Here is a 133,529-nt window from a genome sequence, read left to right on the forward strand (position 1 = left end):
TGGGAGGTCACACCCAGCGATGCTCAGGGGTTACTCCTGGCCCTACACTCAGGAATTACTCCTGGCGGGTCTCGGGAGCTCAATGGGATGACAGGGATCGAACCCAGGTCTGCCGCGTGCAAGGCCAGCACCCTCGGTCCTGTACTACGGCTCCTGCCCCTGAATGTGTGGGTCTTCCAGGCTCTGGAGTGGGTGTAGCTGTCACACAGCCTCAGACATGTGCCACTGGCGTTGGGAGTGCTGCAGGGGCCACGGGGCTGTGTCAGGCGCCTCAGGCACCCGGGGGAGACTGAAGTGGGAGCAGATGGTGCCCACGCGGCTGAAGCTAGAGACCCCGCAGGCTGCATGGGTGGGACACGGCAGGAGGGAACCAGAAGCGACTCCTGAGCACAGAGCCAGGAGCAAGCCTGGCGCACTGCCTCGCGTGGCCCACGCCCAGTGACCCCTCCAAAAAAACCACCCCAAGGTCTCCCCCATTACCTGGTTAGATTCAGCCAACTTAGCCCACCTTTTAGCACCCCAACAAAAACACGGAGTTTCACTATTTCACATGTCAACAATAAAAAAGTTACAAAATGTAAACCATATTTTTTTTTTTTTGCTTTTTGGGTCACACCCAGTGAAGCACAGGGGTTACTCCTGGCTCTGCGCTCTGGAATTATTCCTGGCAGTGCTCAGGGGACCATATGGGATGCTGGGAATCGAACCCATGTTGGCCGCGTGCAAGGTAAACGCCCTCCCCACTGTGCTATCGCTCCAGCCCCCTGTAAACCATAATTGGCATGAGCGATAGTACAGCAGGCAGGGCATATCTGCCTTGTGGGAGGCCAACCTGAGTTTGATCCCCGACACCCCACTTGGTCCCTGAGCCCACCAGAAGTGAGTGATCCTGAGTGCAGAGACAGGAGTGACCCCTGAACACCACCGGGTGTGGCCCCCCCACCCCCTCCAAATAAAAACTCAAACCAAAAAACAAAACAAAGTAATGTGCTCATCTATTTTTTTTCAAAAGTTATTTTTATCACTTTCTTAAAAAAAAAAAAAAAAGAAGACCTACACAATAGTGACTCACACAAAACAAGTCGGAAGTTATCTGAATCATCTTCCTTCCAGTAGCTGGTGATGCTGGGATCCTCTTTCCTTGTGCTGAGACCTATGGGAAAATGCTAATAAGCCCTAATGACACCGAGAGGCCATGACAGGAGCCCAATCTCTGTCGCAGAGCAGGAACTGGCAGGTGGTGGCCGTGAGCTCGGAACCCCGACTGTTCCTAAGGGCACATGGGAGCAGGGTAAGAATCTGGGGAGCATCTTGGCTGCTGGGGTGCCTCAGGAGAGCTTCTCATCTGCACGGGGACAAACAGCACCATCATGAGACAGAAAAACAAGCCAGGAGGGGAACCCTCAACATCCCGTTCTTTGGGTTTTGTTTTCCCAGGATTTATGGGGGGGGGGGTCTTTTTGGGTCACACCTGATGATGCTCAAGGGTTACTCCTGGCTCTGCACTCAGGAATTACTCCTGGTGGTGCTTGGAAGACCCTTTGGGATGCCAGGTCGATCACATGCAAGACAGATGCTCTCCCTGGTGTAATATTCCTCTGGCCCCTCTACAGCTAATTCAGGGGCCGGACTATTGTTCAGGGGCTGGAGCAATAGCCCAGCGGGTAGGGTGTTTGCCTTGCACGTGGCCGACCCAGGTTCGATTTCCAGCATCCCATATGGTCCCCTGAACACCTCCAGGAGTGATTCCTGAGTGCAGAGCCAGGAGTAACCCCTGTGCATCGCCGGGAGTGACCCAAAAAGCAAAATATAAAAGAATTATCTGTTCAGTGAGCTTAGGTACAATTTCCATTTTCTTTGTTTCATTTTCATTTGAAATACATTATAGACTGTTTCAGTATGTCTACACTCTTTGCTACAATGAACAAATTGTCTAGATACTTATGTGTCTGTTTTGGGGGGAGGGCAGAAAAAGTGATTCAGTTCAAAGGTGCTCAGGAGGGGCTGGAGCGACATCACAGCGGGTAGGGTGTTTGCCTTGCACACGGCCAACTCAGGTTCGATTCCCAGCATCCCATATGGTCCCCTGAGCACCACTGAGTGCAGAGCCAGGAGTAACCCTTGTGCATCTCCAGGTGTGACCCAAAAAGCAAAACAAACAAAAAACAATCAGGAGAGCGAGAGAGACGACAGAGCTCTCGCCTTACGCGCTGCAGACCCGGGTCCATCTCCAGCACCATGGATGGTGCCCGGAGCACTGCCAGGTGTAGCCCCCAAATGACAAAATCCTAACAAATGTACTCCAAAGACACCGCTGGGGGCAGGCCAGGCTCTGAGCTTCGGTACCTGTGCTCTTCGGTACCTGTGCTCTGCCCTAGAAACCGACAGCTGACCCTGGGCAAGTTGTCACACTCCCTCCCTCCCCGCCTGTCCATCTGAAGAGGCAGGTCACAGCGCCACCTTCAGGCAGGAAGTACAGGGATAGGAGCCTCTGGACAGTGCCCGGCGTTGAAAAACGCTCTTGGTTATTATTACACAAGCTGAGAGAGTCGATATTACCCAGGAACTAAGGACAGTGTGGTGGAGGCCGGAGAGATGGGACGGGAGTGGGGGCGCTGGCCGTGTATATGGCCAACCTGAGTCCGACTTCCAGCACCCACTTGGCTCCCCGAGCACTGTCAGGGGCCCTCAGCACAGCTGGGTATGACCCATAGCCTACTTGGATCATAGAAAATATGGCCAAGGGCTGGGGAGAGGCGAGCAGTAAGCACACACAGGGTCGATCACGATGCTGGGTCAGTCTCTGGCCCCGGGCAGCGAGTGGCGGGCAGGGGCTCTGGCCCTCTGGGCACTTCAATGGTACATCTGGTTTAGTTTGGGGCATGACATTCTGCTGAGGGACCGGGATGTGTACAACACGTCTTTAACAGCTCCCGGAAGTTGCTCAATGTGCACTGCTGGCATATGAAGGTACCATTTGAATTTGATGCCCGGTACCACGCGGTTCCCTGACCCCAGAGGCTTAGGAGTCACCTGCGTGGTCAGGTGGAGTTATAGTCAGTAGTCCCTAGCCACCCAACCCCCACCTGAGGCTGCATGATAGAGTTTCACCGGCCCCAGATATGAAGAATGTAATTTGGGGGCCGGAATCTCTTCCCTGGCACAGTAGAGACCTGGGTTGGTCCCTGGAAGCACAGCCAGGAGTGATCCCTGAGCATAAGCCAGGATTAGGCCCTGAGCACAGTCTGGTGGCCCAAAAACAACCCCCCCCCAAATAATTTAAGGGGCAGAGTGATAGCACGGTCAGTTGGACCCTGGCCTTGCACGCCGCAGACCTGGGCTCAATCCCCGGCATCTTGTGTTCCCCTGAGCACCGCCAGGAGTGTTTCCTGAGTGCAGAGCGAGAGTAAGGTCCCCACAACCAAAATAACATCAGAAAGTGAAAAACAGAAAAGGAAATGTTGATGAAATCGTTGAGCTGGAGACAGACCAGACGTCTTCTGCCCTCCAGTGCCAGCGGCCAAACCCAGGGCTTTCTCGAGGCAAAAGCTCCGCTGTGCCGTGGCCGCACGACAGGCTCCCGAGCGGGGATTCAAGTCGGGAAGACAGGAGAGCTGGACACCCTCAGAACAGAAGAGGATGAACTCGAAGAAATCCAACCCCCCAAACAACAGCAAGATGAGAACCAAGCTTGACACCCTGGCTGCCGCCAACATGGAAGGTTTAGTTTTTTTTTTTTTTCTTTTTGGGCCACACCTGGCGATGCTCAGGGGTCACTCCTGGCTCTGCACTCAGGAATTACTCCTGGCGGTGCTCGGGGGACCATATGGGATGCTGGAAATCGAACCCGGGTCGGCTGTGTGCAAGGCAAACACCCTACCCGCTGTGCTATCACTCCAGCCCCTAGTTCTTTCTTACATTTTTAAAATCTTGCTTTTTGGGGCACACCCGGCGGTGCTCAGGGATTACTCCTGGTGGTGCTCGGGGGACACTATGGGATGCCAGGGATCGAACCCAGGTAGGCTGCATGCGAGGCAAGTACTCTCTCCAGCTCTGGAAGGTTTATTTTATAAACAGTAGCTAGGCCGGAGTGATAGCACAGCGGGGAGGGCGCTTGTCTTGCACGTGGCCGACTTGGTTCAATCCCCGGCATCCCATATAGTCCCCTGAGCACCATCAGGAGTAGTTCCTGAGAGCAGAGCCAGGACAAAGCCCTGAGGACCACCAGGTGACCCAAAAAAAACCCAAAAGATTAAAAAAAAAAAGAAAATGAAAAGGCAGTTAACTGGCTCAGAAGTGACACTTCACTAAGGCAAACCCGGGGTTGGTGACCTTTGGGGGCCCAGCCCTTGTTTTCCATAAAAAGACAAGACTCGAGAAGCTGCTTCCGGGGGTGTCCCACCGTTTATTGGAATTTGGTCAGGAATTGAACAGAGCACATTGTCTGCGAGAGGTGAAGAAAAGGAAGAGGAAAAGGAAGTTATGTTTCTTTGTAAGACTTCATTGCTTCGGAACACTTTATGGTTTAAATTTTTTTTTCCACCCCAAAGGAAATCCAAAAATTCAAGTATGTGACATAGGCAGCGATAATACAAAAGTTTCCCGTGTGTGTGTGTGTGTGTGTGTGTGTGTGTGTGCGCGCGCGCGTGTGTGAGCATAAGCCGAGTCTCCCCCCAGGACGCTTGCACCGTGTGTTTGCTTTGGTAAGGCTCGGTCCCAAAGGGCTCAGCACAGCAGCGGTTCCTGCCGACCCAGACTCCGGCCGAGGGACATGTCACCCTCAGAGGCCTCCCACTGTCATTGAGCATTAGAAAAACCACCCTCCACCCCCCAGACCATCATGGCACAACACCTGAGTGCCCCTCGCCCCTGGCTGTCCTGCTCCTGCGCCCCGACCGGGCTGAGGACGAGGCCCCGTCAACACGGTTCTCTGCATCTCCTTTAAAATTAAAAAGAAAAACAAAAAACCAAAAAAAAAAAAATTAATAATAATAATAAAACCAGGATCAGGGACATTTCAAAAGGGGGGGAAAAAAAACTGAAATTCAAATTCTGAAAATATCTTGCCTTTTTTATTAATCATGTCATCTAACACCAATTAAAAAAACAAATACGTGAATATGATATAAAAATACGACCCCGGGATTGACACGCTGTTGCAGGCACAGTTATCTCACAGAATATGTGTTTGGGGGGGCCGGGGGAGGGAGGAGTTTATTTGTGTTTTTGCTTCTCTTTAAAAAAATCCACAGCAGTGCAAGTAGGGCCGGGAGGGGGCTGGGGGGGAAGATTCTTTAGCAGCAAAATGTCCAAGGCTCTCTAATCACCACCAAATCAACGGATACTGGATTCAGGGGAGAAACAAAGGGGGGGTGCTGCCCGCCCGCTCGCCTCGGCGCTGCGACGCGTGTGGCCGGCCCCGTGGTCGCCGGGAAGGACGTGCTTTATTACAGGGGCGACCCCGGGGCGTGTCCCTCAGCTCTGATCGCGCTGGCATTAAATATATGTACAGGAACCGGCTCCTCCTGGCGTGTCCTCGCGGCCCACTGCGTGGCGGGGGCGGGCCGGGCGCTGGGCAGGGCCACTGGGCCTCCAGCGGGAACGACGTGGTCGCCACGGGGGCTGTCACCCGCGGGCCGGGCTAGTGGTCACTAGTGGTCACTGCTCTGCTTCTCTCGCATCCAGGCGTGGATCTGCTCCTTCAGCTCCGGCACTGCGGGCAGGAGGGGCGAGCGCGTCACGGGGGTCCCAGGGGCGGGGGTCTCCCTGGCGGCAGACTGCCAAGACACCAGGTGACAAGCCAGAGCCGCACACTGGCCTGCTCTGGCCCGGAGGCACCCGAGTCACATCTGCACTGGGGTTCTGGTGCCACAGACCACCTGGGTCTGCACCCCCCCACCTGTGCCCCCTGCCTGGCCCCGGCATGCCTTGGGCCTGGGCACCCCCACCCGGTCCCAGCAGGCCCCGCGCGCCTACCGGGCTCCAGCATGCTCTCGGTCAGCGTCTGCCGGTTGAAGGGGTCCGTGGGGGAGTTGAGCAGATGCCGCAGGATGATGGCACGGTCCATGATGGTGCCCGAGGGCAGCCGCACGGGGTCTGTCATCAGGGTGTCCATCAGCGGGTCTGCAGGACAAGGCAAAGCCTCAAACAGAGCCTCGACTGGACAGAACGCCGGGGCCCTGTGTCCAGAGGAGGAAGCCAACGGTGCTCTGGACGCTAGCAGGACACCAGGGGCCTGTCCCCTGCGGCAGTCCCCCGGGAGGCAGGAGGAGAGAGTGGAGAGCGCGGCTACAGTGCAGAGCTGTGACTTCTCAGCACTAGAAACGCAAAGTCCCACACGTGGAGGACACGCGAAGGACATGTGACCTCTGGGCCTCCCGGGCGGTTTCTGCCCTGGGGCCAGGCCAAGGACCGTCTTTTGCTCGAGTTGGGCGTGGGGGGCTGTCAGCGCTCAGGAGTGAGCCCCGGCCGTGCGGGGACTGGACTTGAGGTACCGGGGACGTGAACCAGCGTCAGTGGGAGGCAAGGCTGGCGCTTACCCCTCTGGATGGGGCCAGGACTGTGCGTTTTTGCTATTCACAACGAATGAAAATTCAGATCAATGTAGCTACGCAAAAGGTCTCACACAGTGACTACAGTATCCCATGAAAGAACAACGGCACAGAGGCTGGAATGCACTGAAACGCGGAGATTCTCAATGCAACACCCCCTGCCCCGAAAGGAAAATGAAACCCGTTTGGGTGGCCTCAGGCCAACCAACCAGGCCCGAGGGCACCTGCCCTGGGAGAACAGGGCGGTGTGGCTAAGTTGGGGTGTGGGTGACGGTTACGGCCGGGCTCACTCTGCGTGGAAGTCCCGTCACTGAAGCAGACCGACCACCAACTCAGGAAACGATGCGTCAGCTCGGGGACGGCGAGGTGAGGCGTGGGGCTGTGCCCTGAACCCCTCGCTGGGAGTGCGGGGTGGGGTGGCGGGAGAGCGCAGGGATGCGGCACCGCTGGAGGCTGGTCAGTCACTCCCAAGCAGAGCTCCAAGTACCACAGGCCCTGGCCCAACCCCCCCAGAGGGGAGGACCCCAGGAGGAGGGCAGGGAGAGGAGGGGGCGGCCGCTCACCTCGGAACTCGTCGGGCGCGTCGCTGTAGTCGATCTCGGCGCGCGCGTTCTGGGCCACGATCTCCTCCACCTTCTCGGCCAGCAGCTTGAACTTCTCGATGGCGATGGTGGACTTGATGCCGGCCTTGCGCATCTTGGAGATGACCTCCTCAAACAGCTCCTTGCTGTAGGACCGCTGCGGGGAAGGATGGGGAGCATCTCAGGAGCGCGGCCAGACGCAGCCCCCACAGGAAGCGGCCGCCCGCCCTGACGTCCGCGCCCCCGCAGACCGGGAACCGGGAGCAAGACGGCACAGGGCGAAAGTGCTTGTGTCGCCTGCTGGTGACCTCGGTTCCAGCCCCTGTACCGCAGGGTCCCCCGAGCAGCACCCTCTCTGACCTCAAGCCCCCCCGGACCAACAGACAGACCCCTCTGACAGCTCGGATGGTGCCACCCGCCGCTGTGTCTGAACGCCACACAGACCCCCTCCTCGGTGTCTACAGCAAGTGGCACTGGGCACGTGACAGCCGTGACTGTGCTCGAGACAGGAGGGGAGAAGGTTGGGCCGCAGGCTCGTCATGCTTGGACCTGCACCGTCAGCTTCAGGGCGCAAGCAGAGCCCCTCGGTGCGTGCCCTCGATCCACCCACCAGACACATGGGCTGACCTACTGACCCCATGCTGGGAGGCGCATGTGTGGCCACAGAACACCCAATTCTTCACAGCAACACTAACACTTTTTTGGGGGGTGGCCTCCACACCCGAAGGTGCTCAAGGCGGACTGCTGGCTCTGTGCTCAGGGTCACTACCAGCTCTGTGCTCAGGGCTGACTCCCAGCTTTGTGCTCAGGGCTCACTCCTGGCACTGTGCTTACTCCCGGCTCTGTACTCAAGGTTCACTCCTGGCTCTATGCTGAGGGCTCACTCCCGGCTCTGTGCTCAGGTTACTCCTGGCTCTGTGCTCAGGGCTCACTCCTGGCAGGGTCTGGGGGACCATACGTGGTGCCAGGGATTGAACCCGGACTGGCTGCCTTGCAAAGCAAGTGCTCCTCCCGCTATACTGTCTCCCCGGCCCCCAAAGAACCCACTTTTTCCTAATAAGCCATGGGCCAAATTAGATGCGTCTCCATCAGAGACGGAGGAACGGTCCAGCAGCAGAGAAGGGCCGGAGCGAGTGGATGGTGAGGTCCTCAGACCCGCGAGGCCCTTGGCTGTCCTGCTTCGCTTTCTCCACCCAGCGATGCCCGGAGCTGCTCCTGGCTCTGTTCCTGGGCTGCTGGTACCGGTAGTGCTCAGGGGCCGTGTGGAGCTGGGGCACAGCCTCCCCTCCGCCTGCTGCAGTCGAGAGCAGAGGGGGGCAGGGCTGGCCGTGCACGCAGTCAGCCCCCATTCGATCCCCGGGACGGCACGTGCCGCTGAGCACAGAGTCAGGAGTAATCCCCCAAGTACTGACCCCCAAGCACAAATGAAACAGAACAAACAAAATCACTGAACAAAGGCCGTGGCGGAGGTGCACAGGGCAGGAGCCAGGCTCTGTCTGCAGGGGCCTCGGGTCTGCAGAGGAGCTCACGGCTTGGGCCTACCCTCTCCCCCCAATAAAAACTCCAAGGTGGGAACAGAAACTAGTACTGGTGGGCTGTAGCGATAGCACAGCGGGTAGGGCGTTTGTTTGCCTTGCATGCGGCCGACCGGGTTCGATTCCCAGCATCCCGAGCACTGCCAGGAGTGATGCCTGAGTGCAGAGCCAGGAGTAACCCCTGCACATCACCGGGTGTGACCCAAAGAGCAAGCAAAAAAAAAAAAAGTACTGGCAGGGATGTGAGCCAGCAGGAGCCTCCGAGCGGCCACCGGAAGGGACAGGAGCAGAACCAGGCAGATGGGCCCCGGGCTAGATTCCTGGTACAAGCAAAAACAAAAACAGAATGGAGCTGGGGGAGAAAGCAGCAGCTAAGGGCAGGGCACACCAGTGGGGCCAGAGCTGAAGGGCAGCACCACGCGGCCACCTGGAGCCACGCGTCCTCCTGGCACTGACCACCAGACCTGCACAGCTGAGCCGAGCACTGCCAGGAGAGTCCCCCAGTCACAGAAACACTGCCGGCGTGGCCCGTCCCCTCCCACTGAGAATTCAGGCTGGGGCAGGGGCTCGGCAACAGAGCCCGAGTCCACGTGTGAGGGTCCGGGGCTGACCGCCAGCACCGAGGGACAGGGAGAGAATCAGCGGGAGACAGATCTGGGGGCCAAGGCTGGACTTTCCAGCCCCAGGAGAACTTGGGCCCTGGAGAGAGCTCCGAGGGTTGGAGCAAGAGGAGCCCAGGTCCAAGCCCCTACGCTTGTGAGCATCAAGCCAGGGGACAGCCCTGAGCACTGGGCATCGAGTCCTCGAGCACCCGCATAGGCGGCCCCACAACAAACCAAAACTCACAGGCACATCCAGGCACGCCAGGGGACGCTGGGTGTACACTCAGCCCCACGCCAGGAAAGCCCGCCGCTCTGGGACACGACCCACTCACTCCCCGCGGTGTCCCCTTCCCGGACTCCAGACGGCCATCAGGACGACGGGCGAGGCTCACGGCCAGTCTCCCCAGAGGCGCACTCACCTGGTCATCGGCGATGGCCTTGGCAAAGCGCGCGCAGTCCAGCTGCAGGTAGATGTCCGTCAGCTGGTCTAGCAGCTTCTTGGGCTCGAAGCCGTATTTCTCTGGGTTCTCAACCTTGAGGTCGCGGCACTTGGGGCCGCAGAGCTGCTGGAGGTTAAAGTTCAGCATCGCGGCCAGTCGGGGTCCGAGTTCCTAGGGAGCCACAGGACATCACAGGGCAGTGAGGCGGTGGCCAGTCCCTGCAGTCACCCAGCAGGACCTGAGGCTTGCCGGCTCAGTACTGCCAACCCCGTAGTTCCACCACTCCGCACAACGGTGCCAGGGACAGGCTGCCACGAACGCCAGCCCTAGGTGGGCCCTCCCCTTCCCCTTATGCTTTCGTTCAACGGCGAAAGGATCCGCTCAACGTCACTGAGAAGCAGGTCAGGGGAAAATGACTCCTAAGCCCAGTGTCATAGTCACAAAGCCCCGAGATGCTCTCAGCCACCCACTTCCGGCAACCTCCAGGGGCCCCGACACTCACGTCGGCGAGGGCCGATTTATGGACAGAGACTCATTTATGGACAGAGAGAGCAAACGGCACCATGTCAAATGTGCAGAGTCTTGGGCCAGAGTGACAGGAAGACTAGCGTGACGTAGAGGAGGAATGCCCAGTTCACCCTGGACAGGCCCCGAGTTTAGAGAGAAGGAAAAAGAAATCAAGGGGTGGGGGAGAAGAGAACGGGAAGAAACGGGTGAACAGGCAGGCATCAGGGCATCCCTTGCACATGGCCAACCTGGGTTCAATCCCCAGTCCCGCATATGGTTCCCCCAAACTCCGCCAGGAGTGATCCCTGAGCACAAAGCCAGGAGTAAGTCATAAGCACGGCTGCATGCAGCCTCGCCAAGCAAAATTTATTTATTTATTTATTTATGTGTCTTATGGTCTTAAATCTGACCAGCGAGAAAGGGAGATGTTAGCAGATAATCAGAACAAGCAAGAGTCCCTCAGACAAGACAGAGAGAGAGAGAGAGAGCACGAGAGCATGAGAGTGTGGGTAGTTGGTCATCCTGAACAGAGAGTCTGGGGCAGAGCAAGCATTGTCAGAGCAAATGGCAAAGGCCTCAGGAGTCCGAGGAACTCGGGAAGAAGAAATTGCCCCAGTGGCACCAACATCAGGCTCAGCTTCCGGTTTTTGCCTTCAGAACAGAAGAATTTAGGTCTCGAACGGCCTCTGTGCTAAACCGGCCTCCAGTCAGCAGTTTCTGCCTCCCCGCACCAGAGAGTCGGGCCCCCGGCACCTGGGCATGGCCTAGCGCCCACTCTGGAGAGGATTGAAGCCGGGTGTGGCCACTTCCTGCCGAGTAGCCATGCCCAGACAGCCACACCGAGGTGCCAAGGACACACCAAGTAGCCAGCCCCAGTTGTGGGCTGCCATGGGCAGCGGCTGGGAAAGGGACTCAATCCGCAGCGGGGTTGGGGACATGGTGGAGCTGGTGGCCGTCAGCTGAGGGCACCGGGGTAGAGTCGAGGGTCCCCAGTCTGGAATCCGAGGGGCGAGGAGGTTCCTGCACTCCCCTCCCGCTAATAAAACACTCACAGTGCCAGGACAGAGGGGAGGGCGCTTGCCTTGCACACGGCTGACCCGGGTTTGATTCCCGGCACCCCAGAGGGTCCCTCAAGCACCATCCCTGTGTACAGAGCCAGGAGTAGAGAGCCCTAGGATCACCAGGGGTGGCCCAAAACACTTAAATAAGTCAAACGCTAAAAATAAACACAAAAACAAAGAAAGTTCTACACTGAGGGCCGGTTGCCCAGTCTCAAATTTGTAACTTTCTCTGTCTTTGGGCCACACCTGGCGATGCTCAGGGGTCACTCCTGGCTCTGCACTCAGGGATCACTCCTGGCGGTGCTCGGGGGACCATGTGGGCTGCCGGGGATAGAACCCCGGTCAGCCACGTGCAAGGCAAGCGCCCTCCCTACTGTCCTATCCCTGCAGCCAACTCAAGTCTCGGGTGTTGGAAAAGGGACTCGGGCCCTCGACTCCCATGGAGGCCAGACACAACACCCCCAGCGCCGGCTCCGTGGCCGTTGTGGCTCCTGACGCCTCAGCCACCGCTGCCGTCATCAGGGGCACAAAGCCCCACCCGGGAGCACCCGCCCTTCCCCTCACCAGTCCCTGGTGCCGACACATGCACCCGGGGCGAGCACTCACCGGCCTGAGGAAGGGCTTCTGCACCTGCTTGGTGAGGATGTGGAACATGTCCACCGTCTCCGTGGCCAGGGCCAGGTAGGAACGCGACACTCGCTCGTCCTGCGCCAGCTGAGACTGCCGGGCCTGCTGCTGGTCCTGGGGGCAAGGGACAGAGGTCAGCCGTGGCCAGCCCATTCCTGGGATTGGGCAGGATGGAACCCGGAGGGCCCGTGGGCTGTCCAGACAAAGGAGCCCACTCCTTCCATTGACGCCTCAGGAGGTGGGTGGCTGGCCCTGGTGCCTGATTTTGCTTCCGTGAGACTCAATTTCCCCTGCAAGGCCTCTGCAGTGCCCCGCCCTCACAGGCTGGACTCGAGGGCGCTCACTTCCTGTGATGACGACGCAGACTCGCATTCTGGCTCACAACCGCTGTGGGTCTCCCCGGGCTGCGGTGCTGCTGCCAACAAGGTGCGCTAGGCTTTCCGCAACTTTCCAACTATTACGCTGCCACCCCCGTGACGCCCAGAGGCCACCTCCAATAGGGTGGGAAGCAAGACAAAAAGCCGGAGCACGGGGGGCTGCGGGGTGAGTGAGCCCCCAACACTGGTGAAGACGGAACTGCCTCGAACCTACGCCACACTCGGCCGGGACGCCAGGGAGACAGGGGCAGCCGCTGGGGGCCGGGCTGGGCTGGGGCTGCAGAAGGCGTCAGCGGGCAAGCTGGCCGCATGCAGGCTGACCCCTTGGGTCACTCAAGCATTTGACCAGTCTCTCGAAGGCAGACTGTGGCCCCCGGGGGGGGGGTGCTCCCTAACAGTCTGGCGCCACCAAGACTGCAATCTGCGAGCACTGAGCCACGCGAGGCAGCCTGGTGAGAAGGTGGATTCCAGGGGCTCCAGTGCCGGCCGTGAGAAGGGCCGAGAGAAATCTGGAACCCACTGGGTTCTTTTTGTTTTTGTTTTCTGCTTTTTGGGTCACAGCCAAAAAGGGGTTACTCCTGGCTCTGCACTCAGGAATTACTCCTGGCGGTGCTCAGGGACCATATGAGATGCTGGGGCTAGAACCCGGGTTGGTCGCGTGCAAAGCAAATGCCCTCACCACTGAACTATTGCTCCAGCCCCAAATCTAGAATCCTCTGCAGGAGACAAACACCCCCGTCCCCCCTGACCAAATGCCCGAGAGTGAGGAGGAAGAAGCAAGCAGGGGCGGAGAGAAACGGGAATGGGGAGCTCCCAGTGTGGGGGGGAGTGGACACAGATTCCACAGAGGCCTGAGCCCATACCCCACAGGGCAATCTCACGCCCATACAGCGAATGGGAGCCAGGAAGAACCTTCTGGCCGCAGAGCGGGAGGGCGGCCACAGGACGCCCACAGGTGGAAAGCACAAAGCAACCCTGCCCCCCCCCCCAACCCGGAAACGCTTCTGAGCGCAAGAACCCCAGGAACAGAACAGACGCATGAAGCCACGAGTGCGGTCCCGGGCCCTCGGGACTGTCCCAGAGCTGCCCCCAGGCACGCAGGAGGTGTCAGAGGTCAGAGGGCACCAACACGGGCGGGCAGGAGCCTCTGACAGGACTGAGCCTGACAGGGTCCCCCCCATTAACCAGCGGAGAGAATGCAGCGGGGAAGGCGCTCCCACCTCAGACGGTCCTCTTGGCATCGCCAGGAGTGCGCCCTGAGCACAGAGGCGGGAGCAGCCTCAGGTGTGACCCCCAAACCAAACCAAAAACAAAACCCAAACCCCAAAACCAGAAACAAGACAAACCCACAGAAGAAAAAGAGCCAAGCTGGACGGCTGGAGAGAGGATGGGCAGGCCCTGATCTGCGCTGGACCACGGATCGGCCCTCTGAGGCCCGAGGAGCAGCCCCTGGGCTTGGCTGATCGTGACCCCCAAATAAAAACCAACAGAGCAAAGGGAAACCTGAGAGGGACCCTGGGGGGTTTGCAGAGCCGGGAGACGGCCCGAGGCCAGAGCTCAGGCTTGACAGGACAGAGGCGCCCAGCCTGTCCCCCGGCACCACCGCCAGTGCCCCCCGGAGCACTGCTGGGTGTGGCCCTCAACTCAGACACAAGAAAACACCGGAGAAGAGGGAACAGACTGTGGGCTCGGGCGGCGGCTCCTCCTGCCCCGCCTGAGAGGAACCGACTCAACGGGCACCAGGAAGCTGGCGCCCTGGGCTGCCACGACCCCCCCGGCCCTACCCCCACGCCCCTCACCCGCGGCAGCTGCTCCCACTGCTCCTTGTTCTTCATCTCCTCCTGCACCTCGTGGATCCGCTTCAGAGACTCCAGACTCTCGTCCAGCAAGAAGGTCGTGTCGTTGATCAGCATGTTGATGTAGCGGACAAACTGCTTCCCCGAGCTGCCAGGGCACAGACACAGCCGCGCTGCCCCAGGCCACCCCCGCCACACACCCTGCCCCGGCCGCACCCCAGAAACGCAGCACACGTCGACGGTCTCTCCCGCCCCGAGAGGGGCTTTCGCGGCACGCCTGCTGTTATCTGGTGTTTGGGGGCTACTCCCGGCAGCGCTCAGGGATCAAACCCGGGTCCTCGGGCCCCAAAGCCTTCGCGTGGCCGGCTCCCTCAGGCCCACGTTCCCTCCGTGTGGGAGAAACAGTCTCCAGACAAGAAGACAGCCTCAACCACACGGACAAGGCGCAAACTCAAATAGTTCCCCCACGAGAAGGTGCGTTTGAAGCCAGCGGAGAGAGTGGGCAGAAGGGGGAGCCCCGACACAGCAGGGCTGCCCGCCTGGACTTCCCCCACGGGGCTGCGTTATCAGCGGCCAAAGGAAGGGTGGAGGGGAGTTGCTCTGGCCAGCAGCTGGCCTTGGGTTCTATTGCTGCTGCTCTTTTCTGGGCCATAGCTGGCGATGCCCAGGGCTTACTCCCAGCTCTGCACTCAGGAATCGCTCTTGGTGGTGCTCGGGGGATCGTACGGCGTGCCAGGGATCGAACCCATGTCAGCCCTGGGCGAGGCAGGCGCCCTCCCAGCTGGCCCCTGAGGAGTGGGGCTCCGGCACCCCCGCGTCGTCTGGGGCATCTGAGATGGGGAATGTTCAGCAGGAGCCGAACACCCGGCGGGCACAGCACAGACCAAGCCGGGGCCAGTCTGGTCTCCTGGCTACCTCCCGCTCGTGTAACGGCATCACGCAGACCACAAGAGCCATCAGGGAAAGTGCAGGGCCCGCTCTGCAGACAGCTGGCTGGCCCCCATGGGTCCCCTGCCAGGAGACCAGGGACTGTCACCTGGCCGGAGCCTGGCTCCATGACAGAACGCGAGAACACGGTGGGGTGAGGAAATTACAGGACTTTCACCTTTCTTCCCTATCCTGGGTCTTGGGTTCTGGGACTGCTCCTGGCTCTGCTCTCGAGTGACCCCTGGCGGTGTGTCGGGATGCGCTGCCCGCCGGGCCAGTGCCTGTCCCTTGTCTGGTCCATACCACAGGTGGCATCAGGGCTGAAAGCCGGGCCTCAGCCTGCGGCACTGCCTCTCCCACCCTCTGCGCTCCTTTCTGAAGCATCTTTAATTTTTGTTTTCTTTCCTTCGGGGACACACCCAGTGCACGGGGGTGGGGGGCTGGGGGGGGTGGGGGTGGCTCCTGCCTTGCTAAGTAAACCGGGATGGGCCACGTGCAACCCTCAACACCCCCCATCCCCCCATGCAGTGGCTTGGGATCCGAACATCCCCCTGAGGTTTCTAACTCGGAAGCTTGACCGGGAGCATCTGGGTCACCCTGACCCTCTGTAACGCAGCCTCGGGAGGAGACTGGGGTCACCACAAAGCGTCCCAACCTATCTCAGACTCAGCGGCGCTTCCAAGTACAGACACTCAGAGTCTCGACAGCACCAGCCAGGCCCACACCCCCCACGCGCCCACGGCCACACGCACTTGAACTCCTCCATGAAGGTGCCGTGGTGCGCGATGTTCTGCCACAGGCTTTTGAAGATGGTGCTGATGTGGTAGCGGATAGTGAACTTGTCGTAGAACTCGCTGGTGGCCCCGGTGTGCTCCACATCTGGGGAAAACAAGGGGACAAGGGGCTCGGGTGTGTGCACTGCCACTGTGCCGATGCGGGGCCGGCCCGAGTCCCCGCGTCACACTGAGTGCTCCGGACGGGGCCAGGGCCGGCACGCGGTGTCCAGGAGCATCTGCCTTGGAGCTGGTCCCTGGCCCCCGGAGGCGGTTCTGGAAACCGGCTTTCACAGCAGAGAAGGTTGGGCGGCACCGAGACAAACTGGGGGGCAGAAGCCCGAAGTGTGCTCTGAGGTGCCGACCCTCCAGACCGGAGCCAAGGACTGGGTCGCCCCAGCGCTGTCACCCACAGGGAATCCAGGAGGCGCGAAGCCAGGGCTTCCCACGCCTGGCCCCGCAGCCTGGCTCCTGCCCGCGTCCCCGTCATCAGCCGGCCCCTAGGTCCGTACCGTGGCCCCCTGGGAGTCACTGGGGCACCCTGGTTGAAAGACCCGGCTCTAAGCGGGCGGCCTGAACACGAGAGAGGGGGTTCAGCCTTACGAAGGCCTGGCCCCCCAATCACGTGACTGTCACTTGAAGCGCACGCGCGCTAGGACACACGGAACATGTTTCAAAGCAGAACAATGGCCAAGGGGTCCTCCAGGTCTCCGTCACCCACCAACCTCCACACCCCAGCCCCGAGGAGAACGGAACCAAGACTAAACGGAGCCCTCTGGGGCAAGTGGCCGAGGCGTGTGAGCACTAAGACCAACTCCCAAACTGGATTGAGGTTTGGAAGCAGTGCTGCTGGCAGGTAAGAAGAATGACGTCGAACTGAGCACGTTCGCCGCCTGCCCCGCGCCCTGTGCAGGGCCTGAGCAGCCGCTCAGCACTGTGGGCGCGCCCCCACCCACAACACACCCCGACCTAACAATAGCACCGGAAAGCTGACAGAGGGGACACAGCGAGTGTTCCCACGGCTCACAGGGCGGGAGGGTACTTCCGGCAAGGCGGAGGCCACAGGTGGTGGGACCTGGTTGGAAACGGCCCCCAAAGACCTCGAAGGACCCAGGAAAAAGTGTCGCATGATGTGGGAGCGCCCTCACAGGTCAGCAGGGAGCAGAGCAGCCTGGGCTCTGTCACGCCACGCGGACATCAGCCAGGGGAGGAGGCCGGCGCACATGAGCCCGCTGCGGAGATGCCCGCAGCCTGTTCCCACTTCTCGGTGGATACATTCTGCGATAAAATAAGGGGAAGATTCTTTCGAGATGGACGGTCCAACAGAATGGACGCACAGAGCCGGGGGAGCGTACCTGCCCGGAGGAGCGGGGTCCTCCTGGGTGAGGGCTGCAAGCAGAGGGACAGCACAGGTGGCCAGCGGCCCAGGACCCTTATCCTGGTCCCTGAACGTGGCGGCACCCCACCCCCACGGGTCAGGTGCCGCCCTGGGGTGCAAGTCTGAGACTCCCGGGGCGTCTCACACTCATGGTCTCTCCCAGGCCTGCCATATGGTCCCTGCTCTTCTGTGGGGTCACTGCACTGCACTGTTGTGTCCAGTCACCACCCCAAGACCTTCCGAGTGGCCCAGGACACCACTTGGGCGCCAGGACCAGGATCATTGGCTCCGCTGTCCCCAGCCTCAGCAAAGGCCAGCGGAAGGGTCTTTCTCCAGGCGGCCCTGCGGGATGGCTCCAGGTGTCCTGGGCTGGCCTGGCCTGGCCCCACTCAGGAAGCCCTTGGTCAATGGCCCATCTCCAGGGAATCAGTGGCCTGGTCCCCCGAAACGTGCCTGCATGGCTCAGCTCTCCTGGACGCCCCCTCTTGGGGCCCAAGCCTTCCTCGGCTGACTCCTGGCCTAGCCCCAAAGTCACGGCCGAGAGTCAGCCAGTCTGGGGTGGAGACTCTTCTGCGGGGGTGGGAGGGTGAGGGTCTATGGGGGCTCCAGTGCAGGGCCCGGGCTCGGGTGAGCTTCCTGGCCTTTCTCAAGCTCCGGCTTCCTCCTTCGCAAACCGCGGTATTTATAGCCAAGGGCGCAGGGCAGCTGTGCCTGTGAGCCGAAGGATCAGTGGGAGTTCAGATGCGGCGCTATTATTAGGATGGTGTCAGCTCTCCATGACTGGGGGGCCTGAGGCCGGGGGTGCGTGAAGACAAAAGAGGAACGACCCCCACCCAGCAGCTTACTGCAGGGGCTCCCTGGGCTGCCAACACCACCCCCTCCGCTGCTCACCCATCGGACTCTGAAGCTACAGCGACAACAACTCAGGTAACCTATGGGGTGGGGTCACCCCGGCAGTGCTCAGGGCTTACTCCTAGCTGTGAGCTGGGTTCACCCTTGATAGGGTGAACGTGGAGGGCTTGTACAAGGGGCTGAGGGTCAACGGGGATCTCACTGTACTATTTCTCTGGCCTGCAGATAATTCATTTTGGGGGAGGTCACACCCGGCAGTGCTCGGGGGTCACTCCTGGCTCTGCACTCAGGAATTACTCCTGGAGGCTTGGGGAACCATATGGGGTACTGGAAATTGAACCCGGGTTGGGGTGAGGCAAGCACCCACTCAAGTTGGCCGCATGCAAGACAACTGCCCTCCAAGCTGTACTACCGCTCCAGACCCATCACCTGATAATTTTTTCTCTTTTCTTTTTTTCCTTTTTGGCTTTTTAGGTCACACCCGGTGATGCTCAGGGGTTACTCCTGGCAGTGCTCGGGGGACCATATGGGATGCCGGGGATTGAACCCAACTTGGCCGCATGCAAGACAAATGCCCTCCATGCCGTACTATCACTCCAGCCCCCTGATAATTTTAAGAGAAAGAAATCCCTTTCTCAGGGCTGGGGTGATGGCTTCATCCCAGGCACTGAAAGGTCACCAGCCTGCCTGGGTGCAGCCAGGGCTCAGTGGCACAGACACTGGCACTGTAAAAACATGGAACCCCGAGGGGCCGGAGCCAGTATAGCAGGGAAGGCCTTTGCCTTGGGTTGGATCCCTGGCAGCCCACGTGGTCCCCTGAGCACCCTGCCAGGAGTGATTCCTGAGTGCAGAGCCAGGAGTAACCTCTGAGTATTGCCAAGTGTGACCCAAAAACAAAACACAACAACAAAGTCAAACCCAAAGCCAACGACAAACGCCCTCGAGGGTGTCCCACAGACCTACGTGAATCCCGCCACCCACCCGCCCTGCTTGGTCCAGCCGACAGCGTCCCCTGCTGACCAGAGCCAGGCTCCTTGACATTTTATCATTTACGTAATGGCACAACAAACGGCTGAAATCAAGGTGGTTCTGACATTTCCCAATGTAAATCTAGGTGGTCCTGATCATTCTTTTTATTTTTGAAAGTAGAAAAAGTTTACGGAAAGGAGAAAAGAAAAGGAACTCCCCAAGTCGGGAGGAACTTAACACAGAACTACGTTCAGCTCCTGGAGATTCTCGATTCTCACTGAATATCCCGTGGCTCATCCCTGGGAAGGCACCGTGACCGGCTCTGCTAATCCCGGGCACTCACGTCACTGTTCCAGGCCAGTGGGAGGGAATTAAGAGCCACTCCAGAGGCTCACCCCGCGCTTCCCCAGCAGAGGGCGACGCAGCAGAGCAGAGGCTGAGCCGGCTCAGGCTCCCATTTAGCCGGGCCTCGCATCACCGTCAGCAGCACCCCCACTGGGCCCCTGGGCCCCCCTGCCCCTCAGTCAGCGTCACCCCACCCCCCATCCGAAGGCCCCTTCCGCCCTGCTCCCTGCCCCTCCAGCCTGGGCCACCCTCACGTTCCCATTCGCTCTCAGCCTCCCGATGCTGACTGACTGACCGGGTCCTGGTCACCAATGGACGAGGGGAACGACGATGAAGACCCTGAAGTCCCGAGTGGCCTGGACTCGGGCCCACGGCCCCGGCAGGTTCGCCCTGGTGGCCGCTGGCTGGGCTCGCATGGAACACAGGCTCCACCCGCCCAACTGCCCCCTGGCCGGGCCCTTCACAGCCACCTGGGCACCAGGCATTCTGGATAAAGTGACCCCGTGGGCCGGGCACGCGGCTCACAGGCAGCCCACAGGCCCCCGTCTCCAAAATAAATACACAAAGTGGGGGTGAGGGGGGACGCAGGTGGGGGCATCCGCACTACTTCCAGGGCACCCAGGTGGGGGCAATCAGTCTAGGCCTAGCACCTGCAGGACGGAAGCTGACCACAGAGCACAGGGGACAGGTGTCCTGTGTGGGCAGATGGCCAGGCCGGGGGCGAGCGGCGTCCACAGACCGGGGGAGTTTGGAGGCTGAAGGGCAGGCACAGCGCTGAGGGGGCGGCAGGGAGAGTCGGAGGGAACTGAAGACGGACAGCAGCCAGGATGGACCTGAGGTTTGGTCTTTGTTTGGGGCCACGCCCAGCAGTACTCAGGGGTGACTCCTGGCTCTGCGCTCGGAGCAGTGCTGACGGGCTCAGGGGACCACACAGGATGCTGCGGACTGAAGACCATGGGGAGGGTGTGGAGCCCGCGGTTCAGCCTGTTTTTTTTTGAGGGGGGCGGGGGAGCCCACCCAGCCCTGCTCTGGCCTCGCCTCCAGGCTGAGCTCAGGGGTCCCCCTGGTGCTGCGCTGGGGACCCTGCGCCACGCTGGAGATGGAGCTGGAGACACAAAGCGTCTTGCTCTCCACACTGTCTCTCCGGCTCCCAAGAACCACCGGAACAAACTGCCTGTTCCCTTCACTGGCTGAGAGCGGGTCACAGGGCAGCGCTGGGGAATGAAGATTCCACGCCCGCAGGAGCTGGGCGACCGCAGCACAGACCCTCAACTTGGGCGGAGGCTCCGGACCGGCTCAGTGGCAGCCAGCCACCAGACGTCGGGGCGACCCCGGAAGCCCTGGGCGCGGGGCATAAGTAGAGGCAGTGGGGGGGCACCCGCAGTCCCCGCTGGGCCGCCCCCAGGAGCCGTACCTGTGTAGAACTTCATGAGGGACGGGACCAGCAGCTTGGTGGACAGAGGATGGTTCTCGATCATCTCGAAGAACTTCTGGGTCCGCGGCTGCACGGCCGGGTTGCTCATGAACATGACCTCGACCAGCTTGGCCACCAGGTACGGGTTGCGGATGTAGTTCTGGTTGCACAGCATGACCACGAGGAACATGACGATGTCCTGAGTGCAGGGCTCGTAGAGCACCTGGGGGGAGTACCTGCGGAGGCCACGGGAGCAGGGGTGAGGTGCGGGGGTGAGCCGGGGGAGGACGGGAGCCGGGCGAGGGAGCGCCAGAGGCCGGCGGGCAGGCCCGGAGGGTTCGCACCCAGCAGCTGCCCTACCACAGAGCCCTAAGGTGCCGGACACCAACCCCTGTTGTCAATTTCTGGTTTGGGGGCCACGCCTGGTGGTGCGGGCTTGGGGGACCCTACGTGGTGCTGGGAACTGAAAGCCAGCTTGGGTGCCAGCAAGGCCAGGGCTGAGCTATCCCCCGGGCACACTGTTCGCATTTTTAAACTCTCAAACGTCATTTTAATAACTTCACTCGGTCCCCGAAAGTGTTCTTCCATTCCCGGAGAATGTGAGCTGGGTTTATCGGGGGGTGACATTTTCTTCTTTTCTCGGCCACACCTGGCAGTGCTCGGGGCTTTGTCCTGGTTCTGCTCAGGGATCACGCCTGGCGGGGTTTTGGGGTGCTGGGGATGGAACCTGATTGGGCTGTGTGCAAGGCAAGTGCTTTGACCCCTGCACCTTCTGGCTGACGTGAGAAAGATTCTGGTGGGAAAAAAAAAACAGCTGTGCATGTGGGTATTTCTCTTTCCATTGGCTTTCCAAAGTTCACTCAGACATTCATAATCTTCCTTTTGTTCATCAGAAGCAGACTCCAATCCATTTTCCCAGGACACGTCATTGTCATTATCAGCACCGCCAGCCTTGCTTCTGCCTCAGGGCGGTTGGCTGGGCTTGGTCTGACACCTCCACTGCCCAGATTTCCCAGGAACTCGCCTCCCCCTGACCCGCCAATATCTAAAGCCTCAGGCCCGGACATCACTGGTAATACTGACCAAACGCCGTAAGGCAGAAGCGTGTAACATGCTAAAGGTACTTACTGTACAATAAAAAATAAAAATTCAGCAACATCTTCTACATAAAACTCGGGCAATGCTGCAAACACCTTGGGGACGTCTGGGTTCAGAGGCAGTGTCACACTGTGGGAAAGAGAAGTAGAGTCACCGACAGCGTGGCCCCCCGGCCGCCAACCCAACTGCCGGGATGGAGGCGGGGTTGGCCGTGTGTCAGGCAAATGCCTTCCACGCTGTCTCATCTCTCCAGACCCCGGTTTCCCTTATCCTGATTGCCTGCTCAGGTCACTGGAACAAACGAAGTGGGAAGGGGAAGTTCAGGGGTCCGATTTGGTCGTGTAACATTTGGTCCCTCTCGTGCAGGTTTCTGTCAACCTCAGCAACTCTGGTGACCCGGAGATCTCATGGCAAGCAATAGAAGTGGCTGCCTGAGGACCCGGCCAGCCCGGCTGCAGAGAGGCCCACAGCACGGCCAGCTCGAGCCCTGCCACTTGAGGGCCAAGCGCCCTCTCGGCATTTCCCTTCTGACACATGCAAGCTCTTTCCAAGCAGAGGGCCTGTCGTTCTTTCCTTTATTAAGTGACTTTGGGTCACAGCAGCCAGAGCTTGGGGGAATCCAAGCCGGGCCAGCTAAGCGAGCTCTCTAGCCCCTAGCTCTTTTTAAACTTTATTTCATCTAATATCAATATGTGTATGTATATTTAGTTAAAAAGCTAATTTTTTTTTTGGGGGGGGGAGAGGTTTGGGCCACCCCTGGCGGTGCTCAGGGCTTTCTTGTGGCTCTGTGCTCAGGGTTCAGTCCATGCTGGGGATCGAACCAGAGTCGGCTGCACATATGGCGAACACCTGTTGTTCTGGCAAGCAGGCACAACGGATGGCGTTCCAGGCACCAGAAGTGGTGCCAGGATTAAACTGTTGCTGTGGGGCCCAGCGGGAGGCGAGGGCGTGCCTTGGGCCAGTCCCGCCTCTGCGGCCTATCAGCTCTATTTTTTTTTCTTTTCTTTAGCATTTTTTGGGTCACACCCGGCAATCAGGGGTTACCCCTGGCTCTGCACTCAGCAATTCCTCTTGGTGGTGCTCGGGGGACCATATGGGATGCTGGGAATCAAACCCAGGTCAGCCATGTGCAAGGCAAACGCCCTCCCCGCTGTGCGATGGCTCCAGCCCCAGCCCTAACCCCCAAGCAAGGACTCAGCACTGTGATTAATGGCACGTTCTGCACACTGGGACCCGGCCAGCCCCCGGTACGCTGCCCACCCCCAAGCCAACAGGTCTCCCCCTTGGAGCTGGAGAGTGGCGGCGGGCACTCACTCGGGGTAGGCGGGGTCCAGGACGCGCAGCAGCAGCTGGATGAGGAGGCCGTAGAAGTTGAGGCACCGGCGCAGGAAGCTCTCGTCGAGCAGCCCCGCGTCCGCACAGGCCTTGCATCGTACCAGTTTCTGTGGGAGCAGGGAGGTGCCGGGGATTAGCCCACCGGGCACACGAGGGCACCAGGCCCGAGGCTGGCTGCAACCCTCTGAGGGAGCCCCTCGGGGACCAGCCCTCGATGCTGCTTGATGAAACTGGTGAATATCAGTCTCTGGAAGGCACGTCTTGCGGGCCCTCTGCTCGCTGCAGCCCGCACCTGAGACAGCCCGAGAGTGCCAAAGCCGGGGGGGTGGGGTGGGGAGGGCGGGTTTAGGGACTCTGCAACGTCTACACAGTGGGAAACCACCGAGCCATAAGGAAAGACGGAACCACGCACTGGCAGCTGTGAGGGGTCTGGAGAGTGGCAGGAGTGAAGCTGGGCATGGAGAGGGGCGGACGCAGAATGAGCTTCCTCTCACACGGGGGGCTGTAAGTGGGTTTCTTTTTTTTTTTTTTTGCTTTTTGGGTCACACCCAGCAGAGCTCAGGGGTTACTCCTGGCTCTGCACTCAGGAATTACTCCTGGCAGTGCTTGGGAGACCATATGGGATACCAGGGATCGAACCCGGGTCGGCTGCGTGCAAGGCAAACACCTTCCCCGCTGTGCTATCGCTCCGGCCCCCAGGGGGCTATAAATGTCCCCCGAGTAGAGGGGAACAGCAAATGCCCGAAGGTAACAGAAACAACTGCTCGGAGTGATAGTACAGCAGGCAGAGTATTTGCCTTGCATGCGGCTGACCCTGGTTCGAAGCCCGGCACCCCATCTGGTTCCCCCGAGTGATTCCTGAGCGCAGAGCCGGGAGGACGCCCTGAGCATCGCCAGGAGAGGCCCCCAAACAAACAAACAAACAAACAAAAAGAAACAGAGCTGGTTTTCAGTAGGAAGGTTGGGGGTGGGGGACAGGCACACAGACCCTGGGGTGCCATGTGGGGGAGGGGGCAGTGGCCTGTGTCATGCACGAGACCCTCTACCATTAGCAGCACAGCAGACCACGGTGCCTAAAATAAGCTTAAAAAGGTGATGTTACAGACAGAGAGAGCCAGGCATCCAAACCCGAGTCGCCAGCGCTGAACTCAAGAGACCCAGAGTGCAACGACCGACTCAGAGAGGTGCCTGCCAGGAGGCAGGCCGAAGGGGGCAGGGTGCCACCGGCAATGGGGCAGGCCTGGAATCCCATCTGTCTAAAACTCAGCTATAAATGGCTTTGTACGTCACGGGGCTTTGATAAAACGAAAAGAAAGGAACAGAGGGCCTAAGTTCCGTTTTCCAAACAGCCCAGCAAAGCACTTCATAATCAAGAGTAGCACGTCAAAGATTTTGCTTTTGAAAATCAGGTCTCTGTTGAAACTCAAGGAAAACTGATTTGGATTTTTGAGCAATTCACACTGATTGTGATTCTTCGTGTATTTTGGAAACTTGACGTTAGTTCTGAGGCCAGAAGCAGAATTTATCAATAAACATTATATAAATACGGAAAAAGAAAACGATGAAAAGACAGAGTTCCTCTCGGATTCAGCAGCAACGAGCATCTGACTGGAACATCTGTTTCATCAACCCACACACCGCGGGTCACGCACAAACCTCTCAGGCAAGGGGAGGCGTGAGTGGGGAAAGGCTGGGTTGCCCGGGTGTGCCTCACGTCACTGTCACCTTGGGCTGGGGCTGTTGGTCGGGGGGCCCTTGGGTATGGGGATGGCAGAGGGACACAGCCAGGAAACCAGCCATGGGTCTCCTGCGGCCAGCAAGAGCTTTAGGGGCAAACACGCCTTTCCCCCAGGGCCTACCCGCCGTCACGGGGTCCCGGTCCCTCTCTCCAACTCACACCGTCATACAAGTCTGCACAGTCGAGAAAAACCTGGCATGCTTGGGGGCTAAAATTCTCAGGGAAGACGGTTCCTTTAGTCAGGAATAACAGTGGAGGTGGTGGGATTAGTTGAGATACTATACGCCCAAAACTCAACTACCAATAACTTTGTAAATCACAGTTCTTTGATCAAAAATGTATTCAATGTCTAAAAAAAAAAATTAATAAAAATCAAAAAGTAAATAAAAATAAAATTTAAGAAAAAATATTGAGATAAAGGAATAAAAAAGACAAAAAAAAAAAAAAAGATGATTCTTCAGCACCGCAGAGCCATTCGGCCTGTTGAGATGAAGCTCAGTGGCAGCACGAGCCCAGAGGGTCCCTGCGGGCGTCCTCGGGACAGCAGCATGACCGGCCACCTCGGCCCCCGCAGAGCCAAGCAGCAGCCCCCGCAGAGGGCGACCTGGCATGTCTCAGCTGGGCTCTGTGGATGGGGCATCCCCAGGAAACACGAGGAGTAAGGGGCCAGGGGAAAAGTGCTGTCCACCGCTACAAACCCACGGCCACATGCCATGGACAAGAGGCTGGGGCCTGACCCCAAACACAGAACCTTTAGCCTGGCCTGAGCACGGGGCCACAGGGGGTTCTACAAGGGCTGCCTCAATTTGTGGGAGGGGGAGCAGGAGGGGGAGCGGGGGGTAGGGCAGGGAGGGGCCGCCCCCCTCACTAGCTCACTGAGGGACGAACCTTGAGCTGAGTTTTGCAGCGTTTCAGCATCTCGCGGTGCCTCGTGGCCAGCGGGGAGTCCTTCCACTGGCTCTCATTGTTCTTCAGGTCCTCCACAGTCCTGCAAGCAGAGGCCAATCAGAGAGGAGCTCCGGGATCCATCCCCGCGCCTGCCTGCAGTGACCCCGTCCCCCCTCAGCCCCCGCCCCCGCAGGCCCGCTGCAGTATCGCTGAAACCAGAGTATCCCATCACGCTGATGGCGCCCAGGAAAATGGTCCTGATCTCTAAAATGAGGCAGTTCCCAAGGTCGGGGCTTTGGATGAACTACCATCGTCTCTTCAGAGGAAACGCTCTGCTCCCCCCCTCCTTCATCTGGGCAGGAGGAAAAAGCCATCTCCCACCAAATGTCCACTGACCCCTCGGGCCCCCAAGGCAAGCAGCGTCTCCTTTCTCTGCACACAGCCACAGGTCACTGGTCACTCTCTCTGATGAATTTAAGATTATTACGCTGAACATCAAATGATACAGCAGCAATGACGTAAAGGCTGAGTTTAAGACTGACGCCACTCCACCACGATGGGGTGGGGGTGGGGTGGGGAGAGGCCCTCACCTAGTAGACCTCAGCCCTGTGAAGAATAAAAACCCACGCTGGGGAGACAGCACCTGGGCCCACGTGCATGCTTCACACACAGGCGATCCCGGGACCCTTGGGTGTGACCCCCAAAGCATAAACCACACATGCTGGGTGGTGGCCCCATACGGAATCACACAGCCAAGTGTGGGTGTCACAACACCCTTGTTTCAAAATACATTCTGTGATTACTTTGATCTTTCGGCCTACTGTGCAGGCCAGGAGCCAGGTAAGAATGTCCCAGGCAGAGGGGCTGTGGAAAGAAGAGAGGGTTTGGTCTGGAACCCTGAGCGCAGGACCACCCAGCTACCAGACACGCCGGAGACCAGGCCGAGCAACAGGGCCGGGGCGGGCGCTGGCCTTGCCGCAGCTAACCCAGGTTCCGTCCCTGCACCCCGTATGGTCCCTGGAGCCCTGCCAGCAGTGATCCCTGATCAGAGTCAGGAGTCAGCCCTGAGCACCTCAAACCAGCCCCTCCTGGCAAAAATGGTGAAAACCCACCTCTCCCGACACAGGTAACTGAGGTGTTTATGCTAAGGGAAAGAGCCTGACACTGAAGAACACAGCCAGAGAGACAGTTCAGGGGGAGAGGGCCTGGCACTACACAGGGTCCCCAGCACAGGGAGCAAGAGGAAGAGGGGCTGAGAGACACAGAGAGAGACAGACAGAGAGAGGAGAGAGAGGAAAGAGGGAGAGAGAGCAAGAGACAGAGAGAGGGGGGTATGGTGCCGCCAGCAGGTCAATCTGTACCTGTGAGGCAAGTGCATCAGTAGCCCGATGGCACCTTCAGACTTCCAGATACCCCAAAATTGCTGCTGTGCCTTTGGCCAGACCCCAAAAACTTGGGGCAAAGTTTACCAAGAACGTAAACGGCCAAAAGTTAGGTATGTGGGAGACACACCCACAAACCACCTCCGGCTCAGCGTTGTAATTGGAGGCATGGCCTCTCTGGTTCCTCATCAAGTTGCTTACCGGTCATGATCCCAGAGACTCAGAAAGAAATCTCGAAACCCAGCGGCTTTTGGAAGAAATTTGTGTCCGGACTGCACGGTAGGTTATTGTCGCCGGGCCACCCCAGGGGGAAAAGGGTGCCTACTCCCCCTTGGCAGCTCGGTGGCCGCCATCCGCCAGAGGCCACTGGCCAGACAGGTTTGGGCCCACAGTGACGAGACACGCGGGGCCTCATGGGATGCGGGTGGAGCCGGCCCTTTCCTCCTTGTCCCAAAAAGACTCCGAGTCGCCGCCCACTAACAGCCTTTCTGGCTCCTGATCAAGCGGCTTAATGGCTATGATCCAAGAAACTCAGGAACGAATCTCGGAACCCAGCAGGTTTTGGCAGAAATCCCTCCAGATTTAAGTGTTAAAATTTTGGAATTTCAAGATCGCACGGCTATACTGCAGCCACGTGACATCATATGTTATTCATAACCAGCAATAGAACACAAATTGTCTACTGCTGCCTTTTCAGCAGATCTGAGTGTTGGGGTAAAATCCCAAATAATAATATGGGTCTGGTGTCAAAATACTGAATGTGATCAAAGTAGAGAGAGAGTAATGTGGAAATCATCTGCCCCATAGGTAGGGGGAGGGTGTGGAATGGGGGTATACTGGGAATTTTGGTGGTGGATTATGGGCACTGGTGAAGGGGCAGGTGTTTCATTGTATGACCGAGACTTAAACCTGAAAGCTTTGTAACTGCTCTCATGGTGATTCAATAAATAAAAGTAAAGTAAAGGCCCTCCCGTTGATCATCGATTTGCTCGAGCGGGCCCAGTAACGTCTCCATTGGAGACTTTGTTGTTACTGTGTCTGGCATATCGAATACTCTCGGTAGCTTGCCGGGCTCTCCGAGAGGGGCGGAGGAATCGAACTCGGGTCAGCCATGTTGGCCGCTTGTAAGGCGAACGCCCTACCCGCTGTGCTATCGCTCCAGCCCTGATTCAATAAATAAAATTATAAAAAAAGGAAAAAAAAAGGTAAGGTGGAGTTCATACCCAATTCAATCAGCTAATCAGTGGCTGAATAAATAGCAGTACTCCTACAAAAAAAAAAAGAAAAAGAGACAGAGAGGAGAGGGGGGTAAAGAGGGAGAGAGAGGGAGAAGGAGAGAGAGAGGGGGGGAGAGAGCGAGGGAGAGGGAGAAAGAACAATGCGATGGTGCCAGTCGGCTGGGAAAGCTGAGGCCCTGGGGACGCCCTTCCATCACGGGCCAACGTGGCAGAGGCAAGAGCAGACAAGAGCAGAGCAGAGGAGGGTCAGCAGGAAGGAAGGAAGGCGGGGGGGGGGGGAGGGGAGTGCGGAACACCCCCTGGAAAGAACAAAAGCACATGCCTCCTCTGGGGCCCAGAACACTGGCCGGCAAGTTTGTGCACTGCACACAGGGCCCCGGGTTCGATGCCCTCCAATACTGCACGGCCCCCAGTGATGCCAGGACTCTCCTGAACAAAGCAGAGAGTGGACCCGGGGACTGCTGACGGGGCTTGAACCCCCTCAGAGAAGCAGGCTGGCTATGTGAGAGGTCCCCGAGTCTCCGAGCCGGCTGTCAGAGGCCACCCTGAGCCCCCAAGCCAGCCGTGTGAGAGCACTCCCCCCCCAAGTCACGGAGCCGGCTGTGTCAGAGGCCACCCCGAGTCCCAGAGCCAGAGGTGTGAGAGGGTGAGAGGCCCCCCCCAAGTCACCAAGCCAGTGGTGTGAGAGGCCCCCCTCCCCTCCGCCGAGTCCCCGAGACGGCTGTCAGCAGCCACCCGAGTCCCCGAGCTGGTGGCCGGGCACGCACCTGTTGAGCTCGCGGATGGCCCGGAGCCTGCGGATGTAGCGGCGGCAGCTGGGCAGGACGGAGAGGTGGTGGGCGTGCAGGGTGAGGAAGAAGCACTCCGTGGGGAACTTCGGCTCAGAAAACGGAGGCTGGTCTCCATCTAGGAAGACAACCCCCGTCACACAGTCCAGGGACCGAAGCAGAGCAGAGGGCACCGAGTTCAGAAGCGCAAACTCCCCCTGGCCATGCCAGAAGCTCAAGGACGCGCATCTGTCCCTGCTCCTAGACTGAAGACACGTCGTGAGGGACTGCCGCGAGCTCCGCATGAGAAACGCTGGCCTGAGTGCCGCACGCTCGTGGCCGGGCTGGCCGGGCCTGAGTCAACCCTCCCGATGTATGTGTTTCACACGTCGTTTTCACATTCACACAGACCATGGCGTTTCCAGTGTCGAGAGGCATCGGGTTATGGTGAGAAACTCCCCTAGTCGTTTCCCTCCCAGACGCCACCGTGTTTGCTACTTTCCCACCATTCCAGCCAGTACTGGGAGGATCTTTATACAAAACAAAACACCCCTTCACCTTTCAACTTTGGAAGCCCATTTTACAGAGTGCACCTATTGAGAATGGTAACACTAGTTTTTGTTTTGGGGCACCCGCAGTGGTACTTAGTGGTACTCTTGGCTCTGCACTCAGAAATCACTCCTGGGCGGTTCAAGGAACCATGTGGGATGCCAGGGATCAAACCCAGGTCAGCCAGGTACAAGGCAAACACCCTCCCCGCTGTGCCATCGCTCCTGCCCGAAGAGTGACAGCATCATCAGGGCTGCATATCGGCAGAATCATTCAATTCTGTCATCCCTGTCTTCGTAAACGTCAGCAAATAATTTGTAGTTTAATAATGATAACGCGGATCATCCCATGTGTATCTAATTCCCACATGTGCGGTTCCCCATAAAAACACGTATCTGCTAGGACATACGCTGCGAACATGCTTAGGTGACGGGACCTACAGCTTCCAGATTTCGCTTCCGGGTTTTGCTTGGGCCTTGCACATTTCCAACAGCTCTGCTACTGCACACGGCAGCCTCTGCTGCGTCTCTGGCACCGTTATCTAATGCTGGGGGTAATTACATCATATCTTAGGAATGTCGCTAAATAATACGGGCTGTAGGATAGAAGAAAAGATGAACATTTCTAACACCTCTGAAATAATCCTATTTGAGGCTGGAGGGCGGGGAGGGCAGCGGGGAGGGCATTTGCCTTGTAAGCGTCCTGACCCTGGTTCAACCCACGGCAACCCACATGGTCCCCCAAGCACCGCTAGGAGTAATTTTCGAATGCAGAGCGAGGAGTAACCCCTGAGCCTCGCTGGGTGTGACCCAAAAAGCAAATAGTAAAAAAATAAATACAATATTCCTATTTGGGGGCTGGAGAGATAGTTAAAGAAGGAATTTGCCTTGACACGGCAGCCAGGCCACAGCCCTGGTGAGCTGACTTCCGCCAGGGGTCACTCTGAACACAGTCGAGGAACAGCCCCTGACCACTGCCAGGTGTGGCCACCTCCGCCCCAAATTAAAAATGTACGTAAAATGATGCTTTCATGCTTATAATTCATCAAGAGCTATTGAATAGCTTGTGAGAATTTTAATCGGCATTTATAGAATCTGCATAATCAAACTAGAGCATGGCAACCCGCTTTAGCAGGTGTCTGAGTATGTATCCCACACACCTGTACTTCTACTCAGAAGAGGTTATTTCATCCCATTTGCACTACATCTGTTTGATTTGGGCTAACCTCAGTCACTTCCTGTGGTATCTGATTGTGTCATCTACCTCTGGCTTACCAAGTCCCCTTCTGCATGGCAGCAGGCAATGAGGGAGCACCAGCATCCCGGTGAGAGATTTAAGGGGCCAGAGCCCTGGGACAGCAGGGACGGTGGGTGCCTGGCTTGCAAGCAGCCAACTGGGTTCGATCCCCTGTGTCCCAAATGGTTCCCAAGCCCACCCGGAACCAGGGAGGCCCAAGCATCGCCAGGAGCGGCCCCCACCACAAGAGAAGGCCCATTTCCCAGCACAGGAAAGCGGCCCTCTCACACGGCCCCCAGCCAGCACTCACAGAGCTCGGCCAGCCACTCGGTCACATCCTCCATCGTGGCATTCACCCGCGTCTCGTCACTGGGGAGAACGATCCGACACCGCGGGTGGAATATGTACGTGGGGTCCACAGTCTCCAGCTTGATCTTGGTACTCAACTGCTGCAGCGCCCAGAGGAAGTTGAGCATGAAGCCGTCCGTGGACACGAGCCGGTCGTCGGCCTGCGGAGAGGGGAGAGGCGGCTTCAGGGTGAGGGGCTGGGCAGAGATCGGACCCCAACTTTATAAGCAAGGTGAGGGCACCTTCTAGGACGGGCTATACTCAGAGACACCACAGAAAAGAAAATTACAGGCCAACATCCCTGATGAACACGGATGCAAAGATCCTCAACAAAGTCTTGGCAAATAGAATCCAACGACTCGTCAAAAAGATCCTACACCATGACCAACTAGGATTCATCCCAGGGATATGAGGGTGGTTTAACATTCGCAAGTCAATCAACACAACCCACCATATCAATAAAAGATAAAAATCGCATGATCATATCCACAAAGAGAAACCATTTGACAAGTTTATGATGAAAACTCTCATCAAAATGGGAACCGAAGGAACTTTCCTCAATATAGTCAAAGCCATCTACCACAAGCCCGTGGCAAGCATTATTCTCAATGGGGAGAAACTAAAAGCCTTACCTCTAAGATCAGGGACACGACAAGGATGCCCACTCTCACCACTTCTATCCAATATAATACTGGCCGTACTTACCAGAGCAGTTAGGCAAAAAAAGATATTAAGGGCATCCAGAGAGGAAAGAAAGAAATCAAGTTCTCACTATTTGCAGATGACATGATACTAAGAGAACCCAAAAGCCTCTACCAAGAAGCTAATAGAAATTACAGACTTGTACAGTAAAGTGGTAGGCTATAAATCAGTACCAAAAGTCCATGGCTTTCCTATATGCAATGAGTGAGAAGAAAGTGATATGAAAAAAAAAATCCCCATTCACAACCATGCCCCAGAAAATCAAGTACTTCAGAATCAGCTTAACTAAAAAGGTAAACAGGCCTATACAAAACTACAAAATTCTACTTTAAGAAATAGAAGAGGACGTGAGGAAATGGAAACACATCCCCTGCTCATGGATTGAGAGAATTAACATTATCAAAGTGGCAATACATCCGAAGTATTATACAGATTCAATGTATCCTATAAGGATACTCTTGGGGCTGGAACAATAGCACAGTGGGTAGGGCGTTTGCCTTGCACGCAGCCAACCCAGGTCTGATTCCCAGCATCCCATATGGTTCCCAGGCACCATCAGGAGTAATTCCTGAGTGCAGAGCCAGGAGTAAACCCTATGCATTGCCGAGTGTGACCCACTTGATCACTTGACTTCCCGTTACTCGTCGATTTGCTCGAGCAGATGCCAGTAACGTCTCCATTTGTCCCTGTCGCGTGCTAGTGTAGCCCAGTGGCATCTGTTCGTTCTAGGAACACAAAAGAGCCTCAAACCAATCGTTCATGATCTTGATGAAGAAGTCTGACCATCTGGTAGGTGGGCAACCACGTGGCCTTTTGACATCCCGTGGAATCCAGTTGGTAACAGCTCTAGTCCAGCGGTCGTCTCTAACTCTCATTACGTGACCAGCCCATCTGATTTTTGACGCCTTGGCAAACGAGACAGTGTCCCTGATTCTTGATCCTCGACGGAGGTCGGAACTCCGGATTCTTTCTCTCTTTTGAGTGAAACGTGATATTCCAAGCAGAGCTCTTTCAATTCCTCTTTGGGAGACCCGAATAGCGTTCTCATCCTGTTTGCGTAGGGCCCAGGTGTCTGAGGCATATGTTAACGCAGGAAGAACAGTGGAATCAAAGAGATGTGCCCGGAGCCAGAGGTTCTTCGTCCTCTTAGCTATTTCTTCGCCAAGCAGCACAAATGCTGACCGACTTCGACCGTGAGTGTGGAAAGGTCAGACTACAGCTGAATCTTACAAAGACAATGTTTATGAGAAACAGCCTCATCCCTGACGCTCCATTTGCTCTCAACGGAACAACCATCTCTGAATGCAACAGCTATATGTACCTAGGTCGAGAAGTCAACAGGACAAATGACCTGGCACCCGAGCTGCGCAGGAGGAAGAGAACGGCTTGGAATGCCTTCAAGAGCATCAAGTGTGACCCAAAGAGTGGAAAAAAAGAAAAAGAAGGATACCCATGACATTCTTCAAAGAAATTGATCAAACACTCCAACACTTCTGAAATTCATATGGAACAAGCTCCCACAAATAGCTAAAGAAATTCTTGGGTGAAAAAAGATGGGAGGAATCATCTTCCCCAACTTCAAACTATACTACAAAGCACTAATAATTGAAACAGCATGGTCTTGAAACAAAGGCAGATCCGCAGACCAATCCTAACAAACACCCTCAAATATATGATCATCAAATCTTTGATAAGGGAGCCAGAAATATAAAGTGGATCAAGGAAAGCCTCTTTATCAAATGGTGCTGGAAAAACTAGACAGCTACATGCAAAATAATGGGCTCAGACCTCTACCTAATACCATGCACAAAAGTCAGATCAAAATGAATTTAAAGACCTCAACATCAGACCAGAATCCATAAGGTACACTGAAGAAAAGGTGGGCAAAACCTCCACTATCTGAAGCTAAAAGGTATCTTCAAAGATGAAATACCACAAAGATGAAAGACCAAGGAAGTGGAAACAAAGATACACAAATGGGACTATCCTAAACCAAGAAGCTTCTGCACTTCAAAAGAAACAGTGACCAAGGATACAAAGACAGCCTACGGAATGGGAAAGGATATTCACCCAATACCCTTCTGATAAGGGGCTAATATCAAGGATATACAAGGCGCTGGTTGAACTCTAACAAGAAGAAAACTTCCAATCCCATCAGAAAATGGGGCAATGAAATGAACAGAAACTTTCTCAAAGAAGAAATTCGAATGGCCAAAAGGCACATGAAAAAATGCTCTTCATCACTAATCATCAGGAAGATGACGATTAAAACAACAATGAGATATCATCATCTCACACCAGAGACTGGCCCACATCCAGAAGAACAAAAGCAACCTGTTTTGGCATGGATGTGGGGAGAAAGGGACTCTCCTTCACTGCTGGTGGGAATGCCGACTGATCCAGCCTTTTTGGAAAATAATATGGGCATTTCTTGGGCTGGAGAGATAGCACAGCGGTAGGGCGTTTGCCTTGCAAGCGGCCAACATGGCCGACCCGAGTTCGATTCCTCCGCCCCTCTCGGAGAGCCTGGCAAGCTACTGAGAGTATCTTGCCTGCATGGCAAAGGCTGGCAAGCTTCCCGTGATGTATTCGATATGCCAAACACAGTAACAATTGTCACAATGGAGACGTTACTGGGCCCACTCGAGCAAATCTATGAACAATGGGAGGACAGTGACAGTGATGGGCATTTCTCAAAAACCTAGAAATTGGGCTCCCATTTGACCCAGCAATACCAATCTAGGAATATATCCTGAGGATGCAAAAAAGCACAGTAGAAATGACATCTGCACCTGTACATTTATTGCAGCACTGTACACAATAGCCAGAATCTGGAAAACAACCTGAGTGCCCGAGAACAGACAACTGGTTAAAGAAACTTTGGGGGGCTGGAGTGATAGCATAGCAGGGAGGGCGTTTGCCTTGCACGCAGCCGACCCAGGTTCGATTCCCAGCATCCCATAAGGCCCCCTGAGCATCGCCAGGAGTAACTCCTGAGTGCAGTGCCAGGAGTAACCCCTGTGCATTGACAGGTGTTACCCAAAAAGGAAAAAAAAAAAAAAAACCTTTGGTACATCTACACAATGGAATATTATGCAGCTGTTAGGAAAGATGAAGTCATGAAATCTGCTTATAAGTTCATGGACAGGGAGAGTGCCAGGCTAAGTGAGATGAGTCAGAAAGAGCGGGACAGATAAAGAATGACTGCACTCATTTGTTGAATATAAAATATCATGAGACTAACATCCAAGGACAGTAGCGACAAGGACCAGGAAGACTGCTCCCTGCTTGAAAACATGCCTTATGGGCTGGGGAGAAGGTAGCTGGGATAGAGAAGGGATCGCTAAGTCAATGACGGTTGAAGAAATCGCTTGGGATGGGAGATGGGTGCTGGAAGTAGATAAAGGATCGAACACGATGGCCTCTCGTTATCTGTATTGCAAATCGTGATGCCCCAAAGTCGAGAGAAAGAGGGAAACTCTCTGCCATAGAGGCAGGGGGAGAGGAGGGATGTGAGGGGAGGAAGACTGAGAACATTGGTGGTGGAAAATGTGCACTGGTGGGGGGATGGGTGTTCGATCATTGTATGACTGAAACTCAAACATGAAAGTTTTGTAACTGTAGTTGATTCAATAAAAACATTGTAGGTGCTTCAATAAAAAATTTAAAAATAAAAAAATGGGGGAAAAATGTACAGGATGTACTAACACCAGCTTCTCACTGGCAGGAATGAGCCCGGGTGAGAAAAGGCACTGCAGGACTTTCTGACTAACCCCGCCCCGGAGCCCTGACAAGGTGCAGGACAAACTCAGAGAACTGAAATGTCCGAGACCCTTAAACCAGCAGAAACACAATGAATGTCCAACGTCACTTCCTTCTCCCTCCAACTCAAGAGCGTCAAAGTTAGCTGCACAAGTCTCGGGGTGTCCCTCATGGCCAGCCTGGGGAGTCCTAATACCATTGCCCAACACCAGATGACAGCCTGACGGAGGGTCCCTCACAGCCAAGGTTCTGCTGCCCCCACGGGGCAGAGCAGGCCACTCTGTGGGACACCCGGAGACTCAGGGAGTAGCCAGCCGGGTCCTATCACCTGAGACAGGGTCCAGGCTGAGTTCAATCACACCAGAATGACAAAAGCACATGGACAGTCTGTGCAGTGCGGATGCTCACCCCAGTGCTGGCCACGGCGTTGGTGGCCCTTGTGGAAAGTTCTCCCGCTCCAGCCCGTGACCCGCTCTCTCCTGCCCAAGCTCCCCCACCCCACCCCCGGCAGTGTGCAGGCTTGTCCCTCAGGCCCACTCCTCCCCCACTTCCTGCCTCACACAGGATCCCAGAAACAACGTCCAGCTTCGCAACACGGAGCCCGAACGGCAGCTCCTCAGCGTTCCTGGCCCTGGCGTCAGCTTCCCTTCCAGCAGGAGAGTGGACGCCCCTCCCTGCCCGTCCCAGCCGAGGACCACCCCGGAACCACCGACTGGCGTGCGTTGCAGGGGAGGGCCGGCGGCCGGGAGCTCGTGGGCCCGTTTCCAGCCCCTACCTGCATCTGGGCCTTCTTCATGTTGGCGTTGACCACAGCCGCCATGTAGCCGAGGGCGGCCTCCCGCGTCTCCCCATTCAGCAGGATGCTGTGCAGGATCTTGAAGAGCTCTTGCTGCAGAAGAAGGGGAAACAGAAGGAGAGCGGGACTTCAGAAACGCTTCATTGCTCACCGCGAGGAAAAGCTCACTCAGGCGCCTGAGCTCACTCCACCCTGGAACGTTTCCAGTCACGAAAGAGAGAACCCGAGGGTGACAGGAACAGACGCAACTGGCAACGGCAGCAGGACGGCTGAACCGAACAGGAGGTGGAGTGGACACGGGGCACGGTCAGAGGTTTGGTGCAGCAGCTGCTGCGACAAAGGCGCCCCTTTCCCAGAAGTGACCTGCACTTGGCTGCGACCCGCCCGGATAAAGCCGCTGAGGGCGCACTCACCCGTCCCAGCTCCAAGTAATGCTGCAGTGACTGGCTGACCACGCGAGTATTCTCCAGGGTAATGGCTGGCCCTGAGAAATATTTTTCCACCACTTTAGCCTGCAGGAAGGAAAGAAAACCCAGTGAGCTGGAACGGAGGGTCGGGCAGGGAGCCAAACGCTGGCACGGCAAAGTGCAAACGGTCCCGGTACTTACGTCATCTTCCGCAAAGACCGAGAAACTAAAGAAAGCCCCCAAGTAAGACAGTCTCTGCAGCTCCCGCCCGGAGCCAGGGCTTAAGGCTTTAGGCAACCACAACGGCAAAGAAGCGACCTACGCGGAGAAAGAAAACAAAAACGAAAGCGGGAGAGGAGGATCAGGCCAAGCCAAGTGTGGCCTGCGATGCAGAGGGGACCGTGGCTGGAAACAGCCCCCTGTCACAAGGCTACGCCACTGCGGCCCCCGCCCCTGGCTGACCCCCCCATCGCTTTACAAGGGAGACGGGCAGTGCTCCTTATTCGAGATGACTTCCAGCCCGCGGGCAACTGGCCACTGAGCTACATCCTGGGCCCCAGGATATTCTTTCAGGGCTGAAACGGGCTACTAGGACTTGAGTAAAAAAAAAGTCCCCTGGATTTCCCTGTGTGACCTGTGACTCTGACTCTTGTGACTTGTCCAAAACACTGTCACTACAAGCAAAGAAGAGCCTCATCCCAGGAAGGCCTGCACGATCCTCGGAGACACATGTGCACGGCTGGTTCCCGCCCCCTCGCCCGGCCAGGAACAGCCACTACAGTCACACCAGGGACGCTTGGGGACATGCTTACCAGATTGCACACTGGGTGAGTCTTCCCAAACTTGGTCTCGCACAGCTCCCCCAGAGCCTGGAAGAAGGGGAGGGGGCGTCAGCGATGCCTGTCCCACCTGCTGGCAGAGAAGCTAACACCAACTCTGAGGGCTAGTGGGGGAGGCTGGTGCCCAGAGAGAGGGTCTGGACAGATGGACGAATGGACGGACGGACACACACACACACACACTGAAGCGTCAATGGGAGCAGATGGTGCCTGAGGCACCACAGCTTGGCTCAAAGGCCACTGACAGTCATGGGCCAACCCCCACACGCCCCCTCGCCACCCCCCCCAGAATGCCAAAGGCTCCGGGGCATCTCTGGTTCACCAACACACGCTCACACACCATGAAACGCTTCATATCCAAGATACTCGAAACAGAAGATCTCTCTGAGATACGCTCAAAGCACATTTCAACTACCTGCTCTCCAGACACAATTTTAAATAGAGACCCCGCCCCCACCCCCAGAGATCAGTGAACCTATTTTAACCTATAAACAGATTTTCCCAAACACCTCCCTCTGTCTCCCGGCCCCGCGCCTGGCTGTCCTCACCGGGGCGCCGGGTTGAGTTTTCCTCCCCGCCCCGACCAGGGCTCCGGCAGCCGAAGACCTCCAGAACCAGCCACCCCCATGCTGAGACCACTCTGCACACGCATGAAGGTACCGGCAGAGGAACAAAGGCATGCGGGTCCTGGGGCTGAGATCTCCAAGCCTGCTCTCGGATCGGGGCTGAGCATCCTCCACCCAGATCTTCCATCTTCCAGTAGGCCGGGGTCACACCCACCAACTGACCCCCAGCGCTGTGTAATCCCATCAACGGCCAAGACCCAGAGACTATAAAACCCAGCTCCCGGAAGCGACATCTTATTATCTCATCTTTACTTTGGACAAACTGGCAGGCTACCGAATGTAACCTGCCCACACGCAGAGTTTGGCAAACTCCCCGTGCCGTACCCAATATGCCAAATACCAGTAACAATGATGGGTCTCATTCTCCTAATCCTCAAAGAGCCTTGAATATGGCACTTTTTAAAAATCTCAGGGCTAGGACGAACAGACGTTACTGGGGCCTGCTCGAGGCAATCGACGAACAACAGATGATCGTGATCGTGATCTCCCACTGTCTGAAATATGCTCCCAAGCTCAGGGTGACTCGTCTCGCCAGTGCTCCCGGGGACATAATTACACCACAGGAAGTTCCAGCATTCAGCACCCCAGGGCGCGTGCCTGGTTCCCATCTCTGGGTTCAAGGCTCCCCTTTCCTCCAGGACGGGTCCCCATCCTCCGGGAGAGAACCCGGGGAGACAGGCCTGCACCATCAGCCCTGTGATGGGGCTCGGGAAGTCCAGCTGAGCCAACGCGAGCTGCCTGTGGATACAATTCTCCTGGTGGTTTGGACGCGGCACAGCCGGGGCCAAGCTGGAGCTCCGGGGTGCCGCACGGGGGCAGGACTCAGGCCTGAGACACTCCCAAGGCTCCAGAGAAGGACACGCTCAGCCTCGAGCAGGGATGCACCCGAGAGTGCCAGATTCCAGCCAGAATACAGCAGGGAGGGCACTTGCCTTGCACGCAGCCCACCAGGATTCAATCCTCAGCATCGCATACGGCCCCTCAGCCCTGCCAGGAGTGACCCCTGAGCGCAGAGCCATGCCCTGAGCATCACCGGTGCGGCCCCAAACAAACCACCCCCCGGGGAAGATCCAGTGCCATCGTCACAGACCTCATCAGGTCCCTTGCCGCACCGCAGGCCGCCGGTCTGGACCACGAAAGCCTCTGGGGACATCAGACACTCATATGAAGTCAAACCAAACCTCCCAGGAAACAGCAGGGGCTCTGCACTCAGGACAGTGACAATGGCAGTCTGGACATGGGCCACCAGGCTTCTCCCTGTCTGTCACGCAGCAGGACTGGAGGGGTCCTGTTAGGGAACACTGAACCCGAGCCCCGAGGAAGACCTTCAGGACCTGGGCTCATGGGTTCCTGCTCCCCTCCAAGGACCCAGCTGAGGGTGCTCACGGGCTTCTGCTCCTGACATCCCCGCCGGGGGCTCACCAGCTGACTCTCTGGTGCCAAGCCTGGGCATCTGCCCCAGGGGACCAGTGGACTGTGTCTCCGTCTTGTCTCCCAGCGGAGGCGAGCACCCGAGGGGAGGCATCCTGTCCCTCCAGTGCCCATGTCCCCAGGGAGGGGGAAGTCAAGGACTGACAGGATGGAGAAGGCAGCAGACCGAGGACAGAACAGGGCGCCAACAGGGAGCTGACAGGGACCCCCCCCCCCCGCCGCCCCTCCACGGGACTCTGGGTTCCAGGTCAGAGTTCTGCGTTTCGCTGTCGGCCTTTGGGTTTCTGAACAGCCTGTGATACCTGAGGGGAGTTTTCTCCTGAATTTCAGTGAGGCAAACTCAGAGAAGGAAAGAGCCGAGTGCCTCGTTGGTCCCAACATCTCTGTAAGAGCCGCCATCCCTCGGGTACGGTGCCGCCAGCAGGCCAACCTGTACCTGCCGGGCAAGTGCATCAGCAGCCTGATGGTGCCTGCAGGCTTCCTGATACCAAAAAATTGCTGCTGTGCCTCTGGCTGGACCCCAACAACTTGGGAACAAGTTTCCCGAGAAATTAAACGGCCACGAGTTAGGTATGTGGGAGCCACGCCCACAAACCACCTCCAGTACAGCTATACAAGTTCATCTATCAGCCTCGCTTCAGAGACCCATAAATAAATCTTGAAAGAGATCAAAATCAGAGACTCACAAATGAATCTCAGAAGAGAGCAGCGCATCGCAGAGATGTCTCCTCACCCTGTGCCAGGATGATTTCACCGGAGCACCTCAGACAGGGGCAGGTGTGTCTGTCCCAAAGGAACCCTGGCAAATGCTAACCTCCAGAACCCAATCACCGCCACGCTCACGACCGACCTTCACAGGCTCGTCTCACGCTCCAAACGTATGAGAATGAACACGCTGAAAACCCCGGGTAAGCGGGACTAGTGACTGAAAACTCCAGGCTTCACGGAGTCAGGAATGGGTGACCTCCCCCTATCTCCCCGCCCTTCAGGTTCCCTGCCAGTCACACCCACAAACTGCCTGTGGGCTCCATTTAAGCCTGTTAACAGCCAGGATTCAGACCCTCAGAAAAGAATCTCGGAAGAGAGTAGCAGGCCACAGAGATGCCTCCAGACCCCAAATATTTAAAAATTTTAGAAACCCAGCTTTTCTTGGCCACGCAACATCTCGTACTATTCATCACAAGCAATACAAAATAAACTATTTAGCATCTGCCTAGGGGGCAGCTTGAGTGGTGGTGGGAAACTCTGAAATACTGTGCTGGGGGGCTGGAGCGATAGCACAGCGGGTAGGGCGTTTGCCTTGCACACAGCCAACATGGCCAACACAGGTTTGATTCCCAGCACCCCATATGGTCCCCCGAGCACCGCCAGGAGCGATTCCTGAGTGCATGAGCCAGGAGTAACCCCCGAGCATCGCCGGGTGTGACCCAAAAGGAAAAAAAAAAGAAAAAGAAATACTGTGCTGGGAAGGTGTAATGGTGGTAGACTTGGTGTTGAAATGTAAATGATTACTGTGAACAATTTTATGAAAATAAAATTTAAAAATTTTTTTTTAAAAAAAGAGCCGTTATTCCTGAGGTCACTCAGCATGGCCTGTCCACTGCTCTGCTGGCCCCAGCCCGCCTGAAGAAAACCCATAGGATCAAGAACGGCAAGCAAGAAAACCACTCTGAGCTTCCTGCAGAAAGTCACGACAAAAAGATAAAAAAATAGGGGCTGGGGCTTAGTACAGTGGGGAGGGTGCTTACCCTGAATGCCGCCAGCCCAGGTTTGACCCCCGACATTACACAGGGTCCCCTGAGCACCACCAGGAGTGACCCCTGAGTACAGAGCCAGGAGCAACCCCTGAACGCTGCTGGGTGTGGCCCAAACTCCCCTCCCCCCAAACACACACACACACAAAAGGAAAAATAAAAATAGTTTCCTTAGTACACCTCCCATTTCACATGCATTTCTCATAATAAATTCTGGGCCAGAGGGTGAGGCCAAGTGCTGGAATGCAGGTGGGAGCCCTGGGCCCAATCCCTTGCACCACGTGGTCCCTGAGAACCACCAAGAAGGAACCCTCCTGCACCAAGCTGCACTGCTGAGTGTGGCCCCAAACACTCACCCCTAAAGAAAAAAACAAAACCCGTCTCAAACAGGGCAGAGCCCCAGGATCCTGCCAGCAAGCATCGCCCGCAGGCAGATGGGGACAGAGTCTGGGCCGTCCCAGGGCCAGTCCAAGCCGTCACTGAGGCTTCTCCCAGCACAACCCACAATGAGACGTCACAGTCGGCACCTGCCAACCGGGACAGCGTCTGCCGCCTTACCATGAGCGGGTACTTGAAGTAGTCGCTGTCCAGGGAACACTCTTTGGCAGCGAGAGCCAGGCCTTGTAAGACAGGGATAAAGATCTGCAAGACAAAACAGCAGGGACAGCAGCGACAATGAGGACGGGCAGGAGCCAGGCAACAGGGCGCTGTGTCCGGACCCCAGCCTGTCCCCTGAGCCCGGCCCACAAAGCTCCGTCACGTAGAAGGATCAGGATCCAGCCGCTGCTCGTGGCTCTGCTCTCCCGCAGGGCCCCGGAAGTCCTGCTGGAAGGACTCGCTGTGATGAGTCAGGAAGTCAGAGATCTGGGGTCTGCTGTGGGTACCCCCCAGAATTCAAACAGCTCTGCAGGCCTCGGCCAACAGCTCGAGTGCAATTACCAAGCGGCACCTGTTTGTAAAGCAAGTGTATGTGACGCACCCGCATTTTCTCGACCCAATCAGTTTTGAAAAAATAAGTCTTTGCTGCCTCCCACCTCTAATTCTTTCCTGTGTTCCCTGTTTATTGTAAAGAGAACAAGGGGCAGAATACATATGATTTTCCACTAACTTTAATTATGGGGAACAAAGAGACAGCTGGTGATGTTTCAAAAAAGGGTGGGGGGGGCTGGAGCAATAGCACAGCAGGTAGGGTGTTGGCCTTGAACGTGGCCGACCCGGGTTCGATTCCCAGCATCCCATAGGGTCCCCTGAGCACCGCCAGGAGTAACTCCTGAGTGCAGAGCCAGGAGTAACCCCTGTGCATCACCAGGTGTGACCCAAAAAGAAAAAAGGGGGGGGGGAATGGGGAAAAAAAGGCTTTAGGGGGCTGTAGTGATAGCACAGTGGGTAGAACGTTTACCCTGCATGCGGCCAACTGGGATTCGATTCCCAGCATCCCATATGGTCCCCTGAGCACCGCCAGGGATAATTCCTGAGTGCATGAGCCAGGAGTAACCCCAGCATCATCCCTGGGTGTGACCCAAAAAGAAAAAAAAATTAAAAAAAAAAAGGCTTTACTGGAAGGTCTTACCTCTGTATAATTGACAGAGTAACCTGACATCAAATTCACCAGCTGAGCACTAACACAGGGGCACTAGGCGGGATCTGCCGGCTCTTCTTCCAAACTCACCAGGCACTCACGGATCAGCCCAGGGAGAGAGGGCTGGGATGCAGGACTAGTAATGTTACGTAGAAAATGTTGTCAACAACAGCTGACAATCTGGTACACCAACACTGACTCCTTCCAAGAGGGAGTGTTCCAGGAAGCACTAGAAAGCCTGGAACGTTCCCTGTCCTACTCAGAGCAAGGCAGAGTACGAGTGATCCTGTCGTGAAGGAGTCTGCTCCTTTAAACCTGGAGCCCAGGATCAGAAAGCAACTGGCAAGAGTTTTGCAGGATCAATGCAACGCTGGGAGAGCGGTTAGGGCAGGAAGGAAGAGCAGGAAAAGAACAGGGAAAGGCATCTACCCAGCATGCGACAGACTCCCGTCTGGCCCCTGGCACCCGACATGGTCCCCTAACATCCCTGAGCACGGAGAAGGAGGATTAAGTCCTGAGCACTACTGGGTGTAGCCCAAAACACAGAAAGATAATTAAAAAAAAAAACAAAACACTGAAAAATTATCCCAGGCCGTTTGGGGGTGGTGAGGTAACTATGGACACCAAGACCACAAATGTCAACACTCTTGCACATAACCTAAACTATAATTAAAAAACAAACACAATGGGGCCAGAGCAATAGCACAGTGGGGAGGACGTCTGCCTTGGAGGTGGGCAAACAGGGTTTGATCCCTGAGTATGTCCTAAGCATCTCCAAAAAGCTAAACACAAAAATAAAGCAAACCAAAACCGAAATATCAGACCCTGCCGCTTATGTTAGAAGAACCCTTCAGGACTACCCAAACAGCTTGATTATCAGGGACCGTGTCTGCACCGGCCCTTGCTTCTACAAGATGCCACACGTGAACGCGCGATTCACTGTGTGCGAGCCAAGCCCAGGGCCAGCGGGGAGAAACAAGGAGCTCCAGCTGCCAACACACCAGGCGGCAAACGCGCCTCCCGCCTAAGGCTCGCCCTGGGTGCTCTTGGGTGAAATTTCCTGCTGGGCCTGCAGGAGGCCAAGGCCCCAGCCTGGGTCCAGACCACAACTGACCCTGAAGGACTGAGCGAGTAGTAGCCCCGAGCACCCCGAACCAAAAATAACCACCCACGGGGCTGGAGCGACAGGACAGTGGGGAGGGCATTTGCCTTGTATGCGGCCGACCAGGGTTCAATCCCCAGCATCCCATATGGTCCCCGGAGCACTGTCAGGAGTGATTCCTGAGTGCAGAGCCAGGAGTAAGCCCTGAGCATCGCTGGGTGTGACTCAAAAAGACAAAAAATAAAAAAACCAACCCCAATGAAGAAGCTCGCCAAGCGCCTGGCCCGATGGCGCATGCGTGGAGGAGGCGGCTGCCACGGGCATCTTCGGGCCGGTCGCTCTGCAGGAGCCACACCAGGACATTCAGATCCCAAGGCAGAAGCTTGCGGGACACATTAGGAAACCCTTCTTGGCACCGCGGCAGCAGACTCACCTGCTTGAACACGTCTTCGTCCTGGTGAGTGGTTCTCACAAGCTCCTGAATGAAGCCGTACGGGAGATTCCGGCAGAGCATGTAGGGCACCAGGAAGGAAGGCTGCTGCGGGGACCTGGGGCCGGGCCGGGACAGCAGTGAGCGAGCGCCAACGCTCTCCAAACACCGCCCTGGCCTGCAGCAAGCTTGCCCTTCCTAGCACTAAGCACCACTTTTTTTTTCTTTTTTTTTTTTGGTCTGACAAATAAAATGATAGAAGTTTCAAAGAACGGATCTATTTCTAACTGCAGCTCTTTAAAACACAAAGCGGTCTCTTTGGGGGCTTGAGAGGCAGTACAGAGGCGCTGCCTTGCACATGGCTGACCCGGGTTCAATCCCCAGCATCCCGCAGGGTCCTCAAGTTCCTCCAGGAGTGATCCCTGAGCACCACCCGGGAAGACTCCCCCAAAACCACCAGCGCCAAGCAAGTCTCTCATTTTTTCTGCCTCATCCAATTGATAAATAGGTCAGCAATGCTTAAGGACTTAATTTTTCCATTCTATGATACACATATACCATTTTTCTTTTTGAGATCTTTCAAAACCCCTGGCTACAGGACAGAAAATGATAGCAGAAAATCTACAACAAGTTAAGATTACCACTTCTCCCTTTAAGTCGTTTTGCATACAAAAGAATGAAATATACAATATAACCCTTTTCTTAAACTTAAAACCTTTATTTGTAGAAACATAAAACCCCCGTACTTGGATGTGTGCTCAGTTTTCTAACCCACGACTGCTCCTTATCACAGAGCCAGACTCTGTGGGGAAAGAGATCTGTGTGCTTTTGTGAGCCCCTTCGATGGGGCTCAAGCAGCTGCTTTTTCCTCTTGGTTTCTGGGTCATACCCAGATCAGCAGTTACACCTGGCTCTGCACTCAGGAATCAACTCCTGGAGGGCTTGGGGGACCATAGAGGATGCCAGGGATCGAACCCAGGTCAGCGGTCAACCTGCTATACAATCTGTCCCCAAAATGAGTTTGATATTTTTTGTTTCGGGGTGACGCCTGGTGATGCCCAGGGGTCACTCCTGGCTCTGCACTCAGGAATCACTCCTGGCAGTGCTCGGGGGGACCATACAGATGCGCAAGATCAAAACCAGATCAGACACATGCCAGGCCCTGCCCACTGCACTCTCTCTCTGGCCCTTAAGGAGGTGGTTTGAAATGAAAATACAAATGTGCTGCCTCGGTGTCCACCCACGTCAGCAGTGATGTAGCTCCACGGAGGACGAGAGGACAGAGAACTCTTCAAACATCCCTGAGTTCTTTTTAGAAAGGGTTTCGCCTACCTAGGAGCAAAGCGTGCTGGGGTCCGGAGAGAGGCGGGACGGAGACCGTCTCGTTCCTGGCCGGGAGAAAGGGGCCAGGGCGGCACGGGGGAGGGGGAAGAGGTTCCTACCTTGGCTGAGTGAGGGAGCCCTGGAGCACGAGCGCCGTGTGGGAGATGCACTGGGAGCGGATGTTGCTCAGAAGCTGGCTGACTGCGGGCTGGCTGCACATCTGCAGAGGAGGGGACGGCAGGTTACCGACGCGCAACCAGCCTGGCTGCAGCCTCAGGCGTCCCCCAGCACGTGGGCACAGGCAGGGAAGCGACGGGGATGGCGTCGGCCAGGGGTGCAGCGGGCGCTCGGGCGCCACCAAGACGCCCACATCCTTGGCTTTCGCTCAGGTTCGAGAGGCGAAGGAAGTGATGGGGAACCCCCGGATCAGCTTCTAAGGGAGCCGCGGGGCGGGAACGAAACAAGCCAGTCGGGAGTCAGCAAGGAGGAGCTGACCCAGGCACCGGCTGTGCCATTTCATTATCTCGGTGGTCCTGATGATTTCCCCGCATCCCTGAGGTTCCTACTTACAGGGGGAAGAATACTATTTCCCGGTCACACGGGGAGCAGCAAACAACCAAAGCGGCTCAGCACTGGGCCTGGTGAGAACTAGGACAATGGTGTCACATCTCGACAACAAGGGCCCACCAATCTCGGGGACAACGTCACTGGGCCCTGGACTCCTCCCTCCACCCAGCCCGGGGCCAAGTAATTGTCCACCTGTCTCTTTCCTGGCTAAATCAGTACATGAACACTCCAAAGGGGAGGGGAATTACAGATGGACCACTAACCAGGAGTGTGTGTGTGTGTGTGTGTGTGTGTGTGTGTGTGTGTATGCATGTGCGTGCACGCCTGTCATATTAGCTTTGTTTTCTGGGGCGGGGGCGAGGAGAGGTTGGCCACACCTGGTGATGCACAGCTCGGCATCCCACATGGTCCCCTGAGCACCGCCAGGAGTAAGTCCTGAGTGCAAAGCCAGGAGTAGCCCCTGTGCATTGCCGGGTGTGACCCAAAAAAGCAAAAAAAAAAAAAAAAAACCAGAATAGTGTGTGCACTATTATCCTTAGGAGGATTATTGGTCACTAACCAGACTAACCAGGTGTGTGTGTGTGTGTGTGTGTGTGTGTGTGTGTGTGTGTGTGAAAAGAAAAAAGAAGTTGTATCATGTTACTCTGACTGGGGTTACTGATCACTAACCAGGCTGTTTGTGTCAATGACTGTGTGTGTGTGTGTAATGGAGCTAATGTCCTAGTACCTTGAGGGGGATCACTGATCACTAACCAGGAGCGTATGCGTGTGTGTGTGCGTGTACGCACGTGCGCGCACACCCGTGTGTAAGTGGAACGCAGCCGTGCGCGTTACCTTTGGTGCCTTCTTCTCCTCTATCCCCACTCGGTCGAAACACTCGATGAGGTAGTTCAGCATGTCCGTCTCCTTGCAGGTGTCGATGGTGAAGTGGTCGCTGTAGGAGTCCCAAGTGCTCGCCCCGCCAGAGGCTCCCAAACTTTCCGGGAGAGAAGAGAAAAGGGGAGAGTCTCGTCTCTCGCTCGCTCACCCCTGGGATAGGGGCGACGAGCAGCAGCACACCTGTTAGAAGGCCCGAGCCCCGACACAGCCCCACCCCCGCCCGCCGCCCCGCGCCCCCTTGGCAAACACGTCACCGCTAGCAGAGGCCGCCCAGCTGCACAGCACCTGACCTGCTGGCCGGGCACCTGCCACCCAGGAAGACGAAGGCCAGGTCCAAGGGCTGGCCCGGGAAGGGTGTGCCCACGCACAAGCCACACTGGCCGCTGCACGCAGGGACGTGGGGGAAAAGGACAAGACCAGGCCCCGGGGAGCCGCCACAGCACCCCTCCTCTTCTGGCCATAGGCTCAGCACGGAGCACACTGAACACACACACACACACACACACACACACACACACACACACACACACACTTCCAGCACTTTCTGTGAAAAAGCCTATCAAAACACATTGCTCAGCACTAGGCAACACACACACACACACACACACACACACCCCAGCATGTTTTTTCTGTGTGAAAGCCCATCAAAGCCCCGCGTGCGGGTCGGGCCTCAGGCCAGGCGGCAGGAAACTCGATTCTCGCTCAGAGCCAGACACAGTCGCGAGAGGGGGCGGGGAGGCGGCACCAAGTCTCAGTCACCGTAACCCACGGACTCACTGGGTCTGAGCCACGAGACACAGACTCATCTTGGCACAGGAGGAAGCCAGCTTTGAAATGAAAAGGAAACGTGTGAAGAGAAACTTCTAAAAACGACCCAGGCAAGGAGAGAAGGGCTGGGAGAACATGGAGGCCCCACTCAACCTGGGCACACGGCAGAAGCAGAAACGGACAGCAGGCCACGGGGGAAGGAAAGGGAGGCGCCTGCCTCCACGGACAGCGTGGGCTCGGTTCCCAGCACCCCGTGTGGTCACCCGAGCCCTGGGCACCAGCAGGCACAGCAACGTTATGGTGCCCCGGGCACAGGCATGGGGAAAGAGCGTGGACGGCAGGGGACACATCTCTGACTTACTCAGTAATTCAGGAAAACCAGCAAACTCGAGGAAACCTGGTATGCAGCCAAGGAGACAGGACGCCAGGGTCCCCGTCCCGGCTGCAGGTGCGACCGACCCGGCCACTGGGATGCCTATGACTTAACTGCAGGGCCTGGCAGAAAGGAAGGCCCACGGGCTCCTGCTGGCGACTGGCAAGCACCCCCCACTCCCCCCAAAGCAGTGCAGGGACAGGCAGCAGCGGGGGGGAGCCCTCAAGAGAACATCCAGAGAGAGAGTACAGCGGAGATGGCTCCTGCCTTGCAAGCAGACGGCTGGGTTCGATTCCCGGCTTCCCAAACAGCCTCCTGGGCCAGGAGGAAGCCCTGAGCATGAGGAGGAGGAAGAGGAGGAGGAAGAGGGGGAGGGGCAGTTCCCAGGGCATGAGCACGGGCCCTGCATGTGGGAGCCCCAGGTGAGATCCCCAGCACTGCCTGGACCCCCAGCACCACTGGCAGTGGACCCTGGTGACCACCTGCCATGGCCCCCAACAGCAAACCAAGGAAAGCCCTGCGGCTTGTGCTCTTGTTACCTCGGGGAGTTTCGACTTCTGCCTGCCTTGTGCTAGCGCTGACAACCAAGCCAGAGACCAGGCCCCAAGCCGCATCACAGAGTCGCTGGGCACTGCCCCGTGGGTGAAGTTAGGATCGCTGGAGTTGATCGCTTGGAAGGGAGACGCCATCCCACTGAAAGGAGGGCTGCGGCCAGGGATGGGTCTGGCGGGGTGGTGGGGGGGGGGGGTCCTCACACGCCAGGAAGTGGAAACAAAAGGCCGACCCAACGGGAAAGGCTGAGCCAAGCCCAGCATGCAGCTGTGAGGGGGCCAAGCAGACCCGGGCCGAGTGGAGACGGGCGCAGGCCTCAGCAGACACGAGAGGCGGCCCCCTCCAGCCAAACAGGCATCAGAATCCCCCCCTTGGTGAGGCCATGACCAGCAGCATACAGACGGCACCCGCAGTGCTGGGCGGCAAGGGTGCCAGGGATATACTCAGGGCCACGCTGTCTCTCTCCCAGCTCTGTCGGCTCCGCAGACGCACAAGGGCGATGCTGTGAGGGCAGGAGGGACAGGCCCACGGGAAGGGCACTTGCTTTGCACGTGGTGGACCCTGTTTCGATCCCAGGCACCCGTATGGTCCCCTGAACCCTGGCAGGAGTAATTCGTGAGCACAGAGCCAGGAGTAACCCCCGAGCATCATTGGGTGTATTGCCCGAACAGGTATTTGGAATTTGGCTCTAAAGGAGAAAGGGGCAAAGAACTTAGATGCGAGACGAAGACGCTATCAGGAAACTTTTGTTTCTGGTTTTGGGCCACGTCCAACAGTGCACAGGAGCTACGCCCGGGCTCAGGGTTCAGTGCTCAGAGGTCACCCCTAGTGGTGTCTGGGGAATCCTATGATGAGGGCCTCAAACCCGCACCACCCACAGCCAATCATCTGCTGCCACCCACTGAGCTATTTCTCTGGCACTCAATAAACATTTTGATATTCTCTTTTCCCCTTAAAAATGGTACAAAATTCCACATCCAAAAGAACAAAAGCAACCGGTGCTGGCGTGGATGTGGCGAGAAAGGGACCCTCCTTGACTGCTGGTGGGAATGCCGACTGGTTCAGCCCTTTTGGAAAACAGTTTGGACGTTTCTCAAAAAATTAGAAATTGAGCTCCCATTTGACCTAGCAATACCACTGCTGGGAAAATATCCCGGAGAGGCAAAAAAGCATAGTCGAAGTAACATCTGCACATCTATGTTCACTGCTGCACTGTTCACAATAGCCAAAATCTGGAAAAAACCCGAGCGCCCAAAAACAGATGACTGGTTAAAGAAACTTTGGTACATCTACATAATGGAGTACTATGCAGCTGTTAGAAAAGATGAAGTCATGAAATTTGCATACAAGTGGTACTACATGGAAAGTATCATGCTAAGTGAAATGAGTCAGAAAGAGAGGGACAGACATAGAAAGATTGCATTCATCTGGGGAACATAAAGTAACAAACTGGGAGACTAACATCCAAGAATAGCCGAGATAAGTACCAGGAGGTTCACCCTATGGCTTGGAGGCCAGTCGCACATGCTAGGGGAGAAGGCAGCTCAGATAGAGAGGGGAGCACCAACTAAAGGGTATTGGGAGGATCCTCCCAGGATGAGAGATACATGCTGAAAATACACTATAGACCGAACACGACTGCCACTCAATGCCCCTTTTGTAAACCACAGCACCCAAAAGGAGAGAGAGAACAAAAGGGAATGCCCTGCCACAAGGGGGGTAAGGGGGTGGGAGGGATAGTGGGAGCACTGGAGGTGGGGAATGGGCACTGGTGGAGGGATGGGTACTCAATCATTGTGTAACTGAAACCCAAGCACAAAATTTGTAAGTCTACAACTGTACCTCATGGTGTTTCACTAATTTAAAAAAAAAAAGGTACAAAATTCATGTCACTTTACAACTGTGACATGTGGAATATCAGGAATTTGGGAGGGCTGGGGCTGGAGCAATAGCACAGCGGGAAAGGCATTTGCCTGGCACGTAGCCGACTTGGGTTCGATCCCCAACAAACACCCCACAGGGTCCCCCAAGCACTGCCAGGAGAGATCCCGGAGTGCAGAGCCAGGAGAAACACGGAAGCATCTCTGGGTGTGGCCCCCAAACAAAAAATAAATTAAACAAGGGGGTGGGGTATCTTCCAGTGATGTGGCGTGCTCGGGCCTGGCACCGCTGAGGTCACCAACAGAGTATGGGGTCCTGCCAGGGGCCACAGCCTCAGAAGCATCTGTGTACCCCTCCTCCCAGGAGAACAGAACCACTTTCCAATAACAGCACCAGGCTGGATTTATAATTTGTATCTGTACAAACTGGATTCCTTTCTGGGCCACGCCTAGCCCTGCTCAGGGCTTCCTCCTGGCTCAGGAATCACTCCTGGTGTTGCTCGGGGACCATATGGGGTGCTGGGTCGGCCGCGTGCAAGGTAGGCGCCCTCCCCACCGTAATACAGCTCCAGTCCCTGAATTCCATTTTAAATGTACCAAGAAAACTTGTTTCTTCCAAAATTTCCCTGCAGCTTCTTTTCTGCTGCCACAGGAATAATAACTCCCTCTTTTCGGTCGCCGATGCCGGGGTTTTGCACCTCCCCAGAGAAGTGAGAGCAGTGCTGTATTCCGTGGCGTCAGCGCCCCCTGGGCTCGGTGGGCGGGTGGGGCGTGGCCCCCAGACGAACAGGGCAGCCTGTCCACGGGCCTGGAGGAGGACAGAGGGACCAAAGAACACCAAGTGCTTGGAAAAACCCAAAGCAGAAAGTCTTTGCCTATTTCCTTTGTCAGTCACCTCAATGCTGTCTGGGAACGCTCAATGGCAGCGACCTAGAGAATGAATCCACAGGGGCAGGAGCGATAGCACAGCGGGGAGGGCGTTTGCCTTGCACGCGGCCGACCCGGGTTCGATTCCCAACATCCCATATGGTCCCCCGAGCACTGCCAGGAGGAATTCCTGAGTGCATGAGCCAGGAGTAACACCTGTGCATTGCCGGGAGTGACCCAAAAAGGAAAAAAAAAAAAAAAAAAAAGAGGATGAATCCACAGAGCGAGGGCATATGTGAGTGTGTGTGCGTGCGTGTGTGTACGTGCATGTGTGTGCCCCAGCAAAGGAGGTGTGTGCATACTGTGTGTGATGTGTGTGTGTGTGTGCACCAGCTACAGGGGCATGTGTGATGTGTGTGTTGCATGCATGCGTGCCCACAGCAGGGCAGGAATTCCGATGTGTGCGCGCACGTGTGCTATCCAGAGGAGTGCATATGGTGTTAAGGCGCGCACCAGCTAGAGGCATGGGGGGTGCTGCCAGGGGAGTCGGGACGTGACCCCAACTTTGCATGCTGGATGATGCCCCCTTCCTGGCTGTGTCATGCCTCTGCCCGGCAGGGAGCCATCAAACCAGGGTGCAGGAATAAGCCGCACAAGCCCCTTCCTCTCTGAGGCGCGTGACTCTCAGTTATCTGAGGAGGAGAAAAGCCAACTTCCTAGGAAATCGCCCGTGACCTCCCTGGAGCGACCCTCGCACCTGTCACCTCCACCCCCAGAAACTGGACAGGTGGCGGCGAGCCCGTGAGCCTTCCGAGGGAAGGACACAGCACGGTGCATCTTCTCGAACATTCCCCTTCCAAGGGCAGAACGGCTGGCATCAAAGCCAACGACGCTCTGGGAGGGCAAACCTGAAAGGGGATGAGAAACCCGCCTCTCACCCCCGTGACCGCGGGTCTCTGCGCTCACCCTGCCCACACACATTCCTTAGTCCCGAGGGTTTCCTGGCTTCACATGCCTTTCGCTCAGAACCTGCAAAACCCGGACCCAAGTTCCTCTTTCAGGACAGACAGACAGGGGTGCAACGCGGCTCTTTCTCACCAAAGACAGAGGAATGACCCAAAAGGAACAAGGTGACGGGGGACCCCCGGAACCAGAGTGTGGCAGGAAGGTAGCACAGGGTGGGGGTTCAGGGGTGACCTGGAAGTGCAGGGGATTAGAGGGGTGACCTAGGTCTTCAAGGAGTTAAAGGGGTGACCTGGGGGTACAGGGAATTAGAGGGGTAACCTGGGGGTGCAGGGGGTTGGAGGGGTGACCTGGGGGTGCAGGGGGGTGGAAGGGTCACCTGGGGGGCAGGGGCGAGCGGGGTTATAGGAGCAAGCTGTGGTTTAAGGGGTGACCTGGAGGTGCAGCAGTGACCTGGGGTACAGAAGCAAGCTTCAGGTTATGGGGGTGACCTGGGACAGGACCAGCTGGGGTGCAGGCTCTGGGAGGGGTCAGGGCGTGCTCCTGGGGGGCTCAGGGGAGCATTCATTCTGAGCTCTGCCATGCTGCTGGACGCCCAGCACGCCAGAACACCGTCACTTCCTGATTCCACGATGAGAATCACTTCCTGCACATCTGTAGGCGCCACATATAGGGCAGGTCCAGAGAAGGGAGCGGACGCTGCAGACCGTCTCTCCGTTAGGAAACACCAAAGTGAGGGGGGCTGAGAGATCCCGCACCCCAGCAAAGCCAGCCTGGCCTGGAGGGGGGCAGGGACGGGCACCGCCAGAGGGTGAGTACCACCAAGTCCCATGCAGAAGAACAGGCATGGAAAGCCCTGGAACGCTGCACACACCAACCTTCTGGACAGATGCCCGGCGGGCACCAACAGCCCCTGCTCGCCCAACGGCCATCCACCTTAATGAGGTGCACGACTCCCGCCGCGCCGCTATTTTTAGCCCAGAGTTATTTCTGAACCCAACGGGTCCGGAGGAAATTTCGATTTAAGAGCACATCTGAGACCATGAGTCAGCGGCAGGGAAGAAGGTGCTATTATTGTAAGCTCGGGCTCAGAGTCACCTCGGAAACCATGGGCCGCCGGCCTGCCCAGAGAGTGGCTTCAGCTCCACCAAGGTCAAAGGTGATGCTGAAAACCAAGGTGAGCCGTGGAGGCACGGTCCCCGCCTGCCCCCAGGGACTCATCCCCACGCGCTCTCCCGTGGACAGGGACGTGAGTCTGGCCCCAGCGGGCGCCCCGGCCAGCCTTTCCTCCAGCCAGGGGGAGGAACATGGGCACGTCCTCCTCCCTGTGGGCTCCCTGAGCACCAGGCACTTTTGAGAGAGGGGAAAGGGGCTGACTCCTGGCTAAGGCTCCCACTGGTGCTCCTTTCTCGGAAGCAGCCCACCTGAGCTCTCCTCCAAACCCAGTGACCAATGCCAGAGCGACGTGACACCAACAAAGGGTCGCCCTGCTATGGGGCACGCCCGGTTCAGTGCTCGGGGGAGAGGAGAGACCATGGGGAGCTGGGGTGCAAGCCCGCAGCCCCCACATGCAAAGTCTGCGCCCCAGCCTTCTGAGCCCCCCTCCACCCTGTTCCTGCCCTGGCGACCCCCCGGGCCACCTCTCTGTGCTGGGATGCAGGGCACCCCCTAACCAGGGCGCACAGACATTAGTTCTTAAGCGCTGGGGCTCATGCAGGCATCACACTCCTCGGATACCTGGGCCCAAACTGGACACAGGCAAACTCATCACCACCACCTTCATCCTCTTCTGCTCCATCTTCATCACTACTGTCCCCAGAAAGCGCGAGGAAGAGGAAGGAGAAGGGACTGTCGTATGGACTAGCGCAACAGAAGCAGAAAAGGTCATCAGGGTACAGAGGAAAACCCACGGCAGCCCCCCACCCCCGACCCCTCAGGAGGGAAATCTCACCCGGAAGTCCCCCGCAACCCAAGCACACATGCAGCCAAGCACATCCCCAGCGTGGGGCTGAGCGGCACGAGTGGGTCACCGAGGTATCTCTAAGAGGCAGACAGCACAGCACCGGGGAGAGACGGGGCCCACCCAACCAGAGTCGGCAGGAGCGCCCCTCTCCCCCCAGTCAGACGAGAACTGCATCTCATGGAACGGAATAAAACGAAATAAAACACAACGGACTAAAACGCCCAAGTATGGTTCTGTGAGCCCCGACCCTCCAGCTTAGGCAGCCCTGCCTCGGGGATGCACCTCGAGGGGACAAGATGGGGAGTGAGTACGGGGGGGGGGGGGGGGGGGGGCGGGGGGGGGTGACGGGGACGGGCGTGGCCACAGCAGCCCCCCCTCCCCATGTTATAAGGAAGCTTGGCCGAAGCAGCAAGCCGGGCAGCAATTAGGGTCACACACTGGGGCGCCCGGCCCGGGCTCAGCCCCTTTCTCCGGCGACTAAGTACCTCGGGGAAATCCTCAGGGAGGAGGGCCGTCTGCCGGCGGTGGCGGCTGGGAGCAGGGGCCCGCCATCGGGGGCCGTGAGTGTGGATGGGCCGGCAGGCACTGCGGGAGGGCTACCGGCCAGAGCGGACAGGCTTGAGGTGGTTGGGGGCCGGGGCGTGCCAGGAGCGCCCCAGGGGTGCGTGACCGTGTAGGGCCGGTACCGGGGAGAGGCTGTGCCAGGCCACAGGGCGGCGCGGACAGGCGAGGCGAGACAGGGGCAGGCGCCCGGGCTGGGGGTGGGGCTAGTCTCATAGAGGCTACGGTGCAGAGAGAGGAAGGAGAAGCTGAGGACAGAACCGGAGTGAACAGCGTCCGAGGAAAGCCGCAGCTGTGAGGGCCAAGTGCCGTTCTGCAGGGGGGCGGACGCGCGGAGCCCCCGCGCTGACCGAGAGGGTCCACTTACGAGATGGCCACGTCGACTCTCCGGAGAAGAAATCTGCCCCCGGCAGAGCGCCAGCCAGCGCTCGGGGACTGTGCGTGCCAACGCCCCAACCCCGAGCCCAACCCCGACGAGAGCGAGCTAGGGCAGCCACGCCCTGCCCGGCCCCCCACTGACCTGGACAGGGAGCCGACCCCGAGGGAGCCCACGCTGCAGAGCATGGGGCTGGTGCCCGGGTTGGAGCCAGCATTGAGCAGGAGACTGCGGTCCGGGGACCGAGCGGCCGCGGTGATGGGCTGGGACGTGGCCGTCAGACTGGCAAACGGGTTTTCGTCGCGAGTCTGGGTGGACATCATTAGCACTTCCATCAAAATCTGGCCAATCAAATCCTTAAAGTCTGAGAACACTGTGGGAGGGGCAGGAGAAAGGCGGGGGTCACACATGGTCCTGTTAAGTGGGGCTCAGGGGTCACACGGTCCTGGTCAGGCTGAGGGGGGGATCACACGGTCCTGAAGAGTCAGGCTGAGGGGGTGACACAGTCCTGAACAGTCGGATGAGAGGGTCACACGGTCCTGAAGAGTCAGGCTGAGGGGGCCACACACAGTCCTGAGGAGTCGGGCTGAGGTGGTCATACACGGTCCTGAACAGTCGGGCTAAGAGGGTCCCACACGGGACTGAACAGGGGAGGGGCTGGAGCAGAGAAAAACGCGCTGGCACAGGGTCAGCCCAGATTCAATCCCTGGCAGCCCACAGGGTCCCCCCAACCCACCAGGGGTGATCCCTGAGCACAGAGCCAGGAGTCAGCCCTGAAGACAGGTCAGCGTGGCCCAATTTAAAAAAACAACCGTGTCCTGGAAGAACGGAATCCGGAGACTGACCAGACGCGGCCGCGCAGGCTGCCGAGCTGCTGCCCCCACCTCGACTCCAGCTTCGGAGACCCCAGACCACGCCTGGAAGCACCAGCCGGGCTCGGGGCAGTGGAGGCATCCAGCACTCAGCTCCACCCGCTGCAGGAGCACGGGGACCCGGCTCCTGCCCAGGCTCCTGTGGGCACAGTGAACTGAGCCCGGTCCCCCAAAGGCCCGCCTGAAGGAAAAGGTGGGCGAAGCCCGGGGTCTTGGCACTGCAGCCACAGACAGGGCTAGGGCGGCATTACAAAAGGCAGCCGGGAAGCGCAGAAAAATACAGCAATGAGATCGCCTTGAGAAGCCATTTAGTGAGATTCCCTGTGCTGGGGAGCTGGGAGACAGGTCACAGGGTGTGCGCCCCCTGCGCTGCCAGGAAGTGCCCTCGCTGAGAGAATCCCCGGGGACAGGGAGGACAGCGGGGAGGACGCTTGCGCTGCGTGCGGCTGACGTGGGTTCCAGCCCCAGCATCCCACTGACCCTCTGAGCACTGCCAGGAGCGAGCCCTGAGTGCAGAGCCAGGGGTCAGCCCTGAGCATTCCCTGCGTGGCCCCCAAACAAAAGAAAAACAAAAAGAAAAAATTCTCTGGGGAGGGCTAGGACAGCAGCGAGTGTGCAGGCCTCGTACCCGGACAACCCAGATTCGATCCCCAGCACCCCACATGTGCACTGCCAGGAGTGACCCGACACAGAGTCAGGAATAAGGCTTGAGCACCAACGAGGTGTGGGCCAAATAATAAAAAGAAAGAAAAGAAAAATGGACGGGGGAATTCTGTGAGGAGAGGGAAAAAGGAAAATTTGCATCTGGAGACATTCACATATGGATGCAGTTTCCTTGACAGAAATCAGGGAAGTCCAAGAGCAGGGCGGGTTCTCTCCCGGAATGCACAGGCTCAGGAGAGATGCCCCGCGGGGGAAGATGCCCCTCCCCGAGTCCGACCCACCTTCTTTTGGGTTCTGCTTAAACTGCGCAGAGAGGGAGGAGAGGAAGATGACGTCCCGGTCACGGTCCTTCCAGGACACACGGAAGATCTTACAGACCAGCTGCAAGGCTTGTTCCTCAGACACCTCCGAAGCCGAGGGGGGCTCCTTGCAAGAAAGAAGATCGAGGGATTAGCGCCAAGAAGCCGATGCCGGGGGCAGGGACAGCCGCAGAAATCCAACCCGCACAGTAGGAAGGGGGACCAGGGGCCCAAGCTAACAGTCGAGGTCACGAACCATTTCCTCCCGTCACTTCTCCAGGACCACACACTTCTCCCGCCTTGCCCCCAGATAAAATCACTCAACAAACGCACACAGCCTTTTCCTAAACACGGGGCAATGAGCTCAGACGGCAGCAAACCCTGAGCCTTGACACATCCCAAAGCTTCACTCTGCCGTGGGGTCGGCCTCCGCTTGCTCCAGCTACCAATCAGCCCCCGGGAAGCTAAGATCCATGCGGGATTACTGGTTTATGGGAAAGGACAACAGAAAGATTCTAACCAGCTGGAAGGGAATTCCTTACAAAAGCGTGGCCTCAAACAAATGACTGAAGGTTTTCTCGGAAAGAGGGCCCGAGGGGAGTGTGCCGCCACGTGGAGATGAGCCAGGCCAGCGCCCACGGATCAGCACAGCGAGCTACACACGCGACCTCCAGCCCACCCACACCCCCGGGTCGGCAGAGAGATGCCAACCTCGACCACCCAACTGTGCTCAAGAGACACAGGGCTGGAGAGATAGGACAGCGGCCGACCCGGATTCGATCCCCAGCATCCCAGACAGGTCCCCAAGGCCCACCAGGAGTGGTCCCTCAATGCAGTGGACTAAATACAAAAGAGCGAGGTAGGGGGAGAGAGGGGGAGAGAGAGGAAAGGAGGGAGAGAGAGGGAGACGGAGCTCCAGAGAGCGCTCCCCTGGCAGCGGTCGGGCAGGTGGGCGCTGAGGGGGACCCGGGCCTCACACGGCAGGAGTGGAGCGGGCCCACATTTCGCCAACCTTTTCCCCGAGGCTCCTCTTCTCGCGCCGATCGCTCTCGTCCACCTCCATGTTCTCGATCCCTGAATCCACATCCACCTGGGACATGCTTAAGACACAAAGAACAAGCGAGCCTTGTTGGGTGCCCAACTCCACCACCCAACATCCACGGCTGCTGGTTGGGTGAGCTTGGAAGTACTGGCACCGCACCAGTCGCCCAGGCAAACTGCGCCAAGCTCGTCTTCGGGAGGAGAACCCCGATTTTATACCAGACGCTTGGAAAAACTTTTCCCAAGCTGCTTTTTTTTTGGGGGGGGGAAGACGGGTGGGGGCGTCATCACCCATCAGAGCACCTTTTCTGTACTTTTCAGCTGCTGTTGGTTTGGGGCCTCCCAGGAGGTGCTGGAGGTTGGGGAGGGGGCAGGCCCCAGGTGGCCCCCAGCAGTGCCTGGGGCTGTCGGGAACACACTGGCGATGCTCGAGGGGGCAGGCGCTCTCCCACGGAGCCAGGACCCGCCACTGAGTTGTGCTTTCAATTTCCTTTGATAAATGAATTAGCTTCGTTCTGTTTTTTTTTTTTTCCTTTGGAAGCCCAGGTGTGCTCAGGACTCGACCCCGACTCTGTTCTCGGGATCACTCCCACGGGTGCTGGGACCAATACGGGGTGCTGGGGGTGGAGTCCAGGTCAGCTGCCCGCCATGCTAGCTCCTTCCCACTGTGCCATCTCTCCAGGCTCAGACTTCCTTTGAACTTTATTTAAATGCACATTCCTGTACCTGACTACTTCTACATCTATAATCCCAGAACCCTTGAGCCTCTGAGCGTGCAATTCTGTCCTTACCTTTTTATTTATTTATTTATTTTGGTTTTGGGGCCACACCCGGCAATCCCCAGGGTGACTCCTGACTCTGTGCTTGAGAATCACTCCTGGTGGTGCTCAGGGGACCATGTGGGATGTCGGCAAATGAACCTGGGTCAGCCGCCACATGCAGACAAGTGTCCTGCTGCTGCACCTCAGCTCCAGCGAGCTCCTTACAAGGGTAGAGCTAATTCCCTCGCAGGCTGTCTCTAAGTGGGTTTCCTGATTCCTGCCTGCGCCATCTTCCTACGGCAATTATCTGGAAACGTGGCTGACGTGTGAGTCTTGACTCTGCTGCACCCACGTGGGGGCTCGGGGCCTGGCTGGGCCTGAGGGTTTGCAGATGGCAGCAATGGTGTAAATCGAATGCTGACCCCTCCCGAAGCCACCTCCAGGCCATGAAACCCATGCTGGTCTGATGGCTGCTAAGACGTTTCTGCTAAGATGAACACAGGTAACAGGAGCAGTTCACATGGCTCTAAGTTGATTCCCACCCCCGGGGACCTGCGCTCTCGCCAGAATGCATCCTCATCCCTCAGCCTGGCCTCGGGCAGGGGGGTCGGGGATCCGGACGCCAACCCAGCTCCAGACAGCAGTGACGCTCGGCCAGCGCCTCAGCCCTGCCACATCCTGGCGTGTCGAGGAAACTGTGCGGGCAACAGAAGTGGCCGGAGGCCAAAGACGGGTCCCAGCCCCAACTCAGACGGGAGGAAGGTCGTGCTTGGGCGGAAGACTGTGCTCGGGAGTCCCGGCCACCCTGCTAGAAGCTCACCCTCTGAGCCCTGCCAACCCGAGCCATTTCCCCAGCAGACACGTGCAGGGACCGAAGGTGCCCGCCAGCGTGGCATCTGCACGTGTCCCTGCAAAGGGAGCCCGATGGCTCCCACCTCGAGGAACTGGGGCTCTGACTTGCGAGGGGCCGGCAGAGTCTGGAGGGGCCAACAGCCTTCCCAGTGCCCGGGCACGGCTGCGCTTACCTCTTTTCGCAGGAGACGCCGTCGATGTCCATGCTCTGGGAGCGTGACAGCGACTGAGACTGGGTTTCGAGGCTGTTGGACGGCGAGCTGCTGAGCGAGCTGACGCCTTCGCTGCTCTGGCTCCGGTGGGCCACACCTGCCGGCAGAGACGAGCACGGCGTGAGCAGCCGCGGGCACGGCGCATGCACGTGGCCGCTCACCGTCGCCGGGCATGGTGGGTGGCACGGGAGGAGCAAGGGCTTGGAAAGAAACCAGCACTGCACGCAGGCCGGGTCTGGCCACCCCTGGACGGCCATGAACCACCCCCAACACCCCTCACCGCAGCCAGGGAGTCTGCAGACCTCCCAGCACCTCCTCGCCTGTTCCAGCCCCCAGTTGCCTAGAAGCTTCCTGGGAGCACCCGAGGCAGAGACGCACAGGGCCGGGGACAGGAAAGCGGGAACCACACACGAGGACAGGCACGGGAGTGTTCGCCAATACTTCCCCGTGCGACAGACCCACCAAGTCGGGCCTCGGATAAGGGTCGTCTACGTGTGGGTCAGACACTCCTGGGTCTCTTCTGAGGTCACACCAGGTGGTCGCTTTTGGTGGTGACGGGGAACCGGAGTCCCCTAGGAAGTCCACTACTGAGTTACATATCTTCTCTGTGATGCTTTGGGGAAACTGAGTCACAGAGCCATCCCTGCCTTTGAAGAGTATCTGGAAGCAGGAACAGGACAGGCTCCTTCTCTGAGCAGCTGCTCATGCAAATTTTTAGGATAACGCTTTGTGCAGAATGAGAAACTGAATTCACGATCACGATCACGACCACGACCATCCTGTTGTTCGTCGATTGCCTCGAGCAGGCCCCAGTAACGTCTCCTTCGTCCTAGCCCTGAGATTTTTTTAAAAAGTGCCATATTCAAGGCTCTTTCAGAGTTAGGAGAATGAGACCCTTCATTGTTACTGGTATTTGGCATATTGGGTACGCCACGGGGAGTTTGCCAGACTCTGCCGTGTGGGCAGGTTACATTCGGTAGCCTGCCAGTTTGTCCAAAGTAGGAATGAGATAATAAGATGTCGCGCGCTTCCGAGAGCTGAGTTTTATAGTCTCTGAGTCTTGGCCATGGATGGGATTACACGGCGCCAGGGGGCCAGTTGGTGGGTGTGACCCTCTCCTACTGGAATTTGGAGGATCTGGATAGAGGATGCTCAGCCCCGATCCGAGCAGGCTTGGAGATCTCAGCCTCGGGACCCACATGCCTCTGTTCCTCTGCTTTGTGCAGAATGAGAAACTGAATTCACTCTGGAAATATCCTTCTCAGAGGGAGGGAGCTCACGCCGGGCACCCGGGAGAAACACGTGCGCGTACACACTTCACCCGGGGCTGGTGAACACTTTCAACAACGCCCATGGCCAGATAGAAAAACAAAGCTGAATCACAGCAGAGACCTTCCCCAAGCAAAGGAGGGAGTCGGCTGCCCAGCCCCAGGAAGTGGAAGAGTCGTGTGCACAGAACGGAAACAACAGCATGGGGGTTCGCGCTGGACAGGGCACAGATCCAACACAGGGCGGGGGAGGGGAGCGTGCAGAAGAACCACCTCCCTCCACACACATGCACAGAAGCTCTCCCAGATTCCGCCCCCCCCCCGGCCCCCCAGACAGTAGTCGGAAGGGGAGAGCCCGCTGCACGCGAAGTACTAACCGGACGTGTCCCCTCCAGAACGGCCCGTTAGCGGGGCCTCTCGGATGTGGTGGCCTTTCGTGAAAGGGTTAAAGGAATTCCTGCCACTGGAGCAGCCCTCCCAAACTGACCTGGGGGGCTTCTGTACAAGAGAGCACCACTTGGGAGGGGAAACGGGACGGGCCTGGTGGCGCCTGGTTCTCCTCTCCCTGGCTGCCAGTTCTCAACTATTATATTTCGCATCTCTTCCGTTTCTTTGAAAACTGAGGGCATGGAACGCTGTTTGCTTGATTTTGGGTAATCATGGCACTGTTCAGAGAACAGGCTCGCTTCCCGCAAGCTGCCGCATCAACCCATGACCCAGGAGAAGGAGGGGATCACAGCGAGCTGCTCAATCTCATTCCTGACACTGAAAACTTCTCTCAGTGTTTTCCATCTTGTGAGCGGTTTATATCGGGCTTACTAACCTTTTATTTATTTATTTATTTATTTATTGCTTTTTGGGTCACACCCGGCGACGCTCAGGGGTTACTCCTGGCTTTGCATTCAGGAACTACTCCTGGCGGTGCTCAGGGATGCTGGGAATCGAACCCGGGTTGGGACCATATGGGATGCTGGGAATCGAACCCGGGTTGGTCGCGTGCAAGGCAAACGCCCTACCCGCTGTGCTATTGCTCCAGCCCCGGGTTTACTGACCTTTTAAAAGAATCTTCTGGTGTCATTGATTTTTCTGTTGTTTTTCTGCCTTCAATTTTGTTGATTTCTTTGTGCCTCTGGACTTTCTTTGTGTATGTTTCGTGGGTATGTGGATTTCTTTGTGTGTAATGAGGTGGGGGGGGTGGGTAGCAGACAGGTTCAGGGAGCCAGGGAGCCCCTTCTGGACAGAGATTCTCAGCCAGCAGGCTGGCAGCTGTGCGGGCACCGCTGGGGCCCCACCCTGCCAGGAGCACCAGTCACACCCGGTAGATGTCATTTTGGTCATTTCTGCTCTTCATTTCCTGTTCCACTTTTCTGTTCCAATGGTCCTGCTGTGCTCGTCCTTTTCTAGACTCCTGACGTGGAAACTCAAGATTCTAGACTGTTCCCTTTTAAAAAAAAATAGGTATTGAGGCCGGAGACAGAGCGCAGGCATTAAGGTACCTGGCAGCACACGGCCAGCCTGGGTTCCATCCCTGGCAACCCAAACAGTCCCTGAGCACAGGGCCAGGAGTCAGCCCCGAGGATTCCCAGGTGTGACCCAATCCCCCGCCCCCAAAAAGGGATTTTAATTATAAAAATTTTTCTGCAAAAACTCATTCAAATTATATTCTTTCAAAATATTTTCTGATTCCTCTTGGAAATGTTTTGTTGTTTCTGCACACAGAGGCATACTGTTTAACATTTCTGTGGTGTTTTTCTGCTACTGAAACATTAAAAAAAAAAAAAAAAACCCTCACAGGCCAGAGCAATAGTACAGGGGGTAGGGCACTTGCCGTGGACACGGACACCTCAGGCTTAATCCCTGGCATCTCATGTGGTCCCCTGAGCCCTTCCAGGAGGGACTGCTGAGGGAAGAGCCAGGAGGAAGCCCTGAGCACCGCCAGCATGCCAAAAAACAAAAAAAGAAATAGAAACGCAGGGAGGGAGGGAAGGAGGGAGGGAGAGAGGGAGAGAGGGAAGGAAAGAAGGAAGGAAGGAAGGAAGGAAGGAAGGAAGGAAGGAAGGAAGGAAATGAAATGAAGGGGGAGAGAGAAGGGAAGGAAGGAGGGAAGAAGGAAGAAAGAAAGGAAAGAAGAAAGAAAGGAAGGATGAAAAAGGAAGGAAGGAAGGAAGGAAGGAAGGAAGGAAGGTTGGTTGAGAGACTGAGGCGGGGGAGTGCCTCCCAGACACCCAGGGAGGGGCCAGGAGGGAAGTGGGGACATTGGTACATGAGTGGTGGGAAACATACACTGGTGGAGGGATGGTGTTGGAGCACTGCATGTCCGCAACCTGACTGAACAGTTTTGTAACTTTGTATGTACGCTGATGAAAGAAAGAAAGAAAGAAAGAAAGAAAGAAAGAAAGAAAGAAAGGAAGGAAGGAAGGCGGGCTGGAGTAATAGCACAGCGAGTAGGGCGTTTGGCCTTGAACGCGGCCAACCCGGGTTCGATTCCCAGCATCCCATAGGGTCCCCTGAGCACCGCCAGGGGTAATTCCTGAGCACAGAGCCAGGAGGAACCCCTGTGCATTGCCGGGTGTGACCCAAAAAGCAAAAAAAATTTAAAAATTTAAAAAAAAGAAAGAGAAAGCTAACTCATATAAAAGGAATCGTGATGTGTCTCTCACACACACACACACACACACACACACACACACACACACACACACACACCACCTTCTGTGTGACTTCTTTCCATCAGAGACTGGTTTCGTGGCTTATTTAAATCGGGGCTATGTTCTGTGTATTCATTTCCTACTGCTGAACTGTAGCCCTCTGTTTGGACAGGTCACATTTTGTTTACCCATTCACCAGATGATGAGCATTTGAACTGTTCTCAGTGAAGGGCTGTTCCCGGGCAGGGAGGCGGAGTCACGGCCGCCTCTGAGAGCTGTCAGTACCCTACAAGGACCCAGGAGAAGGGCCCCGCGCCCGGGCAAGCGCTTTGACGTGCAAGGAACTGGCAAAGTCTTATCTGATGCCACCTTAGCTGCGACCCCAGCAGGAGAGCAGGTGATCATTCAGCAGTGGCGGGGAGACAAGCGTTCCCCGCAGTGGAGTGGGAGCCGCGTGACTTCCACTTGCATCTCCCACTGACAGTGAGCAGCTTCTCATGAGCTCATCGTCAATACTTCACGGCTCTCTGAATGTTTTCTTTGTTAAAATATCTGTTCAAATCCTTCTCATCTTCTCCCTTTGAACTACTGAGTTGGAAGAATTCTCGGCACATAATCCTTCACAAATACATGATTTGCAATTTTTTAGAAAAGGATATATACACATTTTTTTTAAAAAAGTATGACTTATAAAGCCAGCTCTAATATCACACTGATAATTATAAGAGTTGCTTAAAAAGCCTGCCTGCAACACAGCTGTTCTAGGTTATAGGACGTGTCAGGCACTACGAATGTGCTTAAGCAACAAGCCAGGCCAGCCTGCAGTAACGTGCTGGCTTGGCGGGATTTTTACAAGACATCAAGGATCTCATCTGAGCTCCTTTTAGTCCAGAAGGTTCCATGGGATGGCCGGATCCGCCAAGTCACCGGGTCTGGTGCGTTTCCTCATTGTTCTACACCCTCCCCTGTCAGGACTGATTCTTAAACCGAAGAAGAGACAGCTGCGTTGACTTTGAGTCCAAATAAACTGAATATTGTGACTTGAAGACAAAGCAAGGCCAGCAGTTACGGTTTGAAAACATCACTGTGTCCCCAACCATCCACCCACCCGCACCGTCTCAACCCTCACCCACCCGAACTCGGACAAGAAGCGGGACAGAGACCAAGAGCAGAAGCGCGGGAGAGGGGCTGGGGCAGAGGCCGGGGAAGGGATCACAGCGACAATGGGGGACAGGAGGGAAACAGGGGACATTGCTGGAGAGAAGTGGACACTGGGAAAGGGACTGATGTTGGAACATTTGTGTACCTGAAACTCAATCACAAATAACTGTAATTCTATAATTCACAGTGATTCAATTTAAAAAAAAAAACACCTAACACCAACCCCCTACACACACACACACACACACACACACACACACAAATTACATACTATCCCTCCCCTTTCCTCTGTAAGCCAAAAACAATAAAGAATTAAAACACAGACGTCACCGTCTCCCACTCTTTGAAAGACAGAAAAAAATCCCAAAACCAATCTGCAGAAGTGAGGGCGCACAGACCTTCCACGTCCGCTTAATAGAAGCCGTTTGCGAAGAACGAGAACGCTCGCCACACTCTGGGGACGGGCGAGAGGGTATTAGAGCTGCATTATGGGTTTATTTGTATAAGAATATCCCCCGAGCACTGGAAAGCTGAGTGATAATTCCTTTTAGAGAGAAAAGGGACCAAATTCCTATTCACGCGAATTTTTTGGTTTTGAGGCTACAGCCACTGGTGCTCAAGAGCTACTCCTAGCTCAGTGCTCTGGGGGAGCATATGGTATAGGGCACTGACCCCAGTGCCTCCCACACGCAAGACAAGTGCTCTAAGCACTGAGCACAAATGAGTGTGCCCCCAAAAATAAAGTTTCTTCAAGGAAGCTGATCAAAGGCTTGAAGTGACCAGAGGGACGCATGGAAAAACAAATTAAGAACTCCAGGTCTGGGGGCCAAAGAGACAGGACAGCAGGTAGGACAGCACAGCTGACCCCCATACGGTACCCCAAGCACCTCCACAGTGAGTCAGGAGTAGGCCCTGAGCACCACCAGGTGTGGCTCCAACCACAAACAGAACCCAGGTGGGCACTGGGGCACCCTGGGAATGCCGGGAACACCCCCCCCCCCCCCCCGATTCACTGACTCGGCGTCTCAAATGCGTCTGAGCAACTGGGCAAGTGACAAAAGTGGCCAGGCCAAGCGCCTCCTGCGCCCCTCTCAGAGAGCACCATGTGGGACCCGGTCCCAGCCGGGAAGCAACTGGAAGATGTGCGAGCCAAAGCGGCTAGAACAAAGAGCCCAGGGCTGGGGGGCACTTTCCTTGCATGTGACCCAGGTTCAATCCCCCAGGTTCGATCCCCGACACCCCATACGGTCCCCCAAGCCCTGCCGGGGCTCATTTCTGAGTGAAGAGCCAGGAGTAACCCCTGACTATCACCAGGTGTGGTCTCCCCCTGAGAAAAAGAAAGAAAGAAAGAAAGAAAGAAAGAAAGAAAGAAAGAAAGAAAGAAAGAAAAGAAGGAAGGAAAGACAGAAAGAGAAAAAAGAGAGGGAGAGAGGGGGAAAGAGAGGGAGAGAAAGGAAAAGGCAGGAGAGGGAGGAGGGGAAGAAAAGGAGAGGGAAGAGGGGGAGGGGACGGGAGAGAAAGAAGGAGAGAGGGAGGGGAGGAGAGGGAGAGGGAGAGAGAAGGGAGAAAGGGAACGAGGGGGAGAGAGATGGGGGGACAGAGAGGGAGAGGGAGAGGGGTGGAGAGAGAGAGAGAGAGAGAGAGAGAGAGAGCGCACTCCCCGCTCCCGTTTGTGATGGGGCCCTAGGAGATGAGCCACGGGACCAGGCTAGGAACAGGAGCACGAGCTGCAGTTGGGAGTTGGCAGATCCAGGAGTCCATAAAGCCAGTGAGCTGCTCTGGTCAGGGGGGAAGTGCTGGAGCTCGGACGGAGAGGGCAGGCGGCCGGACGTCGGGCCCCGCTGGCAGACGGGCGTCAGGGGAAGGGGAGAGGGCCCCCCACCAAGCAGAGGGGAGGCGAGAGCGACGAGCTAAAAACTGAGCTTCGAAAACTCGGGAGGGAGAAAGAGGGTGAAGCCATGCCAAGGAGGCTGCCCAGAGACCAGGGGTCCCTGCAGTGGGCGCAGGAGAGCTGGCACGGGGCTCCTCCCAGAGGCTCCCCTGTGCAGGGCGCAGCCACGGCGGGGAGGCCGGGCTCCCTGGCGGAATCCCCGCTCTGGACGCCACAGAGGAACCGGAAGGGCTGGAAGCAAGGCTCCAGGTGGCCGGGAGGAGGGCTGAGCCTCTGGGGCAGCACCAAACCGCAGGGGGCACCGTGCCTGGCGCTTCCAGAGGGGCCTGGGCCCGTGTCTGCTCCTCCGGAACTAGGAGGTTCTTGGAGGAGGCGCGGTGCAAGGTGGACTGTCTGCAGGGGCAGGGTGGGGGCGGGGAGGAGGGGTCTGGAAACGGCTCACGGAGGTCTGGGTGGAACCTGAGGCAGGACAGGGCATGGGCTCTGGGGTTCCCACAGGGGGTGACGAGCGGGAGCGACCCCGTGTCGGGGCAGAAAATGCAAACGCTGCCCCTCGCATCTGTCTAGGAGAACTGGGCAAAGTCAAGGCCCTGCCTTAAGCCGCCGACAGGAAAACTGACCTCCAGGACGGATTTGCTAACGGCGTGAATGACTGTCACCATGGCCTGTGTTCTTGTCGGCTGTAAGGAGTCACCGTCCCCCAGCCCTGAGAGCGGTGCCGGCCGGACACCACCGCGAGAGCCGAGCACCGCACGCACGGGGTAGCTCTTACACCCCAAGTTACAGAACCGCCCTTCGCGCCGGGGAGCATGAGGCCAGGAAGCCTGTAATTAGAGGCCGGCTCTGTTTCACCCTCAAAGTATCACCCGCCCGATAAGATCAGCAGAACCAAGTTTCCTCTGAATTCACCACCTGGCCAGTGAGATAAAAGCGCCAGGGAGGAAACATTCCCACACCCAAGCGATCCGGGCCAAGACTCACCAAGCCCCGGGTACTGATTTGGTCTCCCACGCCCGGCGCCATCCCCGCCCCCGCCCCCTGCAGAAAGCCCCCCCGGAAGCCGCTTACCTGCAGCGCCGATGGGGGAGGTAGCTGGGGTCATGTTCTGCACGTTGAGCCCGAGGCTCTGCGAGGGCCCCGCGGCGGACGCGGCCAGCGGCGGGCCCGGGGGGTTCTCCCGCTGGGGAGACGTGAGCGGGGTGGTCGGCTGGGACGTCTGTCCCCCGGCAAGTCGTGCCAGGCGCCTCCGTCGGATCTAGGGCAGGAAGGGGAAGAGGGCATCAGGGCATCTGCTCGCCGCGCCGCTGGACAAACACGGTTCTCACGGCCCGGCCAGGTGGGCCGCAGCAGAGAGGACCCCCCCACCCCCGAGGCCAACGTGGACTGGGAGGTTGAGGCACTGCCGCAGACGCTGCAGAAGGTGCCATGTGCGAGGCCTCTCACTTCCCCAACACCTTCCTGTCATCAGACACTAAAACTTGTTTCTACATGTCATCATTTGGGACCAAGCACGATTTCATAATCCCCCCTACCACCTTTTTGGGTCACACCCAGCAGTGCTCAGGGCTTAGTCCTGGCTCTGCACTCAGGGATCGCTCGGGGGTGGGTGCTGGGGATTAAACCCAGGCTGGCTGCAGGCAAGGCAAGCGCCCTCCCCGCTGGACTATGGCTCCAGACCCAAATGTTTTTGTTTGTTTGGGGGCCACCGCCAGCGATGCTCAGGGGGACATACAAGATGCTGGGGACAGGAACATGCCAGGCCCTGGCCTCTCTACTGTCACTCCAAGCCCCTCACGATCCATTTTAACTCACGAGACAGAGAGAAACACCCAGCACTGCTGAGGGCTGCTCCCCACACGGTGCTGGGGGGCCATGAAGTGGCAGGAAGGGAATCCGGGCATCCCCGCAGGCCAGGCCCACACACCCAGCCTGTGGCGCATCTCTCAGGCCCCTGATTAGAGGACTTGGGGGTGGGGGAGCCGGGGCGCTCTCCCGGGAACGCCATGAGTCAGCGCTTGCTCCTGCCTCGCCCTGGCCACGGGGGTATCAAGTCACTCCCATTTCGGGCGGAGCAAACTGAGGCAGCCGTGGACCATCTGCCCAGCTATGGGGCAGCGCGGGGGAAACCCCCACAACCTCCTCCAGAATCTGTTTCCCAGCGAGTCAGCACCTGGAGCCCGAAGGAGTCCTGCCAGCCCCTCCAGAGCATCACTGAGGTCAGCACTGCCCCCTGGCTACTACAGTGTCCGGGCAGTCCAGGCACTCCCGTCGCCCTGCTCTCCCCAGCAGATGCCACCAGGACAATGGAAGCTCACAGCAGGAGGCAGCCCCCCTGACTCCGCCCGTGCCCCCCCAAAGACCAGCAGCACCCCTGGCCTGACCAGAAACTGGAGAGAGAGGAGAGAGAGGGCCCCTACCCTGGGAACCGCATGGGGCGGGGTGAGTCTAACTACTGAAGGGGGTGCAGTGCGGGTGAAGGCCGCCCAGAGACCCTTCCTGCCCCCCGCCCCCGCCACCTCCCTAGCTCCCCAGGGCCCTTCTGGAGATCCCGGGGCAGGAGGGTGTCTGTCTTCCTGGACCCTCTATAGGCCCGGTAGAGGCAGCAAGATCCGATTCCTTTCATCACACAGTTTCCATTTCAGGCAGCAGATCAAAGCCGCAAGGACACAGAACCCCCAGCTCTCCCCCTCCCCCCGGGAAAGATGAGGGCGGGCACGCGCTGGGTCGAGAGCGGGGACGGGCAGAGGGCTGTGGCTGGCCACTCTGGGCACAGGACGGCAGGGGCACAGAAAATGACCGTCAGCCTGACCTTGGACCCTGCTCCTCCACGTGCTGCTGCAGGGCCCAGGGCACTGAAGCGGAAGTGAAGGGGGGGGGAGGCGCCCTGGTGTCCGGGACAGGCAGATGGACAGAGGGACCAGACGGGACACAGATGCCGCAGACGCTGCCGGGGCCTTCTGATAACATGAACCCTTCATGTGCGGGGAGCTCCCTATGCGGGGGCTTTCTGCTCCCCGGGCCTCTTCACACCTTGCGCCTCAGTTTCCACATCGAGACGCTGGCATGAGCACCTTCCCAGGCCAGGGAGACAGCTCATGTCTGCACAGACAAGTTTTCCTTTGTGGGTTGTTCCCCCGAATTGGGGGCCACAGTGCTCTGGGATCACGCCTGGCAGTGCTCGGGGACCGAATGTGGCGCCACAGACCGAACCAGGACCGGCTGCCTACAGACGTTTCATCCCGGGGCACACGCACCCCGAGGGCTTCCGGGCCACCTGCAGCACCGCTGGGCTCCAGCCTTAGACGGCCAAGCACTGCCGCCAGCTCCAGGTCACTGCGTGGGTGCCCCTCCACCTCCCCCAAAGCGCCTTCTGGGGGTGTCAAAGCATCTGTCAGAACTCGTCCTCAAACTGCATGTGGTCCCCACCCTCCCCCACCCAACCCTCAGCTTTTCTTTTTTTTTTTTTGCTTTTTAGGCCACACCCGCTGATGCTCAGAGGTTACTCCTGGCAGTGCTCGAGGGATGCTATGGAGTGCCGAAGATTGAACCCAGGTCAGCTGTGTGTGCAAGGCAAACGCCCTCCCCACCATGATATCACTCTCACCACCACACTCTCCCCCCCACCCCCCCCCCCCCGAGCTTCTTATGACAACAACTTTCCCCACTGATTACCCACACCTCAGCAATGTCAACTCTGCTGCTGCTTGATAGTAAAGGGCCAGTGAAACTACCAGAAGGTTCAGAGGGGCAGTACCGGGGCATAAGGGACTGACCGTGCATGCGGCCAACCCTGGCACAACACACAGTCCCCCCAGCCCTGCCCAGAGAGACCTTTGAACTCTGCAGGAGGTGGCCTGACCCCCAGCCCAAAAGACCAGAAAATGCTCGAAGCCAAAACTTCACTGTGGGCACACGGGCAGCATCGTTCACTCCGGAAAGGCTCCCCGCTCTCCCGGGCCACGACCCCCAGACTCTGTTGGACACACCCAGGCCTCAGGCCCGAGAAGAACGGTTTCTGTCAGTTCCCCACTCACAGTGAGCACTGTGGGAGTCACCCCCGAGCACCCAGGAGGAAGCACGGCAGGCCATGGGCCAAAAATGAAAAGAAAAAAAAAAGCAACCACTCCAAACCAAACGGACTGAAGAACTGAGACTGGACATGAGAGCGAGAGAGACGTGTGGGGGCCAAAGCTGGCCTGCCTGGCACCGGGTTGGCCCGAATCCGCCGGAACCTTGGCCCCGGGCTGTGGGTAAGCGGTTGCCTTGCCCGAAGTTCAAACCCCAGCACCCCAGAGGGACCCCGCGATGCCAAGAGCAAACCCGGAGCATCACCAGCCGAAACAACCCCCCACCCCCCGCCCTTCCTGAGGAACGAAGAGAGGCAGAGCTAACAGGGAGACCAGGCCTGACCAGGAAGAGCAAGCCACGGCACTGTGACCCTCAGCAGAGGGCGCTGTCCTGACAGCCCCAAGATGATGGCCGGACAGGACGTCCCCCCAGGAAGTCTCCTCCCTTTGATCACAAACACAACCCGAGACAAAAAACGAGAAATAGCCCCAACACACCAAAATACGATTCACGTTTTCCTTCTTGGCTTCCTCCATTTCTTCACTGGAAGCACAGAATCTTTTTTTTTTTCAAGTTCTTTTATTTGACTTTTGTTTCTCAGCCACACCCAACTGTGCTCAGGGGTTACTCCTGGCTCTGCACTCAGGGATCACTTGGGGAGGGGCTTGGAGAATCATATGGGGGTGCTGGGGATCGAACCCGGATCCAGCTGCGTGAAAAGCAAGCATCCTCCCTGCCCTACTATCTCTCCAGCCCCTTTTCAAATCCTTTTAAAATGAATTTTCTCAGATGCCCAAGAGAAAGCATCCAACAGATTAAAGGGGTATTTTAAAAATCAGTTTATCGATTTCTGTCCTAAAAATTAAAATTAAAAAAAAAATCGGGGCCAGAGCGATAGCACAGCGGGTAGGATGTTTGCCTTGCATGCGGCCGACCCGGGTTCGATCCCCGGCACCCCATATGGTCCCCCAAGCACCGCCAGGAGTAATTCCGGAGTGCAAAGCCAGGAGTAACCCCTGAGCATTGCTGGGTGTGACCCAAAAAAGAAAAGAAGTAAATAAAATAAAATAAATTGGCTTCTTAAAAAAAAAAATCAACATTATCAATTTCTGTTTTAAACCACAATTCAACTGCAAACACGCTGACTATGGCCATATTCCTAGAGTGTCTCATCTGACTGTTTTGGTTACTTCACAACTGACACGAAAACTGGGTTTTCCCCCAAATTGTTCTTTCCCGATATAACACTTCCTACCCTCACGTTTCTGGGGAACTAAAATAGATTCAAAACAGCTTCTGTTCCAAAGAGAAAGGGCCGCGCTGGGCCACAGGCGGGGGCCGGCAGGGGACGGGCCAAGCTGGTTTATTTTTAGCAGCTGGTGGAGAGAAATAAATCCACAAGGCATTGTTTCGAATTCAGTTACGAGTTCACGCCATCGGAGCATCCTACTTTCCTACCCCAAAATATATAAATGAATAAATAAATTCAACGAGAAGAAAAACGTTTTCAAATATTTACCCTGGCCTGCTCTCAGGCCCGAGCCTTGATTCTGGTGATTAACGTCGCGTCTATTTTCTTTCACAATAGCTGGCCAGAGTTAAAACTGGCAAGGGGCAACAGCCATTCGCCATCGCTGCTCCAAGGCCAATAAAAGAAGCCCCAATAAATGCGTTTAAAGGAGAACGGCACGGCTGGGATCCAAAATTCACCAGCTTCCTTTTCTCATCCGTTTCGGGGTCATACCCCAAGTGCTCAGAGCTTCCTCCTGGCTCGGCACTCAGGGGTCACTCCTGGCGGGGCTCGGGGACCAAACCCCGGGTCGGCTGGGTGCAAGGCCACACGCTCCCTGCTGTACCGTCACTCCGGTCAGCCAGCTTCCTTTCAAAAATTTACACTTTTAAACTTATTTTCACTCAGAAGTCCTGAAAGTCCTGCCATCTCCCGTGATGTCGCTGCTGCAGCATCAGGGGTTCCACACGCGTGTGGTGCAGAATCGTGGGGGGCTGGGGGGTGGGGGCACTTGGCAGTGCGGGGTGCTGCTGGGGATTCAGGAGCGGCCACGGGCCCCGGAGGCAGAGGCTCTAACCACTGAGCCACAGGAGTGGCCCCTCAGTCACAGGACACACGAGGCCAAAGATGATGGGGAGCTTTTTCCTTCCAGCATCACCGCTGTGGGCCAAGGAGCCAGCACAGTGTGGCAGGAGCTGGCGGGCTGCTGGGGTTCCGACCCAAGGGCCGCAGGCAGCGACTTCACCTCCCCACCAAAAACCTCACGGAGCCCAGACACACATCACAAGGCCTCTCCTGGCCAAGTCGGGCCGGCGCTCGGAGGGAGCACAGCCGTCCCAGCTGCCACAGCCCCTGGCGCCTCCAGGCGGCTAAACGCGGAACCAAGAGCCACACCTGCCCCCCCCCCCGCCCCCACCCGCTCCCATGTGCCCGGCGCGGGGTGTTCAGGACCCAGCGGACTGGGATGTTTCTCTCCCTGCCACAGAGAAGGTACCAGAACCCAAAGGTGAAGTGACTTGCTCGGGGCGACATGGCTGCAAAGCAAAAGCAGAGACTTCCCAGCCCTGGGCACAAGGGGCCGCGACCAACTCGGGACGAACGGACGGCCTCGCCACAAAGGACAGACAGACGGCCTCGCCACACAGGAAGCCACGTGGGGCAGCAATGCCACCGGAAGATCCCCCCGAGTGTAGAACATTCCAGGGGAGAGGATTTTGCGGGCACTGACCCCCGCGCCCCTACATGGCCAGAGCTGGGGTGGCAGCGAGCAGTCCCCGAGGGGAGAGGAAGGGGCTCCCCTGCACCAGCAGGTCCCAACAGGGCAAGGGCAAGATGCCATAGGGCTGCCCCTGCGACCTGGACATGACGCCAGAGCCACCATCCGTGGCTGTGCGCCAAAACGGGGCCCCCAGAGGGACGTCAGCAAAGGACAAGGCCAGGGGGACAGCGGGGGAGTCCCTAACGGGTCACAGGCCAAAACAACGCTGGAGCCAGACTTCAGAGGGGCCGCAGGAGAGCACTGCAGGGAGCACCGGCCATGCACACAAGGCACGCCCAGATGGTCCCGAGAGTCGCCAGGAGCGAGTCCTGAGTGCAGAGCCAGGACTAACCCCTGAGCATCACAGGGTACGGTCCACCCTCCCCCTCAAAAAATTGCAAGAGGCGCTCAATGGCCCTGGGGAAAAGCTGAGAAGCCACCAGTGAGCTCCCAGGTGGAGCAGCAGAGGCCATCGCAGACAGCATGAAGAAAATACCAAGAGCAACAAAACTCGGTACGCTCCTTCGCTGGCCATGAGCCAGACGTGTACCTCAGTCTCCAAAGAGAACAAGCCACAGAGTCTCTGAGACCCCTGCAAGGCTGAGTCGTTGGGGAGGGAGCCCAGCGTCTACCCAAAGAGTCCTAGCAGCTGAAAACCTCCACACCGCACAATCCCTCCACACTGCACAATCCCTCCCCTCGCCACAATCCCTCCCCTTCCACAATCCCTCCCCTTCCACAATCCCTCCCCCTCTCCACCATCGCTGCCATGCCCACGGCCAGGCTTCACTACTCGGGAAGAGCCTCACCCAAAAATCAATCTATTGAAAAACTCAGTTCTGCGGGCTTTGTGACTGAAATGTCCAGGCTTCCAGTTATAAGGGCTACCTCCCCGCAGCTCCCTGTACTTCCGAAAGCCCAGCACTCACTCACGCAAACACCCCAGAGTTAACCACTCAGTTAAAAATGTAACTCCAGCCACATCACCCCATTAAAAATTCCAGCCTTCCTGGAGCAGCGTCCCAAATGCGACAACACTGATAAACCACAGAGCAGCACACCAGATTGGACGGGAGGTGATGCAGAAGGGGCCCATCTCGGTTAACAAAATATCAACGCAGAAGGCTCAATCCGTAACAGCATTTTAGCAATCTCTTGTACAAGGGCTGAAGGGCTCCGTGGTGAGATGCAACAATCTTCACTGATTTTCTTCTACGCAAAAAAATTTTTGATCGTTCGTTTAGCAAATGATTGACGACAAGCAATATGAAACAAATTCTTGCGGGCCTGCGACAGGGGCAGGCATTAGGGGTGGCTGGGAAAATGGAGACGGTGGTGGAGAGGTGACAGTGGTGGTGGAATTTGGGTTGGAATATTGAATGCCTGGAACAAACCATCATGAACAACTTTGTAAATCACAGTGTTTAAGTAAAGTGTAAGAGGAAAATTTAGAGCAAGAAAGAAAGGAAGGAAGGAAGGAAGGAAGGAAGGAAGGAAGGAGGAAGGGAGGAAGGAAGGAAGGAAGGAAGGGAGGGAGGGAGGGAGGAAGGGGGAAGGGGAAGGGGAGGGAGGGGGGGGGGAGGGAGGGAGGGAGCCCCAGCACCAGCTAGAGATTTCCCAAGGATGCCAGGAGTCACCCCTGAGCACCACAGGGTATGACCCCCAAAAGAAACAACAAAAATCAGAGTCCTAAAGGCAGCAAGAGGAAAAGCAAAGGACAGATAGAAAGAAGCCCAGGAACCCTCAGAGAAAAGGACCCCAATAGAAAGATCCTCCAGATAGAACCCCCGTTAGAAGCACCCCCAACAGGAGGAACCCCCGATAGGAGGAAACTGCCCCCAGATCAAAGGACCCCCCCACCATAAGTCCATCTAGACAGACAGAAACTCAGAGGCCAAGGGCAAGTCTGCCTTCAGACCCCCTCCCCCAACCCCGGTCCTCCTAGAGAGACTTAAGGAACTTCTCCAGAAGGAAATGAAACACCACTCGGAAGTAGTCAGGTGTCTAAGAAACAAAAAAAAAATGTTTTTCACTTCCATAATTTCTGTCTGTACTTTGCCGTTATCATTGTTCTGTTTTTGCTCTGCTTCTAGGCCACACCTGGCAGTTTTTGGAGGCGCCCGCAGTGTCTACATCAAATCCAGGGCCCCAGGAAAGCTCTCTCCCAGAAGAAACGGGAAGAAAACACCACGCGGGCAAAGCCACTGAGCTGAAGATTTTGTCCAGAGAATGGGCTGACGGGGCTGGAACAACAGTGGGTAGGGTTCTTGCCTTGCAGTCAGACCAGGTTCATACCAGGCATGGCACAGGGTCCCCAAAGGCTTGCCAGGAGGGATCCCTGAGCAGAGCCAAGGGGAAACCCTGAGCACCACTGGGTGTGGCCACAAAAATAAAAAAAAAAAAGAACTTAGCTTACCTGGGGGTGGGGCTGTGATGAGGAGGGGTCCTGGGGCCCTCTGCTGAGAGTGTGGGGTTAGAATACCACGTGTACAATTAACAGTACTGTACGCCCAACACCTCAATAAAAATGGTTAAAATAATAATAACAATAAAAATAAAGAGAGGCTGGAGATATAGTACAGAGGGGAGGGTGTTTGCCTTGCACGCGGCCGACCCAGGTTCGATTCCCAGCATCCCATCTGGTCCCCTGAGCACCGCCAGGAGTAATTCCTGAGTGCATGAGCCAGGAGTAACCCCTGTGCATCGCCGGGTGTGGCCCAAAAATTAAAAAAAAAATAAAATTATGTATATTTTTTAAAAAGCCAAAAGAGGGGTCAGAGAAATAGTATAGGGGTCAAGGTGCTGGCCCTGCACACAGCCAACGCAGGCTTGAGCCCCGGCATCCCATACGGTTCCCCAAGCTCTGCCAGGAGTGAGCCCTGAGCACTGTCGGGAGTGGCCCAGCAACCTTCCGAGATGATTTTACAAAAGAGGAGAGAAGCTGGCCTCCTGGAATGGTACCAACAATAACACACAAATGGAAAAACCAGAGAAGGAACATTTTTAAAAAGTCTTTCAGGGACCAGAGCAATAGTACAGCGGGGAGGGCATGTGTCGTGCACATGGCCAACCCAGGTTCGATCTCTGGCACTCCATATGGTCCCCCGAGCACCCCAAGGAGTGATTCCTGAGCCCAGAGTCAGGAGTAAACCCTGAGCATCGCCAGATGGACCCAAAAACAGAAACAACAGTCTTTCTGGGTCAGAGAGAGAGCAGGGGTTAAGAGACACACACGTAGACACCCCTGATTCAAGCCCCTGCAGGTGCCCCCCTCCGCAGCACCCCTGCGAGTGACCCCTGAGCACCACAGGGTGTGGTTCCAAAAACCAAAAGAGTAAAGTGGAATAAAGGAAGCCCAGACGCCTGGGGCAACTATTGAAGGGTGGCACAATTCTCAACCGATTTTCTTTCTAATCTTCTGCTTCCTTTTTTTTTTTTTTTGGTTTGTTTTTTGCTTTGGTTTTGGGGCCAAACCCAGCAGTGCTCAGGGCTGACTCCTGGCGTGCTCAGGGGACTTCACAGGATGCCGGGGATGGAGCCTTCCCCACGTACTCTCTCTGGCCCCTGCTTCCTTCGCCTGCGGCTGGGAGTCCTGCTCAAGCGCTTGGCCTGGCGGGCACATCGCGGACACACAGTCACTCTGTTCTAGTGCTCCCTCGGCTACAGCACCAGGACAGAACTGAGTCCAGACCCCCTCGTGGGCCGAAGTGGCACAGAACATGGGTGTGGAGGAGGCCGGGGGGCCAGTCCCTGCCAGGGCCAGGAGCAAGCCCTGTGGGTTCCCCAAAGCAAAGGAAAGAACACAGCAGGGAGAGGGAGCCAGTCCGGGGGTTACGGCGCTGACCCAAGTTCAATCCCCGGCACCGCGTCTGGTCCCCGAACACGGCCAGCCGAGATAACTGAGCACAGAGCCAGGAGTAGGCCCTGAGCACTGCCAGGCTCAGACGAGGCCCAAAGACACAACTATAAACCCCTCCACACAAACGATAAAGGAGCACAGAATTTCCCAAAGGCCGCACTCCAGCAAGAACTCCAGAACACGCAGGGGCTAAGCCAGCCCGCTTTTCATTTTTGCTTTGAATGCAGACGTGATTTTCAATTTCATGAATTATTTCTTTACTCATACACCTGTTTATCCCCCCTTTCACTATTGCTGCAAAGACAGGAATCACAGATCCGGCTGTGGGGCTTGCATGCGTGTCTGCGGGCATGCGTGTCTGCGGGCAAGCCCGGGGCCATATACCTGCCGTGCATATGTATATGCATGCGCGTCCCGGGGTCATGTACCTGACTATTTACACACATGTCTGAGGGTGTGCCCAGGGTCATATACCCGACTGGTGTTTGCACACTTGTCTGCAGTTGTGCCCGGGCTCATATAACTGACGGGTGTTTGCAAAACGTGTCTATGGGCGTGCCCGGTGTAATATACCCAACTGGTGTTTGCACACGTGTCTGCAGGCGTGCCCAGGACCATATACCTGACTGGGGTTTGCACATGTGTCTGTGGGCGTGCCCAGGGTAATATGCCTGCCTGGGGTTTGCACACGTGTTGCCAGATATGCCCAGAGTCATATACTCAACTGATGTTTGCACACGTGTCTGTGGGCAGGCCCGAGGTCATGTGCCTCTTTGCACGCTTGACTGGCTGTGCCCGGGGTCATACCCTCAGCTGCAGGGCTTGCACCAGCACTCGCCCAGCCTCTCTCTCGGAAAGAGAAAATGCTGGCCTCTGGTCACTTCCTGCTGGTCTAGTTCTTGGTGTGAGTAAAGGTTTCTCCCTCGCACGGGTCACGGAGAGTTAAGTTCCTGCGTCATCCCTCCCGGCCAGTGCCTCTAGGCCACGTGTAAAAGCAGAACTGGGGGGAGGGGAGGGAGCAACGGTACAGCGGGCAGGGCGCTGGCCTTGCACACAGCAGCACTGGCAGTGACCTGGGGTCGAGTCCCCAGCACGGCCTACGCTCCCCTGAGCAGTAGGCTAGGAGGGGGCACCCTCAATCCCTCCCCCAAATGAATAAATAGAAGAGAGTCAGACCCGGTAACACACTTGCGCAGACAGCTCAGTCAAGTAAGCACGGGCAGCGTGACGTTAAAAGCGACAGGGTTCAAAGGGCCCCCCTGAAACATTTCTTTCCACTCGGCTTTCCATACAAGCTCCCTCGCCCGGGCCAGAGAGACAGGATAGCAGGGAGGGCGCGGGCCTTGCACGTGGCCGACACACGCTGGATCCCCCCCAAAGCACGGGGGTCTCCAGAACCCGCCTGGAGCAAGCCCTGAGCACAACAGGTGTGGCCCAAGAGCAGGAAACCAGAAGAGGGGGCAACAAAAACAGCCCTGCTCACAGGCCCTGACCGGAGCCACTCTGGCCCAAGACGCAGCCCCCAAGCCAGAAGCCGAGCTCGTGTCCGGTCACCCCTCCCCCACACCGCCTGGAGAGAAAGCCTTGCAGCATGGCCCTTACAGACAGCCGGTGTGACGCGGGTGCACGTCTGAAGTGAAAGATTAACCAGCGTGAAAGACAAAGGTGACCAGGCCAGGGCCCTGGGCCCAGTGGACACCGCCACACACGTCCCCACAGGCAACAACAAAACTCTCGGTGGCATCTGATGCCATCAGGGCGCAGCCCGGAGATGAGACCCCAGGGTGGTGCCCCCACGCCAGCGGCCCGTCCCCTACCAACGACCAAGAACGGTGAGAAGCTACGAGACCAAGAGAGCGGGCCCGAGGAGACAATATGGGGTGCTGGGGATCGCGCAGGGCTAGCGCCCTCCCCGCTGTGCTCTCTGCAGCCCTCTGATGATGTCTTACTCTCATCAAACCGTGCCATGCTCTGTCCTGGGGGCCAGGGGGACCGTGCAGGGGTGAAGTCCTTGCCTGGCATGCGACTGTCCTGGACTCCATCCCCGGCATGGCCAGGAATGATCCCCAGCACCCCATATTGTCCCAGAGCCCCACCAGGAGTGACCCCTGAGTGCAGAGCCAACAGTAAGCCCTGAGCACAGACGAGTGTGACAAGAGACAGAGAGAGAGAGAGATCCTCGCCACAGATTTTTCTAGATATCAAAATCCAAAGGACTAACTGGGCATTTCCTCAGATGTCTGCAGTCAAAATCCACCGCCCACAGGTGCCCACCTGCCTAACTCCCTCCTCACATGCAGCTTCTGGCCGGCTGTGGGCCTGCACCGGGGCAGGGGGTAAAGCGGGAGATGCAGATGAGACCACAGCGGCACGTGACAGTGGAGAGCAAACATCCACATCTTCTTACCGAGGCAAAAAAACTTTTTCTTTTCTTTTTTTGCTCTTTGGGTCACACCCGGCAGTGCTCAGGGGTGACTCCTGGCTCTGCACTCGGGAATCACTCCTGGCGGTGCTTGGGAGACCATCTGGGATGCTGGGAATCGAACCCGGGTGGGCTATGCGCAAGGCAAACACCCTCCCCACTATGATGCTGCTCCAGCCCCTGAGGCAGAATTTTTAAAACTGGGGTCGGGGGTTTTCATTTATGGTGGTGCAGGTAATCGAACCCAGTACCTGACCCTGGCAAGGCACCCCAACTGCTCAGACCCTTCCCCACAGATGTGCGTGTCATTCTGGGGGTGAAAAGCTCTGGAAGTCCATGCCAGCGGGAGCCAGCATTGCCGACACTACGGCTGCGGGATTCTCTCTGGAACACACAGGCCTCCGCACAGACGACCAGGGAGCAGCGACACAGGCAGGGCGTCTGCCCAGCACGCGGCAGACCCAGGTTTGATCCCCCAGCATCCCATCCGGTCCCCCAGCGTCAACGGTGGTCCCTGAGCACAGAGCCAGGAGAAGCCCTGAGCACCGCCAGCTGTGACCCCAAACCCAAAAAGGAAAATGGAATGAACAGAATGAACACAAACTCGGGCCAGAGAGAAGCTCCTGAGTCAGACTCAGGAGGAGGAGACCCAGGGTCGGTCCCCAGCAATTCACAGAGCCCCAAGTACTGCCAGGAATGACTTAACTGAGCACCAAGCAGGGACGCCCGCCTGGTATGCCTCCCCCCGCGCCCCCCCCCCCACACACACATACACAAAACTAAATAAAAGTGAGGGGTTGGAGCAATAGCACAGCGGGTAGGGCGTTTGCCTTGCACGCGGCCAACCCGGGTTCAATTTCCAGCATCCCATATGGTCCCCTGAGCACCGCCAGGACTAACTCCTGAGTGCAGCGCCAGGAGTAACCCCTGTGCATTGCCAGGTGTGACCCCAAAAGCAAAAAAAAAAAAAAAAAAAAACTAAATAAAAGTGAGGTTTAAGGGGCCAGAACAATTGGATTGCACACAGATGACTTGGGTTCAATCCCTGGCCCCTCAAATGGAGTCCCGAGCTTACCAGGAATCAGCCCTGAGCACAGCCCAGTGTGGTCCCAAAATGAAACAAAAAAAAATAATTAAAAAAAATATTTTTATGAAGGAAAGCATGTTCCTGTCCTGTTTAAGCCATCACTCCGGGCTTCTCTGCTGCCATGACGGAACCAAGATGCGCGTCATCCATCTCCTCCAGCCCTTCCTGGCTGCTGGCTGTGGAACCCCCAGGTAACCCCGTGGTGGCAGGCTCAGGGGCCGCACGGTCAGGGTGCCTGGGATGGGGCTGCAAAGAGACTGGGGCACCCCTGCGCCTGCCGGGAGGTGGCCACCCAGATAGGAGCGCGCCCTGCCTTCCCGACACGGGGACCCAGAAGGACCAGAAGGCCCATCTGCTGGCCACAGGGGGCAAGGAGGGCGGGGAAAGCCAAGCCTGACCTTGGGGAACACCTGAACCCCACGTGATAGTCCAATGTGATGATGCTTCAGCCCTCTCCCCCACCAAAAAAAAAAAAAAAAAACGGGAGCTGGGAGCACAAGCCCAGGGCCACGCCAGGCCCCCCACCCTCCCGGACTGGATCCTAGCACCATGAGGCACCCCCTCACCACGCCCCAGAAGTCCCCGACACCAAGGCAGGCCCTGCAGCATCAAAACAGTGAAGATGACAAACTAAATGGTTAAGGCCACAGGAGGGGACGGAGGACCAGCCAGAGGTCCAGGGCACAAGGGACAGAGAGAATGGACCCATGGCCAACTAAAACTGGGGACCCCACATTCCAACTCGGCAGGACCACTGAGGGGGTCCAGCCGGACTCCCCCGACCCCGTTGCCAACGAGGCAGCTTCACTGCCACACTAACAGGGCAGGGAGCCGCAGGGCCACACCTGGCTGGACAGTTCCGGGTTCAGGCTGGGCACTACATAGTCGAGGGCCACCAGGGTGAGCCCAGTCGTGCCCGGCCCCCCACCGTCTCTTCGTTGGCCTCTCCTGGCGCGGACCAGCGCGGTGGTGTGCCCAGCCAGCTTCCCACATGCCCGTCCTGCGCGCTCCAGCCTGACCAGACAGGCTGGGGCCAGAGACAGCTGCTGCAGGGGGCGCGACCCGCAGGATGGAGAGGGGACCCCACCTCTGCTCCGAGCAGCTGCTGGCTCACGCCCCTCTCACCGGGTCCTGGGCGGCACCCTTCACAGGGGGAACCCACTGACTCTGTGCCCCAAGAGCTGACCACCCGCTATCCCTGCTTTCCCGGGAGAGGCCGGGGCCCGGCACCTCTCCTGCATCTCCTTGTCCTTTCCAGAAGCCCCGACCAGGGCCCGAGACCACGCAGGCGCGGGCGCCTGTCTGGACACGGTGGACAACAGATGTCAACGGCACCCCCGGGCCTGGCCATGGCCAGGAGGGACTTCCAGCCTCCTGAGCACCACCTGGGAGCACCCACACCCCCAACACACACAGAGGAAAGAAAACACAAGTCAGGGTTCAGGAGGGCTGGGCAGTAGGGCAGCACAGTGACAGGGACAAGAGAGCCAAGAGGAATCGTAGTGCCCAGGCAGGAGGGTCTGCCTGTCCCTCCGTTGCCAGGAGCCCGCCTCACACCGGTCACTTGGGGACTTGAGGACAGTGTGAAAGGAGCGTGCGTCCCGCAGGAACTGGACTTTGAATTTTCCTTTGGCTTCAGGGCCTTGCCCAGTAGTGCTCAGGGAGCCATGTGGGTGCCGGGGATGGAACTTGGGAGCCAGGCGGTGACAGTACAAGGGGAAGTGAACCCCCCCCCCCACCACCACCACCAACACGACTGTCACTTTCAGCTGGGTGTTGTCAGAGTAGCAGATGGGGCTGTGAGTGCCCGATGCCTTACACCACACCCTCGAGCTGCCTCTCTCAGAAAGGGCGAGTGTGTCCCTGTGAGCCCCTGAGAAGTGGGGAGGGCATCCAGGCATCCAGGGCACCCCGCCTCCATGCCGCCGCCCAGGCTAGACTCTTCATGTGGGTAAAGCGTCCAGCACACGGCCTGCAGTGCTCGTGTGCAGTGCAAAAGCTGGGTAGGGGCCAGAGCGACAGGACAGCAGGGAGCGTGCTTGCCCTGCATGCGGCAAACCCAGGTTTGATCCCCGGCATCCTACAGGAACCCAGAGCCTGTCAGGAGCGAGTCCTGGGCTCAGAGGCAGGAGTAAGCCCTGAGCACCACTCAGGTCTGGCCCCCAAAACAAAAATACGGAAAGTAATAATGATTTTCACTTCTAAGCCCTAAGCACCCTTGGTACAGGCTTTGCCATACTGTGGTCCTTTGTCCACCAACATTTTCATTACTGATAATATCAGTCTGGGAGCCAGAGCAATAGGACCAGGGGTAGGGCACATGCCGTGCACATGGCCGACCCAAGTTTGATCCCCAGCACCTCATAGGGTCCTCAAAGCACTGTCAGGAGTGAACCCTGAGCACAGAGCCATGAGTAGCCCTGACTATCATGGGGTATTGCCCCAAAAACAACAATAATAATGATTGGAATTTTGATAGTGAACGCACTGAACCTATATGCTGCTTTTGATAAAAATAAATAAATAAATAAATAAATGCTGCTTTTGCTATTTTGATTGTAACTGCCCCAGCCAAAAAGAAAAAAAAAAATCAGTTTCCCCCCTGGGGCTGTTCCCAGGCACTGCATACAAAGTAACATTTCTCTTCCTCCCCATAAAAGTGTAAACTGAGGGAAGACATTTCCATTGGCAACTCAATTTAACCCTGTGCTGAGCCCAACAGGAAGCTGGTAGGATCAGGCTGGCAGAGAACACCCTGGTGGCGGCTGCCGCCCTGTAAGGGACAGTGGGGTCCGGGTAGGTGGAGGCCGGGCTTCAAATGCGGGGCTCCGGGTTCAAACCCTGGCACTGCACGGGCACCCCAAGCACACGGCGTGGCCCAAAAATACAGAGAGAAAGAAAAAGGTGGTGGGAGGGACCCAGAGAGGGGCTGAAGGCCAGTGACAGGCGCAGAGCGTCCCCTAGGAGAGTCCATTGGAGCCGGTCGTGCCCAGCTTCCCTCTGCCCCCCACGTCACCCCAAGGTCAAGAGGCGCCTTCTAAACTCGCACCCAGAACCCACAGCCCTCTGGGCGACCTGGTCGGTCTCTCTTTTGGCTGGCCCTGCTCTCCCGTCTCCTCCCTGCTCGGGACCAGGACAGGGACAGGCCCCTGCAAGGCACAGCAGGTGGGTGGGCAGGGACTGGTCGTCGTGGAGCCAGGGGAGGCTTCCCAAAGGCCACAGGAGGTGGAGGAAAGGCCTCAGCAGTGAGGGCCGGCCGGAGGCGGTCAGGGGGCAGGGCCCGCCAGAGGTACTTAGTTAAGGGCTGGAGACCACGGTCATCACAACGGGAGTCCAGAGTCTACCACTGACCACTGCATGCGCCTTGGGCAAGTAAAGCTAAGGGCTGTTCGCCTCGATTTCCCAATCTATAAAATGGGTCGAATAAGGTCACTCCCGCTGAGCAAGTGCCCCGCACCAAGGGCTGCACAAGGCTGCACAAGGGACCGTCCCTGCCACCAGAGCCACCTCGGTGAGCGAAGCTGGGAGCAGCCCCAGAGCACTGGCAGGTGTGACCCAAAAAAACCCAGAAACCCAGAAACCCAAATGAATGCCAAACACTCCCTAAATGGCATCAGCACAGTCCCAGGGCAAAGTGACCCTAGGACTCCATGCCTGCCCTGGGGAAGGGCTCCCCACCTCCTCCCACCACAGCCTCTCTAGCTGGTTGCCCGCATCCCACCCCTTTTGTTTTGTTTTCTTAGAGGGAGGCTCACCCAACAGTGCTCAGGGCTGACTCCTGGCTCTACACTCAGGAATCGCTCCCGGCAGCACTCAGGAGCCCATATGGGCTGCCAGGACAATTCCGGGTCAGCCGTGCCCACCTCGCCCTCCTCACCTGCTAGCGCTTGGGCCCCTCCTTCTAACCCGTCCTGTCCACGCCGGCCAGCTTTGGGACTGTTTGGGGGGGCCAGACCTGGCAGAGCTGGGGGCACGTCCAGTGCCAGGGAGCAAACCAGGGGCTCCCACAGAGAAAGCCTGTGCTCCAGCCCAGGCTGGCCTTGCACCCATCCTCCCTCCCGGGCACCCAAGTCACTGAGAAAGAGGCAAGCTGATTCCAGGAAGCCCTCGGGCACTCGCCCTCAGGCACAGGCGGCTCTGTCCCACTGGATGGGAGGGAGGGGAAGGGGTTTTCAGGGGCTCTTCACTGGCTATGGCAGCAGCCCCTTTGCTGGACCAGTTCTGCAGCCCACCAGGCTCCTTGCTGGTTCCTTCGTGCCACATGCCATCCCCACAGGCAGGCAGCATCCTGCCCCAAATCACTCAACTCTGTCAAGAAATAAGGACGGTCCGCCACATACCAGCACGCTGCAGATACAAAGCATCTTTACAAAGGGAGGACAGGAAACGGGGCGGAGAGACAGCACAGCAGAGAGGGCACTGGCCCTGCATGTAGCTGACCCAGGCTGGGTCCCCAGCATCCCATATGGTCTCCCAGAGTCCCACCAGGAGTGATTCCTGAGTGCAGAGCCAGAAGTCACCCCTGAACATCATGGGTTGCGACTCCATAAGCCATAAAAGGAGGGAAGGAGGGAGAGGAGAGGAGAGGAGAGGAGAGGAGAGGAGAGGAGAGGAGAGGAGAGGAGAGGAAGAGGAAGGAAAAGGAGGAAGGAAGAAAAGAAAGGAAAGAAGGGAGGGAGAGAAGGGAGCAAGGAAGGGAGGGAAGGGAGAGAGGGAGGGAGGAAAGAAGGAAGGAAAAGGAGGGAAGGAGGGAGGAAGCGCAGTGAAGCTGGCCCTTCAGCAGAACACCTCCGCAGATGAAGCCTGAGCGCTCCCCAGGAAGGGTACTTAGCCAGAAACTGCGGTGAATTTATTGCCTGCTGTTAAGCAATAAAGGGCAGGTTCAGCTCCGGAGCCTAGGTTTGAATTCCAACTCCGGCACCTCCCGGCCGGCCGGCCGGGTCACTATGGACGAGTTGCTCAACCTACCTCAAACTGGCTCAGCTCTGAACGGCCATCAGTGGCCTGGATGACGCGGTCCCGTCGGCCGAGGCAAAGGTTGGGGACCGACCGTACCGCGCAGGCCCACGTCAGCCGCCTCCCAGCCACAGACACTGCTCCCGAGACGGAGGTTGGAGAAAGACTAGGCACTCCCGCCTCAGTGCCCGGCCACCACGGGAAGGCAGGGGTTCAGCAGGGGGGCGCAGGGGGTCTGGAGAGCCTCGCAAGGGCCCTGAGCACAGGGCCGGGAGCAACCCTGAGCACCGTGGGCAGGGGTAGGGGGACTCAAACTCCCCCCAAAATAAACATTTCAGGGGAAGTGAAGCAGGCTCTCCCCCAGCAATCTCTTCACCGTAGTAGAAACAGCTTCAAACAGCTGCCCTGGGGTGGAGAGAGAATACAGTGGGGAGGGCGCCGGCCTTGCACCCATCTGACCCGGGTTCGATCCCCGGGATCCCACATGGTTCCCCTGAGTTCCACCAGGAGTGATTCCTGAGCAAAGAGCCAGGAGTAAGCCCTGAGCACCGCCAGCTGTGGCCCAAAACGTACACTTAAAAAAAAAAAAAACTATCAGAGAGATTTTACAGGGATTAAGGACAGCCGCTGGCAGCCAGATCTCCAGCACCACACACGCTCCCAGGAAGGGAGTCCCAGCACTGCTGGGTGTGGCCCCGATCCCAAATAAATAAAATACCTGCCCTCTTCTGAGCATCACTGAGCCGTGAGCAACAGCACACGCGCCACGACTCTGCTCACAGAACGCACGTGAGTAACGCCTTGGGACGCAGGGGCTGGAGAATGAACTTCCTCGCGGACCTGCGGGGGAGCAACCCACGCACTGTAATGAGCTCCATCCGCATTCTTCAGCCTGTCCACACCTGCGGGCCGACACCTGTCCTGCACTAGCAGTTTGGACCGAGGCGGTAAGTAGGTAGGTAGGTCGGTCGGTCAGTGGTTTTCAAGTTGCCTACACCCGCACAGTGACTCTAGTCCACAGACGAGCGGCGGAAGAATGCTGAGCTTTACAAAGAGACAGCAGCGCTGAAGTTCAAGACATCCTCGGCGTAAAAAGGGACTGCGGAAGGGGCTGGAGCAATAGCACAGCAGGGAGGGTGCTTGCCCAGCACACGGCCAACCCGGGTTCGATCCCCGCCCTCCCAGACGGTTCCCCGAGCACCGCCAGGAGTGATTCCTGAGTGCAGAACCAGGAGTAAAGTCCTGAGCGGCACCTGGCGGGACCCAAAACAAAAGAACTGTGAGTGAATTAAGAAGAGGGAGCCAGAAGTGCCCAGAGTAAAAATTCTAGGTGCCAGAGAGACTGGCTAGCAGGTGAGGCAGTCGCCGAGCCAACACGCTGAAGACTTGGCCCCGTCCATATCGTTCTCACCCCCACTCTCCGGCCCCAGAACCCCCAGGAGTGATCCTTGAGCCCAGAGCCAGGAGTAGCCCCACCGCCCCCAGCACGACTTGGGCGTGGCACGAACGATCCTCCAAATTTTTCTCACGCTCGAGCCTCGCTACAGGGACCTCTATTTCTCCAGGGCTGTGTCCAGCTGGAACTTCATTCTGTTCAACTCTGCCTCTGGGGCCAGGGTGACAGCACCCAGAGCAGCCCTGGACTCAGTCCCCAGCTCTGCCCAGCTCTCCCAACCACCTGAGAACTCTGGCCTCCCACTATCCTAACAGGAGAGGCCCCCATCCTGCCCGCCTGCCCCTGTGACGCGAATTCTCAGTAATACAAACAGATTATTTCGTAACAATACATTTGAGCATCACCTCCCTCCGCGTTACCTTCCAAAACTTGGTCGCCTAAGCTACCACCAAAAGAATTACCGATATAACCGCAAAGGCTGGGGCTGGAGCAATGGGACAGCAGGGAGGGCACATGTCTCGCACACAGCCAACCCAGGTTCAATCCCTGGCACCCCATGTGGTTCCCAAGTCTGCCAGGATGAAGCCCCGAGCACAGAGCAAGAAGTAAGCGGTGAAGAGCAGCTGGTATAGTACAAAACAAAAAAGGCGCTGGAAGGTCTCTCTGTTAAGGGCGACTCATCTTTAATTCCAAAAAAAAAAAAAAAAGTCTAAACAAAGCTTCATTTAGAAATTTGTTCCATTAGCGGATGAGATGGAAATGACCCCGTATTGAACTGTTTTTTTTTGTGTTCAGTATTGAACATCATATCCTATTGATCTCACATTGGTGGATTTAATTTTCCACATTTATTTTGATACTCTGTCGACCTTGAAAAATGTTTTTCCAGCACCTCCACAGAGTCATTTGTTTCTTTACCTGGTCACTAAAAATGTTCAACATCCTCCAAGGAACAGGTAAGGTGAAGAGCCACAATTCGGATGATCCAGCATCTTTAACAGGGTTATAGGGGCTAGAGAGAGCACAGCTAAAAAGGAAAACACTTGCCTTGCACAGAGCCAATCGGGGTTCGATCCCCATCATCCCTTATGGTCCCCCAAGTAACTCGTGCCTATCACCAGATGGGGCCCAGAAACAAACAACAACAAAAAGAATGACATGTGTTACTGGTCTTTTGCACACAGCTAACCCCAGGTTCAATCCCCGGCACCCGGTATGGTCCCCTAAGCCCCCGAGTAGAGATTCCTGGGTTGAGAGCCAGGAGGAAGTCCTGAGCACCACCGGATAGGGCCCCCCAAAAAACAAATTTAAAAAAAAACTCTCAATCAGGGGCTGGAGAGATAGCACAGCGGGTAGGCCGACCCAGGTTCAATTCCCAGCATCCCATATGGTCCCCTAAGCACCGCCAGAAGCAACTCTTGAGTGCAGAGCCAGGAGTAACCCCTGTGCATTGCCGGGTGTGACCCAAAAAGAAAAAAAAAACTCTCAATCAAGGGCAACTCAGAATTATTAACAAATTAAGTAATTTCTCAGAGTTAAGGACTTCTAAAGCACATCCCTGCCTCAAAAGAACCCAACAGAATGAATGAAAAAAACGGGGCCCAGAAGGGGGTCTTCTGATGTCTACACAAAGGACCTGGTCTGGGCTCCCCTGACGGTGAAGAACCTGTTCAATAGTCGCTGACTTAAATCACAGCCCTGATGCACTTGAGAAAACAGAATCAGAGAGACGCCACTGGGTAGTCAGGATTTTGCAACCCCTGACTCTCTGCAACCTGCTCCTCCCTCTCCCACCAGATCCGTCACTCGCCCCATCCCTGGGGAAACCTCAGTCCCGGAGCCAACATCTGAACTATTCTGGGGCGAAGAGTGAAGCATGCAGCTAAGCCCAGGTTCAATCCCCGGCACCCAGCATGGTCCCCTAAGCCCCTCTGTCGACGAGGAGGCAACTCAAAGAGCCGGGCGGGATGGGATGGGAGTGGGGGGGCGGGTGGTCTTCAAAGGAAGGAAAAAAAAGTCAGGGCGACCACCAGGAATCCCTCCTACGCTGAGACCCTAATTGCCACCGAGGTGATGATGACAGTCCTACTAAATCCTGGAGCTGCGTGGCCCCTTGGAGGAGAGAGAGAGGGGGGTGGGGGGCGTTTCCAACGTCCCCTGCCTCCAGTTCAAGGCCAGCTCCACGCAGCAGCGACTGGAGGGGAACAAAACCGGAGGGGGCGGTGGATCGGAGACTGGCAGGGCAGCAACCTGCTAAGGAGACCAATGCCAGGGCATCTGCCTGCCTGCCTGTCTGTCTGTCTGCGGGCCACCGCACACGTCTGCCCGGGAACGGGCACCGACACTGGGACTCCCCCGCGCTGCCCCCGAAGCCCTCCACCCCGGTACCAGCCCTCCGGCTCGAGGCCCCAGATGCCCCTTTTGCAGCTCCGCAGTGAAGGCGCGTGCACGGGCGCGGGCGCGCGCGCCCACCCGCGTCTGCCCGGGGGTCTGCCAGCCCAGCCAGCCCCCGGGGGAGGGAGATGCACGGCCCAGGCGCCCTGCCTGCCCCTCCTCGGACCCCCCCCGACTCGGGAGGCAGCAGCCGGGGCTCGGCACGGGGCAGGCCGCCTGGCTCTGGGGGGCGCGACCGATGCCCCGCGTGCCCGCCCGGCGCGGGACCCCCGCCCGCCGCGAGGCGCCCCCGGGCCTCACCTCGTCCGCGCTCAGCTCCTCCATCGCTTTCCTCTTAATGGTGAAGGCTCCGGGGCGAGCTCGGTGCGTGGCGGCGGGCGCGGCGGGCGGGCGGGCGGGGGCTGCGGGGCGGCGGCCGGGCGCGCGGGGCCCCCCTCGGGGAGCGGCCTCAGAACTGCATCGTCAGAGGCCGCGCGAGCGAGAAGCGCGGGAGGCGGCGCGGGGCCGCCCCGCTCCCAGCTCGGGCCGCGGCGACGGGCGAGCCGAGGGCGCCGCTCCCGGGCCCCGGCGGCCTCGCGCCCCACGCGGCGGCGGCGGCGGCGACCCCGGCCCGGCCGCGGGGCCCCTGCACAGCGACCCCACCGCCGCCCGGGGCAGCCGAGAAGCCCCTCCCCGCCCGCGGCCGGCCGGCCACGCCCCGCGTCCGCGCCGGAGCCCGGGCCCAGCGGCCGGGAGGACGGCGCGGCCGACGCGCCGGTGGAAGGGCCAAGCCTGCGAGCCCCGCGCCCCGACTCTCACCCCGCGCCCCGCCAAGTATTATTCATCAAAACAACAGGGCGGCCATCTTTGAAAGGGATCACGTGACCCCGCCGGGGGGCGGGGCCTTGGGCCCCGCGGCGCGGCGGCCAATGGGCGGCCGCCGTGGCGCCGCCGCCGCCGCCCCGCCCCGCCCCCCCGCCCGGCCGGCCGCGGCCCCGGGCCCCGCCCCCGCCGCCCCTCCCCCGCGCCGCGCGGGCCGGGGGGGAGGGGCGCGCGGGCCGGGCGGCGCGCGGGGGGGCGGGGCGCGCGTTGCCTCGGCGACGGCGCGGGGGCGGCGGGCGCGGCCGGCCCGGGGACGCTCCCCCCCCCTCCCCGGGAGGCGGCGTTGGGGGGCGCCGGCCGACCCACGCCGGGGGGCTCGTCCCCTGCTCGGCGGCGGCCCCCGGGGATGGGGAAGAGCCACGGGGCAGCCCGGGGAAGCGGGGGGGGGGGGGGGGAGGCTGGCCTTGCACGGGGTGCCCCGCTTCCAGCCCCACCGGGAGGACCCCTCTGAGCATCGCCGGGTGTGACCCCAAAAACAAAGAAAAAACCCAAAAAAAAAAAGTGATGGTGCAACTTGGACGGAGCCACGCGGCCGGCACGGCGTGCGCACGCGGCCCGAGGAAGCCGCGCCGAACCTGGCTGCTTTTGGGAGCTCCGATTTGCAGGAAACTTCCTTTCCTTCCCTTTGTGTTTTGTTCCGTTTCCCTTTGATCTCCCTCTCCCGCAGCCCCGAGGCTCCCGGTGCCACGCGGTGCCCACGCGGTGCCCACGCGCCGCCTGCCCTGGGCGCCCGGCGCCTGCGTTTCCCTCGCCAGCAAGAAGCGGCCGGTTCGTTGTCGGGGACTCGGGGCCACGCCCTGCCGCGCCGAGGGGTCTCCGGGCTGCGGGTGCAGGGGTCCCGGCCCGGCTGGCATCTCCTCCCCGCCGCCGCTCTGCTCGGCCTCGGAATTGGACCGATGTACACGTTGCGAAGTGACGCGATCGTGGTCGCCAAAGATTTTTTTCTTGTGCAGCCCGGAGGGCACTTACTTGCCTTGCACGCGGCTGGCCCTGATTCGTTCCCTGCACCCCATGGAGAAACCACCACCCCCCACCCCAGCCCGCCAGAAGGAAGCCCTGAGCACTGCTGCGTGTTGCCAAAAGATGCATATAACATATAGAACGTCTTGATTTTTCCCTTGTGCGAAAGACTTGGAAGATGTGCAATCAGCAGTCTCTTTCCCAGCATAATAATAACACGCTGGTAACTGCCCGCCCCGTGCCAGGCGTTCCATCCCCAGGACTGAACTAGAAGTTTAGTTTTGGATTTTGGGGCCACCGCTGGCGCTCACGGCTTACTCCTGGCTCTGTGCTCGCATCATTCCTGCCAGTGTCCGGTGATCATCTACGGTGCAGGAATTGAACCAAGGTCAGCCACATGCAGGACAAACATCTTGACCCCTGCAATAACTCTTCACTGAAACACCCATCCCCCTCCTCTGCCCCCTTCCCTCCCTGCCCCATTTCCCATTGGCAGTGTTCAGGTTTACTCCTGGCTTGGCACTCAGGGAACACTCCTGACAATGCTCAGGGAATGATACTCGTGCCAGATATCAAACCTGGGTCGTCTTCAAACACGCCTTCTGGCTGCACGATCTCTCAGGCCCCAACAACTGTAAATTTGTACTTTTTTTTTTTTGGTGGGGAGGGGGGAGGAGGGAAGGGCCATACCCGGCAATGCTCAGGGCTTCCTCCTGGTTCTGCTCTCAGGAATCACTCCTGGCTGTGCTCTGGGAACCATACGGGATGTCAGAGATTGATCCCAGGTTGGCCGCATGCATGCAAGGCAACCGCCTTACCCACTCCAGCCCAAATTTGTGCCTTCTGACACCTTCATGCATTCTCCCCGCCTTCCCTCAACCATCAATATAGTCCTGAAAGACTGAAATAAATAAATTAAACCCAAGCGGATAAAGTAACAATGTTATGAAAGTTTCCGTTTTTCCAGAGAAAGAATGTACTGTATTGGGTGGTTTACTAAAAGAAGGATTGCATTAAAGAGAAGTTACAATTATATATATATACATATATATATGTTGCTATATGTTAAAATGGGCCAGAGTGATAGCACAGCAGGTAGGGCGTTTGCCTTGCACGAGGCTGACCCGGGTTCGATTCCTCTGCCCCTCTCAGAGAGCCCGGCAAGACACCAAGAGCATCTCGCCCGCTTGACAAAGCATGGCAAGCTACCTGTGACGTAGTCGATATGCCAAATACAGTAACAACAAGTCTCACGATGTTACTGGGCCCTTTCCTGCAAATCAATGAACAACAGGAGGACATTAACAGTGACAGATAGATAGACAGACAGAGAGATAGATAGATATTGCTATATACTTGAAATAGTAATGTCAAGACTAGGTATGTGAGGGATTTGTTAGTGAAATGGTATCACCGCAGGTTCCTATCTCCAGGAAAGGAATCCTGTGTAAGTCAAAGTAAGGACTTCTGGCCACATAATGACAACATTCACTCAAACCAAAAAAGTCCATTATTTCCATATAAGTCACAAGTCTACCTAATTCACCCATTTCAATTGTGCTTTGAAGCTCTGGAGAGGTAGTATAGTGGGTAGGGTTCTTGCCTTGCAGGCTGCCAACCGAGGAGTGCCATCTACAGCACCCCTGTAGGCCCCTAAGCCCAGCAGGAGTGACCCCTGAATGCAGAGCCAGGAGGAAGCCTATACACTACCAAATGTGGCCATTTTCATCAGGAAAGTAAGGCTGGAGTAGCTTTTTTAACTGGGTGACAGCCCTGGAGTGTGGTCATAACTGCTGAGGCTTCTGGAAGTACAAGGAGGTGGGGGTCGGGAGCCCATTCCGACCCCGAGAAAGGCTCGAGATTTCAGCCTTTAAAGTGTGCACGGAGCCTGCAGAGATAGTACGGGAGGTATAGTGTTTGCCTTGCATGTAATCAGCCCTGTTCATTCCCCGGCACCCCAGATGATCCCCCAACCCCCACCAGGAGTGATCCCAGAGTGCAGAGCCAGGAATAACCACTGAGCATCACCGAGTGCGGCTCAAAATCAGAAACAACCAAAACGTAATTTAAAATAATAAAGCGAGCCATCACCTTAGTGTTCTTACCTCATTGTTTACCCCTGTTGCTGATTCCAGGACATTTTCGTCATCCCCCAAAGAAACCTGCTTATTACCTCTCACTCCCTGGTCTCCCCAAGCTCCCTGTGGGCAACCTCTGGTACCCGCAGGCTCTGGTCTGGTCTGACCTTCACGTTTCTCTTCTGCGCCCGCTCAGCTTCTCCTTCAGGTTTCCCTGAGCCGGGTTGCGAGCCGGGCTGCAGAGGGGTGTGGCTTCTTCCACATAAGTCATTATTTCATATAAGTCACTATAAGAGGGTGTGATTGCGTGTCAGATGTGCGGTGTCTTCAGCTGTTCGTCAGGTACTAGACTGTCACTGTCCTCCCATTGTTCATGGATTTGCTAGAGCTGACCCAGTAACATTGTAAGACTTGTCACTGTGTTTGGCATATCGAATACATCACGGGTAGCTTGCCAGGCTCTGCCATGCAAGCGAGATACTCTGGGTAGCTTGCCAGGCTCTCCAAGAGGGGCGGAGGAATCGAACTCGGGTCGGCTGTGTCAGCCGCATGCAAGGCAAATGCCCTACCCGCTGTGCTATCGCTCCAGCCCAGTTACTAGACATCTGGGTTATTTCCCCAGCAAAGGCAACCCTGCCTTGGGAGGCTGCAAGCATCGGGAGTCTGCCATTGGTTAGACTCACTTTTCATACCCTTAAGTACCTAAAGGATATTTGTTGCATTTTTGTTTCTTTTTCTAATTTGTATTGAATATCTGTGAGCTAGACCATTACAAAGCTGTCCATGATTGGGTTTCAGCCATACAAAGATCCCACACTCGTCCACCAGTGCACGCCTCCCACCACCAACGTCCCCTGTCTCCCTCCCAACCATCCCCCAACAACCCTCCCCACCTGCCTCTATGGCAGGCACCCCTCCTCCCTCTTTCCTTTCGTGCATCATGGTTTGCAATGCAGGTGCTGAGAGGTTATCATGTGTGTTCAGGACTTCAGTATTTCCATCAGGAAAGTAAGGCTGGAATAGCTTTTTTAACTGGGTGGCAGCTCTGGAGTGTGGTCATAACTGCTGAGGCTTCTGGAAGTACAAGGAGGTGGGGGTCGGGAGCCCATTCCGACCCCGAGAAAGGCTCGCGATTTCAGTCACAAAACCCGCATACCTGAATTTTCAGCACATTGTATCTTGGTGAGGTCCTTCCAAAGTTGTGGGGTCCAACTGGGGCATGGCAGCAATTTTTTTTTAATATTTGCCTTTATTTTTATTTATTTATTTGTTTTTTGCTTTTGGGTCACTCCCGGCGATGCACAGGGGTTACTCCTGGCTCTGCACTCAGGAGTTACTCCTGGCAGTGCTCAAGGAACCATATGGGATGCTGGGAATCGAACCCGGGTCGGCCGCGTGCAAGGCAAACGCCCTACCCGCTGTGCTATCTCTCCAGCCCCTGGCAGCAATTTTGTATTGTGGGAGCAAGCGACTGGGGGAACTCTGCTTACACAGACACCGGGGTGACTCACCCCCATCCAATTTATCCTGTTCTGTTCAGCCTTGCTTGGGTCTGAGATTAACTGTGACTTTTGATCTCTTTCTAGATGTATTTGTGGGTCTCTAAAGCAAGGCCAATAAATGAACTTATATAGCCAAGCTGGAGGCGATTTGTGAGTGCAGCTCTCCGTACCCAACTTTTGGTCATTTAATGTCTCAAGAAACTTGGGTCCCAAGTTGTTGGGCTCTGGCCAGAAGCACAGCGGTGATTTGGGGGTATCAGGAAGCCTGAAAAGGAAGTCTTCTGCCCCCGCGCCTGGCTGTTCCTCGCCGGAGCCCCCTTGGAGGGGAGCGGGTTGAGCTTTCCTCCCCGCCCCGACCAGGGCTCCGGCAGCCGAAGACCTCCAGGACCAGCCACAACCATGCTGAGACCACTCTCCGCACACCTGAAGGTACTGGCAGAGGGACAAAGCCACGCGGGTTCCGGGGCCGAGATCTCCCAGCCTACTCGGATTGGAGTCGAGCATCCTCCACCCAGATCCTCCAAATTCCAGTAGGCGGGGGTCACACCCACCACCTGGCCCCCTGGCGCCGTGTAATCCCATCAACGGCCAAGACTCAGAGACTATAAAATCCAGCTCCCGGAACCGCGCTGCGGCTGCGGCCGCGCGACATCTTATCAGGACATCTTTTTATGACATCTTATTGTCTCATTCCTACTTTGGACAAACTTGCAGGCTATCGAATGTAGCCTGCCCACACGGCAAAGTCTGGCAAACTCCCTGTGGCGTACCCAATATGCCAAATACCAGTAACAATGATGGGGCTCATTCTTCTAAAGAGCCTTGAATATAATCTCAGGGCTAGGATGAAAGAGATATTACTGGGGCCTGCTCGAGGCAATCGACGAATAACAGGATGATAAATAAAATAAATAAATAAAGGAAGCCTGAAGGCACCATCAGGTTCCTGATGCACTTGCCTTGCAGGTACAGGTTGACCAGCCGGCGGAACTGTACCACTTCATTGCATTTTCTGTTTCATTTTTTCATTTCGGGCATTTGATTTACAATTATGCTAATAGACCAGCGTGATAGCACTTCTGGGAGGATGCCTGCCTTGCATGCTGCAGAACTGGGTTCGATCTCGGACATCCCATATGGTTCCCTGAGCACTGCCTGAGTGATTCCTGAGTGCAGAGCCAGGAGTAACTTCTGAGCATCGCCAGATGTGGCCCAAATCCCCCTCAAAAAAAAATACAATTATGCTAATGATAGGTTTTATGCATAATACATCCGGAACCACGCCCCCCCACTGTGTCCACACCCCTCCACTATTTCCCAGTGTCCCTTCTTCCCTACCACCCCATATTCCCCCTAGGATAAGCTTCCTACTGAAGTCCAGTTCTCAATTTCTGTGGTGGTCCACTTTTTTTGGTGGTGGGGTGGGGAGCCGCACCCAGCAATGCTCAGGGTGAGACTCCTGGCTCTGCACTCAGGAATCACTCCTGGCGGTGCTCGGGAGACCATCTGGGATGTCGGGGATCGAACCCGGGTCAGCTGTGTGCAAGGCAAAGGCCCTTACTCTTGCTCCAACCTCCATCATGTTCCTCATTTTTGGAGCCAAGGGCAGGTTGTTTGCACAGAGCACCACACCCCCACGTTCCGTTCCTCCAGCCCGTGTGGCTTCCTGTTCGTGCCGTCACCAACACATGCGACTGTCTCCTTTATTCCAGTCACACCAGGAGACAGACGTCTGTTCCTCCCTTTTCTTTTTGGGAATAAAGAAAAGGGGAGGGAAGGGAACGGGGAAGGGAGAAGGACAGAGAAAGAGGGAGAGGACAGAGTTCCACAAAGGAAAGGAAGAGAAATTCCACGTATTTGTGGGTAACTTCTGACCAGAGCACCAGGAAGTCGTGTCTTACCTGGAGGAGACAATGTGGAGCATCTTTCTGTGTGGTTTTTTTTTTTTTTTGGCTTTTTGGGTCACACCCGGTGATGCTCAGGGGTTACTCCTGGCTCTGCACTCAGGAATTACCCCTGGCAGTGCTCAGGGGACCATATGGGATGCTGGGAATCGAACCTGGCTTGGCCTCGGGTAAGGCAAACACCCTACCCGCTGTGCTATTGCTCCAGCCCCTATCAGTCACTTTTTTAGGCTCCTTGACAGTTACCTACTGAAAGCCTTTGTTCAGGGGCTCTGGGGAAGGCTCCAGGGCTGAGCTCTAACTCTCACACCAGGCTCCCCTGAGTTAAAAAGTTTAAAAAAATAAAAATAGGTGCTGCTCACTTCTGCCAACTTCATCCTGGTCACCCCCTTTCTGGAGGTTGCAGGAACTGTCTTCCTTGTTCTTGGTGGAAAAGGGATTTAGTTGCAGGGAGGGGGGAGCAGAACAGTTGTGTCCAGAGATAGCCAATAGATTACTCACCAGGTCTGGAGAGATACTGCAGGGGGGAGGGCACTTGCCTTGCATATAACTGATTGGGATTGGACCCCCGGCACCACACAGGGGCCCCCAAGTCCCACCAGGAGTGATCCTGAGTGCAGAGCCTCGGGAATAATCCCTGGCCACCACTAGGTGTGGCCCCCCAGACAACAAAAACAAAAAATTACTAATAAAGGAGGCCGGAGTGATAGTACAACGTGGAGAGCATTTGCCTTGCACGCTGTCGACCCGAGTTCGAATCCCGGCATCCCATATGGTCCTCCCTGTGCACTGCCAGGAGTGATTCCTGAGCACAGAGCCAGGAGTGACCCCTGAGCATTGCCGGTTATGGCCCCAAAAGAAAAAATAATTACTAATAAAAGATCATTTTGATTTGTTCTTACATTTTGTTTGGGGGTCACACTGAGTAATACTCAGGGGTTACTCCTGGCAGTACTCAGGGACCATGTGGAATCCCAGAGATCAAACCCATGTCAACCAGGTGCAAGACAAGAGCCCTCCCTGCTGGACCATTTCTCCAGCGCTGATAAAAAGCATTTTTTAAAAGCCTGTGTTCATATTTTCCTTTCTCTCTGCCCCCTCCCCACTCCCTTTGTTCATTTTTAATTTGAATTTTCTTTTTCACCTTTTTTTTTGCTTTTGGGGCTCACTCAGCAGTGCTCAGGGTCTACTCCTGCCTCTGTGCTCCATCCAGCATTCATTGCTAGGGATGGAGCAGATGCCTTCTGCATGGAGGGCCTGTGCTTAGCCTCTTGAATTGTATTTGGGGACCCCTTATTTCTCCTTTCTATTGCTTTTTATTCCAAGTTTTTCCTTTCTAAAAACCTACTTCTCATCATACATATCACTTGCATGTATTTTTCTCTTCTGTGGGTTTTTTTTTTCTTTCATTTTCCTGTTTCTGTTCTGTTTGGCCTTTGCAGTGAAAGGGATTGAACCCAGGTCTCATGCATACAAGGTTTATGCTTGGCCACTAAGCCCAGCCGTTTTCGCTTCCTTTTTCAGGGGAAGGGGGCACACCCAGCAGTGCTCAGAACTTTCCCCGGGCTCTGCACTCAGGGCTCACGCCTGGAGGAGCTTGGGGACCGTGTGGGGTGCTGGGGATCAAACCCAAACCCAGGTTGGCTGCAGATGAGGCAAGTGGCCTGCCTGCTGGACTATCGTTCTGGCGCCTTCTGTGCTTTTTCTCAGTTGTGGCTGATTGGTTGATTGAGTTCTTTCTCATGATTAGTGTTACGCACAGACTGTGTTTGTCAAAGTGTGTCACACAGCCTGGGGTGCAGGGTGTGGGGTCGCAGCTGGAGGTTTGGCGCAATTAGGGGAACTTTCTGTTCTCTCAGGAAAAGAGAAGCTTCTGGTGGGGACACTGAATTCATTTTTATTTATTTTATTTTATTTATTTATTTTAGTTTTTTGTTTCGGGGGCCATACCCAACAAGTCAATTTTTCTGAAAAGAAGCAGTAGGTCAAATAAGCTTGGAAACTCTAAGCTAAGGGGTGGCATTAGTTATATAGTTATGTTTAGAGTTGAAATCAGAATTATGGTGAGGATTAGAGTTAGAGTAGGGTTACAGTTTTTTTGTCATTGTTGTTGTTTGGTATTTTGTTGTTTGTTTTCATTTTCTTAATGGTGTCATTTGCAGCAAAAAAAAAAAAATTCATGGGGGTTGGAGAGATGGTGCAGTGGGTAAGTGCCTTGCTTTGCATGTGATTAACTAGGGGTCCATCGCTAGCACTGCATATTGGCCCCCAAGCCCATCAGGAGTGATCCCCGAGCTCAGAGCCAGGAGCAGGCCCTGACACTGCCCAGGGTAGGAAGAAAGAAAGAAAGGGAGGAAGGAAGGAAGGAAGGAAGGAAGGAAGGGAGGAAGGAAAGAGAGAGAGAGAAATAACTAGGGGTTGGAGTGATAGTACAGCAGGTAGGGCATTTGCCTTGCACACGGTTGACCCAGGTTCGATTCCCAGCATCCCATAAGGTCCCCCGAGCACTGCCAGGAGTAATTCCTGAATGCAGAGCCAGGAATAACCCCTGTGCATCGCTGGGTGTGACCCAAAAAGTCAAAAAAAAAAAGGAAAGAAAGAAAGAAAGAAAGAAAGAAAGAAAGAAAGAAAGTGAAATAACTAAATTCCGTATCCTACCTATCTTTCACGGGCTAGAGTGATAGCACAGCAAGAAGGGTGTCTGCCTTGCATGCGGCTGACCCGGGTTCGATTCCTCCACCCCTCTCGGACTGACCGACAAACTACGGAGAGTATCCCGCCCGCATGGCAGAGCCTGGCAAGCTCCCTGCGGCATATTCGATATGTCAAACACAGTAACAACAAGTCTGACAATGGAGACGTTACTGGTGCCCGCTCGAACAAATCGATGAACAACGGGAGGACAGTGCGACAGTGCGACAGTACTACCTAGCTTTCACAGCCTTGAAAGATATGGGATCTGAGAGAGGGCAGAGTAGCACAACAGGTAGGGCTCTTGCCTTGCATGCAGCAGACCTTACTCAATCCTTCTGGTCCTCGAAGCACCTCCAGGAGTGGTCCTTGAGTGCAGAGCCAGGAGTAAACCCTGAGCACAGCCAGGTGTGGCCCAAACAACAGATAAAGGCCCTCCCGTTGTTCATCGTTTTGCTCGAGCGGGCCCAGTAACGTCTCCATTGGAGACTTTGCTGTTACTGTGTCTGGCATATCGAATACTCTCGGTAGCTTGCCGGGCTCTCCGAGGGGGGCGGAGGAATCGAACTCGGGTCGGCCATGTTGGCTGCGTGCAAGGCAAACGCCCTACCGCTGTGCTATCGCTCCAGAAACAACAGAAACAGGCGGCTGGAGCAATAGCACAGTGGTTATGGTGTTTGCCTTGCACGCGGCCGACCTGGGTTCAATTCCCAGCATCCCGTAAAGTCCCCCAGCACCGCCAGAAGTGATTCCTGAGTGCAAAGCCAGGAGTAAACCCTGAGCATCACCAGGTGTGACCCAAAAAGAAAAAAAAAAAACAGATAAAAAGAAAACGATTTGTGCCCACCTGTATTCAGGGCAGCGCTAGTTGCAGTAGCCAAGATCGATCTGAAACACCCAGGCTCCAGCAACAGTGAGTGGAGAAAGAAATTATGATGAATGCAGCGAGGAGGCACTTGCCTTGCATGTAGTCGACCCCGGTTCGAGCCCCGCCATCCCATATTGTCTCCAGGGCAACCGCCAGGAATGATTCCTGAGTGCAGAGCCAGGAGGAAGCACCGAGCAATGCTGGGTCTGGCCCAAAGAACAAAGAAAGAAAAAAGAAACTGTGGTGAATACCCCCAATGGCAAATTATTCAGCTGCAGGAAAAGGCGAAATCCTGCATTTGGTGACAGTCTGGGTGTTCCCGGAGGTCACCATGTCCAACACAGTAAATCAGAGGGAGAAAGACAAGCACCGGGGACCAGAGTGATAGCCCAGCAGGAAGAGCGTTTGCCTTGCACGCAGCCGACCCGGGTTCGATCCCGGGCATCCCATAGGGTCTTCTGAGCACCTCCAGGAGTGACTCCTGAGTGCAGAGCCACGAGTCAGCCCTGGGCATCGCCGGACATGATAAGCACTGCATGAGCACACTCAGATGTGGACTGTAAGGACCAAAAGAAAGCAATGGAGTAGACAATGGCCAATGAGAACAAACCTGAAGGTTCTTCGCACGGAACTGACTGTACCAGGCAGGGTGCGGGTGGGGAGAGTGAGAAGCCCCAGGGACAGGGGTGCGGGGATCTGCAGCTTCCCGTGGCACCATGCAGTGTTCGCCTAAAGCATGTGATTAGGTGGTACCGCGTCCAATCCCTGGTACCACCAGAAACGTAGCCATGTTGGCCCCAACACAAAACAAAGCTGTGTTTTCTTTTTATGTTTATTTTTAATTGAATCGCCATAACGAACACTTATAAAGTTTGAGTTTTAGTCATACAATGATCGAACACCCATCCCTCCACCAGTACACATTCTTCATCATCAATGTCCCCAGTATCCCCTCCCCACCCCAACCCTCTCCCTGCCTCCATGACAGACAATTTCCCCCATACTCTCTCTTTACTTATGGGCATTATGGTTTGCAACATAGATATTGAGAGGATATCACGTTTGGTCTTTTATCTACTTTCAACACGCATCTCCATCCTGAGCGATCCCTCCAACCATCATTGACTTAGTGATCCCTTCTCTATCCCAGCCGCCTCCTCCCCCAGCTCATAAGGCAACACATCAAGTTTTCATGTTAGAGTTTTAGTCATACAATGATCGAGCACCCATCCCTCCCCCAGTGCACATTCTCCACCACCAATGGCCCCAGTATCCCCTCCCATCCCGCCCCTCCTCCTGCCTCTATGGCAGACAATTTCCCCCATACTCTCTCTCTACTTTGGGGCATTATGGTTTGCAGTATAGATACTGAGAGGCCATCCTGTTTGGTCCTTCATCTACTTTCAGCACACATCTCCCATCCCGAGCGATCCCTCCAACCATCATTGATTTAGTAATCCCTTCTCTAATCCCAGCTGCCTTCCTTCTCCCCCAGCTCATAAGGAAGAAAACCATGTTTTCACATACACAAAAATATCATTCTAGGGGCTGGAGTGATAGTACAGCAGGTAGGGCGTTTGCCTTGCACGCGGCCGACCCGGGTTCGATTCCCAGCATCCCGTATGGTCCCCTGAGCACTTCCAGGAGTGATTCCTGAGTGCATGAGCCAGGAGCAACCCCTGTGCATCGACGGGTGTGACCAAAAAAGCAAATATATATATATATATATTTATCATTCTAAATCTTGTCAAAAGAGCAGAAAAATGCAAGAGTGGCCAGAATGAGCTGGGGAATCAGTGTTTTGCTGTTAAGGTTGGGGGACGCAGGGCAGAGGTAGCGCTTGTCTGAGGAGCCAGAGTCATGGCACAGCGGGGAGGGTGTTTGCCTGGCAGGCGGCCGACCAGATTAGATCCCGGCATCCCATAGGGTCCCCCTTGCACTGCCAGAGTGATTCCTGAGCACAGTGTCACGAGTAACCCCTGAGCATCGTTGGGTAAGGCCCAAAACACAGGAAAGAAGTGAACAACGACGGAAGCAAGAAGCCAAGAGTGACCCCAGGCACCACCAGGTTTGGGCCTTTTTAAAAAAAAAAAAACCAGAATTATTGGGGAGAAATAATAGCATGTCTTGCATGTTCTTGCAAATTAGTGGCAGAGAGGGTGAAAATGGAAGATTTTGGGGAAAGCAGAGATTAATAACAGCAGCACTGTTGGATTCTGTGAACCGTTATTAGCGTCTTTGCATCATTGATCTTCTAAGAACTTGAGCCTTACGAATTGGGAAAGAATAGGGGCTCTTGATGGGAAAATGATAAAGTGTTTTCATACAGAAAGCATCTTAGGACTAAGTCTTATTTTTCTTGTTGTTAGAAATTTTCTTTCTTTCTTTTTTTTTTTTTGTGGGTCACACCCGGCGATGCGCAGGGGTTCCTCCTGGCTCTGCACTCAGGAATTACTCCTGGTGGTGCTCGGGGGACCATATGGGATGCTGGGAATCGAACCCTGGTTGGCTGCGTGCAAGGCAAAAGCCCTACCCACTGTGCTATCGCTCCAGCCCCCGTTAGCAATTTTCTAGATTTTTTTCTTTTCTTTTTACGTGTATGTAGTCCCAGTCAGGTATTCAGGAGGCCTGGGGTGTCCCACCAGTGAGTCTCGGCTCCTGGGCCGTTGGCTCAGCGCGAGGGCCAGAGTCTTGGAGCTGCAGGGGCACTGCAGTGCCGTGGACCCCCGGCTACCCCTGGTTCTCGGGGGCAGTGTGCTGCTGTCCTGTTCCTGGCCCAATGAGATTTCTTTCTTTTCTTTTTTCTTTTTCATTTTCTTGTCTTTCCTTTTGTTTGGGGGCCACACCTGGTGGCACTCAGGATTCCTTTTTGTTTTTTGCTTTTTTGGGTCACACCCGATGTTGTTCAGGGGTTACTCCTGGCTCTGCACTCAGGAATTACTCCCAGCAGTGCTCAGGGGACCATATGGGATGCTGCGAATCAAAGGCAAACGGCCTACCCCTACCCACTGTGCTATCGCTCCAGCCCATTCAGGGCTTCTGATTCTGTGCTCAGGGGTCTCTGCTGGTAGTGACCACAGGACTGTCTGTGGCATCTGGGATTGAACCCAGTTGGTTGCAGGCCAGGCAAGCGCCCTGCCTGCTGCCCTGCCCCTTTGGCCCCAGATGTTTTTTATAGGGGCCACACCCAGCAGTACCCAGGGACCGTGTCATCCTGGGGACTGGACTTGGGGACCTGCACACCTAAGCACAAACTGGAACTATGGCCCGGGCTTCTGGTTGTCCTCGTGCACAAGACGGTGCAGGGCGCCTGCCAGGGGCTGTCCACGCTGGACAACGCCCTGCTCAGAACTCGGGTTGTTTCTGGTTGTGACCATAGCTGACACCTGAAGCTGGTTGATTGTTTCCGGCTGTGAGCACAGCTAATGCCTGCAGTTGACTGAATAGGCCCCAAAGGAGAACTCTTTTTTTTTTAAATTTTTATAACTTTTATAATTTTTTATTAGTGAATCACCACGGGGTACAGTTACAGACTTACAAACTTTCGTGCTTGCGTTTCAGTCATACAATGATCAAGTGCCCATCCCTCCACCAGTGCCCATTTTCCACCACCAATAGGTCCCAGCATCCCATCCCCACCCCGCCTCTGTGGCAGGACATTCCCTTTTGCTCTCTCTCCTTTTGGGTGTTGTGGTTTGCAATAGAGGTATTAAGTGGCCATCATGTTCCGTCTATCGTCTACTTTCAGCCCACATCTCCCATCCTGAGCCCTGAGCGGGCCCTTCAAAGGAGAACTCTTTGAGATAAGTCTAGTCTGAAATCAGTGGACTTAGGATTCAGAACATCTCTGGCTTGTGATAGGCTTTCATTTCCTATACTTCCTTTTTATTGTTGATTTATGGACCGCACCTGGCGATGCTCAGGGGTTACTCCTGGCTCTGCACTCAGGAATTACTCCTGGCAGTGCCTGGGGGACCATATGGGATGCCGGGGATTGAACCCTGGTTGGCCTTGTGCAAGGCAAACACCTTCCCCGCTGTGCTGTTACCCCAGCCCCTAGGGCTCTTGAGCAGTGAGTGGTTGGGTGGGGAGGGGGTCGCTCTCAGGCAACTTGACTAAGTGGGTCAGAAAGTTCAATGCTTGGGCTACTTAGTTAGGGCCTAGGAGAGCTGGAGGTCACCAGAGCCACACCCAGTGATGCGTGGTGGGGAGAGGCCAGGACAGAACTTCGGTCCTTGTGCATCTCAGGCAAATGTCCCTAGGCCTCTTTCTGACCCAGATCTTATTCCTGGAGCTTGACCCCACCATGCCCGATGTCTGGGCCTTTCTGATGCACTCAGAGCTCTACTGGCCAAAGCCAGGAATGAAAAACCAGAGTTTCTGGTTTTGTTTTGGTTTGGTGCCACACCCTGCATTGCTCAAGGGTTACTCCTGGCTCTGCACTCAGAAATCACTCCTGGAGCCAGAGTCATAGCACAGCAGGAGGGCGTTTGCCTTGCACGTGGCCCACCCGGGTTCGGTACCCTCAGCACTGCCAGGAGTAGTTCCTGAGTGCAGAGCCAGGAGTAACCCCTGTGCATTGCCGGGTGTGACCCACAAAAGAAAAAAAAAGAGAGAAAGAGAAAGAAAGAAAGAAAGAAAGAAAGAAAGAAAGAAAGAAAGAAAGAAAGGGGAAAAAATGACTTGGTGGTGCTTGGGGACGTTAAGGATGAAACCCAGGATAGCAGCGTGCAAGGCTAATGTCCTACTTGCTGTGCTATCTCTCCAGCCCCCCAAAACCAGAATTTTGATTCTGTGTCTCATCTGGGCAGGAAGGCAGAAGCCCTAGCGTGGGAAAAACACTGCACAAGACCCAGAGATGAAACTTAGGTTGGATCTCCAGTGGTCCCTGGAGGCTGGCAGGAGTGATCCCAAGCAGAGCCAGGAGGAAACCTTGAGACCTCAGCGGTAGGGCGTTCGCCTTACAAGCGGCCAACATGGCCGACCCGAGTTCGATTCCTCCGCCCCTCTCGGAGAGCCCGGCAAGCTACCGAGAGTATTCGATATGCCAGACACAGTAACAACAAAGTCTCCAATGGAGACGTTACTGGGACTCAGAAAACAAACAAAAATTTTTTAAAAGAACCTAGGTGCTTACAAAGTCAAAGCTTCCTGTGCAGGTTAAGGAGAAGCTCCTTGGCCTCTCTTTCATCCCCACACGCTGTCCTCATCTTCCCTTCCCTCACTGTCTGGGCAGGTGACCATGCTCTCCTGGGCCGGCCCCTGGCCATGCACCTGCCTCCCGTGTACGATGGCCCCGTCCTGTCTTCACTCTGTTCTCTGGGATCTGCTCATTCCGGTCTGGAATCTGCAGCCGGACCCAGGCCCCTGTGTCCCCTGGCCTGGCCTACTGCTCTGTCACCTGTCCCTGTCCCCTTGTGACCAGCAGCTCTCTGTCCCTCTGGCTTTCCTTGCTCTTCTGACACTGTGCATGTGGGCGAGAACCTCTCCTGTCTCAGCCTCCATCCTGGCGTGGGGTGGGCAAAGAGAGATGGTCACCTGGCTGGGGGCTTTTATCTTCTGCTCTCCCCCAAGTACCTATGACCTGTTTGGGATGAGAGCTTCTCAGCAGAGGTTAAACCGGCCAATTACAACTAGTTCACTGTGTCCTCCCGCCAACACACAACGGAGATGGTGGCTCTGCTCTTACTTGCCCCCTGGCTGGTCTGTGCCTCTGTGCAGCATCTTCCTTTGACCTAAAAATCACCACGTCACTGTAGCCAGAATCTGGAAAAAACCAGAGTGCCCGAGAACAGATGACTGGTTAAAGAAACTTTGGTACATCTACACAATGGAGTACTATGCAGCTGTTAGAAAAGATGAAGTCGCGAAATTGACATACAAGTGGTACTACATGGAAAGTATCATGTTATGCAAAATGAGTCAGAAAGAAAGGGATAGACATAGAAAGATCGCATTCATCTGGGGAACATAAAGAAACAAAATAGGAGACTAACACCCAAGAATGGCCGAGATTAGTACCAGGAATTTTACTCCATGACTTGGAGGCCAACCACACATACTAGGGGAAAAGGGAGCTCAGATAAAGAGGGGAACACCAAATAAAGGTGTTGGGAGGATCCTCCCAGGATGGGAGAAGCATGCTGAAAGTAGACTATAGACCAAACATGATTGCCACTCAATGCCTCTTTTGCAAACCACAACACCCAAAAGGAGAGAGAGAACAGAGGGGAATGCCCTGCCACAGAGGCAGGGTGGGATGGGAGGGATGGGGGGTGGAGGGATACTGGGATCCGTGGTGGTGGGAAATGGGCACTGGTGGATGGATGGGTATTTGACCATTGTATAATTGAAACCCAAGCACAAAAATGTGTAAGTCTGCAACTGTACCTCATGATGTCTCACTATTAAAAAATTTTTTAATAATAAAAAACTTTTTTAGACATACAAAATTATATAAAATAATAATTTATTAATTTATAGTAAATTTAGAATGTAATATCATGTATACCCATGCTTAAAAAAAAAATCGCCACGTCTGGCCAGAACGATAGTACAGCGAGGAGGGCTTTTGTCTTGCACGTGGCCGAGCCGAGTTCAGTTCCTGTCATCCCATATGGTCCCCCGAGCACTGCCAGGAGTAATTCCTGAGTGCAGAGCCAGGAATAATCCCTGAGCATCGCTAGGTGTGACCAAAAAAACCTGCTGGGTCTCTGTCTGTCTGTCTCTCTCACTTTGGGAAACTCCTGACTCTTCATGGGGGATTATTCCTCTGACCTCAGCAGCAGGAGATGGGGCGGGAGGATGACTATGGAGTGGGGGTGGGAACCACGTGGACTGCGGGGATGGAACCCAGGTCAGCTGCATACAAGGCAAATGCCCTCCCCGCTGGACTATAGCTTAGCCGCCCCCCACCTTGCCACCGAAACCCCACTCAGATTCTTTATTAGCATAGAATAACTGTTTTGTTTTGTTTTGTTTTGTTTTTACCCAGGCATGTTTACAGTCAAGTGTTAGATTGCTGGGGCTGGAATGATAATACACTGGGGAGGGAGCTTGCCTTGCCACAGTCGACCCGGGTTCGATTCCCGGCACCCTCTATAGCCCCCTGAACCCCACGAGGAGTTGATCCCTAAGCACAGAGCCAGGAGTAAGCCCTGAGCATCGCCAGGTATGGCTCCAACAAAGAACCAAAAAAAATGCTGAGGGTCTGGCACTAAGGGATGCAGCTCAGGGTGAGGTCACTTGCCTGGCAAATGTTGAGGCCCTGGGCTGGATCCCCAGCAGAAAATAAGGTAAAGGTAAGGTAAAGGCCCTCCCGTTGATCGTCGATTTGCTCGAGCGGGCCCAGTAACGTCTCCATTGGAGACTTTGTTGTTACTGTGTCTGGCATATCGAATACTCTCGGTAGCTTGCCGGGCGCTCCGAGAGGGGCGGAGGAATCGAACTCGGGTCGGCCATGTTGGCCGCTTGTAAGGCGAACGCCCTACCCGCTGTGCTATCAAAAACTGGGTAGGGGCCAGGCCCTCCCGTTGATCGTCAATTTGCTCGAGGGGGCCCAGTAACATCTCCATTGGAGACTTTGTTGTTACTGTGTCTGGCATATCGAATACTCTCGGTAGCTTGCCGGGCTCTCTGAGCAGAAAATAAGGAAGGAAGAAAAAAAGGGTAAGATAAAAAGAAGAAAAAGAAGTGCAGGGACTGGAGTGATAGCACAGCGGGTAGGGTGTTTACCTTGCACGTGTCCAACCCACGTTCGATTCCCAGCATCCCATATGGTCCCATGAGCACCACCAGGAGTAACTCCTGAGTGCAGAGCCAGGAGTAACCCCTGTGCATCACCAGGTGTGACCCCGCCCCCCCAAAAAAAGGCAAAGCAAGAAGTGCAGAGCAGAGAGAGCATGGCTTCCGCTGTCTAGAGTGATCCCTGAGCACTGTCAGGTGTGACCCCCCCCAAATAAATCAAACCCCCCTGTCTGTCCTCTTACTAAAATAAGCATTTTTTTCAAAGTGATGAGATAACTCTATACTGCCTTATGGGGAAAAAGAAGTTATTTTGTGCTTTTATGACCAGTGATTCTTATATTTACAGAATACATTTTCATGGGGGAGGGGCAGGCAATAGAATTGGGAATATAGCTCTTTCCAACCCAAACCTAATGTTTGTTTATTACTGCTGTTTTGCCCAGAGCCCAGAACACTGCACCCAGAAGATTTAGTGATATGCAAATGAGCACGTCAGGGGACCATCCCTCGCAAACCTGCAAGAACTGGAGCCCTTCAGATGAAGTGAAGGCAAGAAAATGAAGGCAAACAGCATCCTACAGAAGGTCTTGGGAAATGATGTTGAATGTCCTGGGCAGAAACAAAAGAGAAAATTAAAAATATATATTTTCCAAGTTTTAGGATAACATTAGGGCTGGAGCGATAGCACAGCGGTAGGGCGTTTGCCTTACAAGCGGCCAACATGGCCGACCCGAGTTCGATTCCTCCGCCCCTCTCGGAGAGCCCGGCAAGCTACCGAGAGTATTCGATATGCCAGACACAGTAACAACCAAGTCTCCAATGGAGACGTTACTGGGCCCGCTCGAGCAAATCGACGATCAACGGGAGGGCCTTTACCTTTTACCTTTCAGGATAACATTGGTTTGTCCTTTCTGCCTTGCCACGGGGAGCTTAAGTTTATTGGGTTGCACCCATTTACAGTGCTCCCGAGACACTCCCATTCCTGTTTTGGATCATGACGGCATTTGTCCATGACCATGCTCTTAACTTAGAGTTAAGTATGATGGCGCTTTGGCCTGGCCCATTTCAATGCCAGGGTAGCTCACAGCTTGCCCTGGGTCCATCCAGTCCCTCATCGGGACCCTGCTTTTGGTGGTGCTAGGAAGTAAGGGCAACTGAGGCTTAAGTCAAGAAAACAGATACCCTAGACTGAATATCATTCGGAGTCAATTAACTCCTGAGTTAGAAAAGCATCGCATTCACTGTCTTCCTGTGTCTATACAGAAGGACACAGGAGTTATGTTATACAGAAAGACACAGGAGTTATGTGTCTATACAGAAAGATACACAGTTAATTGCTCTGAATTAACTATGCAGAGGATTTAAGGAGAAGAGAAAAGAAATATTTACAAGTTAACAGAGTCTAATTAGGAGATAAAAGAGATAAAAGTGTTTGACTGGTTGATGAAGCAGAGCACAATTGAAAGAGGTTACAAAGAGGTTACAAATATAACCGAAACCCAAACACAAAAGTTTGTAAGTCTACAACTGTACCTCAAGGTGTTTCACTAATAAAAATTTTTTAAAAAAAAAGAGGTTACAAATAAACACGGAGGAATGGGAGCACTGTGATGGGTGCAACCCAATAAACCTAAGCTTCCTGCGGCAAGGCAGAAAGGACAAACCAATGTTGGTCTACAATAAGTATATTCACTGAGTTTCACTGTCTGACTCCAAGCAAAGAGGTTATAATACCATTGACACAGGGAGCAAGCTCCTGGTGACTCTCTGGAGAGACAGACATACTCTCAGCCTGACCTGGAAGGACTCTGGCAGAGATGCACATACAACACAGTTGAACCAGGCACTGATGATCTGTGAGTTTTAGGGTGCGTCATTTATAATCCAGTAAAGCCTAATGTTCTTAAAAACACCAATAAGGGAGCCAGAGCAATAAGTCTTTTGCCTTGCAAGCAGCCCACCGGTTCGATCCCCAGCATCCCATATCATCCCCCAAGCAACGGCAGGAGTGATTCCTGAGTGCAGAGCCAGGAGTAACCCCTGAGCACCACCAGGTGTGATCTAAAAAGACAGAAAAAAAAAAAACACCAATAAGGCGGCTGAAGGGATAGTACAGTGGCTAGGGAGACTGCCCTGCATATAGCTGACCCAGGCTTGATCCCCAGCACCATATATGGTCCCCCAATCCCTGCCAGGAGTGATTCCTGAGCATATAAACAAAAGTTTTCCATTGGGACGGAACCTTGCATTCAGACAGTAGCGTGTGAAGAGCCGAGCCAGCGTATTGATGAGTACTGACGGCAGGTTCTTCAGGTGTTCAGGTCTGACCTTGCCTGGGCCGGGTGCTGTTCGTTTCTTTATTGAGGAAATGGCGTGTCGAATTTCAGAAGGGAGAACACTGGGAACGACATATCCATCATGTGGAATTTGGTATGTGGGCAGGTGGACATGGCTATCGAAGAGATCTGAGTAGAAGTCATGGATAATCTTCTCCATTGCCCTTCTGGAAGATGTGATGGATCCATCAGGACGTCAGAGGGCAGTCATCTTCGTCTTGTAGTTGGCGAAGGACAGGCGGGCGTTACGAATACTTTTCCCGGCTTCTGACACATCTACCAGCACTTCTGCTCTTCTCTCTTTGAGGTCTTCCTTGATTGCATCTCTGCACTGCTTTGCGAGCTCGGATGTTCGCTTGCAGTTGCCTGAGGCATGCGCCAAACCACATTGGCGAATAAGTTCAAAAGTTTTTGAAGACAGGCGTTTTTTTGTGGCTATCTCTCTCTTGGTGTTCCTCGCACAATCATGGAGGTGCTGAACAGTCAATCGTATTCCTCGTCAATGTTGTCAACAATGGCATCTTCCCATGTTGCTGCAATAGTGTCAAAGAGCTCCCAGTTGGTGATCATTCTGGGAGTTCTCTTCTTAAACCTTGCAGCCCTTTCTCCCCGCTCTGTGAAGTAGAATTTTACACAAAGGAGACGGTGGTCCAATCCCATTTGGAATTTTGGGACAACAGCGACATCGGTCAGGCAAAGCCGTCGATTGAATATGATGTGGTCTATTTCGTTGTGGAATCGTCCACCAGGAGACTCCCATGTCCAACGTTTAGATTTGGCCTTCTGGAACCTTGAGTTACCATGGATGGTCTTGGTCGACATGATGAACTCAGATAGTCTCTCACCCTGTTCGTTTTATTCTATGCCATGGGTCCCAATGTGAAGTTCTTCGGCTGATCTTTGCGGTCCTATCTTGGCATTAAAATCACCCACAATGATCTTGTAGAAGGTGTGGTCTTCTTTATAGAACTTCTCTAGTTCCATGTAGAACTTCTCGATTTCTCCTTCATCATAATTGGATGTTGGTTCATAGACAACGAAGTAGAAACTGCCAGCAGTGAGCCACATCTATTCAAATGTAAACATCTGATTTGGGTTGTTAGGCATTCGAATGAATCAATGCTCATGGCCAAGTTTGTTGACAAGGACACCGAGGCCTCCGACTCTTCTTTTATCGCATGTTCCGAGGAACAATTTTTCTCCAGTGTCGAAAATGGAAAACCAGCAGGACTGTACTACTGTACAAGAAGGGAGACATTCACGACATTGGCAACTATCGCCCTATCTGCATATTGTCTGTCATCTACAAGTTGTTCACTGAGTCATCCTGAATAGGATTGACAGAATACTAGATGAAGGACAACCATGCGAGCAAGCCAGGTTCTGAAAAGGATTCAGCACCATTGACCATATCCACATGATAACCAAGCTCATTGAGGTTTCTCGGGAGTTCAAGATGCCGCTCTGCTTAACATTCATTGATTTAAAGAAGGCCTTTGATTCTGTTGAGACGGAAGCGGTCATTGAAGCCCTAGCCAATCAGGGCATTCAAACTCAATACATCAGGATCCTCCGTGAGCTGTATTACGGATTCACTACCAGGATCTCACCATTCTACAAAGAAGTGATCATTGATGTCAAGAGAGGGGTTCGGCAGGGTGATACCATTTCACTGAAACTCTTCAGTGCCACGCTCGAGAACATCATGTAACGACTGGAATGGGAAAGAATGGGAGTGAAGACAGATGGTCGGCAACTACACCACCTCGGCTTTGCTGGTGATATTGTTTTAATAACAACAAACATTAGCCAAGGGGCATAAATGTTGGCCGACTTTGACCGTGAGTGTGGAAAGGTCGGACTACAGCTGAATCTTATGAAGACAATGTTTATGAGAAACAGCCTCGTTTCTGACATCCCATTCTCTCTCAACAGTACAACCATCTCCTAATGCAACAGTTATGTGTACCTAGGTTGAGAAGTCAACATGACAAATGACCTGGCACCGGAGCTACACAGGAGGAAGAGAGCGGCTTGGAACGCCTTCAAGAACGTCGAAGAAATAGCTAAGAGGACGAAGAACCTCCAGCTCCAGGCACATCTCTTGGACTCCACTGTTCTTCCTGCATTAACATATGCCTCAGAGACCTGGGTCCTATGCAAACAGGATGAGAACTCTATTTGGGTCTCCCAAAGAGGAATTGAAAGAGCTATGCTTGGAGTATCATGTTTCACTCAAATGAGAGAAAGAATCTGGAGTTTCGACCTCCACTGATGATCAAGAATCAGGGACACTGTCTTGTTTGCCAAGGCATCAAAAATCAGATGGGCTGGTCACGTAATGAGATTTAGAGATGACCACTGGACTATAGCTGTTACCGACTGGATTCCACCAGATGTCAAAAGACCGCGTGGCCGCCCACCTACCAGATGGTCAGACTTCTTCACCAAGATCATGAACGATCGGTTTGAGGCTCTTCGTGTTCCTAGAATGAACAGATGCCACTGGACTACACTAGTACGCGACAGGGACAAATGGAGACGTTACTGGCACCCGCTCGAGCAAATCGACGATTAACGGGAAGTCAAGTGATCAAGTGATCAAGTGACAAACAAAAGTAAGCCCTAAGCAATGTCAGGCGTGGCCCCAAAACCAAAATATGGAAAAAAACAATAAAAGTCATATTCCAATAAATTACATTTTGATGACCAACAAAATTGGAATGTTTCTCCTCTCTACTTTTTTCTATACCTTATTTATTTATTTATTTATTTATTTATTTTTGACTCCGGAGAGCCTGGCAAGCTACTGAGAGTATCTCGCCGCACAGCAAAGCCTGGCAAGCTACTTGTGATGTATTCAATAGCCAAACACAGTAACAAGTCTCACGATTGAGACATTACTGGGCCCACTCGAGCAAATCGATGAATAATGGGAGGACCGTGACCATGACCGTGACTTTTTGGATCACACCGGTGGTGCTCAGGAGTTACTCCTGGCTCTACAGTGAGGAATCACTCCTGGCAGTGCTCAGAGAACTATATGGGATGCAGGACCCGAACCCAGGTTGGCCGTGTGCAAGGCAAATACCCTGCCTGCTGTACTATCACTCCAGCCCCTATACCTTTTTGAAAAATAATTAATTTTGTAAAATCGAATCACAGTGAGATACACAGTTACACAGTTGTTCATGATTGGGTTTTCCAACTTGTTTTTTGTGGGGAGCTGGCTTTGGGGGCTGGGCCACACCTGCATGCTCAGAGCTTATACCTGGCTGGGCTTAGGGGAACCATTTGTGGTCCCAGATATCAATCAAATCAGGGCGGACTGTTAAGACAATGTCTTAACCCTATGCGGAGATGGGGCGTGCCGGGCTGCTTGTTCTCCAGTCTCATTCACTCCCCCTGTTTACTAACTCAATGACTTTAAGCAAGTCACTTAAAGGAATTTAGACAGTGCGTTAAGGGGTCTGCATCTAGATTGCCTTGTCTCTGCAGTGGTCATGAGAGGAGCAGCTATTTCACAAGCTGTGAAAATTAAGTGGGGTAAATCTATGTCAAGGAATCACAACACTGCGTGACTTAGCCAAGCTCTAGGTACGTGTTGTTATTATCACCTGATTTTATTTGGTGGAGTGGGGTTTTAAGACACGCCTGGCAGCGCTCAGGGCTTATATTCCTGGCTCTGAGCTCAGGGATCTCTCCTAGTAGGGCTCAGGGGACCGTGGGGGGTGCTGAGGAGTCCATCAGAGCTGACAGCATGCAAGATAAGCACCTTCCTGACTGTACTTTCTCTCAGGCCCCTAGAAAGATTTTTCTGTTTCCTTTTTTTTTGAGACGGGGGGAGGGAGGGTTGTTTTTTGTTTTGTTTTGTTTTGTTTTGGCTTTCTGGGTCACACTTGGCAATGCTCAGCAGTTATTCCTGGCTCTCCACCCAGGAATTATTCCTGGCGGTGCTTGGGGGACCGTAAGGGATGCTGAAGATCAAACCCAGGTTGATCGCATGCAAGGCAAACGCCCTCCCCACTGGCCTATCTCTCTGGTCCCAAAGGATTTCTTTAGCTTCTTGCAGTGCCAGAAATTGAACCCGGGTCTCCAGCCTGCAAAGCATGTGCTCTAGCCTGCTGCTCTATCTCTCTGGACAGACTTTTAAATTTGTGAATATTTCAGTGAGGTTTAGAAATGAGCAAGAGTTTCAGGACATTTACTTTTATAGGGCTAGAGCGATAGCACAGAGGTAGGGCGTTCACCTTACAAGCGGCCAACATGGCCGACCCGAGTTCGATTCCTCCGCCCCTCTCGGAGAGCCCGGCCAGCTACCGAGAGTCTTCGATATGCCAGACACAGTAACAACAAAGTCTCCAATGGAGACGTTACTGGGCCCGCTCGAGCAAATCGACGATCAACGGGAGGGCCTTTACCTTTACCTTTACTTTTATATATATATATATATACATATATATATAATTTTATTTATTGAATTCCCGTGAAAGCAGTTACAAAGCTTTCGGGTTTAAGTCTCCATCATATAATGAAACACCCATATCTTCACCAGTGCCCATTCTCCACCACCAAAACCCCCAGTATACTCCCATCCCTCATCCTCCCCCTACCTGTGGGGCAGATGATTTCCACATTACTCTCTCTCTACTTTGATTACATTCAATATTTTGACGCCATACCCACCATTATTATTTGGGATTTTACTCCAACACTCAGATCTGCCAAAAAGGCAACAGTAGACAATTTGTTTTCTATTGCTGGTTATGAATAACATATGATGTTGTGTGGCTGCAATAGTGGCCGCGCGATTTTCAAATTCCGAAATTTTAACAATCAAATCTGGAGGGATTTCTGCCAAAACCTGCTGGGTTCCGAGATTTGTTCCTGAGTCTCTGGGATCATGGCCGTTAAGCAGCTTGATCAGGAGTCAGAGAGGTCGTTTGTGGGCGGTGACTCAGGGTCTCGTTGGGACGGGGAGGAAAGGGCCGGCTCCACCCCATCCCATGAGGCCCCTCGTGTCTCGTCACAGTGGGCCCAAAGCTGACTGTCCAATGGCCTTCGGTGGATGGTGGCCACCGAGACGCCAAGGGGGAACAGGCAGAGGGACAGCACCCTTTTCCCCCTGGGGTGGCCGGCAACAGTAACCTACTGCGTGGCCTGGACACATTTCTGCCAAAAGCCGCTGAGTTTCGAGATTTGTTTCTGTGTCTCTGGGATCCAATCTGTTAAGCAGCTTGCTTGATCAGGAGCCAAAGAGGCCGTTCGTGGGCAGCGACTGGGGATCTCGTTGGGGTGGGGAGGAAAGGGCCGGCTCCACCCCCTCCCATGAGGTCCCACGTGTCTTGTCACTGAGGGCCCAAAACTCACTGTCCAGTGGCCTCTGGAGGATGGTGGCCACTGGGACACCAGGGGGAACAGGCCAAGGCACGAAACCTATTCCCACCAGGGGTGGCCCAGTGCTGGTAACTACTGTAGGGACCAGATGCATTTCTGCCAAAAGCCATTGGGTTTCGAGATTTGTTTTTGAGTCTCTGGGATCATGGCCGTTAAGCAGTTTGATCAGGAACCAGAGAAGCCATGCCTCCAATTATATAGCTGAGCTGGAGGTGGTTTGTGGGTGTGTCTCCCACATACCTAACTTTTGGCCGTTTACTTTCTTGATAAACTTTGCCCCAAGACTTTGGGGTCTGGCCAAAGGCACAGCAGCAATTTTGGGGTATCTGGAAGTCTGAAGGCGCGCCATCAGGCTGCTGATGCACTCACAGGTACAGATTGACCTGCTGGCAGCACCATACCCCCAGGACATTTACTTTTACTCTAAGTAAGGTAATATTTGGAACTGACAACACACATTTAACCAGTTTGGTTTTGCACTCATTGTGTTTCATTATATTAACTCCATTGATGTCAAGACATTATCATCACCACATATTATGAATAAACTGGACACTTCAATCTTCTGATTTGTTCCCCATCAAACAACTCAAGAACACTTCAAGTGTACTTATTATACTTATTATATGTATTTAAAAATTACCCTCTCCGCCTTCTTTCCTCTGGAAAGAAAGATGTCAGCCGCTTGGGAGCCTTGTGGAAAGCCAGGTATGAGCCGGTGGTGATGGGGCGACTAAAACCTCATGGGAAGGGGGGCGTTCCCGGCTCGTCCTTCACGCCCTACCGAGGTCACGAGTTGCCCCCCACCAGCAGCTCTCCGGCACGGCCATGGCTCCAGAGCACAGAAACCAATCTCTTAATTATCTGACTCTCAGCAGAAATACTTCCAGGGTTAATAAGTAAAATAGCAGAAATCCAAAATCAATCTATCAATTATGGTTTCTGGTGCTTGTTTTGTATTCTCAAGAACTAGTAAAACACAGTCCACCTCTGAAAGGCACGTCGGCTTGGATTGTATCTGCGCAACTCCAATAGAATGCTTCTTATGGCGAACTCAGTACAACAGGAGGAGGGTTTCTTGCATTTTAAAATGACAAAAGGGGGAGACCGGAGTGAAAGCACAGTGGGGAGGGCATTTGTCTTGCACACAGTCAACTCAGGTTCAATCCCCGGCATCCCATATGCTCCCCCAAGCACTACCAGGAGTAATTCCTCAGTGCAGAGCCAGGAGTAGCCCTGAGCATCACCAGGTGTGATAAAAAAAAAATGTAAAAATAAATAAATAAATAAATAACGACAAAGGGGCCAACAACACTGGGTCAAGCATGCGATCCCAAACTCCAAGGATAAAACTTTAAAATGTGCTTATTGGATCTGGAGGAAGAATACAGTGGGGAGGGCGCTTGCCTGGCACCCAGCAGACCCAGGTTCCATCCTGGGCATCCCATGTGGTCCCCTGAGCCAGCCAGGAGTGATCTCTGAGCACAGAATTAGGAGTAAGCCTCAAGCACCGCCGGGTATGGTCCTAACACAAAACCAAAAGGTAAGTGCTCTTCTGGGGAGCCTCTTCCGCAATGACGAAACCAAGAGGACCTGGGGAGGAGGAACCTCATAATTTGGAGTCAGCAGGGACAGGTGGGGAGCCTGGGCACCCCATACAGCTGGCTTCTGAGGGTGGGGGCACTCATGGGGGCTTGAGGTCCCTGATATAATTCAGGGCAGAGCCACAATTGACTTTAGCTGTAGTATAATTCTCCGGAGAATTGTCCCCAACAGGAACAGTAAGAACATCAGAACGGACCGTCGAGGCTGTGTATTCACCACTCAAATCGACCAGCAGTGGGGTCTTCAGCCCCACCAACACCCAAGAACCCCACAGCCCCAACCCCCGCCCCAGAGCCTCCAGCCTGGGGCTCATCCCTCATCCCGGTCTTTTCCAGCTGCAGTGGGGCTGCTCTGTGGCCAATGGGCTTCGGCACCGTGGATGGTCCAGTTCTGCGGCAGCTGCAGGGATGTCAGGGAACCAGGCCCTGCTTGCAGCGGGCCATGGTGCTACAGACGGGGTGAATGAGCCATCCGGACCCCACGGTCTCCACACCACACTTCCTTCCCTCCTGATGCATTTGAAGAAATGTCTGCTGGCATGGGAAACATTGTTATTGTGGGGGTTTGTTGTTGTTTTTTAAGTCTTGGGGTGGGGGGCACACCGAGCGGTGCTCAGGGACCACACCTGGCTGTCTCAGGGGACCTGCTGGGTGCTGGGGCTTGAACACTGATCAGCTGTGTGCAAAGCAAACTCCCTACCCACTGTCCTGGCGCTGAGTCCCCTTCATTGGGGTTGTTGATGGCGGTGGTCACTTGATCACTTGACTTTCCGTTAATCGTCGATTTGCTCGAGCGGGCGCCAGTAACGTCTCCGTTTGTCCCTGTCGCGTGCTAGTGTAGCCCAGTGGCATCTGTTCGCTCTGGGAACATGAAGAGCCTCAAACCGATCGTTCAGGATCTTGACGAAGAAGTCTGACCATCTGGTAGGTGGGCGGCCACGCGGTCTTTTGACATCCCGTGGAATCCAGTCGGTAACAGCTCTAGTCCAGTGGTCATCTCTAAATCTCATTACGTGACCAGCCCATCTGATTTTTGACGCCTTGGCAAACGAGACAGCGTCCCTGATTCTTGACCGTCGACGGAGGTCGGAACTCCGGATTCTTTCTCTCATTTGAGTGAACCGTGATACTCCAAGCATAGCTCTTTCTATTCTTCTTTGGGAGACCTGAATAACGTTCTCATCCTGTTTGCGTAGGGCCCAGGTCTCTGAGGCGTATGTTAAAGCAGGAAGAACAGTGGAATCAAAGATGGCGGTGGTGTGTGTTTTAATTTTGAAAAGGTCTAGTTTGGGGATGGGGGTGCTCTACCAGCAGTGCTCAGGGACTTTCCCTGCCCAGTGCTCAGAGGTCACTCCTGGTGGCATTTGGGGGACCATACGCAAGGATCAAACTGGATCAGGCTATGTGCAGAGCAAGCACCTCTCTCCCCTTTCCTTGGTCTCAGGGCCAGCATTTGGTGATGCTCAGCGGGTACTCCCAGCTCTGTGCTCAGGGGTCGTTCCCGGCAGTTACTGAGGGATCCTATGTGCCAGTAGAGATTAAACTCAGGCCTCCCACACACAAAGCATGCTGTCAGCCCGTTGAGCTCTCTTCCTGCCCGAGCCATGACCTCTAGATGCAAGGCTGGTGTTTTGCCACTGAGCCACTTTCCCGGCCCTTAGCTATTTTCCGTGAGAATCAGTGTCAGGATGTGGAGAAGTTATAGCCCTCATCCATCGTTGATGGTGGAAGTGGAAAACGCCACAGCCATGGTGGAAAGCTGTTTGGTTTCTCAAAGAAAAGGAATATCGGGGCTGGAGCGATAGAACAGCAGGAAAGGTACCTGCCTGGTATGCGACAGACCCAGGTTTGATCCCAGAATCCCAAACCCCTGAGCACCACCAGGTGTGTTGCCCCCGCCCATCCTCCCCCAAAGAAGAAAATTAGTATCTCTTTCTTACAGTCCTGCAAATCGATTCCCACTTATATACCCTAAAGAATTGAAAAGAAGAATGAAAAGAAATTGCATACAATGAAATTGCATACAAATATTCAGAAATATGGGGATAGCGGGGCTGGAGCGATAGCACAGCGGTAGGGCATTTGCCTTACAAGCGGCCAACATGGTCGACCCGAGTTCGATTCCTCCGCCCCTCTCGGAGAGCCCGGCAAGCTACCGAGAGTATCTCGCCCGCATGGCAGAGCCTCTACCCGTGATGTTCCAACGGCTTCTCACATCCTCACCAAGATTTTGTTTCCTCTGTTTGAAGGATCGTATGGGATAGCAGGTGCACTTTCTGAAACGCACAGAATGTCAAGGGTTTGAATACATCTACCCGTGATGTATTCGATATGCCAAACACAGTAACAACAAAGTCTCCAATGGAGACGTTACTGGGCCCGCTCAAGCAAATCGATGAACAACGGGAGAACCGTGACCACGGGGATAGCAAAAAATTCATGCCAACAACCCCACAACAAATAAACAGATGCACAAAAGGGAGTCAACCTATTACTAAGGGTTGAATGTCTGTATTCCTTCCAAATTCATCCCTCAATGTGAAGACATTCAGAGGTGATGGCATTTGGACTTGGGGCCTCCTGAAGTAACGGTTTAGATGAGAAGGCGTGGATGTGGCCATACGACAGGGTCAGTGCCTTATCATAAGAGAGAAGGGAGAGGTGGAAGAGATGGAGAAAGGACAGGAGAAGGGGTGGCAAACCCAGAAGGTGCACAATCTCCATGTCAGGGACTGCTTCCAACGGGATCTCCCTGGGAGGTCACGGGAATGTTCTAGAACTCTGTGGTGGTGATAGTCACAAGCGTTGCAAATGGAGTCAATTCCACTGAACTGTACATTTAGAAACAGTTAAAATGGGGGAGTTACAGCGGTTAAGGCTCTTGCTGGGCACACTGTCGGTGCCTGTTCCATCCCCAGCACCACATGTGATCCCATGGAGCACATTCAGGGAGCACTCCTGAGCACTGCTGGGTGTGGCCCCCAAACCAAAATCAAACCCTTGACATTCTGTGCGTTTCAGAAAATGCACCTGCTATCCCATACGATCCTTCAAACAGAGGAAACAAAATCTTGGTGAGGATGTGAGAAGCCGTTGGAACCATGTAAATGGGGAACAGTTTTGGCAGATCTTCAGAGGTTGAACTTGGTGTTAGCACGGTGAAGCTAGAGGCAGGGCTAAGGGCTGGGAAAAGATGAAGCAGATGTAAACCTCAAAGGTACAATCAACAGGCAGGAGCCACAGCCCAGCAGGAGGGGGTGATCGCACACTGCTGCCTTGGGCTAGATCCCGGGAACCCCTATGGTCCCCCGGAGCACTGCCAGGAGTGATCCCTGAGCACAGAGCCCAGAGGAAGTCCAGAGCATCACCAGGTGCGGTTCCCCCCAAATTTGGGGGTGCTTGGATCACACCGTATGGCACTCAAAGGCCCGGCCCTCCGAGCTCCAGGTAGACCTTGGGGACCAAGCTCAGGGACCAAGCAGGGGGGATCAACTGGGCCTCCAGCACAGTCTGTGTGCAGCTCGGAGCTGTCTCTGGCCCTCAAGTCATCATTCTGGGAAACGTTTTGTGTGTGTGGGGGGGGGGGGGGGGGAGGGGGGGGCTTGTTCTGAGTCATACCCCGCGGTGCTCAGGCTTTACTCTCCAGATTCTACTCTCTTGGAGATCATTCCTGGCAGCGCCTTAGGGATGCCGCGGGTCAAACTCGGGTCAGCTGCGTACAAGGCGAGGGCCTTAGCCTCTGTGCTATCATCTCCAGCCCTAAAATGGTAATTTTAAGAAATATTAATTTGGGGGCCAGAGCGATAGTACAGCGGGTAGGGCGTTTGCCTTGCACGCGACCGACCCGGGTTCGATCCCCGGCATCTCATATGGTCCCCCAAGCACCGCCAGGAGTAATTCCTGAGTGCATGAGCCAGGAGTGACCCCTGAGCATTGCTGGGTGTGACCCAAAAAGCAAAAAAAAAAAAAAAAGAAATATTAATTTTAATGTATATGGCACATAACGCAATAGCCAGAACTAGAAAAACAAATCCTAAAAATGCAAAAAAAAAAAAAAGAAAAAGAAAAAAGCCCCTCAACCCCACCCCCCGGCCTTTCCGCAGTGCCTGGTGGCCCCAGAAGGGGGCGCCGGGGTCCTGCCTTCCTGCAAGGGTTTCCCCCCACTTCACCTCGGACCCTCCCGCGCTCCCGGTCAGGCCGAGCCGCGAGGAGGGGCCGAGAGGATCGAGGTGGTCCGCGTCCCGCCTCCCTTGGGCTCAGGAGCGCCCAGCAATAGCCTCGGGACTAGAGCCGCAGCGGATCCCTCCAGCCCGCGGCCGGCTGCCCGCGTAGACGCGGCCCCGCCGCCACGTGGCCACCAGCAGGCCGGGATCCCAGTGACCCCTTCCTGCACGCGGGACGCGGTAGCTTCCAGAGCCGCCTTTAACTAGGGCTTCGGGGCGTGGAGGAACCGCCCGGGGAGGCGGCGCTGGCTCCGGAACTCGCCGATCCGGGCCGGCAGGCTGCCTGGGGGCCCCCCCGACTCGGTGCCGCGGGGGCGGGGCTATGGGGAGGGTCCGGGCTGCTCTCCGAGGAGCCGGGCCGGGGCGGGGCCGCTGTGTCAGGGGGCGGGGCCACTGTAAGGGGCGGGGCAGGTAGACCGAGGGGCGGGGCACCGTGTTCTGGGGCGGGGCTTCTGTGTTTAAGGGGCAGGACTGCGGCATGAGGGGCGGGGCTTCTGCGTTCGGGGCGGGGTCATCGTGCTCTAAGGGGCGGGGCTACTGCGCCCGATGTCGCTGTGTTTAAGGGGGCGGGGCTGCGGCATGAGGGGCGGGGGCTTCTTGCGCGGAAGGGGCGGGGCTGCTTGCACTATGGGCGTGGTCGCTGTGCGGAGAGGAGCGGGGCCACTGTACGGGGCGGGGCACCGTGCGCTGGGGGCGGGGCTTCTGAGTTCGGGGGCGGGGTCACCGTGCTCTAAGGGCGGGGCTACTGCACCCTAGGTCGCTGTGTTTAAGAGGGCAGGGCTGCGGCATGAGGGGCGGGGCTTCTGCGTTCGGGGGCGGGGTCACCGTGCTCTAAGGGGCGGGGCTACTGCGCCCGAGGTCGCTGCGTTTAAGGGGGCGGGGCTGCGGCATGAGGGGCGGGGCTTCTTGCGCGGAAGGGGCGTGGCTGCTTGCACTATGGGCGTGGTCGTTGTGCAGAGAGGGGCGGGGCGGGGCGCCTCCGGGTTCTCGTGCCCCAAGTCTGACCCCAGAGCCAGCCCTTAGGCCCGGGTGCCATCGGGCTCTTTGCGGGCTGGGAAAGGCCCTTGGCTGTTTCTGCGCCAAGAGCCCCTTTCTGGGGATTCCAGGGAGTAAACTCTGCTCGGGAGTCCGTTTCCTTCGCACGTGGCTGCCGCGCCCAAGGATGTTTCCCGGGAAAGGGAAAGGGATTGGGGCTTTTGTCGAAGAAGGAATTCCAGGATGAGGCAGTGTAGATAATAGTGGAGAGATATTTTATTTATTTGGGGCTCGCTGGGCCGCAGGCCTCGGTGCTCAGGGCTTACTCCTGGCTCTGTGCGCAGGGATCCCTCCTGGCCAGATCAAGGGACCACATGGGCTGCAGAGGATGGGACCTGGCTCAGCCACGTGCAAGGCAAGTGCCCTACCTGCTACTGTCGATGTTTAAAGTACTGTTAATGTGTAAAGTAAATAAAAAACATGGTCCTGGGGAGAGGAGCCTCACAACTGCAACTATGTTAATACAGGGAAACATTTGGCTGAAAATGTTGCCAGGGAATTCCTGAAATTAGCACAGTCCTGGGGCAGGAGTGTCTCTATTTGGGAATGCATCGATTGATGCTGAGAACATCATGGCCACCGTTTCCAATTGCCACTAGGCAATGTGTTAGAGAGATTTCTAAAACTGGAGACTGGGGGCTGGAGCGATAGCACAGCGGGGAGGGCGTTTGCCTTGCACGCGGCTGACCGGGGTTCGATTCCCAGCATTCCATATGGTCCCCTGAGCACAGCCAGGAGTGATTCCTGAGTGCAGAACCAGGAGTAACCCCTGTGCATAGCAGGTGTGACCCCAAAAAGCAAAATAAATAAATAAATAAATAAATAAAACGGGACTGGAGAGATAACTCGGTGGGGAGGGTGTCGGCCTTGCACCCAGCCCAGGGTTTGCACCACAGCCCACAGCATCCTTTTTGGACACTAACTAGGTAAGTCCCTAACCTCGGGTAGACCAGCAACCCTGGCTGACTCCAACCCCCCCACCCCGCCCTCACTGGAAAGTGTCCACTCTACACACACACACACACACACACACACACACACACACCTTTTTTGGCCATCACTGTAGTGCCAGGTGCCAGACACAGCCCAGTGTCTGGGGACCATATGGAGACTGTGTCCCCCCCCCAAAAAAATAAATGAACAATTTTTTTTTTTTTGCTTTTGGGTCACACCTCGCGATACACAGAGGTTACTCCTGGCTCTGCACTCAGGAATTACTCCTGGCAGTGCTCAGGGGACCATATGGGATGCTGGGAATCGAACCCGGGTCGACTGCGTGCAAGGCAAACGCCCTACCCGCTGTGCTATTGCTCCAGCCCTGAACAATTTTTTTTTTAAAGTCACATAATACCATGATAAAGCCCTTAAAAATGCAGAAGGTGTGAGGCCCCTGAGGTCAGTTGCAGTGGCCCCTGGTCCCCCTGAGCTGGGGAAGCCCCACAATTCAAAAACATTTAAAAATGCAGCTGCTGGTTGGGCGAATCCAGCTGCTTACTGCTCACTCACCCCACCCTCTAAGGTGCCCCCTTGGCTTCCGGCCTGTGGGAAAGCTCAACCTGGAGATCTAAGTAGGGGGGGACATGGTTTCATTGAAAGGTTTTACGCATTTATGGAAAAGCACAACAATTTAAGCTGTGTGTTAGGAGTAACTGACAAAAAGCCAGCCTTTTATTGGTTTTGTTTGGGACCACAGGATACCTTTTCTGGGGGTGGTGGGTGCAGTGGGCATGGGAGAGAAACTGAGGCTGTATGCACAGCCCCTGTCCCTTTAAGGAACTTAGAACCAGGCAGAAAGGTGAAAACAAAAAACATCTCTCTTAAAGAGAGAGTCTGGGAGCCGGCGCAATAGTACAACAGGGAGGGTGTTGACCTTGTCCACTGGCCAAAACAAAACAACCAGAGACAGAGAGACAGAGAGAATCTGTTTTATTCAAAGAAACATTCAAAAACCATTTCATTGCACTTAACAACCCCTGAATTGTTTTCTTTTAAGATTCAAAATGTGCTTTATTCAACAGTTAGCTAAAAGAGCTCCATGCCAGCCAAACTGAATGCAAGATAGGAAAGTTGTGTGTATAATAATAGTTTACCTACCTGTGTTTTATTCTTTGTTTTATTTTTTAATTTTTATTAGTGAAACACCATGAGGTACAGTTGTAGACCCACAAATTTCTGTGCTTGGGTTTCAATCATACAACGGTCAAATAAATACCCATCCCTCCACCAGTGCCCATTCTCCACCACCACGGTCCCAGCATCCCTCCCATCCCCCATTCCCCCCCTCCCACCCTGCCTCTGTGGCCAGGCATTCCCTTTTGTTCTCTCTCTCCTTTTGGGTGCTATGTTTTGCCAAAGAGGCCCCTCCCAGGGTGGGAGAAGCATGCTAAAAGTAGTCGATAGACCAAACATGATTGCCACTCAAAGCCTCTCTTGCAAAACACAGTACCCAAAAGAAGAGAGAGAGAACAAGGGGGAATACCCTGCCACAGAGGCAGGATGGGACGGGGGGGGGGGGGATGAGGGTTGGGGGGGGATGCTGGGACCCGTGGGGATGGATGACGGGCACTGGTGGAGGGATGGGCACTTGATCATTGTATAACTGAAACCCAAGCACAAAATTTGTAAGCCTATAACTGTACCTCATGGTTTTTCACTAATAAAAAAAGGAAAAAAAAAGAGGCATTGAGTGGCAATCATGTTCGGTCTATAGTCTACTTTCTGCATGCTTCTCCCATCCTGGGAGGATCCTCCCAACACCCTTTATTTGGTGCTCCCTTCTCTCTCTGAGCTCCCATTTCCCCTAGCATGTGTGGCTGGCCTCCAAGCCATGGAGCAACGCTCCTCAACGCCTGAATTATTTACGCTTGGTGATAGGATACTGCCTGAGTTTCACAAAGAATCCGGAGGGAAGACCCTGAATTATTCACTGAGCACCTGGTGAGGTTAAACTTTCAGCCAGGACTCAGAAACAGGCTCAGTTTTCTGCCTGAAGGCACCAAAAACTGATCGTACTCTCCTTCCACCCAAAGCAAGAGAGAAGGCTTCCATCTTTAGTTGTTACTGTTACTGTGTCTGGCATAGTCACCTTGCCTCAGGGCTAAGTCACATTCTAGTTTGCTGTGGACAGCCGTAGGCAGGTTAGGGGGCCAGAGAGACTGGCTGAGATGCTCTGCGCCCAGGAGACCCAGGTTTGACCCCATTAGGAACAACCCCCTGAGCTCAGAGCCGGAAGTAGCCACGGAGCATCACCGACTGTGACCCCAACTCAAAGCAGAAACGGGGAAGAGCGAGAGTCCAGCGGGGAGTGCGTTCGCCTGGCACACAGTCAACCCAGGTTCGATCCCCAAAGTCCTATATGGTCCCCTGAGCACCCCCAGAAATGGTTCCTGAGTGCTGAGCTAGGAGGAAGCCCTGAGCACCCCAGGGTGTGACCCAAACCAACAAAAAAGATAGTGCTGGGGCTGGAGCGATAGCACAGCGGGGTAGGGCATTTGCCTTGCGCGCAGCCAACATGGCCGACCCAGGTTCGATTCCCAGCATCCCATATGGTCCCCCGAGCACCGCCAGGAGGGATTCCTGAGCGCATGAGCCAGGAGTAACCCCTGAGCATTGCCAGGTGTGACCCAAAAAGCAAAAAAAAAAAAAAGATAGTGCTGGGGAGACACTCTCTTTGTAAAGGGTTTCACGCCACACTGGGCCCTTCTGGAGCGATCCCTGAGCACCAGCAGGTAAGATGTAAGCAATAAGGCCAATAAATGAGCTCACAGAGCTGAGGTGGTTTGTGGATGTGGCTCCCACATGCCTAACTTTCGGCCGTTTAATTTCTTGGTAAACTTGGTCTCAAGTTGTTGGGGTCTGGCCAAAGGCACAGCGGCAATTTTGGGGTATCTGGAAGTCAAGGCACCATCAGGCTGCTGATGCACTCGCCCCGCAGGTGCAGGTTGACCTGCTGGTGGCACCATACCCCCAGGCTACCAAATCTTCACCTTTCTTCTCATCCCTTTGGCAAAGAAAGCCGTAAAATTGTCACCAAGCTGAGATCCTCACCCTCAAGATCAAGAGTCACGGCTGGGAAATGAGGGACCCAAAGAGTGGATGCTAAAGGTGATGGGGAGGTGGAGAGAGAGGGAGGGAGCCTTGGCAAAACACTCTCTGCTCCACCCACTCGGCCACCCAATGTGGCAGGGTGCCAGGGGTGCCAGCCTGAAACCCCCGTATTCTGCTCTGCAGAGGGCCTTGCTGATGCTCCAGGGATGCCTGGCTCTGCCCCACCAGAGACCGAGTGCCAGAGGCACCTGGTGCTGGAGTCCTTCCCCAGCTTCTTCCCAGCATGGCAGTGTTCCAAGAAATACTTCCGGGTCAGAGGGGAAAACTCAGAGGAATCTCAATTAGGCCTCATTTACAGAAAGGGACCCCGGGGACCAGGCACTGCTCCGGAGTTATAGGATGGACACAGGTATCTGGGCAGTTTCTCTTAAACACTTGGAGTGATTCAGAAGGTTGAAGTTTCCAGGGCCTCAACACTTAAATACGAATCTTTATAAGCTATTAGCCCTCAACACCGGACTGGAGCGATAGCACAGCGCTAGGGTGTTTGCCTTGCACACAGCCAGTCCGGCCGAGCCGGGTTCGATTCCTCCGCCCCTTTCACAGAGCCCGGGAAGCTATCGAGAGTATCTTGCCCACGCGGCAAAGCCTGGCAAGCTACCCGCGACGTATTCAATATGCCAAACACAGTAACAACAAGTCTCAAAAAAATGGAGACGTTGGGGCTGGAGTGATAGCACAGCGAGTAGGGCATTTGCCTTACACGCGGCCGACCCAGGTTCGATTCCCAGCATCCCATATGGTTCCCCCAGGCACCGCCAGAAGTCATTCCTGAGTGCAGAGCCAGGAATAACCCCAGAGCATCGCCGGGTGTGACCCAAAAAGCAAAAAAAAAAAAAAAGAAAAAAAAATGGAGACGTTACTGGGCCTGCTCGAGCAAACCGATGAACTGCAGAACGGTGACAGTGACAGTGACAGCCCTCAACACCAAGAGTTCTTCCCATCAGCCGCCTAGTGGGTCTTTTCCTTTTCCATCGAGCCCCTCATTCTCGGCACTTTCTTCTTTGGCCACAGCTGGCAGTGCTCAGGTCTCACTCCTGGCAAGACTCAGGGGACCATATGTGGTGCTGGGGCAAACTTGGGTCAGCCATGTGCTAGGCAAACAGCCTCCCCGCTGTGCTATTGCTCCGGCCCCTCCTCCTGCCTGCTGACTGTGGAAAGGGTTTGAAGCTGGTCTGGGTTCCTAGGGCCTGTTGGATATTAACCCGAAGTGTTTTAGGCTTCATCAGTGAAATGCCCCCTTTTCTCCTTCCAGAGAAGCTTATTATGCTCTTGTTAGCATTCCTAATTTAGGTAAGGTTTATCAGTAACCTTTCCTTTGTGCTTCGCCTCTCATTGTCAGTTCCCCAAGTCAGTCTTGATTACCTGTAAGTCACAACTTTTTAGCTATTCTGAACTTTTTTTCCTTTTTGGGTCACACCCAGCGATGCACCGGGGTTACTCCTGGCTCTGCACTCAGGAATGACTTCTGGCGGTGCTCAGGGGACCATCTGGGATGCTGGGAATCGAACCTGGGTCGGCCATGTGCAAGGCAAACGCCCTACCTGCTGTGCTATTGCTCCAGCCCGTGAACTTTGTGTATTTGTACCTGCTTTTCTATTTCCCTAGAGCCTTTTTATATTTGACTATAGAGCAATGTTCTTTGCTTAAACACAGAAAGACCGCTGATGCTGTGCTTCTAATATTCGGTAGTTGATTGACTGTGAAACATATCTATTCCTGGCCACTGGTCATAATTACTGACTCAGGCTTCAGTTGTTGTAGTTCCTAACATCCCAAAAGGGAGGTCCTGCCATGGGACTGGGATGGACCTGAGGGAATGGCAAAACTACCCCAGCATCGAAATGGGACAGTCTAGAAAGTCTAAATGCATGGTCTTGATGTAAGCCGTTATGACTTAAGAGACAGGACCCCCATGGGGAAGGACAGGCTGAACTGGCCTGAGGATTTGGTCTGGGATCTATGGTAAAAGCCCTGCTCGCTCTCAGGAGCCCAGAGAACTCGGTATTGGGATCTTTGTCTTTTACTGTGATTATCCAAACAACTGAAAGTATTGATAACTTACACATCTAGAGGGAAAGAAAAAAAGCAATGTAGATGTCCCTGGGAGACAGTGTCTCCCCAAGAGAATTTCCTGTCTTATCTATGTGAATGATGTACCTAGATTTCCAGACGTCTTACCTATGTAAACGATCACACCTAAGTCCTGGACCTCAACCTCCCTCCGATGTCCGTTAAGAAGGCTAGCAGCTCTGCATTAGATGGGCCATTTTCACCATCAGGCTGTGGTCCCCACCACTGTTTCTCTGCTGAGGCGGCCTGGAAACGGCTCTCACCAATGCACTCATCGCACAGCCCACTTTACCTTGTGAACTCACGAGGGACCTTTCTCTGGATCAGGAAGGATATTTCTATAATATCAAGTAACTCTAGGGCTCGGGATGTAGCTCAGAGACCGAGTTTGATCCCATATACGCTCACACCCACTCACACCCAGAACTACCTCGAGAAGGCCTGCGACTTCGCCAGAGTGGCCAAAGAGCCCATTTGCCAGCTAACTGATGACACTTTGGAATCGGCTTAGAAATAAACACTCTAAACTATTGAGAGGCTTATTCACAAGATCTAGGATTCTCTTACAAACTCAAGGTCTCACAATGAACTTGCTAGCTTATTTTTATTGGTCACATTTAAATATTACAAGTGATTCAAGTAGGTTTTTTTTCTGCTTGTTTTTGGCCACCCCCCAAAACAGGGGTTACTCCTGGCTCTGTACTCCAGGATCACGCCTGGCCATGCTCAGAGGACCAGAGACGACGACAAATCAAATGATGTCAGCTGTGTGCTAGGCAAATGCTTCCCCTCTCCAGCCCCTTGTTTTCTTGGCCATACTTGGTGGTTCTCGGGGAACCCCACTGGGGATTCCAGGACCTGCCGTTGGTGAGGCAAGTCCCTTCTCTCCACCTCCTCTCCAGCCTGTTTCTTTACAAGAAATGGGCTGATGCAGGGCTCTGATCCCCGGTGCCCACATTGGATAGCGGGCCCTCGCATGTGGCCTCCAAACCCATCGCCAACAAAAATTACCAGATGGAAACTAAACTCTGGATTATACTTTGAAACTGAATATCGGAATGTTTTCACTTTCCCGTCTCTCAAGAAGAGCAGAAACCGACACTTTGAAATGCGTGAGTCTTGCAAAGCAAGACGAATCATGAACAACATGGGGGTGGCGGGGTTTGTGGGCCACCCCTGGGGGAGAACTCAGGAGTCCTCCTGCGGGTACAGAACTATGGATATACTAGGCTGCCCTAAGTGTGGTGATAAGCCCCAGCCCAATAATGGAGGCTGGATCATCCGTGAGCAGAGCAAAGGACGAACACCGAAGTCTAGGATCTGCCTATTCGTTGCAGTCAGCCCGGGGCCCACCAGGGGAGGGAAGAGGCCGCCGTGGAGCCTCAGATCTCTGAAGAAACCATCTCTCGTATCTATGTGCCCGGCAGCACCCCTCGCCCAGTCCGACAACAGGTGAATGGATAAAGAGGCTGTGGTGCCCAAGGGAAAAGGGGACGCTTGCCAACATGGAACCGGAAGGGCCCTGTGACAGGAAGTGCCCCAGAAGCAGCCTAAGCATCCACTGGAGGAAGAGTTAAAAATTGGGCACCTGTGTGGGGACCCCCCCGGCCCCCCCCCCACAATGGGCCCGAGTTGAGCGGCGGGGAGGGGCTGGGCAGGGCAGTTCTCTGGCAGCGAGATGACCTGTAGCGCTTCAGGAGTGGGAGAGGTTCTGCTCCCAGACCAGCATCGACACAGTCGGGCATCTCGGCAGTAAGAGAGAAATCCAAGTCGGTTCAGCAAGAGGAATGCAGAGGAAGACTGCGGAAAGATTCCTTTGAGGGCACTGAGCCGCTCCCCCCCAACTGAGCCCCGTTTCTCCAAGAAGCAGGAAGTGCTGAGAGTTCGAGAGGTCCGACTGCGAGCACAGGAAAAGGAACATCCCCAAAGTGAGCCCACACGGCCCAGAACGCCGGGATCCCAGGGAGACCCGAGGCCCCCAGCTGAGTTCTCCTGTGAATTGGCTGATCAGATGAGGGTGTGGGAGCCTCCAGGGGACCCCTGGTAGCGACATCCAGGGAGTCCTGTGGGTGGTGGGCGAGGAAGTGGAGAGACAAGTGCCACCAAAGACAGGAGCGGAGGGGCCCCGTCCCCCAACGGCGCCCCACTGGCCGGCTCTGGGGAGTGGGAGATGCGTCTGGCAAAACGGTGCCCCTGCTCACGGCACTTGTCGCCCCCACTGTGAAGCAGCGAACAGGCAAACACTCCAGAGGAGCCCGGGCCGGGGGGCGGAAGGAAAACCCCGCTCGGGCTCCTTCCTCCGCTCCGCCCAGGTCTACCTGGGTCATCACTGCCCGCTTTGGGCCAGCCCCACGGTGGGCAGGACCCCGTCCCCTCTCCTCACACCGCCCACTCTGGGTGGCCAGAAGGGGAGGGGGCGTGGCTCTGAGAGTCATCTAAGACAGAGGCCAAGAGGGCAGTTCTGGAAAGAGACTGTCCACTCCAGGCCGTGTCTGGCTGTTCCCAAACGCTCTAGGAAGTGCCCAGTTTCATCAGGTCAGAGGTCAGGGGTCAGAGTTCCCAAGGTCAGTGGGCCGGAGGCCCTGGGAGCGATGAGAGGCCCCAGGACACCGAGGTTCCGTGTTTAGCGGGGTCCAACTCAAGACACAGACTTCTGACCTCCAGAAGTAAATCAGTGGGGGCTCGTGATCCCCAGGGGCTGCCCTGCCCCTGTGTGGACATGTGGGGGGGGGGCAAACAGGCTTCCTGCACCCTTCTAGTGACCCAAGAGAGAGAGCAGAGTGCATCCTTCGATGCCAGGAGACGAGCTTCAGGGGCTCCGGATTTACATCCGCCCCCCAAGACACCCCCCGCCCCACGCTCAGCTGAAGGCAGTGCCACCAGGGCTTCTCCTGAGAGCTCCTTGGCTGGAGGGAAATGACAGGAGGGGGAGTGGCGGGGGGGGATGGGGGTGGCTAAAGCCCAGAAAGCACCGGCCTTACACACAGAGAATTCTGGCTTTGCACTGGGTTCGAACCCCGGCATCTCATAGGGTCCCCCCAGCACCTCCAGGAGTGATCCTTGAGCACAGAGCCAGAAGTAACCCCTGAGCACTGCTGGGAGTGGCCCAAAAACAGAAAAAAAGAAAAGCAAAAGCAAAAGCAAATCAAACTTGGGGCCAGAGAGAGACGTAGCGGGCAGGGCACTTGCCTCGCCCGCGGCAACCCGGGTTCAATCCCTGGCAGCACACACAGTTCCTGAGCCCTGCCAGGAGTGATCCCTGAGCACAGAGCGCGAATCTGCCCTGAGCACTTCTGGGGGCGGCCCTCCCCGCCCAAACAAGAACAAACCCAAACGCAGCTTGCGGTGCCAGGCCTTTGAGTCCCGGGACCGAGGCCCCGCGGCCTGCTCCTTCCTCTGGGAGCCGTGGGATTTGTTACTGTTCCCCTTGGAGGCGGTGCTCTGGTTTCCGTTGTTCCCGAAGGAGCTTCTGTCCTGGAGGCTGCTCCCTGTTCCACTAATAACGCTGGGAGTGTCAGAGGAGAGCCAGCGGCCTGGACCAGGTGCGAAGGCGCTGTCCGGCCACAAAGGACAGGAGACGGCGCGGCTGGGGTACAGCGGGGCGGGCAGGGCCCCTCTTCGGTAAGGAGGCGCGGCCGAGAGAGACCCTCACGCTCGACTCTGGCTCCTACAACTCTTCAAGGGAATGAACAAGGCACCAATTCTTCCCAGA

General features: G+C 55.5%; 1 protein-coding gene across 1 annotated transcript; it reads right to left on the bottom strand.

Annotated features, from left to right (window-relative positions):
• Positions 1-4,381: 4,381 nt before the first annotated feature.
• On the bottom strand, positions 4,382-90,854 carry UBE4B (ubiquitination factor E4B). The gene is made up of 27 exons (XM_056110973.1): positions 90,733-90,854; positions 68,551-68,737; positions 60,476-60,611; positions 58,661-58,748; positions 57,631-57,775; positions 55,959-56,187; positions 47,467-47,608; positions 46,185-46,285; positions 44,746-44,860; positions 42,190-42,273; positions 37,794-37,850; positions 37,183-37,299; positions 36,988-37,086; positions 36,554-36,667; positions 31,277-31,475; positions 29,182-29,320; positions 25,795-25,894; positions 23,148-23,275; positions 21,864-21,962; positions 20,736-20,971; positions 15,757-15,883; positions 14,081-14,225; positions 11,884-12,018; positions 9,689-9,880; positions 7,115-7,289; positions 5,977-6,123; positions 4,382-5,713 (listed from the first exon to the last, which is right to left on the bottom strand). Exons 1-27 carry the CDS (start codon positions 90,754-90,756, stop codon positions 5,652-5,654), a joined length of 3,522 nt encoding a protein of 1,173 aa, XP_055966948.1. The 5' UTR covers positions 90,757-90,854; the 3' UTR covers positions 4,382-5,651.
• Between the last annotated feature and the right edge of the window lie 42,675 nt (positions 90,855-133,529).

The sequence above is a fragment of the Sorex fumeus genome, unplaced genomic scaffold, assembly GCF_029834395.1.
Source record: "Sorex fumeus unplaced genomic scaffold, SorFum_2.1 ptg000011l, whole genome shotgun sequence".
Lineage (NCBI taxonomy): Eukaryota > Metazoa > Chordata > Mammalia > Eulipotyphla > Soricidae > Sorex > Sorex fumeus.

Bases quoted from the DNA above. Each gene is read 5' to 3' on its own strand.
- UBE4B (XM_056110973.1), bottom strand. From the start codon at position 90,756: ATGGAGGAGCTGAGCGCGGACGAG. The intron at 15,884-20,735 runs GTACGGCTCCTG...TGTTTTCCCCAG, and splicing joins CCTCATGAAGTTCTACACAG to ATGTGGAGCACACCGGGGCC. The intron at 5,714-5,976 runs GTAGGCGCGCGG...TCCTGCCCGCAG, and splicing joins CGAGAGCATGCTGGAGCCCG to TGCCGGAGCTGAAGGAGCAG.